Consider the following 143805-nt stretch of genomic DNA (forward strand, 5'->3'; position numbering starts at 1 on the left):
AATTATTTTCTTTTTCTTCAGAGGAATTAACTCTATTGTAGCTGAAACCAGGACACAGATTATTCAAACATTTGAGACAGGAGGGTTTTTGGGAAATAATGAAATGTTTTCATTTGTAGCCAGAGCTGGACTTGACTAATTAGTCTGAGTGGAGGACACAGGGTCACTTGGAAAGCTGAATAAACAACAAGGAGATGAATCAGGCCTGCAGCAGGGCTGGCTACTTGGCTTACATGAGAAGCTTTGCTAGACAAAAGAGCTGTGAAGCTACTCTGAGGGAGGGAGCTGCAGCACTGCAGAGGCTCTGCAGGCATTTCAGAAGATTTCTGTTTGCTCTTTGAGGTCGACATGACCAGCAATAGCAGGGATGAGCCACATAAAGCTTTTTAGCTCAGAACCTGAACTCTATCACAGTACCTTTGTACATCCTAACTATAACTCTAACAGGCTTCTGTTTCATATAAACCTTCCCTAAGTATGTAAATACTTCTAGTTTTTGAAAGGGTTCGGGTTTTTTTCAGATTTTTTATTTTTTTCATGTAATATTGAATCTGTTTCTCTCTCCAAAACTCCCCATTTCAGGACCCTTCATGACAGTGGAGTCAAGCATGAAATTAGAGGTCCAACATGGGTAAACTTTTAGCATCAAATCTTCTGACCCCATTCAAGGCCAGAAGAATGGCCTTGAATGGTGCTCTTCAAATTTCAAATACCATCCTAATAAGATGAGATATATTCTACTTTATGGATGGAAGATATTTCAGCCTTCATTCTGTGCCAGAGGCAAGCACAAAACAGGCACCCTCTCTCTTATGGAGTGAGAAAAGGTGTCTGGATAGGCAAGTACTTCTATAGTTTTATTTTGTGTATCACCAGTACACCAGTTTAAGATCAACAGATGAAAAATAAATCAATGGGACACTCCAGGAGATTGATACTATTTATATGAATGTGGTCATTCTTGGCAATATCAGATACACTCACCTGGGGCAGCAAGGACAATGAAAGTAAAAGAACAAAGGCAAGAGTTGGCAAGTAGTTAAAAATATTTATCTTTTGGGAATTTATAAAGTCTTCTGCCCATTAAATCATTAGAAAAAAGGGATGAGTTTTTTCTTTCATTGCAGTAGAGCAGAGGATGAAATTAGCTTTGTCAGTTGGACAGAACAGCTTAAATTTCCTGCTATTGTGTGATCCTGCAGCTTTGCTTCTCATTAAAAAAAAACAGCTAAAGAAGTTCCAAAGGCTCTTAAAAACAGAATATTTGATCCACTAGTTTTGGGTGTTTTTTCTTTAAAAATAAAAAGAACTTTGCTTATTTTTTAATGCAAATATTTTCCTTTTAAATACATTGATATTAGTCACAATATCTGTGGCCATATGTTCATCTAGAACTGACTGGTTTCTGTTTCAAATGTATATTTTCTTAGTGTTTTTTTATCTTGTGAATTGTCAGCAAAAAAGCCCAAAGCACAACATAATATATTGTTACCTTTTGGTTACTTATTCCTCTCTGCAATTCAATTCTTCAATTCAGCTGGGATAAAAAGTCCTGACATAGTAATTTGGACAGATAAGTTTCAAATAAAGGTAATGTATCACTACACTCAACAGACAGCGTGTAAGCTCTCCAGGGGTCTAGAAAAGTAGCCCCTGGTTAAAAAGGGAAGCTCAGAAAAACTCCTGTGTCAACTGTTGCACTGCTATTAGCACCAAGCAGTAGAACATGCATGGTTCCATAATTGCCACTGTGCAGGTGTAGAGCAGCAACATTTAGATGTGAGCTGCCTTAGCTGTGGCTCTTGTACAAGAGGCTGCACCAGCAGCACAGTCCCAGCTGAGCTCAGACCAGTTCATTTTACATACCCAGCCTGAGGATGAGCTAAAAAAAGGAGTGTCTAAGAAAAAAGGGGGGTGGATGTTTGAGGAAACAAACATCTACCAAACAGCTTTGTCTCAGTGGCCTGAGAGCAGGTAGAGTCACAAGCTGGGAAAGTTATGGGATGTGATCTCTGGTTGTATTCATGGTGTCTACATGCACCCAACATTGAATGTCTTTCCTGTCCTGAGCTAGGTCCATACTTAGTTCACATTCCTTCTGCTTGTTCCTTTTTCAGTTATAAATCACCTCTGGGGCAATGCTTTTCTGAAATGGAGGCTGATTAGAGCTACTACATTTTCTTTGCCTCAAAAAAACCCCACAACAGGTTGGAAGAGCACACCCTAATGTTGAGAAACTAATTCTGTATTTATCACCTGTTCATGTTTTGAAACATCTGTAATTTTTTTTTTTTTACTTTGAATTTTGTTCTGAAGTGTTTAGTATTACTTGGATCAGAATTGAAGCTGAGATGGCTGAGCTGAGACTGTACAAATCATGATGGTCTGAGTTATTTAGTGCTTTTTAATTTGATATACCTGTGCTGGGATGGAAATTGTCTCCTCCCCTTCATGTGAATGTGTTCATATCTCCCTTGTTTGTAGTTGCTGCAGTTCTCACTCATTATCCTGCCTTTGTCTGTGTTGACTGTAATAAAATATTTATAGTATAGCAAAGTCTTTAGCATTGCATAGACAAACAGAAGCAAGACAGATTTCTCAAGAACTTAGATAAAATTTTTGTTAGTTTTTATTGCAAACAGGAAAAATTGAGATCTTACTAAAAATTAGTTTAAAATAAATAAATAAATAAATAAATTTAAATGGTTGTTAGTGCAATAAAAAGTCTATGGCTGTTGCCAGTGGAGGAATTCATCTTCTTATTTATTGACATGCAAGGTTTGAAATGCTTATAAACAGCATCATAATGTTGTTGTACTATTAACTGTCTTTATTAGTCTACAGAGAGATCAATCATAGTTTTTAAATCACTTAAAATATTTGTATCTGACAGCTTTATGATTGGAAATGTAGAATGTATGTGTAATACTAGGTCATAGGTTTTATATACCACACTGTACTGCAATTAATCAAGAAGAATCTGCAATGCCTTTGCAAATTTGAGTCTATCAGTGGAAGTATCAGTCTTAATTGTTTAATTAGAAGAGACACCCTTTCCTGGGTCCACTGCTGACTGAAATCAAACTGTATCAGTTGAATCCTGAAGTGCTAGGTCAGCAGGTGTTTGGTATCTGAAAAAAAAAGAATGCAAGTTCCTGCTAGTCACAGTGAGTTTTCTTGAATTTCTACAATATCTTGAAAGCAAAACTTGATCAGTCTTTTCTTTTTCTACTTTTCTTCCTAAATAAAGACAAGACTTTCTTTTTTTCCTTTCATTTTTTTTGCCTAGACATCTACTGTGGTTCAAACTACTGTCATGTAAAGCAGGTATGTTACAGCTGGTCAGTAAAACTGACCAACCATTACTGATTGTTTTTCAATTACAATATGATTCTCCATTTTTTATCACTTAAAAATCACTTAAAAGATAAGGATATAGCGTTCAAGGCTAAATCCAATCTGTTTTCCTGAAGAAGTAAGGAGATAATTTTCTCTCATCATCCATCTAAAAACATCATCCTTTTGCTACCTCCGCAGGTTCTACTTTGGATGTGTACTCCACTTTTTTCTTTGCTGTTTTGAGCATCTCTTCCTATAGCTAGCCATCTGCTTGACACTTACATGATTCTAATTTGTACACGGTACATTATGTCACCTCTAAAGGGAAATGAAGAGACAGATACTTTGCAAACCCATATTGTTTTCTTATATGAATCCTCTGCCTTCAGCTGACATTTTCTATAATTCCAGGAACATACTGCTGGTTAAAACCAAATTCAGTAAAGACTCAAACACAGATGTAATGAAAAGTGTTTATTTCTCACTTGGGGTAAAAAGGACTATCCTGAGTGTTATTGATAGATCAATGATACGAGAGTTGCACAGTTCTGTTCACAATTCATGGTTTGCAAACTTCATTATATACATATAAAAACAGGGGAACTGAAACAGATCAAAGGGTTTGAAGGAGTATGAATATGTAAAGAGCTTTCACATCTCTCCCACACTTCTGTGGTCATCTTGCTGTGTTTTATTGTCAGTTTTTTAGGATTACAATCTTGACGAGATGCACTTGAATCAAAGACTCATTTCACATTCTTAAAGTAAATAAAAAAGGCAAGTAACTCCCTGGTGTGCATGGCTGGACATGCAGCCTCAGGCCCCTTCTGCTGTCTCTGGCCCACTGCAGACTTCCATCTTACTGGGTGCCATGGATGGCAGCGGAGGTCAGACACAGGGGCTCAGAGAAATGGACAGAAGGCACAATTTTGATTGTTGAGGCCCACATATTGCAATTAACTAAGTTTTTCCTTCTGAAATTCTCTTGGAAACTCCATTTGACTCTTCAAAATGTTTTGGAACAAGAAAATCAGAACTCATGCAGATGGTAACTGAAAAGCAAGCATTTGCCTACATATTTTCCTAATTTTCTTCAGAACTATGTGGCAGCTTATGATTACCATCTAGCCTGGATAATGTTTACTATGAAAAAAATTTGATATACAATCAAAGAGGCAGGACTCAATGAAGTTATACACTGTTGGTAAAATACATACTGAATTCACCTGCATACAGCACTCACCTACTTTATCTAGCTGAAAAATTGTCCTGGGATTGCTACTCTGCCAAGTATATTCACAGGCTTTACTTCTGCTGTAACTGTGAACATGTGAGCAGGAAAACTGCATTTTCAGCATTTCCCTTGGTAATTTAAGCCATGCCATGCTTAAATTCAACTCTCCTCCAGAATCCAAGACAATGTTTTCTTACTCAGGGACAAAACTGATATCACACACACAAGAAGCCCAACTTGGAGCTTACAACATGATCCAGAAAGCATGCAAATTGCTAGGGCTGAATTAGTCCTTGCACAAGGAATAATATTCTAAATGTAACAATAACTTTGGATTCTTATGTCTGTCTGGATCTTAAATAAAATAACAAGGTTCTTCACGAATCTTATGTAACATCTGTGTGGTGCTCAAAATAAGCATCCAAATATCATCTGAACTACAACTCTGGCAGAATTTAGGCAGTATGGCTCTTGATCTAATGGTGTTCATACAGAACTATATAGATCAAAGAATAAAAAAAGAAATTTATATCAACTCAGATGCCCAGCAGCCAAAGAGTAGCCAGTCCTTGCAGATCCCTGGGGACTTTTGTGGCAACATTTGCAGCAGAAATACCTGCTTGATCTGTCATTGCTGTGGCTCCTGGCTTGAGATTTCCTCTGATTTCCACTTCAGTGGTGATATTACTATTTTAAAAGGAAAGAGACTCTCTTGTTGCACATATCAACAGGAATGTGGCACTTAAACTCATAAGTACACCTTTAAAAGAAAAAAATTAAAACAAAAAGTACAATTAATGAATGCTGCCTGGCTCTGCATGTCTCAGATGAAATATGTTCTGTTAAAAGGCCATTATGATAATTTGTTAATATACATTATATATTTATTATATACATCATAGGTATTAATATACATAATAGATGTGTACATATGTATGCACATATACAAAAGCTTTGGTGTTATTAAATGTTGTATACTGGAAGTATTTTTTGTTTTGGCTATGGTACAGCTGTGATGCTGAGCCACAGTTAAGTCTGACTCATGAACCATCTTGAGGAGATAACAGGAGGCACCAAACCCTGCACTGTTAGATTTAAAAGAGATTACTCACAATCTTCAAATTAAGTATATGTTCAGAGGTTTTGGTGATTTTTTTTTTTTAAATCATAATCTTAAAAAATATTTGACTCCTGAAAATTTGGACCTGCAATGCCTAGGTTTGTGGAAATCGCTCTAGAAACTTGGTCCTTCATGAAGTTCATAATGAAATGTTAATCCCTTTGCTGCCAATCCTATTCCAACACCCAGAAGATAATGAGTCTGGTTTTGGCTGCCGGGGCTGTGCAGAGGACCTTGGGAGCCACAGAGGGTTGGCAGATCTGTGTAGCTCTCTGTGAGAGCTTGTGCTGGTCACCCTGTGCTCACTCTCAGGCACTGTTCCAGGACAGATGCTCTAATCCTCTGTGCAAATAGCAGATAGTAGCAGCCAAGTCACACCTGCACCTCAGACTGTCCTGCAAAAAACACCGGGAGACAGCTTTGCTTTTTGTGAGGTGTAAATTTCTGTTGGTTTGTGCTGGTTGTAATGTACACAGAGCACACAGGGGAACTCAGGCAGCCAAACAGCTGCAGGGAGCTGGGCACCAGCCTGCTCAACCTTGTACAAACTGGCGTCTTTCTCCATACCAGGTCCCTCTGGGCCAAGGCAGGAGGTGAATGCCCAGCTCCACAGTTGCAGAAAACGTGGTCTGCAACGCAGAACTGCAGGCACCAAGGAAGAAGTGAAACTGAGCAAGTTGAAGGTTGGGCAACCATTGAATATGCTCTCTGGCATCCCTTTTCAAATTAAAATACAAGATCTTTTTTGAGTCTTCAGTATACAAAAAGACAAAGAATTACCCCAAACTGGTTATTTTCTGCATTAATTTATGGATTGCCTTACAACAGCAGTTCTTTATTAGTCAAAAAATTGCAAAAGAGAAAAAAATTTCCCTTACAAAATGTTTTAAAATATGAAGGACGGAGATGTAGATAAACCAGCCTGTTTCTGATTTTTCTGTCTGCAGGTTTCTATCATTAAGTGCTATTACATTTCTGCTAGCTGCATTGAAGACACCTTTTATTGAAGTTTTGTCCTTTATATACTTTCTTACATGGTGTCCTTAAGTCACCTCCTAAATCTGAGTTATTAAAGGCATTGCATTTCTTGAGTTTTTCACTGGATGGCATATTTTCCAGTTCTCTAATGGTTCTTTCAGTTCTTTGCTATCCTACTCCAAGATTTTTTAAACATTCTGCTTGAATTCAGAGCTTTAAGGTGTAGCCAAAATAGAGTATGTTTTCTTTAATGTTGTGGATAAAGAATTTAAAGCACTACGGAGTCAAAAATTTATCCTTGCAGAGTTTGTCTTGAAACACACTGACTCAATAAGTATTCTTTGCTCACATACAGCTGAGACTTATCTGTTTTGCAATCTCTTTCATATGTGCAAAGCTGTTGCTGCAACATTATAGCTCCCTAATCAAAATATTGTGTTATGTCAGTGCCTAAGAAATGTCCAAGTGTATAATGTTTACACTCAACCCCATACTGATCCTTTCATACCCCATTAAAAAGAAAGAAAAAGGGCATATTTTGACAAAATCTGTTTCCCTAAGCAGTCCTGTGTTCTATTACCAATTTAGTGAGTAATGCACTGAATGACAGTATTATGGAAAAATTTAGGTAGGAAGTGACCCAAAAAATGCCCAAGGATGGTGTCCAGCATCTCTAAGTTATAGCCTCATATGATGAATTTTCTGTTTTACCTGAAGTCAAGAAACTTTACCTTAGGAACTCTCCAAAATATGATTTTTTTAGTACAATCACTGGTGGTGGTGGTGGTGGTGGCGGCATTTGCCAATATTTTGGCTCTGCACCAATCACTGTGTTTTAAAAGACTGAAGAGGAAGACAACTTTGAAAAAGCAGTTGTAGTGAAAGGATGAATGATTAAAGGCTTCTTGAAAATACTACTAGATAGTAGTAGATATAGTAATGTAGGTATAGAATAGCTTAATTATATGTGTACCTGGTAATGGTGGGGGAAAAAAATCAACTCTCTCTGCCCCTAAATATCTGGAAAATCCATTCAAACGTAAGATGATATTTCACAGGAAAATGCATAAAAGCAAAACTGCAGTAAAAAAAAAAAGGTATGAGATGATAGAGAAGATCTGTAGTAATCTTGATATGGTTTGTAGCTAAGTTTAACCTGTTTAGGTAGTGAAAGGAGACTTCTAATTCTGCCACTGAAAGTTTTCCAATCCAAAGGAAAACTTTCACTCACAATCAGATAAATAAAATATTTTTCTTCAAAAGATGGAAAAATCAATCATCTACTTTGATATCTACAATAAGTACAATTAGGAATGCTAGTTGGAAGCAAAAAAAAAAAAAGAGAATTGAAAGAACTAGAAGAGAGATGAAATACCATAGTATAAAATCACAGAATTACTGAATCATCAAGGTTGGAAGAGACCCTCAAGATCATGTATTAGAGAGGATTAATCTACTGGCAAACCGGTGCAGCTGCATATATAAATTGAACACAAAGGTGACCATCAGCCATCAGTGATGCTGTGGCCACTGAAAATGATAATGAAATCCTCACCACATCAGGAGAAGTGGAGAGGGCTTGCAAGGTGTATTGTGTTTAGTTTTACCACACACCCTCTCAGGAGCCACATACACAGCAAGAACTTGCTGAGTAAAACAAGAGTGAAAGCTGAAAAAGAAAATTATTGTTATCCCTAAATGCCCTAGGCAAGCCTTGGAGAACAAAAGGAGTTCTTTAGGTTTAAAGACAATGTTGATATTAGGAAACAAATACAAAATTGTCATAAATACTTTCAGACTGGAAATTAGTAGGAAGTGTCTAACTACCATGAAGGTCTGTCACAGTCCTCTAACAGCAGGAGGAAAATCAATTCACTGCTGTTTTACTTAAAGCACCTGCTTATAATGTAAAACCTACTTTCTGAAATGTGGTTTTTGTATTAAGTGATTGCCTGTGATAACTTAGAAGCAGCCTACATCACTTCTTCCAGACAGAGAGTAATCCTTCCAGGCACTAAGAGAAGACAGGAAAGGAACAAATAGACTCAAAGTCTCAAGTATCTAGTTAGCAATCTTCATGAAGCTTAAGAATTGCCTGATTTTTTTTTTTTTTCCAGATTTTTGATTCTTTGCATATCAAAGCATGGCTTGGTAGAAGCCCCAGCTTTTTCTTACTTAACATCTTCCAGTCTTTCTCTACCCATTGTATCAAATGCTGACAGACTGAACAAAGGCTCTCTCAAATCCAAAAGAAGTCACACGATGGGAGTGGAGGACAGAAGCTCATCATTTGAGAAAGGACAAGCAGCAATGAGACTGGGACTTTGAAATGTGGGGATTACACAGTACTTCTGGTGTGGTATAAGTAAATACCAAAGTCAAATAAAGTCAAATAATAGTCCCCTATCTTCTATGCTGTCTCTTATGAAACAAAGAGATGCTTTGTGCTGACTTGCTGCCATCATCCTTTCCTCCAATCTCCCACTGGGATACCTTCCATGTGCTCACCCTGCCAAGAGCAGCAGGCTGCACCACCTGTGGGAAGAGCTCTAGTGAAGGGCTCTCTTATGTAGAAACTGGAGCTAAAGCCACCAGAGCTACTCTGGGCTCTCTCATGATCTTGTCACTACAACATTTTCTCCTGACTTTTGTCTTCCTCTGGCAACTCAGCTGATGCCTCAAGCCACAGCACAGGGAAATGGAAGTATGGTTTCTGTATTTTCAGACAGCAAAGCATTAACTAGGACTGTGACTGAGGCCTCATCCTATGCTACATTACAAGGATGAAACATAATGGGACAACTGTTCTGCACTTGGCCCTGGTGGATTTGCTATAATGAGTATCGGTGTTCAGCTGAAGTTTTATTTTTTTCCCTTTTCTCTGGCTACAGGAAAGGTTCAGGAGCCAGTGCTCAGAATTGAAGATAAGGTGCATCCAATCACTTTCAGTTTTAGATTTGCTTGTTATCTGTATGCTTCCTTTTAGAGATTAGATTTTGTACACCCACATCCCAGGCATCACTTCCAAAACTTACATAAAGTAGCTCTGCTGATTGCCAGAGTTACTCATTACTCCAGCAACTCTGAGGGGTAAAAGTCTCCTCTGTCATACTCCTCTGACACCTGATGTACCGCAATTGGCATGGCTTGGCGATTTATGTCTTTCCTGTTGGACAGTGACAGTGAGTCCGGCTCATCTCTGCCTTTTAAACGGCTTTCACTGGGTTTTGTTTGTCTGTTTGTCTGCCAGGAAACAGAAATCACAATTGCTTGGGAACGCAGCAATTTTAGTTTTTCTTCTCCATACATAATACCTTATGTGTTGATATAAACCCCACACTTAGTTTTTCCACCTGGACTACTGACCGCGCCGCTGCTGTGTCAGCTAAGCAACGACGGTCCCTGCCACTTAGCCAACTTATTTCACTCTTCCCTCAGCGTTTTCCCCGACGGAGACTCCCACCGGTTCGCCGCGGTGGCAGACACCGCATGAATCACCAGGGACTGTTTGCCTTGGCCCACGGATCCTGCCCGCGGGGAATGGGATTTCCATAAGGTTTCCCTTGGTCGGCTTCCCTGGAAGGCTGCGGCCCGGGGAGCACGGCGCTGGCGGGGAAGGATGCGCTGAGCCGTCAGACAGAAACCACACCGCTTTTCTCTAGCAGGATCCCACAGCCCCCTCCGGAGAGCGCGCTCGGCCGGAGCAGGCGCTACTTGCTCCTGGGGCTGCGGGAGCTCCCTTCGCCGCCCGCCACAGCGAAGGCAGGAGCCAGCAGCGGGGCCGAGGTGCGCGGGGCGGCGGGGCCACCGCGGCCGGGAGCCCAGGGGGGCCGGCAGCCCCTGTCCCTGACGGGGCTGGTGGGAGGGAGCTGGTCCTGCGTCCTGGTCCCTCAGGACCAAGGGGGAACGCCTGGGGCCGACAGCCCGTGTCCCGCAAGAGCCGTCGATTCCCTCTCTTTCCTCCCGGCAGGCGTGAGAGAGCGCAGAACTATCCGGGTCCCATACACGAGGCAGGCGGGAGGCAGCGGGAGAACAGCCCGCGGAGAACGGAGGGACCGCGTCCCTCACACGGGACGGGCGGGAAGGAGTGGGACGGCAGGTCGTGCCCCTTAGGGGGGTAGGAGTGAAGAACCGCGTCCCTGACGGCAGAGGCAGCTGAGGAAAAAGGAACGCGGCTCTGCGCGGCTCCTTCCGCGGCCTCCCGGCGCCGCGCCAGCTCTGGAGGTCTGGGCAGGGCAGCCGGTGTCTCCATAGAGCGACTCCCCGCTTTCCCTCCCCTCAGTGCGGAGCTGGGCTCCTGCCGCCGGGGACGGGGCTGGCGGGAGGCGGCTGCTCCCGGGGGGCGGGCGGGGGAGCGCCGTCCGGGGCCGCGCCGAGGGGAGGAGGCTCCGCGCTCACTCCCGGCCGCCGCCGCTGCCGCGCCGAGCGGAGTGGCCCCGCCAGCCCCTCAGGTAAGCCCGGCTCTGCTGCCTGCCCTGCCCCGCCTCGTCTCGCCTCTACCGCCCGCCAGGCGGGTCCGCGGCGCTCCGCCCGGGGACACCGCACCCCGTCGCGTCCCGCGCCGCCCGGCGGGGCTTGGCATCTCTGCCATCCCGAGTCTCTGCACTGCCGGCGGCCACCCCCTCCCCTGGGCCCCGGCTCGGCGGAGGAACGGCCCTGCCCCGGGGGCCCTCCGGGTGGGGGGCGGCCGGGAAGGCCCCGCGGGCGGCGGGGGCCCGGCGGGGAGCGGGAGGCCGAGGCGAGGGGCCGCGGCGGCGTCTGGGGCTCGGTTGGATGTTCGCTTGCTGGGTCCCGCTGGAGCGGTTTACTGCTCGTGGTGCAGCCCGACGGAGAAGGGTTTCCCTTTCCTTTGCACTGCGTGGGTCTGAGCAAACTCTTCATTTATCCTCCTCGCCGTACATGCCGCAATAACTCATTTAACAGTATCTGCTGTAAGGAAACACCCCCGGTGTATTGTAAGATCAGTGTAGCATCGGAACTGAACTTTGCTTAGAAACGTGTTTGAGAGTAGCCTGCAGGTGTCTTTCCCGTCTTGCAGCAGCGCGGCCGGGAGTGGCTTCTCCCGTTGCCAGGGAACAGCCCACAGGTAGCTCTGCGTTGCAGGGGTCACCTGGGTCGTGCAGGGCTTCCTGAGAGCCCTGCGTTTGCTGGAGGTGGAAGGAGTGAGGGATGGTTTGCTGAATGTAATATACTTACCCTGGAAACTCTACTGAGATGGTGCTCATTAATCTGGCAAAAATTATCATGGCATCTTTAATGACCATGTCTTCCTGCTTCAGAAGATAGTCCTTTCTGTGTCAAACTGGCCTCTATAATTTCTATAGTTGACTGAGAGAGAAGAATGCAACCTGCTGATTTATGTAATAGTTCCTAAATGCTTGGGTTTGCTTGTGGGACCATTGTTCTAAAGGTGAGTGATCCTGACTGAGGTCTGAAAAGATGACATGTTACATGTTATAGCTGCACTTCTGTCAAACAGCGGACTAGTTCAGAAGAAATCATCGAACTGTATCCCATAAAAATTTTTCCTTAAATCAAGAGCTAAATAAAATACTCATATGGCTTTTCCATTAAATCCTGCAAAATCTACAAAATAGTTTTGGAGTATTAGACTTTTCATGTAGATGTCTCAGCTTTAAGCCCAAGATTTTCTAAACTTTTCCTCATGTAATGTGTATCACTGTGATATTCATCAGATTAAATTTGATTTGTTTTATATCTTCAGAAAATGCAGCACTCAGTTACACAAAGCTGCAGTTAAGACCCTTAATCCTGCACTCAATATTCACACCTAATTACATTATGTGAGTCTCTCCATTGACTTCACTGGGATTTCTCATGAACAAGGGCATGCACATTCTACTGTTTATGAGCTGGGGCTCAGGGACACAGCTGTGGTGGTAAAAGATGTTTTAGTCAGTCCAGGCAAACTATGGAAAGGCTAATCAGATCTAAATACTCTCTCATGACTTATAAACCATCTCCATAGGAAAGTAAAACAGTAAGCACTATTTAATTGTATTGTGGGTATCATTAACAAGCTCTTTTTATACAGTACACTCATTGTTAGTGTTTTCGTTATGAGCAAAGAGTACTTGGAATGGAGTGGGTTTAATCCCAAATTATTGGTTTATGGTGGTGCTGGTGCTGGGGTCAGTGTGACTTTGCAAATAAATTTCAGAACAGTTGAATCCTTTTTTTCCCCTGTAAAATAAACATTCCCCCAAACCTTTCTGTTTGCAGTTAAGACTGTTGTGGCTTGTGACTACTTCAGAGACAGAACTGAGCAGCTTACATGTGTATAATATGTCATGTAATACATGCTTTCATTTAAATACCTACTGTGCATGGTAAAAGTGTATTTTCTCAGTTTTCCCATGCTATTTTTCTGGGCATGTTGTGGAAACTGTGATGTCTAGATGAGATTCAGTACCAGAAAGTGCAAATGAGTCTTTCTCAAAAGAACAAGATAATGAAAAGGTCTATTGTCCAAGTGGCAACTGAAGAAAATCATGGCATGGAGATTGATGCTGTCATAAAGTAAGAATTCCCACTGGTAGCGCTTGCTATCTGACCACTGGAAACTATGCAGAGTAAACCATACTATGGGTGTACTGTTCTATAGCACCACCATTAACTTTTACATGAGAAGTTACTGAAATGGTCCTCAACTTCACCTCCAAGCACGGGTTGGACCTGATGGCTTACAGAGGTCCTTTCTGACCTAAATCTTTTATCTATATTATTTAGAGTTTATTAATTTTACAACAGTGATATCAGGAAGTCTGTATGTCATTCAGACTGATGACTTTAAATCAAGCAATAGATCCCTTAGTCTTGTTCATTTCATTAGAGCTGTAGAAAATTAAATTATATATGTAGTACATACACTCTAAGCCCATTAAATAACAAAGTCTGTTGTGTAGAAGTCCCACTATGATATTTACATCGGACAGTAAAATTGAATGCTGATCTCTGCTCTTTCTGATATGCTGTATATTTTGGTGTCTGACCTCATCAATTCCTGTGTGTGCTTATCTTGCCTTTGTGCTTGGATTGGCAAGTTGTCCTTTCCCCATTCCCCAGCACTCTTTGGATAGTTTCCAGAATGTGGTTGCCCTCCTGTAGCACCTTTGGTTATCCTCTGCACATGGGTATCATATACAGGGTTGGGCTTCTGGGCATATTTGGCTGATTACCAAATGTCATTCACCTCCCCTTCTAGGAACTGCTCTGTAATGCATTTTGGGTCTTCCCTGTACTCTTTCAAAATCGAAGTTAATTTACTCTACTGTCACATTTGATTTTATTAGTCCAAGTTACAACTGCGCTGTGGGACTTTTTAGCAGCAGCTGGAATAAATAGCTGCTGGTGGAGATTCAGCTGCAGCCCAATTCCTATGCAAGGCAGGGACATCTCTCAGTACAGAAAGCACTGGAATATCCTTTTAGTTGCCAAGGTAGGGATATGTGCTGGATGAGGAGGACTGTATAGAAGCATAGGAGACAAAGGTGGAAGACTTTGTGAGTCTGTGGTTGTCACCCTGGCCCCACCACTATGCAGACGTGTCTGGAACAGCCATTGCTGTGACAGGCTAGGATTGTGTCCCGCTGCAGACACAAAACAACCTGTGGCCGTGAAGCTTCCTGGACCCATGCAAAGAATTTGTCCCAGTCTTCTCACACTGGAGTCCACAACTTCTGGTCCTAAATCTGCTGCAGATTCAGGTCACTCATACTGTCTGGACCCTCATTATTTCAGATTGATTCAAGACTGGTGTAACCAAGTCAAGAGTTCCTTTTGTTATTGTGGTGGCTTGCTGCGCTACTGTGAAAGCTGTTTGTAATTGGGTTGGCTGTCTCAGAATACACCAGAATTACTAATTGACTTTCAGATAATGAGTTTCTCAGATTTAACTCATACTACTGACAGCACGAATGGCCCAAGATAACCTCTTAAAAGGAGCTAAAAAATGTTTGAACAAGTGAGTACTGCTCTGATGCTTGGCAGGACATGGTGCAGTTGTGGGTTCATGGACATCCAGGTTCGTGGGCACCTAGTGCCTGGTATCAGGGTTGAGCAGCATGTGAGGAGTTTACAAACTTAAAACGCCTGCAACTTCATTTCTTCTTGGTGATTTAACTCTATTGGTGAAATGCAGTTGATGGTCATGATTTAGAATAGGTGTCTACCTGTCCTCCGCTGCTAAGCCTAGTGAAGCCTTCCTTATGCATCAAGGAGTTACTGCATAAAATCCAGTTCATCACTTGGTGAAACAGGGTGACAGTAGAGTGCTCCTTTGCAAAGATGAAGGCAAGATGGTGCTTCTTGCTGATGTGCTAAATATCACCCTCCCAGTTGTGGCCACCTGCTCCCACACGATACCTGCATGGCTAGGGACATGATATATATATATACACATATGTGTGATTTATAATGATGTTGGACTCTCTGGGCCTCTATAGCCCAGTTCTTTTTTAGAACTGGAGAATGTCTGTGTCAGCAAATGGTCCAGAAAGACAGGAGGAAATTACTAATACTCTGTGTCCTGATGCCCATGCTACACAGTGATTTTAATGAACTAGTAATGTAATTTTAGTGAACTAGTAATGTATGTGCTGGCTTGTGGATAATGAAGTACTTTGAAATATATTGTAACTGATAGTTAAAAGGGCTTTACAGTGCCTGTAGCCCCTTTTTTTTTTTTTAAAAAAATTTTCTGAGATGGTGGGATTGAGAAAGAGGTATTTTGTGGCTTTCATGTAATAAGACCTCATTTATTTTTCCAAGTAATTCACCATGTTTGCTAAATTGGGGAAACAGGCTGATTTTATTAACTCACGTAGATTGCTTGCAGTTAACTTACCTTCAGTGGAAGTTTTTGATTTGATCACAGTTTCCTGTTATCTTAAAAATGGCGAGACAATAAGGAATGCTGAAAGAACTTCAGAATGGTTCTCTTCTATGAACTTATGTTCTTTATAACTTAAAAACACTGAGGTTAGGTCTGTTGGAAACTTAATGAGAGTAAATGGCTGTCTGTTTTAACTAGGAAACAAGGAAAGCCAAAGGCAACCTCTGTAGTGCTAATAACCATTGCCTCTGGTGCTTTTTTGTCTTCTCTTTCCTTCCCATGTATGATGAGAAATTATACAGGGTTCAAGAGAGAGGATACTGTTTGCAGGTGTTGATGTTTCATGTAACTATTGAGAGTTTCCCCTTCTGTGTATTGTGCCAGTTTTGTTGGTAGCTGGAGAAGGTAGAGAGGCAGGGATTTGTGGAGTTTATGTTTCTGATTTAGCCTTGGAAGGAAACTTTTACTACAAGACAAGGAGGGAGACCATACAAAGGAGCAGAAGGTATGAGCTGAAACATATTACTTGTTTTCCAATTTGTTTTTCAGCATGATCCGCTCATCAAAGACAGGTACATTTTAAGGTGCTTGAGTGAAAAAAAGGTGATCTTACAGGTCAGTGGAGGGGTTTTCTGCTTCTCTGTAAAAGAAATTTTCATGAAGTGTGGTGAGAGGTGGAAGGACACCGACTTTGGCATAAGCCACAGAGCATCTCTTTTCCCCTGATATTATTTAAGAGTTATCATAGTGAAGAGGACAAATATTAATAACTTGCAACAGGCAGCAGAGAAGGTCACTGATTTATTACCACTGACACTGAATATTCAGTAATGTCTCTACCCATAACAGCCATCAATCCCTTACAAGGAGACTTCCATGGACAAATATTTGAAAGCATAGAAACAGGCTTGTATTGTTTCACTGCTGTCCAACAAAGGAAATAGGTATTTTAAAAATGAAATCTCAATTTTATTTTTTTTGTATTCCTACACTGTGGTTCGTGAAAGTCCATAACAGTGCATCAGAAAAATTACTTTGATGCATGGGTATATGGCTAAGCTAGCACAGGTAAAATTGATAAGAACACACCATGGCAATATTCAGCTTTTGACTAGCAGCCAGTTAGGGAATGAGGGAAGAACAGAGAGCCTGTCTGTTTATTTGCCATCTTCTGGGGAAATCTCCTTTTTTACCAAACTTCTTCTAGACAGCTGCAGATATGGCCAGCAGCCCTCACCAGATTGTACCTCTGTGAGCAGCAGTTGTCTCTTCTCTGTTAGCAGCTTCTTCTCATGTCCTGTGTTGTGCTGCACTGAGTGCTCCAAGGCTGCTTTGAAAGCTCCTCTCAACCTGGTAAAGCCCCAGGACTGGCAAACATCCTCTTGCTGGCTATTTTTTTGTTTTGGTTTTGGTTTTGTTGCTGTTGTTGGGTTTTGGTTTTTTTGTTTGGTTTGTTGTTGTTGTTGTTTGTTTTGTTTTTTTGAGCTGTTCAGGATGTTTGTCTTGCAGTGACTTGGTCTTGGGTCTGCCATAGGGAGTTGGTTCCCAATGGTATAGTGCTGACAGCTGGAATCAAAGTACTTGAAATTTATTCACCAGGTAGCCACAAAAATATGACTTTTTAATTTTGGTACTTTGGGAATGTGTTCTCATCTGGTAGAGCGAGGGTTAACCAACAGTGAGAAGATGGAGGGCTGGGGCAGAAGGGCTTAGCCTGCTGGAAAAATGAGGTGTTAAATACCAAATGTGGTGCAGTAAACACCATCCAGCTTCTAGAGTGAAGACAGGAGACCTTGCAGAAGGCCCAGAAGATAAACAGAGAACCATGGGAGGACTGTATGAGGAGCAGCCATGCCACCACAATACAGACTGTCATGTAAAAGCAGCACTGGACACAAATATGTACCTGGAGCTAGAGCAAAGCACTCAAGTCCAGGCTGTCATCACCCCAGGAAAGCAGCACAGAAGCTTTCAGTGTGGATGAAGGCGTGGCAGCCAGCTTGGATCAGTGTATGTTATCACACATACAGCCTTTGGCTTTGGGGTTTTTTGGTTTTTCCCTTCTCGCTGAAAAAGAATGAAATTTTTCTTACATTTTTATTTTAGATTATATGTAGTTTTTTTTGGTTTTTTTGAAGATGAGGCAACTGAACCTCTTCACTGTTAAGTAGAGCTTTTGTTTGAAACAGTATTTTAAAACACTGTTGGTGAGGGTAGGAGTGTGTTCATAGTGCATTTTATTTTAGCAAGAGCAGGATCCTTTTTGGTGGATCTCTAAGTAGATTTATTTTCTGATTATCAGACCAGAGATATTGAGATATTGAGATCTGAGGATCTAAAGTTTCTGAATCCAAAGTAAGTACTATTGAACAATATGTTATTCAGTGGTTCTGTTTCTTTAGTACTCCAACCTTACTTTTCAAAAGGATTGATAAAAATTACACTAAATTGAAAATATTTAATTTATTTTCTGATTATCAGACCAGAGATATTGAGATATTGAGATCTGAGGATCTAAAGTTTCTGAATCCAAAGTAAGTACTATTGAACAATATGTTATTCAGTGGTTCTGTTTCTTTAGTACTCCAACCTTACTTTTCAAAAGGATTGATAAAAATTACACTAAATTGAAAATATTTAATATATTCCAGAATTCAGTGACAGCTAATGAATGATTATGGAGACAATTCAGTTTATATGATCATCTAATCATATATTTGTACGTTATGTAAACATTTTCCTCACAGAATTCAGACTTCAAATCACAGCAGTTTTTTTCTTATTTCTGGAGTTGCTCTGGATAGCTGTGAGTCTAGTAAATTTGTAACTATGACCAAATATCAAAAATTGCTAAAAGCTACAAAATATGTTAAGTGTCAGAATGTAGGAGAGTTTATTTTGGGGTGGGACTGTCCTGTGACACTGCTTTACCACCATTTCCTTTGGCATCATGCTGTTACTGGGTTGTTTAGGTTTTTAACATGCCATCAGCCACAGCTAAAACGGCATTTCTTTGAGTTTTGTGCCATTTTCACAGCTGTTTAGGGTGAATAGAAAGGAGGGATGAGTTAGGCCTCTGATAAGTTAAGAGCCAGAAAGCTCTCTTGAGCATTCTGTTAATTCCTAGTTCCTGTAACAGCCTTGCAACAAGGATGTTTCTCTATTCTTTTTAACCCTGATCTTGTATTTGTGGGGTGCCCTGTGGCAGGAAGGAATGATGAATCTGACTCCATGTTCTTAGAAGGCTAATTTATTATTTTATGATACTATATTATATAAAAGAATACTAAACTAAACTATGCTAAAGAACACAGAAAGGATCTTACAGAAGGCTAACAAGATAATGAAAACTCGTGACTCTCTCCAGAGTCCTGACACAGCTTGACCGCGATTGGTCATTAAGTCAAAACAATTCTCATGAAACCAATGAAACATGCACCTGTTGGATAAACAATCTCCAAACACATTCCAAAGAAGCAAAACACAGCAGAAGCAAATGAGGTAATATTGTTTTCCTTTTTCTCTGAGGCTTCTCAGCTTCCCAGGAGAAGAATCCTGGGCAAGGGGATTTTTCCAGAAAACATATGGTGACACCTGACAGCATGGTTTCTGATTTTCTAAAACATCAGTGCTACAACTGGCATGTATCCTTGAGGTCCATTTGCCTTGTGTGCTGAATGAGCAGGCCTGAGCAAGAGGAGACCCCTGGCACCGCCCTGTGTTGATGTTCTGAGGAGTGAAGAGATACCTGGGATTGGTTGTCTCCAGATGTCACAGCAGTTGCCTCCAGGGAAACATAGTCCCACTTCCAGTGGTGTGTGCTGTTTCCAGTGTTCATCTGTTTCTGACTAGAACTGGAAAAACTCTAGCAATAATACCATCCAGATGCCCAGAAATTTAATTATTTTGTGGCCATTTTTTAAACACCAGCTATTTCCATTTCTTTCCTAGTTCAAATGTCCTTAAATAATATATTGCCCGTTACTGGATAATACTGAACACTGAAGTAAGGCTGGGCATTTTGAGTGCAAAGACTCATTTTGGCATATGCACCAGAACGTTGTGTCTGCATTTGGGGCTGCTGAGTTGGATACACAAAAGGAAAACTAGATTCATAATAAGAAAAATACATTATGTGTAATGGTTGCATGGGAAAGACTGAAAAATAATGAACAAAATACCTTTATTAGTGAGAAAATATTTATTTTCCTTTCTGCCAGTGAATAGCTCATGTTGGGAAAGAAAATTAATTATCTTTCAGAACTGAAGCATTTAGCTGCCTTCTGTTTCATATCTGTTTGTTAGGTTTAAGGCCCTGTTAAAATTGGTTTTAAGTTTTAGTTACTTCACCAAGAATAACTGTTAAAATTTGCACTGCTTCAAAAATTCCACTCAGATTCAGTTAAAACAGCTCTTTGTTATGAAAGTGGGTAGTTCTATCCATCTCTTGCACACCTAGGGGAGCTCTTTACTAAGTTTCATTGTATCACCCACTCCAAGACTGAATCCAGCTGCTCTGGGATGCTCTTGACCACAACAGTAAAGGTTTGGGGGAGTGTAGAAGGAGCCTCTGTCTGAGGAAGCCACCAATGGGGAACACAGACAGAAAATAAGTCTCTAGCACGTCAGTCTTTGTTTTCTGTTTGTGGCATAGTCAGCCATGGCTTTTCATGATGCATTATGCATTCACAAGCTCCTGGTCAGGAATCATCTCTTAATGTAGGAATTTTGGCTGTCAGTTTGTTCTTCTGTATGATAAAATTGCTCAAAACCTATGGCAAGCTCCTTTCCAGTCCTCAGGAGTCTGTTCCTACAAACAAGATTAAACTTGCACTGATATCTTCATGTTAGCAACCATGGACTGTCTTCTGAAAAGTAAGCATGAGTAGTTGCCAGTTCACATTTATAGTTGCTGTTTCTGAAATATATTTTCTTCTCTCTATTTTAATTCTCCAAGATTTTCTGCAGCAAGAATCCCTCAGACTACAGGAACCATTAAACTTCTAAAAAATTTGCGAAGGAGCACTGAGTGGAATAACAAAAATATATTTGTGTCTTCTTCAAACCTGTTTTTGCTGACAGGCTGAGTGAAACAATCTTCCTTTTCTTGCTTTAAAAATTCTTGATTATTATAAATTGTTGTCAATGTTGACTATGGACTTTAACTAACAATACTTAGAAATGCTATACAGGGACTGCCAACTGCTGTGTTAATGTGTAAACCTTATTTCTTGAAGTTGTAGGTATTATTTGGCGCTGGGTGTCTGCATGTTTGTATGTGATGGAAGGGAAGCAATGCTGCTGGGTAACTGATGTGGTTGGAATGCATCTTTTTATGTAATCAAAGAACTTATCTCCTTTTCTCCTCTTGCAGTTTTACATCCTTGCATGTCCCTCTGTTTCATGAAGATGAAGAAAATGATTGCATGTTTCCTTCTGCTATTTGCACACACTCTGCTTTCCACTGCCATGGCAAAGGATCTCCCCAGAAGACATTTCACCGGAAGAAGGGATGTTAACACACAATCTCTACTGGGTAAGTTACACACAAAAAAACCCAAACACCACTACAAAATGCTGTCTCAAATACAAATGATAAAAGGCATTAAGCAGCTGGCCAAACCTTGGCTGATTTAGTTTATAACAAAAAGGAGATTTTCATTTGCCAGTAGGCAAGTGATAAAGTTTGTTGACCAGGTAGCAGCTGTTGAAAGAAGGTATTTACTTCCGGGGTACAAGATTTACTTCATGTAAGTGGTATTAAATAAATACTTGCTACTGGACTATTGGTTTGAAAAAAAAAACAAAACCAACTTTATTTTCAGTATTTAGAGAAAATGCATAGTGATCCATGGAGGTTCTGTCAAGTGAGCCTTTTACCATGCTGGAAAGTTCTACCTGTCTACATGTGTGTAATGTGCATAAAGATGATTGAATGGAAATCTGTGGCTATTGAAATGAGGCTTGTCATTACATCACTTTATGATAATCCCTTTATTTTGTCATATTTATTTATAATAAGTAGCTTATTTTATAATGAGTAATTTATTATAATGAGCTAATTTTTTTCTCTTTTGCCAAAAGTCTTTGGACAGGGTTTCAGCTTGTGGGCTGTCATGTTTTAAAACATAAGGTTAATCTCTCTATTGTTGGTCATCACCTGTGCATCACCAAGCAGACAACTTTTTCATTTCCTAAAGTTTGTGACTTAGAATAACTGTCTTTTGCTAATTATTTAAAGTAATTGTCAGGTTTTGAAAACACAACATGTATGGGGTTTGGACACAGCCTATCATTAGGAATTAATGACTCCCATCAGTAGAAGATCTCATCAGATACCTCTCTCCAACCACGGGGAGATGGTAAGTGGACTCCATAAAAGTCACCTAACCCAAGTGAACATGAGGAATGTGAAATTCCTGCAGAAGATACATTGGGAAGAAAGAATATGGGGAAATAGGTGACAGAGAGAAGAGTACCAAATTTTATCAGTGAAATGCTTGTCTAAATAAAATGTAATCCTTTACATGATGTAAAACTCCAAAAAGTACCATTTAAGTAACCATTCTGTTACTTAAAAATGTTGATTTTCAATTCAACATTCAAATTGGACAAATTTAAAACAAAAGATAACAGATTTCCATTTCTTATTCATCTTCCCCAAAACTAATAGATGCAGTCCTTGGGGCTCTGCTACTGAAGGCTGAAAACCACAGCTCTGGAGATCTAATTCACAAAAAAACCATGGATACAGAACAACAAAAAGAAATACCCACATTCACACCTTACTTAACAAGAATCCCAAACTTTCTAAAATCCTAAATTCTAAAATGTGATTATATAGGAGCTCTTCCTGAATATTTTAGGATTCCTAGCAAATACTCTAAGTGAACTTATTACTTTAAGAAATAAACTGCCCATCTCTCTAGAAAATGAGTGCAGAGGCAAGATGTTGTGTGGAGAAACAGAAAGTGTCACATTCCTTAGTTGTCATTTTTCCTGTGATTTTTTAAAACTCCTTTTATAGCCTCTCATCCAAATTTAAATAGTGGAAATATATGAAAGGGTTCAGTTTAAACCAAAACATGCAGATTAAATTATTTATTTCTTCTTTCAAAAGCCAAGAGATTTCTAGTCCCTGCATTTGGAAACCACTGGATCCCTACTCAGTTTGGCATGTGCAGGATGCAAACAGTTCTGGCTAAAGGAACCTCTTCAAGACATTAAATGATGCAAAAAACTTGGAACATTCTCTGAGCCAGCCCATAAAAGTACGTGGCAGTTTGGAGTCAGACTCTTGGGCCTTGCACTCTGTTTCAAGAAATTAGGTCACCTGCTTATGTGCAGCAACGTATAGAAACAGTGGCATGGTAAAAATATGGCTCTCTGTAAGGAACAGAATATGTAAAGTGTCACTGTGCTGGCAAGTTGAGTGTTCCTTAAATGGCATGAGAAAGAATAGGGCCAAAACATGATCTCAGTGACATCAAGTAATAGATTTAGTAAAAGTAATAGACTTAATAAAATCACTCCAGAATTTCAGCAATTTAACAGGGATTAGAAGTTGTCACATTCTATGTAGTATGCATATTAAAAGTAGTGGTGGTGATGACAATTACTGCTGTTGTGTAAAGACTTGCTTGGCAGGCAAAAAGGAGCAAAATAGCTGCAAAAAACCAACAGGTACCTGGTAAAGTAATAAAAATTAAGGTTGGGGGTTGAATTTTTTTGCGTGGAAGTCTCTTTTTCAGGTCTAAAATGAAAGTTTATACTTAAGTATAGCAGTATTAAAATAATTTTATTGCTTTTATCTTCTTTTCACCATTTTTAAAATAAAAGTGTACTGCTGTGATAACTATTTACTGCAGTGTCCAAGTACAGAAGTAAAAGTTGTTGTTCTAGGAGACAGACAAGTTAACTAAGTAAAATAGAATGGATGAAAAATTCTGTGGGATTGTCCATATAAAGAGAAAAGTACTTTGAGATCCAGGTTTAGGGGGACTTAATTTTTCAATAGCCATGCACTAATACTTCATAGATTTCTTAACAGTCTTGTTAGGTCTAATTGCCTATACATTTTAACAAAGTCTTCTGGAGGAGTGAGCCATGTCTGAAAAGATATGTATTTTTCTTCTTCCTCTATTTTTCAACTAAATCTCAAAGCATGTTGGCATGTTGTTTTAATTTGGCAGGTCTTTGCATTGCTTATTGCTGCTTAAAATGATTATTGCTATAGCTAGTAATTTCTGTGAAAGAGCTGAAATATCTTGTTCAAGGATGTATAGAAAATAGAGGTTTTGGAACTCTCATTAAGTGGCCCTTGAAAGCCAAACTCCTTTGCAGGTTTTCTTTTATTAAACACTGAGTCAAACTTCCAAATATTAAAAACATGTCAATTGTGCCAAATTAATTAACTTTTAACATTTTCTTAAGTCTTTCTTGCAGCATATTAGATATGCATGCATTTCAAGTAATAAAAATTTGTAATTTATTGCTGGAAGATGCTGTTTTCATTCAGGTGTATTTATGATTTAAAGAATTGTTTCCATAGTTGTGCAAGGTCTTGTGAAACAACAGAAAGATGTAGGATGGTCAGTTTCTCTTTTCTGTAGCAGATAACAGTCACCTTTCCCCTTATCTGGCATATGAACTAAATTTTGCCTTCTTTTTTCCCTCATCAGTACTTTGATCCAGAGTTTGGATCCAATTTGGCTTATCCTGATTTCTGAAAAGAAAATAATATTTTGGTTTTCCTTAAGAAAAGCAGTGATATCTTGCTACATGGTTATAAAGATAAAATTATGTCTGTTAGATTAGCTGATTCCCTTCAGGTATAATGAAATGGACTTCTGCACCTAAACAGACTGACAAAGAGCAAGGTCAGTTGTCCAGAGTGGTGATTTCCATACTGTGTTTGTAAGGCCAGTGAGATGTCCTCAACACCCTTCAGCAGGTTTCATGTCTAGAAGCAACATGCATCCAGTCCTTGTAGATCCAAGATGTAGTGCCTTTTTGGTGTTTGAAGTTGTGGTTTTTTTTCCTAAAGCAGATTTGGGACTTAGGCCCTACTGCATCTTAATATATTACAAAACAAAGCAAATCAAAATTCCCACATTTAAAAAAAAAACCAACCCACAAGTGTTTGTGTTTGCTTTTTTTCTTGATTAACTCAGTCCTAGTAAACTGGGCATGTATTTCATTTCATATGGGCATACTTTGGAAAGATCTGAAGTGAATGCATGAAAGCTGTAGTGAATACAGAATATAGCTGGAGTGAAAGCTAGAATGTAGAATACTGTTCTAAGCATTAACATTCTTTCTGTTCCTTAGGAATATGAAACATGCAGCTGCATGATTTTGAAAATAACTACATAAGGAGAAAAGCTAATTTAGGGGGCATTCCTTTAGATAGTACATGATACCAGAAGAAACAACAAAAATTTAACAGATACTGCACAAAACTAAAACAGAAGGGAAAGGAGGCCAAGAAGGAAATGTACTTGGCTCCTGTTCAGTGGAAGCTGCTGCAAAATGCAAATGCCTCTGTCTGTGTTAAATTATATTTTGCAACAAAATATACAATGATTTGTCTCTTGCTTGTATATGTATGATTCCACTAATAATATGAAGTGAAATAATAGGAACTATGTGGAACGCTCACTAAGTTTATGAATCACTTGCTACAGCCAGTTAAAATTAATCCAAGGATTCTTATCTCCAACCCAGTTCTTGAACTTGAGTGTATGTAACTTTAGGGCTTAAGACATTATCAGGTTAAACATTCTGAGTTATTTTAGCAGCAAATCAGAAGGGAAAGTATGTGACAAAAGTGAGTCCAACCCATCATGCTTCTGTGGCGTGCAGATAAGATTCCTGTTTAATTTTTGTTTAATTCATTGTATATTTACACAGTAAGAGCTGACCAGAGATCTCTAAATTCTGCTAATGTGCTCTGTTGAGCCAATGTGGGATGCTTTCTGCTCTAAGGAGCTAATTCACAGCCTCAACTTATGTATGTGTTATTTCTTCAAATAAATGCAAGCCTGACAAGTTTTATGTCCTCAGACATAATCCTGTCAGAAAGTAGAATTATTGTAACTGAAATCTGTACTGCAATTGAAATGAGAGTTATGTCACAGTAACTACATCATGTGCTAGACATACTGTACTGTTATAGTACTGGGAGAGATGAAAACTCTTTCATGCAGCAGATGAAGGTAGAAAGTGATTGCAAATTACATCCTTGGAATTACCACATTAGTAGTTAAAATACAAGCAAAATCCTAGCCAAGGTTTTGTAAGGATACAGGGTAATCAAATACCATTTATTTACCTATCAGTTTTTTATCCAAAGCATGATGTTGTCATATAAATAGAAACACATTACATTTGGAAAGAGAGCAAGCAAAGCATTTTACAGCCTCCAAAATCACCTGTTTTTTCCTTCTGAGGTGTGTAGATTCATACTGCAATCATTGTGCCTCAAGGCAATATTAGCAATGGTGTGTTTTGCTTCCCAGTAGTGCTTGTTTCAGTAGCTGAGGGGTCACCCATGAACTTTATGCTGACTCTCAGAATTTCAACTTTCATCTTAATCTCTCAGCTGTTGGCCTCTCCCCCACACTGGCTGCTTTTTCAGATTCTGGGGTTTGTGCAGAGTAGAACACCCTCTCTCTGTGTCTTTGAGGCTTGGTAGCCTGGTTTGTGCTAAGGCTGTGCCTCCCCAGCCCCTCAGAGAGGTTCCCAGAGTCTGAGAAAGAGGGATCTGATCAGCAGCCATATCCCTGCCCAGCCAGTTGTTCCTGCAGCAGCTGTTATCCCTTAAACAGTGCCAGCTAATGAGCCATGAGGACTAGCTGGGACTGTGACAGACCTCAGGGATTTATGTCCTAATCTGAGTATGCTCATCTATAGCCAATTATCATGGAGATCAGAAAGTTTGGATTTTGGTCTGTGCTAGCAGTTTTTAACCACAGAACAACATTCTGCTTGCCAACTCCTGTATTGAGTATTCATTATTAATTTTCATGTACCGAAATCCCATTCACTTTTAAGTCACTTATGGAGTATTTCTGTAATTTAAATTATATTAATATAATTTGATTTCCAGCATCACAGGAAATTGCATTGTATTTCTTTAATGTGTATTTCCTCTAACAAAGCCTTTTCCCTCTTTCCTCCTTCCTCCCTTCTTTCTTTGTTTTGTTTTCTTATTCTTTTAATTTGCCCCCCCACACCGTTTTTTTCTTCTTTTCCCTTTTTTTTTTTAAGGTAATTTGTAAAATTTCCACGGGATGAAAGAATATCTGTTGTTACAGAAAAAACTTGAGTCATGAACTAAACATCAAATGATCTTTGTATTTCTGAATTTGTTTGTTACAACCCCCACAAATTACTGTGAAATACCATTTCTGTTTGAAAAAGAGTTTGCCTTGACAATAATTCAGTGAGGAACATTATTGTGAGTAAAAAACCTGTTGTTATGAGTGTATTCTCAAGGAGCTCAAAGCCTCCTCTGTGTATTATGTCTTGAAGAAAAATCAGGCCAAAAGAAAGAACACTGATATTCAGCACTGTGCTGCTTTTGAGTTCATTTTGAGCACTTTGGCTTCTTAATTTAAAAAATACATATGTGCAAAATTATTTTGAAAATCAGTGTTAATTTAGAACCAGTATTTTCATGACTTCAAGAACATCTCATTTTATAGCCATGAGTGGGTGATCAGACACTAGGGTGGATTAGGACAACATACTTTTAATTGGTTTGGAATCTTGAAGACACCATCTTATTTAAGTACTGCTGAAACAGAAGAACTGCTGGTTCACCAGTGGACATGATGTCCCACATATTTTGGGAGACAGGGGGAATGGTATACAGCACTATCCCCTCATGATGTTTCTGAATTTGTTCTGGAAAAGAGTCTAATACTTAGACTGTTACCAGTAGATAGAAGTATGTGGTTTCAGGTCAGCTGATCAATGAGTAATGTTGAGGTTGCTAACAGCTTTCCCCATAAACAAATACAACTTTAAAAAAAAGTATGAGTTTTTAAGGTGTTAAGCTAATGTTCTGAAAGCAAGACACCACAAACTCAGTAAGCTCACATCTTTCCTTTAGATTGTCTATGCTACTGACAGTAGTTTACTTTCTGTATCCATTCTTTCTCTAATAATTTCTGTGTCACCAACAGCACCCTAAGTAGCTCAGGCAAGATAGGAGTCTCAGATCTTCAAGCAGAAAGATACAAAGGTCACCTTCTCCCATACAATCACCTTTTTCATGTTGGTTGTGATTTGATGTTTTACAGGTGAGTGCAGGAAAAGACAGTCACAGTCAAAGTGCTTCCAGGCTGGCTGTGGGAGCAGGATGCAAACTAGCATTACTGTGTGTGCCACGAGTTTCTTCATCGTGGCTCAGTAAATGAATTCCTCATCTCTCATGGGTGTAAGCTATCCTTAGCTGAGAGCACATAACATTTGTTTCTGTCAGAGAGTGGTGGGCAGATTTTCACGTTGCCATGTGCATGGGGATATCAGGTGTTCCACTGCCTGCAAGGAAAACAACCTGCTCCCTGGTCCTCCTGACCATGAAAGCAGGTTTGGCTCCTGTCAGGAAACCCAACAGTTTCTGTGTCAGAGCAGCTGAAATATGCAGAAAGAACTAAGAAACTTGAGACTATCCTTACACCATACTTTGGCTTCATACCAGAGAAGCGCCAGTATAGGTAAAGAAATGAAGAAATACTATGAGTCACTTCTGGTTCTTTGGATTTAGAGAGACTTAGTGTTAATAATGACCTTGTTATTTTGAAAAGTGTGACAGGGAAGGAATAGAAATAGTGAGGTGAAATGAGAATAAAGTAATATACTACTTTAGTCGCTGCAGTGACTAATAATGAAGTATTTGCATGTAGAAGGAAATGGAAATCTCTGGACAAGAGCCTCCTGCTGTATAGTTGTCCCAGAAATTTTGGAAGTTCAGAAAAGATTTTGTCAGAGGCAATAAAGAAATGTCTGGAGGCTGTGTTCCATTTAGAGATTGTTCCCAGATGAAGAAATTTGTAAGGAAAAATGGGTGAGCTGCCAAACTCATAATGAATGTTTGGGTTAGGGCCATAGGCCTGTGTGTTTGGGGAAAGATTCACAGCAAGGATGGGGCCAGAAAGTACAGGGGCAGGTCTTGGATCCACGGCCTGTCCCAGAGCTGGGAAGAGGTGGCATCACCTGCAGAACCAAGTGCAGCATGTATGTGTGCTAGGGAAGGGGCATTGAGTAGTTTCTAATGTTTACTTCAGGAACTAGGTATGATTATATCTGAATTAAAAGGAAAAAAAGCCAAAAGGATTGGAAGCTAACTTGCTCAAAAATGTCTCTCTAGAGACAAGGAGTGCTTGGAATAACTGCTCTTCTTCATTTATTCTTTGCAACAATCATAATCACAAAATGTGTTTCCCAAAACATTTTGCACTTGGTATGTTTATGAATTAATTGGAAATTTGGCAATTCTTTACCTGTATAATTTTATGACAAGAAGATTAAACCTTCTTAATGACCTAGGAGATCTTTTGGAATTATCTGAGAACATGTCAAACACAATCTTTCTGGCTGGATATTTAGCTAGGGAAAACCAGAATTATGGACTTCAATAAAAAAAATTTGACACCCAGGAAATTCATACATCTTTTAACAAATTTTGTAGGAAATATGGAGAGATTTATAAGGAAAGAAGTTGTAAAAAATAGACAGGCAGGGAAAATTAAATACTGAAATGGTAAAGAAAGAAGAGACATTTAGGAAGAAGTTGTAAAATATGCTAACAGGGAGAAGAGTTTTCTCCCTCTTTTATTTACTTTTGAGTAAAGACTTGTCTTGTTACTCAAAGATAAAATCTAAAAATAAACCTGGTGTTACTGCTGGCAGTGTCACAGGACATGTAATTGTTGTATATTCATTATTGGGGAGTGAGCTAAGAAACACAAAATCTTGAAATTACCATTAGAGACTACTCAGGCAATAATTATTCTATGATCTCATATTTTCTTAACTCTTTTTGTTTGAATTGTCCTACTCTACAACATCTTCATGGAGCTAATATTTACTTGTTATAAATTACTTTTTCAATGTGTAAACTTTGTTGTAGTATTTACCAAACTGAGCTGACCTCCTTTTGCTTTGCATACAACAGTAGCCTTCTTTAATATTTATCCATCCTCATCCATTAGAATAAAGACCTACATAACCAAATAAGTAATATCTAGATTAAGAAAAAGAAAAAAGTATTAAGGAGTCATAAAGATGTAGGACAAAATCAGTAAATAACTAACTCATTTTTAAACAAGCAGTTTTTACAAGACAACAAACTTGCAAACACTTTTGAAAAATGACTTTCTAAAACTTGTGTCTTTGAATGTGTTCTGTTTGAATATCCACAGATGGAAATGTTTGAGGAAACATTGCTGGGCACATTCTGGAGCGTTGGAACTCCACCATTATTGTTGCTTTTAGATGGCTGGAGCTGTCTCTGGCCCACAGGAACTAGCAATCACCATGTGTGGTTCAGAAGGTACAGAGAATAATCCCTGCAGGGATTATTCCCAGGAGGCCTCTTGCATACAGCCACTCTGTTTGAGCAGGACAGTGGGTTTAACACTGTGGATGGAGCCAGTTGGCCTCTGAGCTTAGCTGGTGCCTTAGACTGCTCCCTGGCACAGAGACCAGTGGTACAACGTGGCTGCTTCTGTGCTGGGGAATACCCTGAGCTCACAGACCAGTTCTGTCTACAGAGGATGGATCCCTGGCTCATGCTGCTTCCTATATCATGCCTGAGAACTGCTTGAGAAAATGTGAACTGTCCTCAGACAACAGGATCAGGAACTGTTCTAATCATTTAGCAGTCTAGAGGAGTCAATTCAAATGCCCAAGAAAGCTCCTTAGTGCTAATTTAGTTGTATTAAGGGAATGTAACATTAGTGAAAAATGAGAGGATAGAAACATGCTCTCAGACACAGACCCTGGGTGGGTGGGCAAAATCAAAGCACTGTGAGCTTTGTAAAAGCCGAAACAGGCTTAATTTGCCTTGAGAAAGGAATAGAAGGAAACCTGCAGTCATCAGATAAAATGATTTAACTAAATTTTCAGCTTTAGAGGAAATTAAGATGCTCAGTATTATTTTAAGCTTTGTTTTATGTATCTCTCAGTAATTGGATCCTAGCTGGATTCTTCCCAATAGAACTGAAATTTCCTTGCATTGTTAGTTTTCCAAACTAATTGGCATCACTGTAGCTGTCTTTTACAAAGTGGATATTGAGTAGAGAAGAAGAACTTATTTACTACTGACTTGATCTTTCCTTCTGTCTTTGTCTTTCCTCTCCTGGCTTCCCCTTTGGATAATACAACCCACACTGAGGGTTTTTTAACTTTTGTGTTGGCAATAAAAGACCTCTGCTGACTTAGAAGTAGGTTTATGGATGAGTAGCTCTTTTCAGTGAGTAAATTTTCGTAAGAGTGAAAGGGAATTACTTTTGGTTATAAAGATGTTTGCCAAAGTTGTGAGAAAATTCAGTGTTGAAAATGAGAGCTGGTCAGAGGAAGAGATTATAGTTTACAGGACAAACAGAGAAGCATGTAACTACTAAAAAGCTATCACTGAAAATTTATCTGAGGGGATGAGTGTTTGGATCTGTCAGTCATTACTACTGATTGCCACTCCTCAAAATATCACCAAGCTGGATTTTTTTATCTATAGAAGAGTTACATATTATTTTCCATTGAGCCCAAGTTAAAACAACTTTAATAATTACAGAGTTTTATTCATACCTAATCAGAAGACAAAGATTTTAAATATGTCTTTATTTGGAAATATTTGATAGCTAGAACTTTGCTGGTCAAAGTAGTTTTGAAAAACACTATGTTTCATTCAGCTTAGTAGATTTTTCCAAAGTAATTCAGCACAGTGTGATGTGTTTCTGTCCATCAAGGCTCTTCAGGCTTTTTCCAGCCAAGATTCATTCCAGACTTCAGAATAGACAAGAGTCTATTCAGATTGGCATCCAAATCTTTATATTCCAATTAAAAGGATTCAACACCATGGCTGTAGTTCTGATTTGTTTTCACAGAATCACGGAATGGACAAGGTTGGAAGGGAGCACAGTCTGGTCTGACCTCCCTGTTCAAGCAGGGCCATCCCAGAGCACATGGCACAGGATTGTGTCCAGATGGTTCTTGAATATATCCAGTGAGGGAGACTTCACCACCTCTCTGGGAGGCCTGTTCAAGTGTACCCACACAATAAAATAAGTTTTTCCTCATGGTCAGATGGAACTTCCTGTGCATCAGTTTCTGCCCATTGCCTCTTGTCCTATTGCTTGGCTCTGCTGTGAAGAGCCTGGTCCATTCTCTTGACACCCTCCCTTCAGAGACTGATAGACATTGATGAGGTCCCCTCTCAGTCATCTCTGAATAGGCCCAGCTCCCTCAGCCTTTCCTCATAAGGGAGATGCTGCAGTCCCCTCATGATCTTTGTAGCCTTCCTCTGGACCCACTGCAGCAGCTCCATGTCTCTCTTGTCTTGAGGAGCCCAGAACTGGACACAGCACTCCAGATGGTGCCTCCCTTGGGCTGAGTAGAGAGGCAGGGTCACCTCCCTGGACCTGCTGGCAATGTTCTTCCTAGTGCACCCCAGGATACCTCTGGCCTTATTGGCCGCAAGAACACAGTGCCAGCTCATGGACATTTCATTGTCCTCCAGGACCCCCAGATCCTTCTCTGCAGAGCTGCTTCCAGCAGGTCACCCCCAGGCTGTACTGGTGCCTAGGCTTGCTCCTCCCCAGGTGCAGGGCCCTGCACTCACCTCTGTTGAATTTCAGATGTTTCTTCTCTGCCCGTCTCTCCAGCCTGCCGAGGTCATTCTGAAGGGCTCTCAGCACTCTGGGCTATCGGCCGCTCCTCCCAGCTTTGTGTTGTTGGGGCACTTGCTGAGGAGGCCTCCGCCCCTTCAACCAAGTTATTGGTGAAAAGCTAAACAATACTGGGACCAGTACTGAACCTCTGGGCACACCACTAGTGACAGACCTCTAACTACACCTCATGCAAGCCTCTGGGATCTGCTGTTCAGCCAGTTCTCACACCACCTCTCTGTCCACTCACCAGTCCACACTTCCTGAGTTTGCCTGTGAGGATGTTGTGAGAGTGTCAAAAGCCTTGCTGAACTCTAGGTAGACAATATCCACCACTCTCCTCTCATCCGTCCAGGCAGTCGTTTCATCATAGAAGGCAATCAGGCTGGTCAAGCATGATTTACCTTTAGTGAATTAATGCTGAAATGTTTTAAGGGAAATAAAATAGCATCCATTTTCCCCTTCTCTTTTACCTGTCCTTCCCCTCACATGCACACACATATTCTTAACCTTTTTTTCTGTAATTATCCTTCTTTCCTCTTGGTCTGGTCCTACAAATCATAACTTAGCATTATCTTTGTATTGCTGGAATCATTCATGTTATATTAGTAAAGATAATTTGTAATTTTTTATATATGAGGTAATTAAGATAATAAGGTGGAAAATAGTTATGTCAAGATATCTTTATCCCATTAGAACTGGAATTTTGTTTCTGCTCAGCTTGGCTTATATTCAGTCTGCTCTGATTTTGAAAGAATAAGCAAGCCGAGCATATTCCTACGCTTATGAATAAAGACGTACTGTAGACTGCACATGAATAAATCCCGGCAGTCATTTTTATTGTCATTAAAGAGCATTTTTATTCTATGCCAAAAAATGTTCTTGGTAATCTATGAAAGAGGCTTCAGAGTTAACGAGTGAAAACAGGCATCTTTCTCACCCCCTGCCTTGGCAGAAGTGCATGATGAGTGTTCGTCAGCAGTCACAAGTGAATTTGTTTAAAGGACAGTCTACAGAGAGACATTTTTCCAATTGAGTCCTTGATTGGCCCACTTGTACCAGTGCAGTATGACATGACCTTTGATTATACAGTCAGACACTACTTTTCCACCAAACATTCACTAGTGCCTCATTCACTGTACAAGATGGATGACAGTGCACTGGGAATTGAATTGGGTTTGGCAATACAGGAAACTACTGATTAGGGGTGTCTCATCTTAGTAAAATGAGGATGCCACTGCAGTCTGATGAGCATTCCTCCCATCTTTAATCTTTCAAGTTGGGTATACAAACACAACTAACAACCTCACAGGTTTATTCATAGCCACAGGAATTTAAGAAGATGAGCAGACACAATGATTGAAGCCATAGGTATATCTGACCTTATGTTCTGTCTCTGACAGAGGTCAAAAGTAGATCCAGGTGGAATAATTCAAGGACAAGAAAGTGCCACCTACAGTTATTCCCTGAACTGCAATGCTTTTATGATGCAGGGATTTCCTAATTTGGAGGAGTCTTTAGTATACACATTGTATCACTCTGTTGATTTCTTTTCATCAGCATCCCATCAAAGTCCTTTTTCCATATGCTTTTTCTGTGGCAAGTTTGATAGCTCAACTCACAGGCTTGCCTCAAGCCTGTCACGTGCTGGCTTCCTGTCAATGGTCAGTTTCTATCCATTCTCATCATGCAACTCATGCATGTGTCTCCTATTTCTCATATTCTTTCAGAAAAGTATACTGGGCAGAAGCCAAAGGATGTACCCAGAGTCCCAGAAAGCTCTTAGGATGCCTAGAAGACAGCCAGCCTTCACTTCTTCTGCTATCCCTAATAGCTTGGCCTGCCCATCTGTGCCATAGTCAGATATAGGCATACTCAGTCTGTAATATTTCTGCTTCGGTGACTCTTGGAAAAAAAGGCTTCTGATAGCTGACATACATTTCAGGGAGTGTTCGGGATGAGTGTTTTTTTGGCTGAGTGGAGTGCCACTGCAGACAACAGGATTTTCTCTCTGACGCAACCATATAATTTCTCTGTGATGCTGAGCTAGTTCAATACATGAAACTTTCCCCAGATGGGTATTAATTACATGCTTGAAATAATGACATTTGATTTGTAGAACTGCTGAGCATTCACAGCTGCAGTTGACATCATTGAGCACAGTACTTTGTACACGCAAAGTGCTGCTTAGTGCCAAGTTCCTTGAAAAATTAGTCCCTTCTCTTATCAGTCAGTGCAATTAACAGATGCTTTTGACCTGTATTTCTTTGTGTTCTGTTTTTTCTGTTTTTAATGAAACACTTAAATCCTCCTGACTTGTCACAGTACTAGATTTCTAAATTCTCAGGCCCTGCCACACAAAGCATCACAGTGCAACCCACTTAATAGTTAACTGTCATTCAGAGAGGATTTCCACCCTTGCATGGGGAGTGAGGTCAAAATCTCAACCATAACACAACAGGGTATTGCACAAGTACCTGAAGAGTGACATTTGACAAGGGCATGTAGTGGTAGGACAGGAAGGAATGAACTAATAATAAACTAAAAGAGGCCAGGTTTAGATTAGGTATAGGGAAGAAATTCTTTACTTGAACAGATTGCTCAGAGAAGTTGTGAATGTCCCATCTTTGGCAGTGTTTAAGGCCAGGTTGGATGGGGCTTTGAGAAACCCAGTCTGGTGGAAGATGTCCCTGCTTATGGCAAGGGGGTTTGAACTACCCCCTTTATGGTCTTTAATGTCCTTTCCAACCCAAGCTCTGTGTGATTCTATCTCACCATTCCACTGCCATTAACCATTTTGGGCCCTTACCTCACACACACGCACACACACACACGCGCACACACACACACACACACACACACACACACACACACACACACACACACACACAAATATACACAAATACGTATAATGATCAAGTATCAGGCAGATTTTGTTATATACTGGAGAACAAATTTATATTGCCCAAGTATTCTTAATTGTGGTATGTCCTGTTTTTCTTGAATTTTCACAGCACTTGTCAGAGTGTTTGTTTAGACAGTAAACCTGAACACATTTGCCTTTTGAAATTGTTAAGTATTGTTTTTGCATTTTCCTTTTAGAAAACTCTTGCAACAACAAACGTCTGGACCTTGTTTTCATCATTGACAGCTCTCGCAGTGTGAGTCATTATGACTTTGAAAAAGTGAAGGAGTTCATTTTGACCATCTTGCGGTTTCTGGACATCAGCCCTGATGCCACACACGTGGGTCTGATTCAGTACGGCAGCACCGTCAAACAGGAGTTTTCACTGAAGACCTTCAGGCGGAAGCAGGACATCGAAAGAGCGGTGAAGAGGATGATGCACCTGTCCACTGGCACCATGACTGGACTGGCTCTGCAGTATGCAGTGAACATTGCATTTTCAGAGACAGAGGGGGCTCGACCTCTGAGGCAGAATGTGCCCCGAATTATCATGATAGTGACAGATGGGAGACCTCAAGATCCCGTGGCAGAGATTGCTGCTAAAGCACGTAACTCAGGAATCCTAATTTTTGCTATTGGAGTGGGAAGAGTGGATATGAACACTCTGAAGTCCATTGGGAGTGAACCACATGAAGAACATGTGTTTTTGGTTGCTAATTTCAGTCAGATTGAAACACTGACCTCTGCCTTCCAGACTAAACTTTGTGGTAAGGTTTTTATCAATAGATTTGAATATATAGATGAAAGTGAAACAGAAAAAAATAAGCATTATAATTAAACTTTTTCTTTACATGAAACCTTATATGTTAGAACATATGTATTGAAGGGACATTAGTCAAACAACATCCAGAACAGCAGTTACACATGTGGGGAAAACTCCTGCTACTGTTAAGTGCCGTAAAATGGGATTTAATTGCTCGTGGTCATAAGCTAGTATGGTAAACACACATATCATGATTTTCCTATTTATTGCACAATATAAATAAATTTATGATCTCTGCTATTTGAATATTAGATAAGTTTTTTCATCACTTCATTTTAAGAGTGGTCTCCCTTTGTAGTGAAACTTTAAACTGCTGAACTGTCTTTCAGTTATTTCAATAGTCTTTAGAGTCCATGAATTCCTCTTCCAAAGCTTACATACGAATTCTATGCAGAGAATCATTTCTGTATAGGTCTTGTAACTGGAAGTAAACACAGACTTAGCAGGTTGTGTATTCCATCTATTTTAAATGCAGGAAGTTAGGAAAAGCCATTACAGTGACATTATTCATTCATACAAGAAGGTAAATATTTTAATAGGCAGTAACTTACAATAGAGATATCACTTCCATCTGTAATTCCCTGATAAGGAATTACCTTTTGCAAATATCATGGCATTTGTAATTAATTTTATTTTAATCTGTGTGCTTAGTAGAATTTTTTATTTATTCCTGTGATAAATGTGAAAATATTTCCTACAACTTTGGCATTAAGCTGATGTCTTTTCATTAGAACCCAGAAAAAGAATGCATGGTAAGATTAAATGGTCACTCATGTCTAGGGATGCTTTTGCCAGAAAAGAACTGCAGCTTATTGTAAGGATAGTCTGGAGGATTTTCCTTACTTGATCTTTTCCAAAATTGTTTCAAAGAGCAGCTGAACTGTCTCAGCACAAAATACCAACACAGACATTCATCAGATAATAGATTTTTTCCCATTTCTTCCTTACTGTATTATTATCTGGCATAGTGAGATATATTTAAAAGCCAAGAAAGAGTAAACTAATAATGGATTCAGAGTTTAAATGGAATGTACAGCAAATGCTGATTTTTTAGATTGTGTTTTAGAAACAAATCCCATACAAATACCATTTACTTGGTTGGGATTTTTTTCTGACTGGGCAATAAATTTATTAGAGCTTTTTAGCTGACTTTTAATCAAAATTATGTGTTCTTCAGTAAAGCCATCCCCCCCACTGCTGATGGAGGACTTTGGAGGTGACAAGGATAGCAGTTGCCTCCTGCTCCCAGGGAATTCCTCCACAGGATTTGCTGTGCTGAGAATTCAAAGTGAGATCTTAAGACATGTTTCAAAACTCAGACCCAGCTTCAACAGAGAGTTTAAGCTGTTAGATTCATATGGATTTCAACATAAGGTACTAAATTTGAGATAGGATGCATAACATTTTATTTGCTCTTGATTGTGAAGCAGCAGTCAGCTTGATGAATTTCTAGACAGTAATCATAGCCTCTGCTTCCTAGAGCACCTATATTCCACCTCCAGGAAATGTGGTTAGTTTAAGTCCTCCCTCTGGTCATGTCTTGCGGAATGCTGTCTGCTGGGCTTTGTGCTGTGGGAAAAGACCTTGTCCCCTGAGCTGTCCTTGAGTCTGAATCACCCTTGTGTCTGTGGGAATGTGTCTTCATGGTTCCTGTGATGACAAGAGAAAACCATGGCCAAATGGTGAAGCTCTGTGGGGAAAACAAAAAGTAATCCAAATTAACCATTACTTACTACTGGATGGGGGAGACTACTAAGTACCCAGGACCTGTATTCTCAGAAGAATCCCTGTGAACTGGATGTGCTCTGCTCTGTTAAGTCAGCGGTTCCCTTCAGTTGCCTGACTGTTAAAGGTTTGGGGATGTCAGAAACACCAGATGAAGCCAGGACCCCTTTTTATTACTAGTCAGCAAGGTGAAACAGAAGCAAAGAGTATCCTGAGGGATCAGAGGCATGAAGAATAAGACAAGAGTTGAAAACTCAGAAAAATGTCAGTAGAAATGGGAACAGAATCCAGGAAAGGAGATGGAGATAAGATGAAGTGTGAGAAATTCAGGACTTGGGATGGAGCAATCAGGAGCGGATAAAATCTTTATTATATTCCTGTAAAGTAAATAGTGGTGTCATCCCCATTTTACATTAGAGGAAAATCACCCACTAACTTTAAATATTTGACTCAGTGCAATCCCTGATGTGATTTTTCAGGCATGTAACATTTTTGGACTAATACAACATGTTATTCACAGCTCTACAGCCATCACTTGCATCCTTGCAAATCCAGATTCAGGTGTCTCTATCTGAACAGTGTGAAGGCTGGTGTTTCCTTGAAAATACTGATATTATTGTCTTGCCCAAAATCAAATAAGGACCCTATGATATAGAGATAAGAGCTAATTCACAGCAAGGCTCATGTTCAGATTTCTTAACTATGAGATCACCCTATTACCTTCCTGTGATCACCAAACACCTCCTGCAACAGATGAGGTTGCAGAAGTCATTCAGAGAGCAGACTCCACCACAGAAATCAGACTAATTACCAGAGTATCGCTGCTTTGAAATGGGAGCAACAGAAACACTTCAGGACATGTACACTGTACCTTTGTGGTAGATGGGAAGATTGGTAACAGACAGCAACAATGTACTCTCAGAAGGAACCTGAGTTATTGGACTCCTGTCATTGCGTGCTTTTATTTTCAGAATGACAGAAAGATAACAAGACAAGAAGTCAAAGTAGATCTGTGTTCACATAAATAAAAGTGCTTGAGAAGATTTATTATATGGGAGAAATTTATGAGCTCCAAGAAACAGTGTCTTCATTAAGTTGTTTTTTAATAGTTCTTTTTTATTATTTGGTGCTGTGTGGTGATTTTCTTCATGCAATAAATTGAATGTCCTCTAAATCATCTTACACTTAAATTTCACTTATTTTCTAAAGCTGATTATAATTGGTTTGTTTCATTGTCTTCATAGGGCCGCAAAATGATTAGTTTTTTTCAGATACTCCTTTGTGTATTTTTATTTTCTTAAGATCTCATGTTTGTCTTTACTAGCAACACTTAATTTGAAATTTCTGAGTTATTTCACTAAAATCTTCTACACAAGTTTTTTTTCAGTTGTGACCACAAGTAATAAGGACCAGCAGCTAATAATGTTTACCTTTTTTGTTTCAGTGCCTCATATGTGCAGTATAGTTGAGCATCACTGTGATCACTTCTGCATAAACACCCCTGGCTCCTACTTGTGTAAATGTAAACAAGGATACATTCTGAATGCTGACCAGAAGACTTGCAGCAGTATGTTATCTTTCTTTCTCTTTCATACTCCCAAAAAGTATTTGACATCACTTACCCTTTCTGTTGGGCTCATAAAGAACTGAGGTCAGTACATAATTAATGATAATCATCAGAAAGTGTCTAGAAAAGTGAAGTTGTAATTCTTTTTCTTGCTTTAAGTGAAGTTCTTAAAAATCTCTCTAAAATACATCCAGTTTATACACAACTCTGCAGAGGTACACTGTAACTATATGAAATTACATTTGAATTTTATTGGTATTTTAAGTTCAGCAATTAAAAACAACAAAATCAATAACTTTATCATCTCAAATGAAGTTAATTTAGATTCCTTACTAACTTTTCCAGCTAGCAACAGTGGTAAAAGGTACAGAATGGTGCAATAAACCCCATACTAGAAAACTGTGAAATAACCTGACATTCTGAAAACTTCTTTCTAACTGCTGGTGGAAATAAAAGAGTTTGCAACCTTTCAAAGAATGTCTTCAGAAGTTTTGCTTATGCTCTCATTCCTCTCTTTAAAAGTGTTGACATTTTTCAGTTTTGAATAATTGGCTGTATAGTATATAATAACAAACTTTATTTCACTTTAATTTTGATTTTTGTCATCATTATTTTGTTAGTCCATTTAAACTTATTTCCTAGTAATTAACAGCAATTTACATTGGAGGGATATGCCAAATTTATTTCTGTATCCACCTTATTTTAAAGAAATTATGTAATGCTTTATTTACTTACAGAAAATGTACGTGCTAAAAATTCAAGTTTTTATTGCACAGCAGTGTACAGATTCAGATGAAAGTGCATGGATTCAAATTAAAGCTGCTAAACTGATTTTAACCAGAAGAAAAATTTTGGAAAACATCTTTTCAAGAAACTGTGGGAAAGAGTCATCATGAGAGCATAGGATGTACCTCTTACAATTGATAATTTAGAACCAAGGTGAAGACTGCAGGCTGAAATCCTATCATTGTGTTTGATGTTCTGTATCTTAGGAGAGTGCCATAAAACTACCAGGTATCTTGAGATTAGCGGATTCTTAGTCTCTCTTGCTTAGAGCTGTTTTATATCGAATACTAAGCACCATTGAAACAGTGAAGGTATGTCAATAAATTAAAAAAAAATTAATTACTAGTATGAAAAATTATTTCTTTATTGTATCTTCTTCTTTTTACTCTGTTACGTTTCCATAATTTTTCTCAGCCAGCAGTTCAACATTTGGGCACTGCACTGCTTCAAATACAGGTTAATTTCCAAGAGTTTTGGAATTGTATGTAATTTTCCTGCTGTTGACCCAAGCACAGTAGCCCTCAATATGCTCCCTCTCTACCATTTTTCAAAGCCCTTTGCTGCATTGGTTTACCTTCTTTTTTAGCTATGATATCTATTTGTTTTCCCCACTTACCTCTTACATGACTTCTTTGATTGACCTGCTTTGATCATCAATCAGATGATACCAGATTGCAGTTTGATCAATGTGAAAGGGAAATTAGTCCTTCAATGTGTTTGTAGCCTTTGGTTTTTTTACATCACCAAATTATAAATTAATTTTAGCAATTAGCACTGGAAATCTGAGAGTCATCAAATTTGCCTTAAATGTGCTAGGATGGTGCAAATCATTGGTGAAGGAGAGAGATGATGCACTATCAGTCTAGAGGTGGTCAAACAATTATGTCTAAATCCCCCACAGAGATGTAGCAGAATTCATGAGGATGGAGAGCCAAGCCTGGACAAAGGGGACAGCTTAGTTCTGGAGGTAGGAGAACCACAGTGAAAGAAAAATGCACAGTGTGGGAGTATTTTAGTTACCTTCACTAGCTGTTAATTGCCCACAAGTGCACAGAGACAATGGATTCCTCACTTGACATCTAAGTAAAATAAATCTTCATCATGTTTATGTTAAGTACAGTACATGATCAACATAAACCAGATGTATTTATCTAAGGTTTGGTTGTATTGGCACCTCTTCAATGAATCAATAGTTTCTTTACATACAAAATTTAACACTTTCTGAATTAAACAGTGCAGAAAAAATGAATGCTATGTAGCTAATGCTATTCTCACTTTTCATTCTTTTGTTAGACTCTGTTTTCATTCTTCTGATCTCTTTTTTTTTTTTAATGTTGTGAGAGTATATGCTATCAGTACTCAGTTCTTTAAAGCCCTTAACCAAATGGCTTCAATCAACAATGAACTGGCAACTTCACTTCATGCTGGGAAATACTTTTTTTAACTAAAAACATTCTTACATTTGTATAATTTTTATGGTTTTGCATCCATAAAAGGATGATCCTTTCATGTACTGTAGTCTAACTTTTCTAGAGAAGAGTGTTTGTGTCAGATAATGTGTATTCTTTACTTATTACACTGTATTTGTTTGTTTAACTAATCTCTCCCATTCTTCTCTAGAGATGCTCAAATCTTACATTAATAAACTAAATGATACAAAAGAGGAATATAGCTGAAACAAGCTGGAAAATTATCTATTTGTGGGTGTTTACACTGGAACAAAAGAGTTAAGCAACTGTTTATGCTGCTTGATATGAAGCAGACAGCCATAAAAGAAAATTTGGTTTTGCTTGGCTGATTTCCTCAAACATGCTCCAAAAGCCTATTTTGTAGCTGTAAATGAGCATTATGTGTTGAACAGTCTTTGAGCAACAAAAAGTACTCTGCTTTCCAGAGCTTTCGCTGGGGAAACTTGGGGTTCTCATAAAGCTTTAGTCTGTTGAAAAGAAAGCCCAGTGTGCTTTATTAGCCCAGTGTGCTTCAGTTGGTGCTGAACTGACCTCATTTGTCATGGTCATTTTTTTGAGAGCTTTTGCATGGGAGGGGTAACTTGCTATGGTATTTTGCATAAAAATGAAAAATTCTAAACCTCAGAAATTAAATATGTCCAAGTTTTTTGCTGTTGTGTTTTCCTTTTCTTTCCCTTTCCAACCTCATCATTATTTATCTGGTTATGCAAAATAAAACCCCAAAAATACACAAATAAACGCAATTACTTTAGGGAAACATACATCAAGGAACTCTGCTAGGCACCGTTGGTCCATTAATAGTCTTTGCCATCAACTGAAGGAATGAGTACCTCAGCTTTGAGTGACTGATCTTATTGTCTTTCACTGTTTGACAGAACATTGGCATGATCTGTGTTAAAGAAGCTCATCTCCATAGTTTCCTGAAATTTGTTTTGATCTATGATCTACCTGTGCATTGTAGAAGGCCAAAGAATGTCATACTCATATAATTATGTGTTGTAGCTCAGGACCTTTGTGCTTTGGAGAAACATGCGTGTGAGCAGATTTGTGTGAACACACCTGGGTCCTACGTCTGTCAGTGTTATGAAGGGTATGAGCTTGATGCAAATGGAAAGAGTTGTGTTGGTAAGTATGAATTCAGCAATTCACATTTATCTCTTGACAAAACCAAAGCAAAATTCAATATAAATGAGTATCCACTTTAGCTATAGACAATGATGTTCTCCTGTATGAGTGGTAGATGAGAAAGCACACATAATTGACATGTTTGTAGGTCTTTACTGATAATGAATGATGTCTTGGGAAAATTGTTCCAACCAATTTTGCACAGAAAGTAATTTTCTGTTTTGAAACAACACACCCGATGTTTTATTCAAGATCCATGTAGGTGGCCAGCAATGTACTGGCATGACATATGTGGCCATTAAAAAACAAAGGCAGACAAACTCGGTAGCTCCTCTTCAGACAGAAGTTGTGCACAGAAAAACTTGAAAGAGGACAATTTCTTGATGTTTTTTCACTTGAATTTATGGTGATGTGAGCAGAGATTTCATCCCCTTTTTGGAAAGGTGACTTTAAGGACAGTTTCGCCCCTTAGGAACCCATCCACTATGTGCCTTTAATTTTCACTGCAAGCAATGTGGAAATAAATATCAGTTCCAAGAATTACAGCTCAAAAGAGAGAGTGTGGAAATATGGTACAATAATTCTTTAGCACAAAATATAATTCCCTCTCTATTACTCTGTAAATATCTCAGTCTTGTCTGTTCATATGTGGTAAATACTTCTATTACAATCTCTTTTGCAAGCTTTTTCTTGTAAACTTTTCATTCTGTGCTCCATTCTGAGAAAATACTGTCTTCTGTCTTCTGTTTCCACTGCAAAAAGCCCTAGTTTGATCTGCATTAAAAAATTACATTATTTTTTAGGTATTCTCTTCAGGCAAGCACTTAGATGCATGCTTAATTTCAAACACAAGTTGAAGTCCCTTGGAAATGAATCCAGGTCAATCCTTGGCCTCAAATCTGCCATAGGCTGCCACAGTGCTTTTCTCCAACAGCCTACTCTTTCTTGTCATTTTAAGACAGCTCTAGCATGTCTTCCTCTTATTACCTTCAAAAAGCTATTGGCTTCCAGGATAACCCTGTTTTGAGATGCAAAATAGGTGACAATTTATGGAACTTTCTACATGTAGCTTCACGGAAGACACACAAAAAAGGGTTTGAGATTTTTTAGGCCTGGGATAACATAAGGTTTTGAAGAATATTCACTCTGTGCTTACTCTTCAGAAATGTTTCCTTTACTTGTGGCTTCATGATTTCAGAATAGGAGTATTTGAAGGTCTCAATATAATTTGTCTCCAGCATAATTTGGCCACTCATATAACATTTTAAGAACCTGCTTTTTGAAACCAGATAGTTTTGAAAATGCAGATAATACATAAGTTTTTATGTTCTGGCCCAGATTTCTATATCGAACATTCACCTAATAACTTTAGCTGACCCTCTTGACTTTTACTTGTATTAGAATAAAGGATATATGTCTCTGCTATTTATTTGACTATATCCTGAGACAGAAAATCTGTGACTTCTGGTAACTTCTTTCATCCCTGATTCTTTCCTACTGTATATTCTAATCCAAAATATTCATGCTTAGTGTCATCAGCTGTTGTTACTATTTTCTATTAAGTTGAAGTTCCTTGACAGCCTAAGATATTCTTACCAGGAAAGTAGCTACCAGAGCTTTCATTCTGGTGAAATTCTTCGTATGTCGACTCCAATATTATATTTTGTAATAAATGTGAAATCTATTTTTGTTATTTAAAACTTCAGAATATTTCTATGCCACTTATTAAATTTCTTCCATTGGTGTTTGGGATTTTTGTCTGTTAATAACTTATCTGCAAAGTCTGGGGCAATTTTTGTTTGGAGGCATGATAGATCTTTGATTTTTTTTTTTCCTACCTCCTCACTGACTCTCTTTGGCTTGAAGAGATACACACTTATTATGAGCACTATTGTTGACATTTAAAGATTTCATATTCTCTCTTCAATTGTTTTCAAAATACAGCATGCATGGGTTCACTGTCTTGTCTTTTATAGGAGTTTTTCTTCTCCACTTGATTTCTATTCATTTGTACCTTTTAGTAACAAAACATGAATACATGCTATTCATACCACTGCAATAATTAGCAGTATTAATTGGAATTTTAAAGCACATTATTAACATTTCTATTTTTTATTTTTCTTTTTCAGTTGCATATTTAGCACTTTTAAATTTCTTACTGATGTACAAGAATGGTTCAATGTATATTAATTATATTTGGTCTTTGCAGAACTTAGTTTCTTTACATTTCTTGAACAGGAAAAGATTGTATGGGTAATTTAGGAATTTGGTGCTAATTTGTCTGCAAATCCTATTGTTGGCCTCCAGAATTTGACTTTTCAGGTTTGAACAATTTGAGATTTTTTGAGGAATATGCTACTAGTAAAAATATACAGCTTTTGCAGATGGGATCATCAATGAATAATCACATCCTTGCTGGAAAAATTTTTAAGGGAGACTATGTGTAGTGCTGAATCAGTAGTGATAACTCTCAGTTTTCATTATTCCTAAGCTAGTTAACCCTTCCTTTCTGTGAAGTATTTATTATCAAATGAGCAGGATCCAAAGAAAGATCTTGATGTACACATACTAGAGATCACTGAGAATAATAACAATTTTGCAAAAAGCAGTGACTTCATTAAGGTTAGTCACTCCTCCCCTTCCAGAGAATGAAAAGAGAAATTTCAGTAGGAAATACACATTGTGATATTCTTGGAAAGAGTCAAAGGTTTCCATCTAAGATATCTAAGCCTCCTAAGGTTTTAACTCCAGCAAAAGCAAATGAGAAAGTGACGAAACTTCATTTCACAAGCATGTTTATTAAATTTTTCTGATGGGCTAATTTAGGGATCAGTGGTGATATTAATTGCTTTGTTGACATGTGCCAGCCAGTTACCTGAATGGCAAAAATTACATGAAATCCCACAGCCAGAACTCACAAGTATCCATTCAAGCTGACCACTGAACAACCAAACAATATGAGAGTTTGCAATGCAATTTATGAACGAATTTGTAGGCTAAACAATACTTGGAACTGTCTGCTCAGCAGTAAATCTGGCTGGCACATGTCTGGCTGGACACTATCACTTTGCCTTTTTTGAACTATTTTTCACATGGACAAAGTCCTGTCAGCTGATGTTTGCTGGTAATGAGCTGCCCTTTCTCCATCATGCTGCTGGACACTCAGTCTCTCCACCTTGGTGTTGCTGGACATGCTGTCCTCTCTTTCCTGGCACTAGTGCTAGACTATATCAATCTTGCTTCAGTTGCTGGGCTTGGATCCCCTTTTTCTGGCAGTGGTTTGGCTGCTGGCACCTCTCTGCAGTCCTGGCACTGCTGGATTTTTTTGGCTGCTTCTTAGGTTGTTATGAGTCTTCCCTGAGTGTGATTTGTTCTTCCCTCACACTCTTTTTCATCCTCCTTAAGCCTTTACTTGTTTTACACCTTTTTCTCCTACCCTTCTCCTTAACTTCCTTCATCCTCCCAAGCCTGAATAACCTCTATAAACATCATAGGGCTAAACCAACCCCTTATGAGAAAGGTGACCCTTGCAGTCCATGGTTCAGAGAGGGCAAGGTAAGCACCCAGAGTGCAGAACTGGTAACTGGAAGTAAAAGATGGTTTTCATCACTTACTAATAGCGAGTGAGAAAAACAAGGTGGAACAAATATGCAGAAATGACAACTGAATTAATAGTTTGCTCACTAAAAAGGACACAAATAAATCATCTTGAAATAATTCTTATTGAAATAGACACGAGATAAAATTCAGAACAGTGAAATCTCAGGTTTTCACATTCTCATGTTTATCTCATGACAGAGCATAAAATATGCTCTTCTCCCAGGGATGGGGCATGTGGGAATGGTTCAAAGCTGTGCCAGGGGAAGTTTAGACTGGACATTAAGAAGCATTTCTTTACCAGGAAGATGGTCAAACACTGGAACAAGCTTCCTACAGGAGGTGGATGCTCCAAGCCTGTCAGTGTGTGAGAGGCATTTGGACAAAGTCAACTCTGAACTGGTCAAGCATTGAACTAAATGATCATTGTGTGTCTCTTCCAGCTGAATATTCTATTCTTGCTGTTATAATCATTAGCTGGGCAGTTGTAGATATTGCAATAGAAATTAATTTTATTAAGGTTTAAATGCAGAGGAGGAGATAACTTTACAAAGGCATCCATATGGGCTATTTCCCAGGCATGGTGCTAAATTGATGTATTCTTTGGCCTACCTATTTCTTAATGTGCCTTTTAAACACTTGAAAATGTGCTTGTTAGAATTAATTTAAGATGAAAGCTAATTGTATGATACATTATATCCTTGAAACATGTATTCAGTAAATAGGTTTTAATATTAATCTATTCAGTCTGGAAACAGGAAGGTTCCGGCCAGGAAAATGTTATCACATGGTAGCCAGTAAGTAATTTCACTTGATTCAACACAAATGTTTTGAAGGGTTAAAAGAAGCTCTTTCAAAGTAGCTGAATAGGTTATCTGCTCTCCTGACTAGATGATCTTGACTAAATATAGTAGCACACCTGAGTGTGCATGATTTACATAGGTGGGGCAATTGAAGAAAAAAATTGATTGCATTTAAACAAATTACTGCCTCTTAAAGGAATTTGTGAGGCTCAGCAGTATAAAGCAATGAAAAAATTTACTCAGTTGGCAAAGAGGGACCTGTCTTGGTGTGAAGCTAAGTACATTACTGTGTTCTGCAGAAAGAATCAGGTTTACTTTCCTAATGTAGGCCTGGCAGCTCTTTGCAGGCAGAGCACCAGCTTTGTGACTTATCTTTAATTTTTTCTAAGACTTTGGTTGTGAAGATGAAGCTTAACCTGCAAAGAAGTTTAAAAATCCTTTAATTTCTTTAGCAACTTTGAATGGGCTTGACATAGTAAACTCTGAAGTATTACTTTATTATCCTTTGGCAATCTAACTTTTAAATATGGATTTGTGTAATAAATGACCAGACTTATGAAATAGGTGACAGGACTGTCTGTGACTTTTTTTTTACCTGAAAAAGGCATTATATAAGCAGAATATCCATGGTGAATGTCAGCCTGAAATTCTCAGGCTTTGCAGTTGTAACTGCTTTGTACAGAACAAATCTGGAGCACGTTAGAGGGAATGAATGTACTGTGACAGTCCTCAGTGTAGAAGATAATGCCAAGATTCTCCTATATACTCAGGCTACAGGAACAGCTCTTGAGAATTAATACAGCTGGGAGGGAACTAAGGAAAAGGTAGAGCAATTCCAGGACTGGGACCTGAGAGACAGAAGACAGTGCTAAATCAAACAAACTTTTCTATGCCCTGGCCTGCAGTTTGAACAGAGTAACTCTGGACAGAGTTACTCACTGAGGCATGGTTTCCAGATCTGAGAAAACATGTTGAGAAGGCTCCTGACAATCTGAGAGCTGATAAATGTTCAAAGTTGAGAAATGATGAAAGTTGAGTTGAGGACTCATTTAAAATCTGATTTACCAACTGTTGTTGTGAGTTCACTACTTTTTGCAGACATGCTTTTCAGGACAGCAATTACATCAGCTTTTCCTTTTTTTATAGCTACTGTGGGTCTCTAGAACCATAATATCCATGCATAATAGTTCTATTTTTTTTTCCTGATTGCACGTTTGTCTTGTTCTTTTTCAGTTGTGGACTACTGCGCTTTGGATAACCATGGTTGCCAACACGAATGTGTTAACACCAAGGACTCCTATTACTGTAGATGCCACCCAGGGTTCATTTTAAATCCAGACAAAAGAACTTGTGGAAGTAAGTTGTGATAAAGTTTAATTATGAACAGTTTATACTTCTTCTGTCTTCCAGCTGTCAGCAGTAATCCTCCCACTGGTCCTGGGAATGCTGACTAATGCATCAGGTATAGAAATGCATCAGGTTGGAGTGCCCTGGAAGCCAAAGGTTTTGAAAGCAAAGCAAGTTGTTTTGAGGGGAGGGCCTAAGGGTAAAGGTCCTTCCTATGAACAAGAAGCTTTTAACATGAAACCCAGCTCTTTTTCAACAGCAAAAAGCTGAAGCTTTGCCTTGGATTTCTCTTTGATTATTCGGGTTTGGGTTTTTTTTTTCAGTTAGAATATAATCTCCCTAGCTGTGTAAACAAACAAGTCTGTGCAAGACAATTTATAATCAGTTTGCTTTGTAAGATGATCTAAAATAATGAGTGGTTTCCCAATCAGAAGAAACATTGCAGTTTTTCTCCAGAGTTCTCTGACGTGTGGTAAAGCTCTGTCAGTATGAGTGTCTTCTACCAGCCTTCCATGTTTCCACCAGCTTATAACTTTATGGCTTTGCTTGTTTGTTGTTTATCAAATTTGATACCAGGCTAAAAAGATCAAAAATTACTGGAGTTAGGAATGGAGATGAAGTGGAAGGGATCTTACAGACCAGAAACTATTCATGCCAAGGCCTCCCATAATTGGGAAAACAAGCTAAAACCTCCACAGTGTTTAATGTCATAACTCCCTCTCAGGAAATGTCAAGGGAAAACCTTAATGTATCTTCCTGGTTACCTTTCTTCATAAATGTGGGCTTTGATAAAGAAATATTACTATTGTGCCTGTAAGCAGGAAAGCTCCATTAGTTTTAGATGATTGCTGCTACCAGTGATGAATTTATCATTGAATGATATGTTCAAACATTATTTTTAAAAAAATGCATCAATATAGCACTGCATTTCTGTGTGAGGAGCATTTCAGTCCTTCTGGTGAGAAATTTGGATAGCCTATAGGTTGTATTTCTATTGTGTATTATGGTTGATATCTATTCCATTTGAATTTAACATTTAGGATGAAAACATGTAATCCAGTCTGTACATGTGTTCTTACCATGTGTATGTCTCTTTCCCTTGAAAGAGACATACACTTCTCAAAGGTGATTGCTCCCAGTTCTGGCACAAATTTATGGAAGTTCCTGTATTTTCCTTGAATATACAGGGGGTCTCAATGACTTGCACATCGAGACCCCCTGTATATTCAAGGAAATCGAGACCCCCTGTATATTCCAGACTGGACACATAATTTTTAGATGGTCAGAGTCAGGGGAGGTGAAATTTATGCTTCCCAGGGACCAGAGTATTTGTAGTGGTTAACATCTTTTGTAGATTGTATTAACATTCCCATTTGACAAGTATCTGTCAGCTAAGAGCTGGCTAATCATACTTCCACATCCATACCTATTTGAATCTTATTTTAGTGTGCTTTCCACTGCCCTAGCACAAGTTTTTGTTAATTTCTTTGATGTAAGAATTTGGATTTTGAGCAGTGTTTTCTCCTCCAGTTTGAACCAAAGAAAGTCCTTAAAATTGCATAAACATTTCATATGCCTTGACTGATTTTTTAGTTTATGGCCTAGCTGTATGCATATTTAAATTGATGATTTACAGAATGTTGACATCTGAGGGAATATTCTGGGAAAGGAGTATTTCAGGCCTGACCTGTCTCTATCCTCAAACTGTTGCTTGAGACAGTGTATTAGCCACAAATAAGACTTACTCAGCCACTATTCCTTCCACTTGATATCCTCTGAGCCTTGTGGATAAATTAAAGCATGAATGAAATAACTGTGTAGCTCTTAATGCTGCAAAAGTCAAGACAGCATGAGAGCTCTTCAGAGCAAAAGTGTCCCCTAGTTCCCATATGTTATGAATCACACTGAGTTTGAGTCTGCATAAACAATGCCAACAAACAAACTACAGAGCACTACATTTAAAATGTTTGTGGCTTTAAAAATTTAACATACATTTCTACATATTTGGCTTATTACTGAGTCTTGGGGAGCATGGCCAACTAGTCAAGAGTCACACGTGCCAGGCCAGTTCTCTGCATCAGCAAGCAGGCCTGAGGCACCCACTCCTGAGATCTCATGATGGTCTCACAATCCTGACTTCCTTTCAAAAATAGAAAGTAAGCCTTTATGCTCATGGCTACAAAGAAATGCATGGACATATAAGTGTTGTCAGTATGGTCATGCATATCTAACAAATGTTTTCTCTGGGAACTATTCCAAAGTTCTTAGAATGAAACACAAGGAGCAGTGCTCATGAAGCCAGCCTTGCCAACACCATCAGAGTGCTCTATGGCTGGAAGAGCACAGCAAGTTTGGTTTATCAGTGAGGCAGGTGGAGGACATTCAAGCCACTATTGAGGAGACTCCTGCTACTCTTGCTGCTCCCCTCAAGAGGACAGGTGGCAGTTTCTGCTTGTACTGGGTGCTGCTGAGCCTCATCTGTTCTCTCAAAAGGCCTGTTTAAGTTCTGGGTTCACATAATTTGTAGCTGGGCAAGGGTCTGTTAATATCCTTAACCTGGGCTGTGTTAATAAACACATTGTGTGTTTTTAGTGTCTCAAACAGAATAGCCTCAAGGTTTCAACAAAGATAATATGTATTTTTTTACCCCTTGTGATCATCTTCAGAATCAGTTATCCAGGAAAAGTCTCTCCTTGAGTGAGCAAAGATTTGAGCAGGTAAATGCACTACAGCACTCCTGAAGTCCAGAAGGCATACAGCTGCATTCCAGGTGCACACATGTGGCTTCATTGGCTCTGTCTCTTCAGTGCCCTCTTGAACAAAAATATATTTTCTAATTTTCATTTTAGTAAACAGGTATCTCCATGTTATGTGTATATATATGTGCATATGCTGTCAAAAAAAGCTTTGGTAAAGGAAATGTTAATTAATATTATCAATGTTAATTAATATACAGAGTGGTGTACAGAAATTATAACATAGTCCTTCCGAGTTTTCTTAGGAAGTCACATTCCACTTCATTTATTCTGAAAATATAGGTGGTTTATTATCACAAAGGGCTTTCATCATATATAAAGACTCAATTCCATTAACCTGCCACAAATCCAAAGAAAGAACTGTCCATGCCTCTGAAAGCAAATCACCTCTGGGAATAATAATTAATTAATTTCTGGGAATAATAAAACCCCCTGAGTTTTCAGGTTGTATAATGAGGTGTTCAAAAGTTTTTTTAAGTGTTATTTATGTAATTTGTGACTTGTTTATCTACTTTTAGCATGCTGAGGGGATAGGAGCATTTTTCACTAGTATAAATTAACTTCACTGACACAAAACTAAGTGATGGGCAGACACTGCATCTAAATGAATGTTGACTTTATCATTATTGACTTCATCCATAATGATAAACTCTATAGGGGAAATATCTCAGTGCTTAGTACACAATTGCTATCCTTTCTAAGTTTATCCACAAGTAGTAGCTGTTACTAGACTGCTCATCTTTTTTTCCATGGGCATTTCAAATGGAAGAATTGTGAAGCAAGCACTCAGAGCTGTTAAAAACATCCACAGTCCTGATGACCTGTTTGTCCTGCTGTGATCTAATGAGCAGCATCCAAAAGTATGTTTGTATGTTTTTTACACATCATGTCTAACATGCTCTGAGTGAGTAGAGGCAATTTTTATGAGGAAATGTATAAAGCTTAGCTGCAAAATGTTAAGAAATATTTAAGATTCTAACTTCTGTACTGCATGAACTATTTCTGTTCTCTAATAATTCTTTGTAGAATATGTCAGAAGTACATCAGTATAGCAGATATTTGGAAAAAAGAAACATTTTATTTTCATGATTTGAAATAATATGGTAAAATCAATATGGTGCCTAAAGGGGAAAAAAAGGCAAAAGAAAACAAAATAACTCATTTTTACCTAGTTTATTCCTGAGACATTGTATTACTCACTGGCACAAATGTTTTTGTTGTTTAGAACCAGACTATTGTTCTCTTCAGGACCATGGCTGCGAACAGGAATGTGTTAATACAGATGATTCCTATTTTTGTCAGTGCCAAGAAGGGTTTAGACTTAATCCAGATCAGAAAACATGCAAAAGTGAGTAATCCTTTGGACGTAATAAAATTCATCTGCTTTTATTTCTTGAACCTGCAGTGAGTCGTTTCCCTTCTGAAAGGATGGAAGTTTTCTCTGTAATTAAGGTTGAAACAAATGTTTCTTTATAAACTTGAATTGGGAAAGTATACATTTCTCTGTTTTGTAGATTACTTTGTATATTAGACATTTTTGAAGACTTCTATGAAAACCTATGAGGATTAATGTAGGAACCAAAATTACTTAAAGTTCTTTACTTATTTGAAACTTTCTGGCCTTGGCTTGTAAAGATGTCAATAGCTTTGAAATTTAAAAAAAAAAAATCACCTTGCTTTACCCAGTTGGTTTAGCCAAGGACAGATACATTTCATCAGCTTGGAAATGTATTGAATAGACAACACAGCTATCAAAGTCATCTTAGAGTCACACACAAAACTTTACAGTTTCCTAAAAAAATTGTAAAGACAGCATGAGCAATGTCAGTGTTATAAACCAGTCACACATGCCATTTACTTTAGAATGACTTAGTGTTACAGCTCTTTTTGATTGGAGGCCTGGATTCACAGCAGATTTTTACTGTGATGTGTTAAAGTTTAGAGAGAATATATTCAGCAAAATGATATAGCTGATCTCATAACTCAGTTGTTGGGGGGAGAGAATTTTACTACTGATATTTTATGAATAATAAACTTGTTTGGAGCAATCTAATTCTATTTCTAGACACCCATAAAATATATCTGGTTTTGAAACTGTAGTTTTGTTCCATCTTAAAGATATGTTCTCACAAAGCATTTTTGTCTACACAGTCCTGCTTTTGCAGTAATCCATTCTATTCTGCTTTTTATTATCTATATGGTATTTTAATATATTCAGGTTTTTATAGATTCAATAGCCTTGGCAGAGCAAATAGAGCCAAGAGAGCAAAAGAACAGCATTGTATAAAATATTTATTGCCAAGGATGTAAGTACAACTTAAAGGCAAATTGTAATTCCCATTTGGGGTATTTTTCCTTATGGGGCTTTGGATTTGGCTGCAAATCTGGTGATGTTTCCAGGATTAGGCTGCTATTCCAAATCTTCTTGTAACAAGGGTCATGTTAGCTAAGATTGTGAAATAAAGCAGAATGTTTGCATATATGCCCTTTTCAGAAATCAGGGACAATAGGTGGGTGGTGACAAGCACCAAGCATTCCACCTTCACCACCATGTGTGACTTCTGATGACTACAGGAGGAGATCTTTGGGGGTCAAAGTGAAGCCTTACATAGCTGAGTGTTTGCAGTCTGCTCTCAGATCCTCATCTCACTCTCAGCTTTAGGAGGTGTCCAAAGCACAGAATCCAGTATTGTTTAAGAAAAGTGAGTTTTTCTAATTTTTCTCTCCACAGAAGTAAACTTCTGTGCTTTAGGTCAGCATGACTGTGAACATGAGTGTGTTAACATGGAAGAGTTGTTTGTGTGCAAATGTCATCCCAGATACACCCAAGAACACCATGGCGATACGTGCAGCAATGAGTGTGTCTCAGGAACTGCAGTGACTAGTTTGCTGCAAGGGAGAGGTGTGAACTGAGTGAGAAAACACTCTGGGGTCCCTTTTGAGATGCTTCTGAGTCATGCAAACCTATGTTACTGCAAAGTCCACCAGAAGCCAGGCCTAGTGAAGTAATGCTGTCGTGAGATCCCTGATCCAACAGAGAACTAAAGCATCATTTTCTCCAATCCAAATAACTGGGGAAGTTCAGCCTTTCACTCAAAGGCAGTGTCTAACACGAAGGCAGTGCTTGCTGCTGAACATCCCTATCATTGCTGTGGGCTGTGTAACCTGCACATCTCCTGCTGCTGTATGCTGGTATGTGGGGATGTGAAGAGACCCAGCTCTTCTCCATGTTTGCACCTCAGTGATCCGTTCAATGAAGTGTCCTTTTTCAGAAGAATGTTGCTAAATGAAGGATTGGTGTTTCCCCAGAGAAACCCAACAGCACTGCCCACTTGGCATCACCCAGTTTTAGAAGATAGTTTTATTGCAGAGAACCATCTTGCATATCACCTAAAGCATTGGCAGCATTTTTCCCTGATGTAGTTACGACCTACTTTTCCAAAGGAATACTTAGTCACAGAAGTTCTTAAAACACTTGGTAGGACAGGGAATAATTTTAAAAGAAACTGTGATAAAGGCATGTTTAAGGTAACCTGGATAAATTGCAGCTATTTGATAATTATAATTTTAGACTATCTCAAGTTGAATTTCTAAAAATTAATACATCCCAAGACAGTCCTTGTTTGTAAAAACAGTGAGCCTTCCTCATCCTTTCCCTTGTTGGAATTTTTTTTTACACATATAATAAAGCACATATGATTACAACATTTACAGTTATAGTGATTTCCAAAGCCTGGTAATTAGCACCTTTGTGATTACTGCACTCTTCGAAAGAGTGTGTTACAAAATTCTGCATGAGAGCCCCAAATATTTAAACGTTAAAAATTCGTATTGGTGTGGGTGTTTGTATTGAAAAGATGGAGCCAAACAGATGTAATTTTTCACAGAGAATATGGGTATTTTCTTTTTTTTTTTGTTTCCACATTTTTTGTGTGCTCTGAGAAGTTACACAAGCCTCTTCATGATGATGTGAACTCTTGGAAAAAGGAGGAGGTTCCAGCTGGAACTTGCTTTAGCTAGAAAAAACTGACACCTCAGCTTCATTTTTTCAAGCCTACATTGTCTCTCTGTGTATAATGGCAAATCTGGACCAATTACTGCAAACTTGTTGCTTAGCTAAATAAACCAATAAACAGAAATATTTAAAATAAGTGATTTAACATTAAGTACAGATTTTTTAATATGTAAACACATTGCTGCAGGCATGTCTGTTCACATCTGTAAATGATTTGCAAAGGAGACATGTGAGACTATGTATGTGTGTCTGGGGGAGCTCCACTACTTTTGATCAAATTAAGCTTAAGTGATTTGGACCTCTATAACTAAAAGTAGCCATTAACAAACCAGCAGTAAAGCACTATGAGGACGTTCAAAGCTTTTTTCCTAAAATGTCCTTTTTCTATACTCACAGAGACAGCAAACTGTATAGTACATGTGCAAGTGCACGTATTTCACCCTACAGCTTTGCTGTCCACTGTGAGGAAATGTATTTTTTGAACCCAGTTCACACCCTTCTCCCTTCTCTCACCTTTTGTCTTTCACACAACTACTTGCATACAAGACTTAAAAGACATATTCCATTTTATCTTACTTGGAATAGGAATAGGAAAATCAAAGAAATGGAACATGTTAAGACACTCTCACACTCATCATTTCTGTCTGTCCCCCGTGAGACTTTTTTTGCTTGAACCTGTTGGCTGGTTAAAGTTTTAAATTGGTGATTTCTTATCCTGTTGAGAAAAGAATTTAATCTTTATGAAACAATCTGAAAGCCATAATTTCTGTTTCAAAAATTACTAATACTCATATTTGCTGTGAAAATTTAATGGTGAAGAGAAAAGAGAGTCCTGCTTTTTAAACAAGGAAAGCATGATTCTGTAGGTAAGACCAGACTGGGCTTCAGGGTTCTCCCTTCTCTCTACTTTGTGTTAGTTCAATCACATTGTGATTTTTGGCAAAGGAAATCTGCACTTCACCAAGTTTGCTATATGCCAAGTGGGGTTGTTGTACTAATTTCACTTAGGTGTTGTTAATTAACTCAGGTTACTCAAGTAGGTGGGGATACTTGTGTGAATAAAAAGCTGTACTAATCTTTTTGCCTTGCTCTGCAAAGGCATCATGTACTAACTACAGTGTCCTAGTTTATGTATCTAAGACACCAATGTGATTTCTTCAATCATTAACACAAATCAATAGGAGTGGACCACTGTGTTGAAAACAATCATGGCTGCGAGCAACTGTGCCTAAATACAGGTGACTCCTATGTCTGTCAGTGCTCTGAAGGATTTGTCATCAATGAGGACCTAAAAACCTGCTCACGTGAGTCTTGCAAGAACATCCTTTACTTCAACTCCCTTGGGAAAGGATTTTGTTGTCATATAGGGAAAAAGACTCACCTTCAATTTATTCTTACAGTCTGCATTTCAGTAATATTTTAGTAATTATTTGAAAGCAGAAACAGAAAAAGTATTTAGGAAAGAATACTTGTCAAGGTGATTATTAGTCCTCATATATTCAGAAAAGTTTTGGGAGACCTATTCATCCCCACATTTGAGGACAGTTTTTCAGTCACATGACAAATGTATCTGACAGGTCATCTGGACAGCAGTGTCCCCAAGGCAAACTGCCCCACCTTACCTGGGGCAGGAGGAGAACTGAGAGCCCCACACTGAACTTTACATTAAGCATGGGAACCCTTAATAAGTGAGCAGTTGTCCTGGCAGCTCTCCACTCTTCATAAATCAAATGATCATTGAGAATTTATACAATTTCACACACAGTTGTATGGCCTCCTTCACTGGAAAAATAATGTATTGAAAGTGCCAAAAAAAGAAGAATATGAGTGCATTTTACCGGTTGACTTTTTATGGACCTCTTTGGTGAGAGTGTTCTGTCCACTTTTTCCAAATTTTGGAGGTACATTATCTTTTGAGCTTGTAGAGTTGGAGAAGCTCCAGAGTTCACCCTTTTTCTTGCTCTCAGGCACAAAGTTTTAGGAGAAGTCAAACTGCAAGTCCTCAGTCACAAAAAATATCTGGAGGGAAGTGAGGCAAAGCAGCAAAGGCAATTTGCCTTCATATTTATCCTTGTGTTTGCCTCCATACTAACCTCTTTAGCTCCATCCGATACCCTGACAGACTTTGCTTCTGTCTGCCATGCAACTCTCTAGAAAGTGGAAGTCAGTAACACAAAAGTATGATTAGTGTACATGTAACAACAACAGGGCCTACTAAAAACAATTTTTTTAGATATTTATCTGTAGTACCACTGAAAATTTAGCCAAACAATGGAGTTCTATCAACTTGTAAACGGAAAATCCGTCTTCCTTCCTAGTAACAAGAGACTATTTTTCATTCCTGAGTTATTTTCCTCCAGGCTGTACTTGGAAGCCTATCAGGAGCAGAGTACAAGAAGCATTTGGACAACATTCTCAGGCAGATGGTGTGAGTTTTGGGGCTGTCCTGTGCAAGGCCAGTAGTAGGAGTTTGATTGGTCCTAGCAAGTCCCTCCCAAATCAGGATGTTCTATGATTCTATGAAAATAGTGCTGAGTACAATGAAACTGGGCGTTTTTGAATAGCTAACCCTAACCCTGTCCTCATATATATTTAGGAAAGATTTGTCCTATTCCTGAGCTCTAGATGAGATGTTGAAACCTCATGAACATTTTTAGGCTACCATGAAGAGAGTTTTGACACTTTGCAATTTCCTGAATGATAAGTTGAAAGGAAGGGATTAGCATTTAACATACACCAGTCCTAGTGAGAAAACATCTGGGACATTCTAGTATTATATACACTGGCTCAAGGATCTTAAGAAAGCTATGGAAACACCTGAATGGTAACCAAATCTCTACTCTGACAGCTCATTACAAAAAAGTAAGTGTGTGTAGCTAATAGACAGAAGCAAGTCCTGTTTGCCCTAAGTCTTTATATGACAGAGGAAAAACACTTGGGAAATTTGAGATGAAAAGTGGACCACATTTGATAGTACTTGTCATTTGCAATTCTTTATTAAATCTTGAATAGTCCAAGCCAAATCCCACTGACATCTGAGAGGTTTTCCTCTTGCTGCCACAGGAACTGGGTCAGTTCCACAAGTGAGTTCTGGGGACTGCCACCTTCACTTCAGGCCATTTAGAGACTATTTAAAGAATGTTCACAAGGTAGCTTTTATGTCTTTGCCAGTGTCATATATAAAACCATTGCCAAAATATTTTGGTTTTTTAATCCACTTTAATCCAATTCAGACATGGACTCTGTTTAGTTATGTTAAACACAGAAAAGTATGAGTAGTATGAAAGTATGAAAAGTATCTCAACTCTGCTTTAAGTAAAAAATGAAAAGTAGGACCTCTAGAACCTCACTAGGACCTCTTACATTTTATTGAATCTTTGTAATCAGATGATGAAATGAATTACTGTTTAAGCTGTTCAATGTATTTATATTTACTTGCTTATTTGGAATGCAAACACTAGAGATGGAAAAAAATCGAGTCATTATTGGTTAAATTTTTAAATAACTTTGCTTGCTCCTACAGGAGTTGACCATTGTGCTCTAAGTGATCATGGCTGTGAACATTTGTGTGTAAATGGTGACAGATCTTATACTTGTCAGTGTTTTGAAGGATACAGGCTTCGTAACGATGGGAAAACATGTAAACGTAAGTTATTACTCAGCAACTCAGAGTCTGATATTACACACACAGAAGAAATCTGTAAGGTAGGGTTGGATTGCCTAAATGTTCAAGGATTTCTAGAGGTCATATTTCCCCTTTGATGTCATGCTTGCCAGCAGTATGGTGATATCTTGAATATGCTGAGGCATCTAAAATGGTACTGAATGCATACTTTTAGGCACCTGAATCACATCCTAAACATCAGTGACATTTAAAAAGTAGCCCTGAAATTGGACAGCTGTGGATCCAAAACTATCCAGAGCTGGAACAACTGTGATTTTCTTCTAAAATTTCAAGGCAAAAATATATAATGTTTATAAAGTCTTACCCATCATGAAGCTTGCAACATTATTAATGGAAAGTTCATTTTGTCCAACGTAGGATGAAGATGATTGCAACAGAAATATCATAATTGGGCTACAAATTTGACTATATTACACATTTATGATGAGTGTCAGATATAAAGGAAAAAAACTAATAGCAAATTTTTCTCAACTTTTATAGCATAAGTCACCAAGTAAAGAAGAATCATGGATAAGTCTCAAAAAAACTCACAGGCATTCAGTATTTTCTAACTGCAGTCCCCATAATATCTAATATCAACATCTGCTGTTAAAAAATGTTTACAGAAAAAAAAGTAAAGGCATCCAGGTATTACCATGATGAATTAAAAGCTTCTTATTCTTAGCTGCTGTTTCACAACTTCACCCTCTTTTGTTATTCTGTGCAGAGACAGATTCTGCCTGTCTCAAAAAGTTAGGATACACTAAAAGCAAGTTAACTTTCAACATACTACCCTTAACTGACAACATTTTTATACATTAAATTATTTCCAGGTAAAAATGTCTGCAAATCAGTCAACCATGGCTGTGAGCATATTTGTGTTAATGCTGACAATTCCTACATCTGCAAGTGTCATGAAGGATTTGTACTGAGAGAAGATGGCAAGACTTGCAGAAGTGAGTGACTGGTATCTGTTGAAAACTTTGGCATGTACATCAGGCAAGGAAGGAAAGGGGTATTTTTTTACTTCCTACTGGAAAAGAAGCAAGAACCTTCCTTTTAACAGCTACATTTCTCTAACATGTTTTCATTCAAAACCTACATTTATATCAATCATTCCCAGGACAGGACATCTGCAAATCAGTCAGCCATGGCTGTGAGCATATTTGTGTTAATGAAGATGACTCCTATGTTTGCAAGTGTCATGAGGGTTTTCTGCTGAGAGAAGATGGGAAAACATGCAGAAGTAAGTACTCTGAGAATTACTCATATAATTTTGTGTACTGTATGTAGATCTGAGAAGCATTCAAACCAATACTACAGTTTACTGTCATAATAAAGGAGTAGTCTCCTTTGTATGATATAATATGTATGATATAATAGTAGTATTTATATTTATACATCTATACATTTAGACCTTCCAAATGCTTATGAGAGATTCTGTGAACAAAAATAATGTCTTTTAGTAGATCAAGTGACAGACTGGAAAGAGAAAATACTCAAAAATGTTCAAGTACCAAGAGTTAAAAATGTTTGCTGCCTAAAATTTACCCTGTTTATTCCAGTGGTATCAGTAGACCTAATGAAAGCTGTTACTTCTCCCTGCATGATAGATTTGCTGTAGATGTTCTTTAACCAAATATCATCAATTGTTCTCAGATAAAGACATTTGCAGTTCAGTTCACCATGGCTGTGAACATGTTTGTGTTAATGTTGATGAGTCCTACATTTGCCAGTGTTATGAGGGATTTGCACTAAGGGAAGATGGAAGAACATGTAGAAGTAAGTATCCTTCTCTTTAATAGATTTTCTTTCTAATCTGTGCATTTGAAAATATATTTTAAATATGGCAATCCTATTTTTTAACAGATAAAGATGTTTGCAATTCTGTTGACCATGGCTGTGAGCATATTTGTGTGAATACTGATAGTTCATACCTTTGCCAGTGCTACGAGGGTTTTGTATTGAGGGACGATAAAAAAACATGTAGAAGTAAGTTATTTTAATGTTACTATATTTTTTATATTCAGACATCTACAGAAAATACATATTATTTAGAGGCAGTTCTTCTTTTAGGATATTTTTCCTTGCTAAAAAGAGAATCAATTCTTTATTTACTAGGAGTTTACTACTGTTAGTCTTTAAAGTTTTGGAAGTGTTCTTATTCATAAAACTGTGGTAAATAAAATCTAAATTATTCCTAGATAAAGACATCTGCAAATCAGTCAGTCATGGCTGTGAACATCTTTGTGTTAATAATGATGATTCATATACTTGCCAATGCCATGATGGATTTGTACTAAGGCAAGATGGGAAAACATGCCGAAGTAAGTAGTTTATTATTAAAAGAAAAAATGCAATTTTTGTCTTGTTGGAATAATATTATTCACTGGTTCATAGTAGCCAGAATGGAATTTTTTTTTCTCTCTCTCTCTCTCACTCTCTCTCTCTCTCTCTCTTTATACAGATATACATATATATATATATAAATAAAAAAGACTTGTCTGAATTAAACCACAGCTACATTTCAGAAAAATCAGCCAATTTTAAGGTTTGAATGTAGGTTTCAAAATTTCATTTCCAAATTAAGTATATTAAGTTTTAATCTTGAGCATAGGATGTTGCTTCATTTTACTGTGTTCTTCTATCTATATTCATGCAGATCATGACTTACCTTGTTCTGTAACCTCTTAGCTTTTTTTTGTTTTTTTTTTTTTTTTTTTTTTTTGGTAAGTTGTAAGCAAATGAAACTCCTTCAGGCTTTTTATGTCTTCTAATCTTTTTATATCTCTCTTCTTGCTCCCCTAAAACCTCTGCAGTTTATCAGTATCTTGTGGATGCACCACAGTGAAAGAAAGTCTTCTAATAGGAGACTCAGCAGGGTCCAGGGCAGAGGAACAATAACCCATCTAATTCTTATTTGAATCTACCTATCATTTTTTAAACAATTTATCTTTTGCAATCTTTTTTTTTTTTTTTGACAAAAGACAGTGTTAGTCTCTAACCAAAATAGTCCACTAGTACTCATGTTCAATTAGTTATCTACCATGATCAAAGGTTATTTAAGATTCTCAGTATTACAGGTGTCCCATGTCCTTAAGGCTGTAAGTACAGCCTTCATACTTTGTTTCTAAATGTATATCCTTAATTCTGGCTATTTTAAAATACATATGATTTGCTGTTATCCATAAAGATTCATGTTACCTCATATCAGCAGCTGCTTTGTATTTATTTGCTATTCTCTCAGAAGTGGAGTAATCTAAAAATTTTATTAGTGATTATTTTGTGTCTTATTCTGGGCTGGGCTGTCCATAAAAATATTAAGTAGTAGAGAAGCAAGGCAAATTCTTAGAAAGAAAGTTATTTGATAGCTGCCCATATAGAATTGGTTCTGAGGCCCTTTCTAGCCAGTGTTAATCCAAGCCAAGCCAGTGTAGTCTGTTTCTTTAATCAAAATAATACCAAGACTGCTGCCAGTTTGAATGCTCCATTGCATGAACAGCATAAACTTTAAGAACTAGCCTCGTCATCAGTTAAAAAGACATTTATTTAGTTTTTCCAGGATTTATTTTTCCATAACACCAAGTTGATTGATTTTAGTCCTCTTTCTTTGATTTTACTCTGACTCAAGTTCTACATTATCTTTTGCATTATTTTAAATCAGATAAATGTCAAGCTGGCAGGCTTACAGTGAACTACTCATCTTTTTAAACCATATGGAACCACAGTACTTTTTTCAGTGTATGTCAGGAATGGAGACAACTCAGTGTTTTCGGGCTTCCTCAAAGTTCTAGGAGTTACTGAAAATTAACACTAAGCATCCAAGTTATTCTTTAGGAACATCTTTTGCTGCAAGTTATCTGGAGTTTCTGATTTAAAAATGTGTGTGTGTGTGTGTGTGTGTGTGTGTGTGTGTGTGTTCAGTAGATGCTATGTGACCTACTTCATGCAGTGTGAAACTCTTCACTCCAGCAACGTCATCAGTAATCTATTTCATAGGTTCAGATCTGAATACACTAAAATGTTTAATATTTCTGCATGAAGATTGGCAGTTCTACTTTTCTGTCCATTAATTAATAATACATTGTTAGAATGCTTTTTGTTCTTAATAGTATCTAAATAAATGTAAATGTACTCATACTACCCTTTATTTGGTTGGCCATGCACCCCTTTTTCCTTTATCTTATTACTTCAGTGTTTTCAAATTCCTAATATTTTCCCATTCAGTATATACTGTGAATGTTCCTTTCTTTCAGTCATTTTTCAAATCTTATAGCTGTTTTCAACTTCAATTTCTAGATTTTTTAACTGCCCTGGCATTCTTTTTAGATTTTGACTCTATATTTTTGGGGGTGTCTAGTAAAATAACCTTAAATAGTGCAATCATTGAGGATTTTTATTACTATTATTATTTCCCCCCTGCATCCCAAAGTAGTCCGGCTCATAATTACTTTCAGCTGCGTAAAATTCATCCTTCTGAAGTAATAGCCATGTCTAATGCTGGTTTGTATTTTATTCTGTTTATAAGCAAATGTTTCTGAGTTGTGCACAGCTGTGTATAAGCAGATGCTAATTTTTACTTAGGTTGTGATTTCTCCCTTATCCACTGTGACCAGATCTAGTTTAGATTGCTATGTCTTAAATATAATTATTTTTGAGTTAGAATGTTGTCTTAAGTAGTAGATTTTGGATTTTTTCTTTTGGTAGCAGAAGACTCCCCCAAGAAATTTGGCTCAGGTTGAAGTTCTTCTGAAAACACAAACCTCAAGAGTCAAATTGAACTTGGCTCTCAGGAGGCCACTTCTTGTATAAAGATAGTTCTCCATTAGAAACTGATATTTCTTTTGTGTTGCATGAAGAAGAAAAATGCTGATAGATGATTCCACTTTCTTCTGCACTTTCCCCCATCTATCCTTTCTGAAGAGGTTTTACCCAAGTGATTTAACATTGCATTCATACAAGTCCTCACATCAATTTTCAGCAATCCAGTTAGATTTTGTTTATCATCTTAAATAAGTAGATCCTATTCTTTCAGGTTGTTTATGCAGACTTTTGGCACTGGTATAAGGATGTTAATAATTATGGTTAAATCATGTCCTGTTGCGTTTTTCTTAGTTTTGTTTTTACCAGCATGCATTTGTACTAAATTATTCTCGCATTTCACTCTTAGTGCTCTTACTGCAAACTCTTCCTCCTCCTTGATCTAGTCAGATTAATCCCAAAATGGTTTATTTGCAGTTGGAGGGCATCCAAACCATGAAGTTCTGGTCAGATGATAAAAAGTAGATACTCAATTTAAGCTAAGGTGTCCATCATTTAACTAGTAAGAGAAATTTGCTTTCAGTTTGCAAGCTTCCATCTTTTTTTGCTCATGGGATTGACCCCCCAGTCTTTGTATTTATTAAAAAAATATGTTAAACTAACAAACCACGTAAATATTATCTAACTATTCCCAGACAAGGATATTTGCAAATCAGTCAACCATGGCTGTGAACATGTGTGTGCTAGTGCTGGTGATTCATTTGTTTGTAAGTGCCAGGAGGGATTCCAGCTAAGAGAAGATGGAAAAACTTGCAGAAGTAAGTAGTCTGATATTTATCAATATACTCTTTATCTGCAGCTCGTGCTTGTGCAGAAATGTGCTAACCAGCAAAAGCTGTCATCTGTTTTCAGATAAAGATCTTTGCAAATCAGTCAACCATGGCTGTGAACATGTTTGTGTTAATTCTGGTGATTCATATACCTGCAAATGCCATGAGGGGTTCCTACTGAGAGAAGATGGGAAAACCTGCAGAAGTAAGCAGCACAGGAACTTAACTGGATGAATTACACATACGATAATGAAGGCCTCTGCTGATGTGTGCTGATACCAACTCTCCTGTTTGCAGACAAGGACATTTGCAACTCGGTTGACCATGGCTGTGAACAAGTTTGTGTGAATACTGAAGATTCCTATATCTGCCAGTGTCATGAAGAATTCATACTGAAGGAAGATGGAAAGACATGTAGATGTGAGTAGCCTGAACTATAAAAGTATGTTTTTATTTGAGGCCTTCAAGTGTTGTGGGTGTGAGTGCAAGCGTGTATGTTTGTGATTTCCAACTATTTGGGCTGGTTTAAAAAAGATACCATCTCTCCCTAACGAGCCTCACCTCACAAACCCCATCCACTTTTCTCAGATAAAGATGTTTGCAACTCAATTGACCACAGCTGTGAGCATATTTGTGTTAATACTGGTGATTCCTATGTCTGCAAGTGTCATGAAGACTTCATTCTGAGGGAAGATGGAAAAACTTGCAGGAGTAAGTTATTTAACCTTGTTTTGTACTTCCTGATCTGTTAATGAAACACACTACACATCAGTAGTGTGTCATTTGTGTCTTTATTATAGAATCAGCTTAATGTAAGTGAGCCCCTTCATAGAAAATTATAGCCAAATTTTTTATATTTTGTGAAATTTATTTACTTAGCTAACCGTGCTAAATACAATTTTCATTATTCCAAGGTAAAAATGTCTGCAAAACAGTCACCCATGGTTGTGAACATGTCTGTGTTCCAACTGGCGATTCATACATGTGTCAGTGTCACAAGGGATTTATATTGAGGCGAGACAGGAAAACATGCAGGAGTGAGTAGCTGAAACTTTTATGGGGAATATGTTTTTCAGTCTTAAAAGAAATAACAGACTTACTTTGACTCAAAGCTTGTTCATGATAGTTTTGTATTTGAAAAATGGTCTAATAAGGGGATTCTCTTAACAATTCTCAGATAAAGACCTGTGTAAATCCATTGACCATGGCTGTGAACATGTGTGCATTAATAATAACAACTCATACAGCTGTCAGTGCCATGAGGGCTTTGTCCTGCGCCAAGATGGGAGAACATGTCGAAGTAAGTAACTCATTATGTCTGTCAGCCCCTCTTCTCTGGCATTGCTACATAAATGAACAAAGATATTGTACTCCTTTGTCATATGTTCTTCAGATATGTCTGGAGTCTTTGGATTTATAAAATGTTAAATAGAATACAGATAAATACTTTAATTTTTCCTAGGTAAAGATGTCTGTAAATCAGTTGACCATGGTTGTGAATATGCTTGTGTTAATAATGGTGATTCCTACATCTGCAAATGCCAGGAGGGATATGTACTAAAAGAGGATCAGAAAACATGCAGAAGTAAGTATATTTTATTTAGAAAGCATTTGTTTCTTTTATTTCTAACATTAATTGACCTCACTTCAAAAAAATTATAGAATTATGGAATGGTCTGGGTTGGAAGAAACCTAATTAAAGATCACTTAGTTCAATCTAACTGCTCGTGGCAAGGACACCTCTACTAGACCAGGTGTCTCCAAGACAAATTCAGCCTGGTTTTGAACACTGCCACATCCTCTCATTTCAAACATGATATAATATTTGAAAGCCCAGGGCATATGTGTGTGGCAGAAAATGTCTCAAACAATTAACTTGATGCTCTCCTAAGCAAAAATCTACCAAATTGGAAGAGTTGTTTTAGTACAATAATAATTCTTTTGAAACATCAGGGAAAAGCCAAAGGGGAATCCTATTATCAAGGAATGTACATTTTAATCGGGTTCATATACAGTGCATCTTTTATCTTTATATACTAAATTTTAAAATCCCATTAATTTTATTTGCTTATCTTCCAACATAATATGTATTTATCTCATCATCTCTTAATACTTGGAGGAGAAATTCTACTGGAATTCAGTAAAAATGTTTATTCTGCCAAAATGGAAGCCTTAGTTGAGGAGACTGTGATTAGAACGGTAACAAGTTCTGGCTGTTCTCAATGCTAACTGATACCATGCACCATGAACTGCTGCCCTTTGTTGACTTATGCAGTAGTATTGAGGTGATTCTGACATGTATATTAATTGCATTTTCATCACCTTAGTACGTGTGAGGTGTCTTTTTCTTAGATGACTGCAGGAAGGAGTTCTTGAGCAGTTTTAAAATAGACATTTCCTAAGAAGAGCGGTCCAGGCTTTAAAGATGAAAATCTGTTATTTGTACTTTGACTTGGTAGCAAACATGGCCAGTAATTTCTGCAGAGTGATTTCTGCAGAAATAATTCTCTTTTGTGTAGTGCTTACAGCATTCTGCCTGTACAGAGATCACAGATGAGTAGAGGTCAAAGTTTATTTGGTCCAGACAAAGAAGGAAATCTTACATTCCTTAGTATGGCATATTTTCCCCGGCAGCTGCATTGATCCAATAGAAACTAGCTCCAACAGAAGCTCTGCAGCTAGCCATTGCACAAAGCACACTAATCTCTGCCTGCTGAAGGCAATTCCTTTCCAGAATTTAAAACAAAACAAAACAAAACAACCTACCTGGCAGAAGCAGTCTGCAGCTTGGAAGACATTCTCCGACCTCTAAATTCCCTAACCTTGTTATTGATGCCCTACAAACTACTTTGATTTTTGCATGTGCATTTGCCAAAAAGTATGAGAAATACAAATTTTACAAATTTGTACAAACTCCCAGCTCTAATGGGTCAACCAGAAATACAGCAGCAATACATAAGTCTTCTAATTACAAAATTGGTAGACACTTACAAGCAAAAAACCCTTATCTCACCAATTCTGATTCTCTCAATAAAGTAGTTTTAAAACTATTTTATAACTCCTGCAACACAAGTGCAGCTTCAGTGATTCTCTTCCATGTCTCTTAGCGCTGACAAATTTGACAAATGCAAGGTTAGCATACAGGCTTATCTCTGGAAGAAAATATGGCAACTCTGTCTTTGTGCTAGCTATGTTCTTCAGTTCTCTCCACTAAAGAGTAATTCTAAACATTTGCTGATTGCTGCTGCATTTTTAACAGATGTAGTATTCTGCAAAGCAGAATATGTCTCAGTAAATATTCACTGTGGTTATAATTTTGTTAAATTCTCAGTCATTGGCCCACTCTTAGCTTTTGAGACAGACTGTACCAACATCTTCAGACACATTGGCACAGTAGGACGAGCCAGGGTACTTTAGATGATCCCTGAATTTTTGCCAGGGTATCCAGATCCCTTTCCCAGTCTTGTAGACTTTTTTCTTGATCTGTACATTTTGTTGCTCACTTCACAGGATGCACTGAAGGCCCAATTGATCTGGTGTTTGTGATTGATGGATCAAAAAGTCTTGGAGAGGATAATTTTGAAATTGTAAAACAATTTGTCTCAGGAATCTTGGATACACTTGAGATTTCACCCAAAGCTGCTCGAGTTGGTTTGCTTCAGTATTCCACTGAAGTTCGTACAGAGTTTACATTAAGGCAGTTCAGCTCAGCCAAAGACATGAAGAAAGCTGTGTCACAAATGAAATACATGGGCCGAGGTTCCATGACAGGACTGGCACTGAGGCAAATGTCTGAGAGAAGCTTCACAGAGACAGAAGGAGCAAGACCGTTCTCAGCAAATGTGCCTCGAATCTCCATTGTGTTTACAGACGGGCGGGCCCAGGACGAAGTGTCTGAGTGGGCTACCAGAGCAAAACAACGTGGTAAGTGGAGATGTTTCTGGTGTCTCATTCTAAAAGGCAAATATTGTTAGGAATGAGATGTAGTAACAGTTTGGATGTGCTAATCAAGAGAGTGTTTGCCAAAGCAGTCTGGCCAGTACAGTGACAGTGACCACTGTCCTGCACATCAGATCTTTGTGTTCACAATGGCCTTTGCTGCCAGGCATGTGCATCATCCCCACAGCAGGACTCATGGGGAGTGCCTCACCACAGGTAGTGGTGCCACCCCCCTGGCATGCCCTGAACATATCCTCTAAGGGTAGACATTTGATACAGAGACCTGGGAACACTGGGAACTTCATCAAAAATTCTAGGAAAACAATAAAAGAAACTCCAAGCTGTCTCTTCAAAATACAGCAATCTATTCTTGTGAGAGATACTACAGTAATAATTGGCTGTATTTTTGTTTATAGGATATATTCTTTATTTTTAACCAGTTTTATAGTGCTAATGGTGTTCTGGAAGGAAGATGACTCTTTTGGAAAGAATATAACTGTAGTGCTGTCTGTCTTACTGTTTCTACATGCCTATATGCTGAAATGTGACTGAAAGCTGGTGATTTTTAATTTCTAATATGTTTGGGCAGACAGCCATCCTTTAGAACACCTGTACCACAAATCAGAATATTTTCATCTGTTTAGCTGAAAAAAAATTTTCATCTGAAAATTTTTAAAACTTGTCAAGAAAATAAACAATCTCTTTTTTCTTCACTAAACTTTTTTTTAAATATTATGAGAAACTGCTTTAAGAACCACGGCTGATGGGCCACAACACAGAGAAAATAGCCAGACTTCAAAAGATTTTGCACATCTTTTTTTCTGTGCTTGTTTTATTGATTTGACATATTAATCAAAATTTGATACATGATTAGTAGAGCATTGATCAGGATCAATACCTCTCTGTAAGGAGTAAAGGGAAAAACATCCAAGGATATGAGAAGGGCACGTGGTAACAAGAGTAGCATTACAATGAAAGATAAAGTGATCTTAAAATAACTTTAAAAACCCCAAACATGTACAAGCTTGCTAGTGAGATGAAACTACCTGGAGGATTTACAGAAGGAAAGAAGTACAAACTAACTTCCTTACTTGCTGAGTGAAACCTCAGCTCTGGACTGCTTACACTGACTCTGCAATGCTACAAGCCAAACCCATTCCCTGTGTAATTGCAGCATAACCAATAGAGTAATGCTCAATATGAAATGGACATTGAACACTTTATCACTGATATCCCCAAGTCTTTAAATAACAATAATTTCAGCATGACTGGTGCATTCATTAAATTGAATTAGCTTCTGGAGGACAATTTCCTTTCCTGGACAAAGTGCAGTGGTAGGCAGATTCACGAAGAAAAGTAAGGAGATACGTTAAAAGTTAAAAACCTGGAAAATGCATATTTTGTGGTGTTATCAGACCCATGATTCTTCAGCAAAAAGGTTAAAAGTTGCAATTCAGTGAGTGTGCAGCAGTTATCACCTCATGTTAAATAAAGATATCAAACCTTCTCAAGTTTTATCTGAAACCAACCAGAGAAGACAGCTTCTTCTCTTGAATCATGTAAGAGCTGTGAAGCTCATAGCTGTGCTATGAATCATAAAATCAGTACTTGTGTGGACACTTTCTAAGCCATACCTGATATAAAGAGAAATATTGTATCACATCATATGCTCATGAGCATAAAAACATAACTGCTGAAAAAGAGATTATTGATCTCTATGATTTGTAGTTATTGCTTGTTTAAAATCTATCTGGTGAGAGGGCTCTGAAGCACTCCCCTCTTCCCAAGAAAACTACACATCCTCACTTACCTTCTCCCTAGCACCTCTGCTGTGGAAATACTTGTCCTGAGCATCCCTGATGTAAGGCTTTTTCTTTCCTAGTGCCATAAATGTCTTGTTTTCCCATTCTTACCCTCCTGCGTGAGCTTTCCAGCCTGTTAGTGCCCCTTAGAGAGCAAGAATCAAGTCTCATTGTGCTCTGAGGATTTCAATGAAACACTTAAGTATTTTTCTGTCATCTTTCAGGATTCTGAAAAATTACTGTCATCTTTCAGGATTCTGCCCCATTTGCTAATATGCAGCAGGTTTTCCCATCAACCCTGCATTGCATATACCCTACAGATACACACAAACCAGGGACTTGCAGTGCAATTGTGAGGCTGAACTGTGTGATTTTCTTGGATTGTTTGTAATACTCTTTCTGGGACCATTTACTATCAGTAGTGGCCAGGCAAGTGTCATCTCTTAAACAAAAAACTGTATGTCAAATTACAGCAAACAATAGAGTTTCTGCAAATCTTCCAGTAATTAAAGCATATTATTAAGCCTCTTCACTGATTTTAAAGTTACATATAATATACATTTCTTGGGCTCTCCCCTTCTCTCTTATTTTCCTTTCATGGACGAACAAGTGCTTAGAATTAGAACTGCTGAAATAATAAGTATGTGCAATTTCTTTTGAATCCAGGTATAATCATCTATGCCATTGGAATAGGAAAAGCAATTGAGGAAGAACTGCTGGAAATTGCTTCTGAGCCATCATATAAACATCTCTTCTATGCTGAGGATTTCACAGCTCTGGAGGACATAAGTGAAGAGCTAAGAGCCCAAATCTGTGAAGGTAACAAAATTCCATTTTCTTTGAGATAGAAGTGAATGTTTTCAGGTGTTTTGCTTTTTGGATTTTGCTGCCCTCTAATACATGAAGAATATATACTGTTAATCCATCACTGGGTAAATGTATTAGCAATTATCTTCCCTTTATTTTCATGAAGGTTGCATAAGATGTACAATTCTATGCCTAGAAGAATCAATCACTTCTCTTTTTTATTTCTACAGTTGAGTCAGCCATGCATTGAGCCCCACTACACCAAATAAACATGATCTATTTCATTAGCAATGTGGAAAAATAATCAGGGATTTGTAATACTTTAATGAGAATTTTAAAAAATATCCTGAGACCAGCAGCAAAAACCTAAACCACAGCAAAATAAATTGTCAAGAGCTGTTGTGTGTATTTATAGACTAAAAATAGTTCACAGCTACAAAGACTGGATTTCAGTTATGCATAAGCTCTGTGTTTTGCTACACAAATGTGGAAGGTTTGTTTCAGAAAGCACCCTTCATCACCCTGGAACAAACAGCTTGTATATAAACATTCCCAGATGAAGTTTTCTTAGGGGAAGGGGGAATCTGAGCCAAGATGAAAGCTGTGGAGCCAGAGAGGGGACAGGGGACACACGTTCCCAAGACTCAGTATTTTTTTGCACATTCAAACTGGTACCTGAAGCAAAATTCAGAAACAACATATGGAATTATGTTAGTCATAAGACTAGAATTGTGCAAGATTATTTAATTTCCACTAGCTTTTATCTGGTTGTTTTTCTTGGAATTAAATGCAAACAGATTTTGCCTTTTTTCTTTTACATTATTGTATAAAATTAGCTGCAGGACATTTCTTTATACAGATCTCAAGAAAAAATCTGTAAAAAAGACTTTGAGGATGTTTCTTAACTTGCATACTCTTTGTCCTTCAGTCCTAAGAAGTCCTAGTTTCATCTTTCTGAAATACTAAATACTATGATAATATAAAACCAAGTCAGTTCAATTAACCTTATTAGGCAGATAATCTTCCAGTGACAGCATGTCATATTAAAAGCTTTTGGAGAAGCCAAACCCAAAACTATCTGGCAGCCAGAACAATAATTCTCACTCTTTAGCAAAACCCAGTATAATAACTTTCACTGACCAACAAACCCCAGAGCTCAGTGATGGAAATGCATCTTTCAGGTACCCACAACAGTGGTTAGCAACCACAATGGTTTTTTCCTTTTAACTACATTATTTACAATATGAAAAAATAAGTAAATCCTGCCCCTTTGTGGCAGTTTCTTGTTACACCTTCAGTAACTAGGCAGCTCTGGTGCTTCAGTTTCTGTCCTCCCCTCTCTGAACAATGCCTCACACCTGTGAACAGAGGACTGACCCAGCCTTGTTTTTCTGGACACTCCAGAACTACCTATTACTCATCAACTCACTCAACCAGAAATTCTGCCTCCAAACCTGTTACACAATCTAAAAGTTCTTTTATTCATTCCTTCTGTTGTACACAGTGCAATTTTTCTCCTCCTTTGCAATAGCAATGACTTGTGTCTTTACTCCAGCTTTGGTCCTTAGCTGAGGTCTTCACCTCAGCTAAGGCTCCACTTTGTTAGGACAGTAGGAGATCCTGTCCTCATGGACTCCACTGACAGAGCTTCTCATCCCTAGTCCCAGTTGTGGAGCCACTGCATGTTTCCAACTAAAGCAGAATTCCTCCAAATGTTTTTTGGGGGGTTAGGCTTTTTTCTGTTATTCTGCAAGAAAGCATCTGCCTTGTAAAATAGCTGCTGATTACTCTTAATTATTCTTGATGACTAGTAGTAAAGGCAAAAAAAGGAGGGTTTTTTTTCCCTCTTGCCTCTTATTAAAAGGAATTCAGTCGGAAGGTTCCCATTCACTGCCTTGGTTAATGTTAATTTCTCATCTGACTGGAAGCACTAACGAGGCTCCAGCAATGTCATACATAATATGCACTCAATATGATTGCAGCTTCAGCCCTGGGCATGTGCATTGTGGGAGCTTTTAATTACATGGTCAGATACTATTTTTGTCACAAGACCCCAGCCCTGATCAGATGTCAGTACTCAGCAGCCAGCTGGTTAACATTCTGTTCTCCTTCCAAATTGTGGATCGTTATCAGTTCAGTAAATATTCAGACACTGCTTTTGATGACACTTTCTCGCAGGCTCCTCCTAACAAATTACATGTGCATTTTACAAAACAGAACACTAAAAATGAACATCCAACTTCAGCATTGTTCCCCAACAAATTTATTCATTGCACTGACTTCACCAAGGGATTCAGGGTGATCAACCTGTCACTACTTGTGTGTTTATTCAGCTTCATAGAGGCAATGAGATCAGAAATCTTAGAGCCCCAACTAGTTTCTTAAATGCCCAATTCCTATTCCAAACTGGACACCTCCTGCCACACCTCTACCAGTGCATCTGTCATTTTTCTGTCTCTGATTACATGTCCATACCAGCCCAGTGTCCAAAGCTCAAACATTTCAGGTCAGTTCCTCCACCCTTCCTAAACAAGCTCCTCATTAGCTTGCAGCTCCTGAACAATTTCTAGAGCAAATCATTACCTAGGGTCAAACACTCAAAATTCATCTTACCTGCTCCATTGCTCCTACAACAGAAGTCTTTACCATCTTTGATCATTCTTCAGCTAGACTCTGTTTCTTTTTCGTTTCATTCCCTTGTGATCTCATCCCACACCTCTCTGCCCTGAACTCTTCTCCAAAATCTGAATTCCTTCCAGCAGCTGGTTCCCATGCATACTGAGATATCTATAGCTCTCTATATAAACATTGTAGTTCTGCTGCCTGATCTCTGGTCTGCCTATTTAACCACTCATCTGTTCTTCCCTGATATTCATGGTCAGTAATTCCAGCCTCCACTCAAAAAGGGCCTCATGTCCTTCCCAGTGCAACTTAGCACAGCTGTATATTATTATGCATCTGTCAAAACTGACTAAACCAGCAGGGACCCCAGTTGTTATAGCAAACCTGGATGTCACAGAAGCATCTTCCACCTCCCTACTGCATCTTCATGGCATATTGGGTGAGTTGGCACGGTCACCTTTTACCCCCATGCATTCACTTTCAGGGAAGGGGCTCTGGGTTCCAGAGGAGAGGTGTGTCCCAGATGCTCCATGGCCCTGGCATCATCGGTCACGTCGTGCAGTTGTTAAATTCCTGCTCTTCAGCTCATCCGGGCCATGAAGGGCTCCGGAATCAGTGGAAGTGCTCATTTCCTAGGGAAGGACCCATTCCTAAGCAACAGCAGCCGCCTCCACACTGCCCTCTGGCGGCAAGAAAGGGGCAGGGCACACAATGGCTGCGGCTCTACAACCCAACAGGTTTCTGTTTCCTCTCAATCTCTTGACTGAAAAGATCGGAGTGTGGACTCTGAAATAAATCCTTGCATTTTAAAGGCTGTGCTTCGTGAATTAGAAACCTGTATTTTTTGCCTATAACTGTAGTGTATCAAGTAGACTCTGATGCACCCTTCTTACCTAAAACCTCCCAACTCTCTGATCAATGTTTCCCATTATAAAGAAGAAAACTGAAGGACAGGAAGAAACTTTTTCTTTCTCCAAGCAATATTCTTATTCAGTTCACCAAAAGGATGATGGATGATAATGAAACATGAAAGAATTTTCACTGTAGGACACAAAGTAGATTGCTATCATTTCAGATTGCTTCAGTGATTATTATTAAATAATCACTTCTGGTTTTGGAGGAGTTCTGATAGTCTGAGTTGAAGGGCAAATTGTGGAGTTTCCATCAACACTGGACCTCTTCTAAACTGCACAGGTATGAGGCATTCTCCATGTGTTACAAGACACAAATATCAAGCTACTGGCAAGAAACATCAATTCTAGGGAATGTGAACATTTTTACTGCTCCTTTTGTGATACAATTTCCTTTGGAAATTTCTATCTACCAGCCTTGAAAGAGTCACCTCACCAGCAGGATGCATCATCTGGGAGGCTTCATAAGACTGGTCCACAGCCTTCAGGTTGGCTGTTTTAACTCAAGGGTCCTCTCCTGCTGCCTTTTCATGCTGTCTTCTGTAGAGAACTCTCACAATTCAGCTAAAATGGTTTATCCCATGTCCCTGCCTCCTCACCCCTCTGAGCCACCCTGCAATGTGAAAAATGGAGATTCACTGTAACAAAAGCATGGCTGCATGCTTCTTACATCATCTGAATTAAATACTTCTTGGGGAAGCTTGTGTTTCAACACTGGGCTTCACACTTCAAGCATGTTCAGCTTTCAACCACTTCTGTTTTTCACAGGAACCTCCACAATTCCCTTTCAGTTCTGCAACCCACAACTTATATCATGTATACAGTAAATACAGCCTAACAGCCTGGTTCCTTCATATCTTTGTATCTCTAATCCTTTCCTTGAATGATCCTCACTGCAATTAGTGAGATTGCTTACTAATGAAGGAGAACCTAGTGCATGTGAGTAGAAAAAAAACCAAAATTATAATTTAGTGGGTCTGATTTTTAGAGTTTTGGGGGGGGGTTTCCTGCAGGACCTGAATCAACCACAATAGCCATCACAGATGTCATTGACTGTCCACATCTTGCAGTACACCACAAGTATCTTTTTGAAGACAGTCACATCCACTCAACAACAGGTAATCGGGTTCCCTTTGTTTAGAACAATCCAGACTGTTCTTTGAACGTGGAGGACTACACATTGTATACTGCTTTCCAGTACCAACAGAATCTGCCTCAGGTGTTCCTTGGGATGTTGACCTGTTTTGAGAACAGGAAGCTGTATTAAACCTGTTCTGCATTTATAATGCCTCATCATTTCCTCCCCATCCTATTCAATTTATTTAGCATTTAGCCTATACTTAAGTGTTTCTGGTTTTCAGCAAAAGCTTCAAAAGACAACGACCAGTGCAAATGTGAAAACCTTGTGACATTCCAGAACTATGCAACCAGTGAAGTACGAAAACTCACCCAGCGATATATCCTTTCAGAGTAACTGTTTCTTACAGGTAAGATAAGAAAGGCAGGTTAAAACAAACTACATGTTTTTCCATCAAGTTTAAACTGCCTCCATAGCTAAAATCAGTTTATTGTAATGAAAACCTAAACTATGCAATAGTTGCCAAGAAGCAAGGCCTTCAACTTTTAATCTGCTTCTCCTTCATAGAAGGAACCAAAATATTACCAAGGATCTTGAATTTTAATAACCCCTTACAGTAAACACCTTCAGGAACAGCAAACAACTGGTCAAATTCAAGACTAACATGCTTAGTCCCTTTGGGAGATGCTACTGAAATAGCATTTACTGGCTACAGGTGTACAGGAGATGTTTCCCTGCTGAACTCCTTGGTGGGGCACCATATCCAGTGAGTCATTCAAAACCATACTCTAGATATGGAGGAAATCAGAGGACTCAGGTTTGGTTCATCTTGCATTAAAAGAAATGCAGATAAAAGTTAGCAAAGTGCAGATCACTAGCTTCTGCCACTTAGTCTATTTCAAGGGAGCTGCTAGTGCAGCAGCCTTTGTGCTGCCTGCAGTATCCTCATCTCAGGAAACAGCAGCAAACTGACAATACAACTCATCACGCACTATTTATGAGCAAATTCCTGTTTTCTTCATGAAAGCTGCTTCTGATCAAATAAACGCTAACAAGACATCACATCTTCTACTTGAGTTGTGTAACTGTGCAAGAGCAGTAAATTCTTCATTCTCTGCACAGAAGCGATACCAATTCTGCAGTGATACCAACAGCTCATGACTCTGAGGTACCTAGACAGGAACAGCTTCAGACTGTGAACAGTCAGTCCAGAGGGAGGCAAGCAGAGCCCTCGGTGGCTGGTAACCTGATGCAGAACATTGCCTACCAGTTCAGACCTTCCCTGCAGCAGCCAGCCTATCTCTCACCTTCCCAAGTGAATCCTTTGGTGGACACACTAAGGAATTATGTTCTAATCACTGGATTAAATTACTCCATACAAAGGAGATTTCATAAAGGAGGAGAAAGCCATGGTGTAGGGTTATTGCTAGGTGCCTTAAATGCTCATCAACATACATACTGCTCTGATGGGACTTCTTCAAACAACTTTGGGGGGAAATTTCTAGGTAATTTCCCACATCCTGAATGACATGCAGCATTCGAACCTGCATGCTGACAAGAAAGGAGACCAATTCTTGCCCCGTCAGAATTAACCACAATCTCCTGCAGCTGGTTGTAAGGAACTATGAGCTTTCTCAAAGAACTTAGTTACTAAGCTTAGCAGTATGTGCATTTTTTGCTTTACCATTTGAGCAGGCAACCCTGTGATTTTTACTCAAATGGCTCAAGGTGATGGAAAACCTGTCAACACCGAATCATAGACTAGAACAGCCCTCAGTGCTGAGGACTTCCTCAGCACTGGGCAGCCACTGCTTTGAAGAGTATGAGCCATCCAATTTCCTCTTTATTACAAACCTCATTTCTCTGCCTTATCTCATAAGCAGCTTAGGTATGAAGTGATACACTAATCCTTGGTAACTGCAGACTGCTGGCTCGTCCTCATCCAGAGATCTGGGGGGTAGAGAACTGGCTATAAAAGTAGCTCCAGTTACACAATACAAATTTAGAGGGACCAGTCCAAACTGTTTTGTGTCCAGCTACATTAACTTCTATCAGGAAGTTGAGTGCACTTTCACTGTTTCAACTTTGCCTCTGTGAACACTTGAGAAATATGGCTGTTGAAGAAAATGCACTTCACATGGTGCTCCTATGCTGCAGCAGACAGATGAGCAATTACCAAACCCAGTGTCCAGGCAGACTGGACACCCACAGAAGCAGGATACCCACCCTTGCTCCTTAATATCAAGAGATTTTCCTGTTGACAGTGGAGAGGGGACAGTACACGTGGCTGTTCTGGCCAAACCCAAGAGGCCAAATTCTATTTGCCTGTCTGCCCTAAAAAGTTCCTAACAGCAATGTGTCCAAGATGCCAATTTATATGCCCAGTTCTCCATCTTCCTTTGTGTAAGACCTTAAAATGTTGAAATCAAGACTCAAGTCAAACGAGCAAGGAGTGGGGTGCAGCAAATTCATCCTTCTGAGGTAGATCTCAGTGCCTTCAGATCTCGCTTGATGCTAGGGCCGCCTCTTCTTCTCAGCTTCCCGAGGCAGCAGCCTTTCTATTGCACTCAGAGAGGGGCTGAAGTAAACAGTACTGGTCCAACATCTTCTTGCAGGAGACAGCATTCCTTCCAACTGGAAGTGCTTATCAGGAAAAGGATGCTGCACACTACTTTGCACTGCTACAGCTTCTTAGTGCAAATGGAACCAGGCCTAGATCCCATGGAGTTTGTTGTGCTCTATTCCATGTGTGTCTGGAAACCACTGTCACAACTGTGGACAGATCATGAGGAACAGACATTCTACTGGGCTCTCAGAGCCCCATAGTTCTATAATCTACTGCTAGTTGTGTGCAGTTTTCCACATGATTAAGTGAAACACTTTTAAACAGCATTAACAAGATAAATATTTACCCTCACTTTAAAATAGAGAAAAGCAATCAATTTGTAGAACCAGTGTTTTTAATAAGCTGCAGTCTGAACTCCATGTCAAGGTATGCCTGTTAGGGAATGGGGCTTCACACAGCTTTCTCAACTCAGCTGATCAAATCAGAACAAGAAAATAAAGGGGAATATTGTATGAGAAACTACTGGGAGTCAAAGAGGAGAAACAAGAGAATGTTTATGGATTATAGCAATCAGGTAGCTGAGTTTTTCATGCATCCTATCAGTAGCTCTCTTTCCTTAACTTTTATCTACTGGAAGAAATGACGAAGAGAATGGAAGACTTGGAAAACAGGCTAAAATACTGATCAGAATTTTAGTGTACACTACACTGTATATTTATACATACAAACTTGTCAGAGCTATTCTCTTAAACTGGTTCAAAGTAAAATAACATCTTTGTGTCTGAAGTTGAAAAGAATATTCTGGATCTTTGCATTTATATGCCATGAATTGTCTTACATTGATTGCAGATAAGAAATGTTGATAATTTTATATAAACAATTTAGTAACTAGCAGAAGTTCTAATTAAGCAGAACAACTGAAATAAGCTATGCAAAATAATAAAATGCTGTTATTTTTGAAATGAAACATCCATGTTTTGAATTATTTTTAGGGTATGAATTTGACTTGCCTTTCTGCATTTCCTTCCTCCACTTCTAGTATTTTAAGCACATGGTTTGTGTGTATATATCTAGTTCTATGTATAGACATATACAGAACAAGTGAGACAGCATTCACAGCCATAAGGCTTGACTTGGATTCCTCAAACAAGAGTTACTGCTGAAATCAATAGGAAGTAATATAGTTACACATTTGTGTTTAAACTGTGATGGAATTTAATTATCAAACTGGGAAGTCTGCTGGATTATCAGGGCATCACAACCTGAAGTTTCAAAAACTTTTCCATATGTCCAACTAGCCAACTTGCCCCGGCTGTCCTTTGGTCAGTATTCACTGATTCTCTAACTTTCCTGAATGCAAGTAGCATATGAATTCTGAAAATATTACTTGGTCAATTCAGCTAGCTGCACACCTGTTAAACACTAAAACACACACAAAACCAGCAAACTGCTTCTATTCTGGCCACCTGAAGTGTTTTCAAGTCTCACTCCTTTCCCTTGACTGCAACTCATCCAGATCTGTGGTTTAATAGGTAAATATACCAGCACTTCCTCCTTTGCTCTGACACACCTCGGAGTTTGTCTCTCCACTGTCTCCAAATGGAAACACCAAACTTCACTCACTTTATAACAGAAGTAGCTGCAGCAAAACTTAAGCAATTACGTGATCTCAGACAAGATGGTGAATGTGCACTGACATACAACAGTAAGCTCTGAAAGATACCTTGTGCTTTGGCATACCCTCAAATTCTGCAAGGTTACAAGTACATTCTGATTTTCATTAGGTGTTTGTTTTTACCACGTCAGAAAATCACTGGCACCTCAATTAACAATCCCTAGTAATAAGGAATATCCTGCAGTCAGTCTCAAACAAAACAGGCACAAATCTCTAAGATACTGACATTCTCAACAATTATGACTTGAGAACACCAGCTCATCTATCTCCAATATATTCAGAAAACTAAAAAAAGGCTACTAATTTAAAAACAGCTTTGTGAAGTTAACTGGAATCTTACTGAAAGCGTATGTTACACATCTAGAAGCTATATCCTGTTTGTCCTTTTACAGATAGGTACTCTTGGATGGAAAAGACAAAGGAACTAATGCACATTAGTACTTGATTCACTTGGTAAAAACAGTGTGAAATATTTAACATAAATAAACCCTTAGGGTTCCCCACCAACATCCCAAATTTGCTACTGTCCCTTATGTTACGCCTTGTGTTTGCATTTGCACTCCAAAAGCAAACACTAAGGGAGCCCCAGCCTGTTGGGATTTGGCACTATGCTTGCCATGATCAAGCCTTCCTTCACTTACCTCTGAAGATCCACAATGCCTACAGAAAAAAAGGCAAATCTTGCCACATGAAGGTTATTTCTAAGAGGACAAGAAGCACAGCAGTGGTAACGAATCTTCATTTATATAGTTTTTTCCCTAAAACCAACAAAGGTATAATACAAATTTTTCTTTAAAAGAGATCTGTAACCAGTTTTATTGTAGAAATAACACCTTTACAGCATTTACTTCTCACTGGTTTGTTCTGGCATGCTTCTAATGATGTCAGAGTCACCTGTAAAACAAAAATGTATTGTTACAAGAGGACCCCTACTCAGAAAATCACCACAGTGATTCTAGAAAAAGAAAACAACCTAAAAGAACAGAGAGTCTGCTTAGGAAAAAACCAAGTAATTTTGATAAAACTGATGATAAGAATACTTGTAACTGTGTTTTTCTAATCCAAAGACAGTATTTTTCAATAATTACACATCTGTCACCAGCATTTACAAAGCCAGGACTAAAACAACAATCTAGTCCTGGAGGACACAATGCATAGTTTTACTATAGCGAATGTCTAGCCTCCCCTGATCACAGGAATATCAGGACAGCGAGAATATTCGCATTGTCAGTTACAAAGCATTAAGATTGATTTGCAGCTCCCACCCCACCCAAAATCACCCAAAACCAAACCTGAAAGTGACATTCTGAAAATTAAGTTTACAGCTACTATTTGAATACAAGCAAGCAACATAAAGTTTCTTGAAGCAGTAGGAAATTCAAATCATTGTGAGTTGGGGAACAGCTGGTTACAGTTATTACAGAAATCATTAAACCTATGTGTATCCATTCTGGTCAACAAACAGAACAAGGGATTGATTCTTCTCTAAAAACATTCTAGAAAGAGGATGGGAAGTCACCTACTTAGCATTCTATCTAAGGAATCTCAGCAACTCTCTGGGAAAAAGACTGTTACCAACATAGTAACTACATACAAACATACAGTTTTAAAATGAAGTGTCTAATAAAATTTTCATTCCCCTGATCAATATGCAGCTGTCTATTGGTTATTTTTCTATATACTATTCTGGGAAGCAGGACAAGTCACAACCTTTTGTCTCAGACTAAGAACAGTCAAACAGGGCTGTTGTAAACAAGCTCATGTCCTAGCTGATGGGTTCAGAAACAGGTCCCATACAATTGCTTCCCAGACACCAAAACCTCCCTACAGACTGACAAATAGTTCACAGGGTCAGCAGTAAAAGAGCTATGTGCAAGAGAAGCAGCAGTCCTTCCAGGTTCTGAGAACCTTGCACTCACAAAAGAACAACAGGATCTTGGTCAGAGAAAACTTTAAGTGTTAAACCTGATGGAAAAATGCAGTGAAGTGTGTCATCACTTCTGCTCATTCCGTGCTCAGTGATGCTACTCACAGGAGAATGGAGGATCCACAGACACCTCCTCATTTGGTCCCTACACTGCAGGAGGGAATTACCTGGGTCAATGATGGCCAGTGTGCACACTCTGTAGTATTTTCCACATGCTGTGCCCAACTCAATGTTGTTCCCACTATAATGATGGACGCCAGTCTTAGCAAGCATAGCGTAGTACTCAATCTCTGATTTTCTGAAATCCAAAAACTGGGTGTTAACACAGACCACAAAGAATTCTGACCAACTGCAATACAGAGAGAGTGGCTTTAACTCCTATCACACTTAAACCTTAAGGCCCTTACCTTTTCCTTCCCACCCAGAGAAACACAGCTGTTTCTTGTGAGGCAGCATCACTCCACGCACGCTTGCAGCTCAGGAACCTTTACTTAGATGTCTGCTGAAGGTTTGTAACAACAACCCCTTCAGGCTGCCCCTACTCAGGCTCATTTCTACTCATTTCATGGTAGAAGGAGTCAGCACTTGCAGACCCCTGAAAGGCCTTTCTTTATGTGCCAAAGTGCATAAACTAAGAGAGTTAATGTTGATGGCCAGTGGTGATCAGATGCTGAACGGAGAGACAGTTGTTGCAGCTAAGAAAGGAACCATGTATTTCAATTTAAAACAAAAAGTCCATCTATGCTGCCCTCTCTTCTGACTTCCACTAGGAGAGTCTAGCAGTCAGTACTGTTTCCCAAGCATTTTCAGATCACCACTAATACTGGGGATTGCTGCCCACTGCAACAGTCCTGCTATTTCTCGAGTATCTAATTTCTGGGTTTTGCACTGACAGTGTCTTGAGCCTGTCAATTCCCTCAACAACAGAAAGGGCCCAGGTATTCAATGAGGAAAACGTCATCATATTAGTACAAATTACATTCTCAAAAAAGCAGTTTCACTGGCCAGGAACCCAAATTTATAACTAACTTTGACAAAGTACTTCAAATATTTTAAATCTGTTATCAGTTTTTCTAGCTGTAAAATTATTTTCCAATACACTACTTTGGAAAAACATAGGAATTCAGCCCCATTACACTCTTAGTGATCACTATCAAGTGTGAAAAGCTTCCAGTACTTTCTCTACTGCAAACTCCTTGAATTAGAAAGCCAGAAAAACACCAGGAAGCATTTCAACACTTCTAGACTTGAAATCATTACAAATTTCAGAGCACTCTAGAACATGCCAGCAAAGCCCTCTGTATAAAGTCTCTGGAGCAATTAGCATGAAGTACTGCATTTGTACAAAGAACCCATCTCAAAATTGTTTTCTCCCACAGCTGCTTACCTCAAAGCAGGACAGTTGTTGGCGAGGATGACCAACTTGGCTTTGCCCTGACGAATCATTTTCAGAGTTTGTTTGTACCCAAGCACATATTTGCCACTTTTCATAACCAGCTGAAGCCTGGAGTTGATGGACTCCAGGGACTTTTTCTGAAAAAGATGTAGAAAAGTGTTATTGTGTTACTTCACGCTTTTCAAAACAATGGAGAACACAACAGAGAAATTTCAAATATATTCATTTTTCATAATCTCTCTATAATCTGAAACATGAAATAGGAAAGGCCAGTCAGTTACCAGAGTATAAGAAAGCTTACAGACAGGGGCATTGCTGATACTATGTTTTCACAAGATCAGAAAGTTCTTTCATAACCCTACACCTCTCAATAGGAAAATACATCTCAAAGCACTGTTGCTGCTGTCTACATAAATCAGAGACATCTGCATGTATCTGACAAGTTCCTGTCAAGCTCAGCTAGGCCTTGCAAATCTAAGCCAGGTTTAGAGCCTGCCTGTCCCCAGGGTGCATGCACACTGACATTACATGGGGCAGCAGAAAGAATTCTGTGCGATATCGAACTGATATTACAACAGGGGAGCATGATGCTCATGACAACAGGGAACGGATCTGACGGACGAAATCACCGCCTTTGACCAAGAAACCCAGATCTGTCAGAGCCACTGTAAGAGAAAGGCCAGAACATGGCAGGAAAGGCAAAACCTGAACTCCACCCGCACTAGGAGCTCAGCACCACCTCTCCCTCCCTGCAGCCATCTCAGGAGCTCTGCAAGCCCCCGGGACATCGCACGGAAGGGACCCGACAACATCGAGCGCAGCGGGAAGCGGCCCTGGGGCGCGGCCAGTGTCAGGAGGGCCCGGTCCGAGCTCTGAGGGCCGTGACGGGCTGTGCCCAGGGGCCCCCCAGCCCCCCCGGCCGCCAACCCAGGCCACACCGGGGTTCCCCCGCGCACCAGGGCGCCGCCCGGACGCTCCACCACCACGTGCGCCCGGCGCGGCCCCGCTCTCACTCACCGTCTTCTTGGCGGCCACCATGTTGCTGCCTCGCGCGGGCTAAGGCGGTACCTGGAACACAGGGGGATGGAGGGGAGCGGTCAGAACCCGGCAGCAGCGCCCGCAGCGACCCCCGCGCCCCCGGCCCGGCCCCGCTCACCGCAGACGCGCCGCCAAGATGGCCGGGCCGCCAGAAAGGAAAGAGCGCCCGGCAAGCACCGCGCGAAGCCCGCGGCAACTCTCGCGAGAGCCGCGCACACTCCACCGAGCCCCGCCCCACGGCTGCTAATGCGCCCGAACCATGGAGGCGGCCCCGGGCGGGGCGGGGCCTTGTCCAGTGTGGGCGGGGCCACACCGAGTGGGGCGCGGGTCTTGAGTTAATGTAGGCGGGGCCTGGCTGAACGAGGGACGAGGCTCGGCCGTGTGTGGGCGGGGCTTGGGCGAGGGGCGGCCCGGCTGAGGGGCGGCCCGGCTGAGGGGCGGCCCGGCTGAGGGGCGGCCCGGCTGAGGGGCGGCCCGGCTGAGGGGCGGCCCGGCTGAGGGGCGGCCCGGCTGAGGGGCGGGCTCGGTGGCGGAGCCCCGCCGCTTCCCTCGTTCCGCTGAGGGTCTTTAAGGCGTGATGCACATCACGGCCTCGCGGAAGGCTTCAGGAGCTGATGCGGGAAGAGCCGTAGCGGCCTGAGCCTCCCATAATGGAATCACGGAATTGCCTGGATTGCTAGGGACCTTGAAGCTGACTTAGTCCAGTCCCACTGCCATGCCATCATCTGCTGCACCCGCTTTCTCAGAGCCCCATCCCACCTGGCCTTGTAGCACTTGTACCAGTAGCACTTGTACCAGTATCTGTATCACTTGTACCAGTGATGTGTAGCACTTGTACCAGTGTCTTCACCACCCTCACAGTAAAGAGCTTCTTCCCAATATCTGATGTAAACCTACTCTCTGTTTGAAGCCATTCCCCTTTCTCCTCTCACTAGCACTACATGCTCTTGTTAAAAAAACTCTCTCCATCTTTCCAATGGGCTCCCTTCAGGTCCTGGAAGACCACAATCAGGTCATCCAAAGCCTTCTCTTTCCCAAGCTGAGCAATTCCAACTCTCTCAGCCTTTCCTCATAGCTCCACTCTTCTAGTCTGGGTGGCTTCCTCTGGACTCGGTCTGACAGGTCAATGTCCTTCCTGTGCTGGGGACTCCAGAAGAGCACGGTACTCCAGGTGGAATGTCACCAGAACAGTGTCCCTGGGGACTGTCACTACTGACACAGGGCTGATGGGGAAAATGATGGGATGGAGAAAATAAATCTCTTGAGCACCGCAGGGCACCAGCACAGGGGACACGTGGTGGTCTGCCCCGTGTCCTTGCTGTCCGCACTGTGCACACTGCCTCGCTAAAGCAGCAGCGCCTGCCCTCTGCCCTGCACAACTGCCCCTGGCAGGCCCCAGTTCTGCATGACTGGCCTGTCCTGGTGGGATACAGCCCCGGGACGAGCCTGAGCCTGAGCACAGACAGGTTTCTTGCACAAAACTAGCCACTGAGCTTGGGAATAGGCTTGGGCCTGACTCTGCCTATGTTAGAGGTTCAGCTTTGGGCACCCTCAGTGCAGCTCCCGGGTTTGCCGGGGCAATGTCTCTGCACTCCCACCAGCTGTGCAGTGTCCTTAGCCTGTCCCCAAGCAGCTCAGTCCGTGGCTGTGTGAAGTGACAGTGCAGAGAAACTTCCTCCTGCCCCCCATGCACTCTGGAAACAACAAGCTTGGAAACGATCTCACTGAGCACACATGCACTGCATTGTTTGGGACCAGGGCAGCAACACGAGGCTGCCGTTTTCAGGCCGAGGACATTCGTTCTCCAGCCCACAGTGCTGTCCATCCTAGAACAAGCAGGCCAGGCTGGCACAGGGAAGAGCAGAGAGCAGCAGCAGCTCAGCTGGTGCCTGCAGGGATGAGCAGTGTGGATACTCTGGTGGGAGCTGTGGAGGTTGCCTGTGACATCCCCCTAGAGGATGCTCAGGGTTCCAGCCTGGGGACAGGACAACAGGTTTGCTGCTGGTGTGACTTTATGCTCTTCAGACACTGCTTCAGGAAGGCATCCCAGCGTGTACATTTCTTATGAAATTACAAAACTAGCATAGGAGCTTTGCTAGACTCACCCAGGTTAGCACAAGCTTGGCAGTGTTGGACTTGTTGGTCTTAGGAAGTGTGTTGCATTTATCAATATGGAATATGGAGCAACAAACAAAAAAGCCAAAACAAAACATGTTGCATTCAGTTATTCTAGTGTGCTTTTATTAATAGGTATTATTTCAAATAAGAGAAATAATTTATAGCAATATATTGTATGCCCTTCTCCTGGTATGCCTACCTCCATGGTAACTTTTTCTGATTTATGATCACAGACCTAACCAAAATATTTCCAACAGGATAACATTCTCAGTGACAGGCAGCCTTTGGTCAAAATGCAAACCATCACCCCAATCATTTTTTTCTGGGTAACAACCTTATGTTTTGACGGATCAGTTTAAGCATCTAAATGAAGATATAAAGTAACACTGAGACGAAGGTGTGTTGGAAAAAATGTTACCAAACTTTAATGGAGCTGAAATATCACAAGTGAAACTCTGACATTGGTCCATCTCTAAAGATAAAGTTCTCTGGGAATAATGTCTGTGTTAAGCACATAAATTATGCATGTAGTATATAAATAATAATATAAAAATGTTACATTTTGATGTATCTCTATAGTCCAATATTTTTTATTGAAGAAAAAAACCACATTTCTATTCCTTTACAGAGTATGATTAAATCAATTTTGAAGTATACTTCAAACTTTCTTTGGCAACTGAAAAGTAAACTCCATTCTATGTCTCTTTCTTTTCCTGTTCCTCTTTCTGCCCTTTTCCCAGCTCTCAGGTACATTGCTGTTATTCCCCATCAAACTGTGACTTTGCTTTTAACTCTTTATACTTTTACTTGGTTGGTTATGGTCTGGTGAAACATTCATCTTTCATCCTTGTTGAAATTGCTGGCAAAGAACTATAAAGCTCAAAGCTTTAGGAGTATAAACCTGCTGAAGTCCTCGGTGCTATTCCTTTGGACTATTCCAGGTTTTATGTCGCCTTACAAGACGCAGGAGCCGTGCATGGTTCCGGGAGAGGGAGCTGTTTCCAAGGATACCCTTGCACCCTCCGCTCAGGTTAGGAGAGAACAACTTTCCTTAGCCATTTATAAAACTACTTCCTTCTAGTAATGTGCTTTTAAAAAAATCTCCTCATTTCCAAAGAACTTTCTGATAGATACTTTTGGCATTGGACCCCAAATTCTGTCCCTAAATCTAGGTGGAATAAGGATTGGGTTGGGGGTGGTGGGAATACATGCAGAAATGGGCACTATGGTCTTTCTGAGCCCCCAGATTTCCCTTCTGTGAAGGACTCTCCTGGGGTCTGTGGTCCATAAAATGCCCTTTCTAAAGATAAAGGGCCAGTCCAAATCAGATGAAAATTACACTAGAAGAAAGAAAAGGCTTTGGCCCCACTAAAATTCCTTAAACAGTATTATACAGCCACTGTATAATATTGGAATATTGCAGCTGGGAGTGCATGGGCCTTGACAGCAGCTGTTTGAGGATTAAGGAATGGGGGAAGGCATATCAGGGAGAGTTTGGCACCCAGGCACTCTCAACACCCTCAGGGATCTTGAGCTTCCCTTCACAAAGGGGACATAATACAGCAGAAATAGAAGGAAGACGGAAACAGAAGGAAGCAGCAGACAGTGTCTGTATCTCCATCAAACAAGTCTCAAGATGGAGCGAGCCAGGGAGCAGCTGGCAGCCTCAGGAAAAGCAGTGTGACTTCTCCCAGCACCAGCAGCAGGCACTGTGGTCTCATCCAGCCCTCCTGCCTGCCCCACCATGCTCAGCCAGGGAGGTCAGCTCCTTCTGGGGCTGAGCCAGGTGTCACTCTGGCTATGGGGCTCTGCAGGCTGGGGCTCAGTTTGGCATAGGAAATGAGCATGCAGGGAATGCAGAGTACTTGGGGAAAGCAGGACCACTCCTCACCCTGGCCTAACTCTGTGCTTGCCTGATGAGATGGTAGGAACATGGTTTCCAACAGAGAGGGAGAACTTAATCCAGAGAGCAGTAGTCTTGAAGTTCTTCACCACTTTTCCCCACTGAAATTCTGACAAGGTTGTGAAAGACAGCACCAGTTAGAGGTGTGAAGAGGTAGAAGAGTGAGAGCACTACAAGAAAAGTCAGTGGTGGAATACCTGATCTATCCCAAAAATTAGAAAGCAACTTCATTTTGGATGAATGAAGCCAACTTAGTGTATCTAAAAAAGGGAAGTCAGGGTGATGCCTTGTTGGAATTAATTAAAAACAGAGGCAAGACAAAATTAAGGTATAAAAAGCAGTTATATTTATAGAAGGGCCTTCAGGTATACTTTGGGCAGACAAAGTCCACCCAGAGGCTACACCCAAAAAAATGAACAACTTGTCATGGCTTTTCATACTTTTATCAGTTTGGTCCATTTGCATATTGGGAGATAATCTTCCAATTACAGCTTCAGATAATGAAGTAATTTACCCCAAGTTTGCTCCCCTCCCAACTCACTTTTATTTTACATTTCTTGGGGCCTGAGACAGAAAGGTGTCCTTTATTCCCAGGCCTAGAGAGGAATTGTTTTGTCTGACCAAAATGGGAAGACAGTAGCTCACACTCTATATGGAGTTTAAAGCTATACACTAAAAAATTGCAAGATTAGAAATAGATGAAAACATAAAAGCTAAAATCCTAAAGCATCAAGGGAATCTCCTGCAGCAGCACTGACACCAATACCAGTGCATCAGCAAACAAGCTGTGGTGGCAGGGTTACACATACCTGGGGACAGATAAGCAAGTTCATGGAGCTGGCCAGCATCACCCATGGGGTCTCTTGCAGCAATTTGGCTGGAAGGAGAGTGCATATGTGGGTTCACCCAAGCAGCATGCCTTTCTGCAGAGAAATCCCAAAGCAGCTTCTTCTCTGTGTTATAGAACCCCAAGCACTGCCCCCACAAATGCAGTGGTAATAATATCATCAGCTTTTCTCACTACTCATTGGAAAATCCAATTGTGGTATGCCCACAAGGGTTCCAGGATGAGGGAAGAGACGAGAAAGTTGACTCCATGCTTCAGAAGGCTTGATTTATTATTATATGATAGATAATATATTAAAACTATACTAAAAGAATAGAGGAAAGGATTTCACTAGAAGGCTAAGCTAAGAATAGAAAAGGAATGAAAATAACAAAGTCTTGTCTCAGACCGAGACCAGCCGGACAGGTGAACTGTGATTGGCTCTTAATTGGAAACAGCCTGATGAGGCCAATCACAGATTCCCCCTGTTGCATTCCACAGCAGCAGATAAGAATTGTTTACAGTTTGTTCCTGAGGCCTCTCAACTTCTCAGGAGGAGAAAAATCCTAAGGAAAGGATTTTTCATAAAACATGTCGGTGACATTCAATGAACAGTAAAATGAGATATTAAGAAATCAGGTTTGTGTGCTAATTATGTGTGCTGTTGAGATGTTGTATAGTTAACAGAGAAAAAAGGTTGGAAAGAAGAGAAAGAGAAGAATGAGAAAAATCATTCTGAAGTCTGAAAAATGAGCAGTACATGGGCACCCTATGGTACAGTCTGGGATGGATCTTTCTGTTCAATTCTATGAACTTCTGAGGTCTTTATAAAGCTGAAGTGGTAGCACTGCTGATCCTCAGAGAAAGTGGGGATCACTCTAGCAGCCAGGGATGCAGAGGAACATCTGAAGCTGAAGTACCCCTGCTTAGCCCCTTAGCCTGAGTGTCAGTAGGCAATGTGTAGAACTCAGCACTTGCTCCTTGTCAGAGCTGCCAGGTGCCTGAGATGGTAACAGGTACTGTTATGTATGTACATACACACATACTTCTTGGCATGCTTTTACTGGCTGAAAATCTATCCAGGTCTGCAGATATCCAGGTATTCACGACAGTATTTAACCTCAAGGTTAAATAATAATACTGATCTGTTACCAGGAAAGCTCCAGTAAATGTGTGGTGTGACTGGGGGGATTTCAGATTGTAACCTCTGCTAAAGCCACTGCAAGAGGGACAGCATGTCCATAGCCATCCTTCAGGTGCCACAGGTTGCATGCTACCCCTGAACAAGGAGATTCAATTCAAAAAAGAAGACTGATCTTCTGAAAAGCTAGGCATTTTACCAATATGAACAGAATATTTTTTATTGATAGGATGAAAATATGCAAAAAAATACAGTCCTGCTTTGATTTATAGTCTGGTCAAGTCTCTGCACAATTACACAGCAATGCTGTGTGAACACCTGCAGCCATTGTTCTCTAGTTTTGCACATCAGAGCTATTAAAAGTGACAGACTGTGTTCTCTGATAATCACTGCATTTACAGCAAATGCAAACATGTTCATCTGATTTTCACAGGGTCGTGCACTGAACTATCCTGTACTGTCAGACAGAAAAAATGCAGCTCTTTGTTTCAGATTACTGAGAGTTTAGAATCCCATTAAGGCATAGGTTCACTAGAACTGAATTAAACCTTCCTTCAGCCACCCTTGAAGCAGGTTTACTATGAGGGAGGGAGGAAGGGAGGGAGGGAGGGAGGGAGGGAGGAAGGAAGGAAGGAAGGAAGGAAGGAAGGAAGGAAGGAAGGAAGGAAGGAAGGAAGGAAGGAAGGAAGGAAGGAGTTGTGGAGGAAAATGGGTCAAGTGCCGAAAAATTATGTCATTAGGGAACAGGGAAAACACTGAGGTTAAATACTGCCTGTTGTGAATACATGGATGTTTGCAGACCTGGAGAGATTTTCAGCCAATAAAAGCATGCTAAGAAGTATGTATGTATGCACATACATAAATATATACATATATAAATACACACATTTTTATACCTATATGTGTAGCCAGCTTAAATCCAGTGCCAATACAATGAGAAATTGCATTTTGTAAGGGCCAAATTGTGTAGAAATCCACAGGTTTGCAGATTTGTAAAGACAGTAATTAGTTTGATGAGAAAAATCTTCAAATTGCCTCCTTTCCAGAAAATTACAAGGCATGTACTAGGAGCTAAGTTTCAAGGTCATTGCTATCCCAGGCAAAACAAAAATAGCTGTTTCAGAAGGCAGCTCTCTGCAGTCCATAAATCAGCATCACAGAACAGCTTTCAATGGACCTACAAATATTTGGATCAGTGAACATTTGGCCTGAATTACTTGACACAATAAACAATTTAGAATATTTTATTACTTGTTTAGGTACTGGTCATCCTGTACCCAAAGAGCTGAGAAAAGAAGTCATCAAAAAGAAAACTCTTGATTAACATAATGTTTTGAAAAATCACCATGATTTGAAAAGTAACAGGATTTGGGACTATCAGAAAATAGATATAAATTTAATTGCTGCAGTAGAAATAATATCTAAAATACTCAAAAATCTTAACAGCTAGTGAGCTCTGGAATGAGTGCAACAAGTTTGGTCATATAGTACTGGCCTGGACAACTTAAAAATTATCAGGGCCTTAGAGAAATCTTTGTGCAGTTTGCTTTTAGAAGTGTATTGCTGATTGTATATAAGAAGTCATAGGTATTTGTTGTTTTACCTCTGTATATCCAGCTATCCCTGAATATTCATAGTTTACATTTAATTTTGATTTCCCAATTTGTATTTCTGAATAAAACAACTGATTCAATATAATTGTTTATTTTATTTGCTCTTAAAGGTTTTGGGTTTTTTTAAGATACTTTGATACTGCCTTCAGCTGGGGCAGTACCAGGGTGATTTGGATTAGAGAGGCAGAGAGTCTGTGGAGAGATGCCCTGCCGAGGCCAAGGGATAGGATGGCAAACCTACCAAGGATTTTCATCTGCCAACATCATGCTACAGCCGCAGTATCACTTGCATGAATTTCTTTGGGACTCAGTACATGGTCTGTGCAATCCTGTTCTCCCAGAAGGTAGGACAGTGGCAGAGATGCAGCGTGTAGTTTTCCCAGGGGGATGTGTTTGTGCTGAGTGCTCTGCAGAGGGCACACATAGTCCAAGCCTGGCCTGGCCGTGGCGATCCAGCCGAAGCGCTGAGGTGCAGCCCTGTCCCGGCATGGTCCTGCCCATGCCCAGCTCTGTTATGTCGAGTCTTCCTGCCCAAAAGATGCAACTTCTTCACGCAGGAGGAGGGAAGACCATGACATTGTTACTTAGTGCTTGTGGGAGTCACCTGCCAAATGGCCCTTGGGCTCTCATTTCTATTTCTGTATCCCATCCAAGGCCTGTTTAAAGAACATGAAGTACAGAGCACCCCCGGTGAGCCTTGCTGCCAGTACACACTGACCCCTGCTCCTCTCTCTGGCCTTGTAAACCTCGAGTTCCTTTCTCCACTGTATCAGTAGGCTGGATGGCAGGTGCACTCTGCACAGCTCACCCTTTGGTTAGGGCAGGGAGGGAAGCAGGTGCAAAGCTCTGCAGGCAAGAGAATGAACGGAATGTAGCCTTCCCTTTCTTATTTTCCTTAGTGCCCAGTGTTTGATGAGCCTGTCTTGGTGGCCCATGCTCCTTACTTACTTCTCTGAAAGGTCACAGAAGAAAGGTGGGATATCAGGTATGTTTCCTGGCATGTCAGGCTTCCTCAGCTTCGAAATCCCAGAAACTTCTATTTCCTTCCTGTGGCAGCAGAGCACTGGGATGCCTGAGTGTCTTTATCTGTGCTGTACAGGAACCCCCCATGAGCTGTGTAGGGAACCGACCTCACTCCCACCACAGCAGCCAGGATTTCACACCAGCAGCATGAATGTTAAATATTTCTGAAATTAATTTTTAAGTTGCTAAGCCTTTTGTTGCACTTCTGCTTTTGTTGTCACGGAGCAACATGTTTTGCTAATCCTAAAGTTACCAGCATTTCAGTGTCTAGTGTCTCATAGTAATCTTATATATAGCCACGTAGAAATCTATAGAGCCTACAGTGGATTTTTTTTTCAGTTGTTTTTAAAAGCATCCTGAAAATTAATTCAAACTGAGGAAGCAGAAACTATTGCAGAGATTAGTGGAGTTATTGCTACTGCTCTATTTTGGCTGTGGAACATCACAAACCCTGGACAAATGTCCAAATACAATATGATTTGTCTGAATAAATTTCTGGGTGGATAAAAAATGTTAATTTAGAAGAACATGTGATTAGTCTAAATTTGATATAATCAAATTATGTCTTGCATGCAATAAATACATTATCTGCTTATGCAAGCAAATGAGTGGCAAAGATTCTTCATTCTTACTCTGGGAAGTCTTTAGGCCACCTCAGCTTTCCTGGATCTCTGTTGATTTGCCTATATGCAAATATAAAAATATTATCTTTATTTTACCTTTCAGGCTGATGGTAAGGATGTTGCAGGTGGCTGCTGAACCCAGAGGACTCTGCAAACCAGGGATTCCTTTTTGCCTCCCAGTTGCTGAGACCCCAGGGGTCTGTCTGTCCCTCTCAGTCCCACGGGTGCATCCCGCAGCTGTTCTGTGTGCAGGGAGGGCTGGCAGCGGGGCTGCGGCTCCTGTGAGTGTACGAGCACACCCCCCGGGATGCCCAAACCACATACAGCCAGTGCAGATAACCCAGCCCTGTGCTCCTCTCCTCGGGTCCGGTCTGGGGTTCCCTACAGACACCCCACACCCTCAGTCTCAGGTTCACAAGCTCAGCCACATTCACGGACCGCCAAACATCGGCGTGGCTTCCAAGTCCGTCTAATACCGCTGCCCAGACCTGGATTCTCTTACCCGGGCTACGGGTCTCCTCTACTCGGTGCTAGCGTGGCTCAAATCTGCAAGCGAGGTTTACGCACACACCTCCAGGGTTAAACTCCGGGGCACACGGACCTGCAGTCCCTTCCCGCCAGCTGCCACTCACACCCTGTGGCACCCGGCCACAGCGCAGAAATCCGCCCCGGGGCAGGTGGCCAGGGCTGAGCGGCGGGGGAGGCTCCATCGCCGGGGCCGCCCCGCTGCCCTCCCGGCTCCGCAGCTCGCTGCTCCCGAGCCGAGCCGGCCGTCGGGAGCGGCTGCAGAGCCCGCCGGCCCCGCCATGGGCTGCTCCAGCAGCGCCCGCAGTCGCCCGCAGGAGCCGCCGCCGCTGCCGGGTGAGCGGGGCGGGGGAGCCGGGAGCGGGGAGCCCGCAGAGCTCTTTGGGGATGCGGGGACGCGCTGCTCTCAGGCTGGTCCCGTCCCGTCCCGGCCCGTCGCGGGGAAGGCGCCGCGGGTCCCACAGAAACCCCGCGGGGCCAGAAGCCCGTCGGGCTTACCTCTGCTTTTAATTCTGCCCGCGCAGTGGTGGGACCTGCGCCCTGTGAGTGATGGCTTCGAAACTGGTGTTTCTTGTGAATGAATGCCTAAGTCCCTTCCACTCCGCTCCGCAGGCTGGTTTTGGTTTATTTGTTTAATTTTCAGATACGTCCTGCTGTTGGTGTTTTTGTGTAGTACCTTGCCAGTCTAGTGCCCTTTCTTTCCTTTAAAAGAATAATGAACCAGTAATATTTGACCCCACTATCCTTCCTTTTTCTTACAAAATCCATAGTGTGCATAGTGTGCAGCATCGGCAATGTTCCTGTAGCTCTAGTTGGCTCAAGTCACAGCAGACTAATTTTGTGAGTGAGGTATATTTGCAGGATGTTCCATAAGAATATCCTTGCTATTCAGTAGAACTAAAACAAAACTCTGTTTCCATATGTTTTCATCATATTTAGCTCTTTGCTCCGAGGAAGGTTTGGAAACAATTCTGTAAGAACCTGAATGCTGCAGTTACAGGAATTGTGCTCTCCAAAAAGATGCATCTTGAAGGCAGATCCAAAAAAGTTGTTTGCATTTCATTTTACTGCATTTCTTTCCTATATTCCTGAGTTATGATCTGTTGTTGTTACTCTGCCTGCAGCATCCTTTTTTTTTGCATGGGTTTATATTCTGTTTGTTGTCTTGTGGTGCTGTGGCTTGTGACTGCAGAGAGGGGAGCAGGTTGTGGGCTGAGCATTGTCTGTGCTACAGAGCCAGAACACATCTGCTGAGAGTATCAGGAGAAACCTCTTTATGCTGTACCTGCTGTCTCAGTCACCTGGTCAATGCACCAATTCCTCTGCCTTTCCATCCTCCACTAAGTGATCCCTGCACAGGAGCACTGAAGGGCTCAAAGAAACAGCAGAAGTAATTTATTCTGAGTGTTTTGATTATTCTATATAAAAGCATGTTCATGGCAGGATAGGTCATGAAATGTACTAAATAAATACACTAATGTCATGGCAAGGATGAAATGCAGTTGGTAATTACAGCTGAAAGATCTGCATTAATTTGGCAATTACTAACCAGATATGTTAACAATTTGTTAATTTACTTTAATAAGAAAAGATCATTAAAAAAAAACTTCTCTAAATAAGCTAATAGAGGAAAACATTTCATTTACGTCCATTAGTGTGTAACTCATAAAACTTGGAGGCTTTTCCAATAGGAAAGAAGGCAAAAAGAAAATACTGTAGCCATGGCCAACATACATTTGCTGTGTTTTTCTTTGTTTCTCCAGCTGAAAGAGTCTACAGCAGGAAAAATAAAAATTTTAAATTTAAAAATAAAACAAAACTAGAAGGAATCCTAGGAATGCTGACTGCCACATGATGTTCATTTTTCTTGGGGATAAAGGTATTGAACAGATTACTGAGGATTTATTTTTTCCATATTAGGGAATTCTTTGCATTTCAAATGAGAGCAGAGGAATGCTTCCAGGGTTTCAAGCAGTGCAGATCTTGTGTTGCATGGCAGTATTTTATAATCCAATTTATATAAAACATTTTGATGTAGAGAGGGCTGGTTGGGAGCTATAGGGCTGATGCTTATAGAAGCTGCAGGAGATTCTTAGTAATAGTGCATTTGAATTGTTTCTTTTACTGTTAACATTAATTAAAAATTAGCTATATAACATGCTAATTTTCATGGCTCTTTTGTTTCTGTCTGTAAGCTTTAAATGCTCTCTCCCCATCTGGCACTGAGCAAGGTAAAGGTGTGAAAAGTGTCAAAAGGGACGAAAAATAAAAATGTGAAAACATTGAATTTCTGGTCTCTGACCATACATTACTTTTTAAATCACTGCTTAGAGTAGCTTAAGTTTAACATTTACTCACTATTATTCTGATTTCGTATCTGTTTCACCTTGAGCTTCATTTTAGGAAAAGGAGTGCCTTGAAGACAAGGTGTGGTAGAGATCTAGAGAAAGCAACCAAGGAAATATATTTGCTGTTTCTCAGAATGCAAGAACTGCCACTTGATGAAAGAACCAGCAGCAGGCTTAAAATCAGCCAAGATGTGTTTTACAGGGAATGTAAGTGGGCTGCAGCCCTCATTCCCATTGGGTATAGTGGAGACTCAGTGTAAACAGATTGTAAAGGGGCTTGACAGAGGAATTCCACTGACAGATTGACACTCAGCCCCGTGGTCTGGGGCTCTCTGCCCTTCCCCCTGCCCCTGGCAGCTGTCAGAGGCAGGGTCTTGCCCTGGTGAGGGGGGGCGGCGGGGTCTGTAGTCGGAGTCCCATAGCTGAGTTTGCCTCCTGTTGTTGGAGTTGCATTATGAATTGCCATTCCATTGTGGGTTTGGAGGGTTGATTGGAACTTGAATGGTTTGACAGTTTTGGGACAAATGAGATTTTATCTGTCTCATAGTTGAAATTGCCTTCTGTCTGTCTCAACAGTCCAGATTCTCAGCTCTTGCTCTTCTTCTGGCTTAGCCATCCTTCCCTGGGTCTGTAGGCACATGCTGATGAGGTGACATTTGCTGTTTTGTTTGCATGTCTCAAAAGAACTGTAAACTTACTTTAAGGGCAGCAGTATTCAAGCAGATGTTTTAAGAGCAGGGTGTACTACTTTTTTTCCTGTTCTTCTGTGTCTATATGGACATGTATAGATGTGTTCATTTGTGAACAGTATCATATGGTTCTGCTTACTGACTTTGACACTGCAATCATAATTTTCTCAGAAAATACAGTTTTTCCAGTTTTGTAATTATTATATAAACAGATTTCAAGCTTGAATTACCAGGGGTTTCATCCTGATGTTTTTTAGGAAAAGGTTAAGTACAACATCCTGTCAAACTGAATTTCATTAGAATGTTCCTAAGTCAGTCTGATAGGTAGGTATAGCTCATTTTGAGTCTTCAGCTTTTATCCTTAAATACCTGTCAAAGTAATTTTGTCAGTTCTTTATTCATAAATTTTTTTCTGCCAAAACCCATTGCTTTACTAGCCAATAAGTTGATGAAAGATGAAAGAAGTGGAAGTTTTAATTTGTTAAGGCTTCCTGTTGTTGATTTTTTTTTTTTTTTTTTGGTTAGACAAATCATAGTATGAATGGTAGTTTAGTTTAGTACTGAAAAAAACAGACAAAGTGGTTTTTGTTTTAAGAGCTGAGCACTGCTCATCCTCTGGGCTTTCAGGTGTTTTATTCAGTCCACCTGAAGGTACCACCAGAACTTCTCACACACACCCAGGACAGCAGCTCCCTCACACTCCCCACACTGATGTGGTGCTTGGTTGGGGCAGGAAAAGGTGCTTCCTTGCAGTGTCCCATCACCAGCAAACCACCTGCACACTGCAGATTTAAAACAGAAAATGTAATAGAACATTGACTTGCAAACAAGTCTGCTCTCTTCATATAAAAATGCATTGCATGCATCAAATGAAAAGTTATTTTTAATGTAAAAGCAGCATCATCCTCTACTGGAAATGTGTGGATATGTGCAGCAGACCTGTGAGGGAGTATTTTCCCTAGCCAGGAGGGAGCTCTTTATCAGGTACTGCTTGTGTGGTTCACTGTGGGTTTAGTTGTAATCCAGTTTATGTGCCCATTCACCAATTATCTGTAATTCTCTTTTTCCTTTCCTTGCCCTGCTGTAACTAAAAGCATGCTCAGGTACAAACACCCTGACTGCAGATGACCACGGAGCTGTAGCTGACCAAACACAGCTGGAGCCAGCAGAGTGTGTGAGCCTTGCCTCTGACGAGACCAGCCCAGGCGAGCAGCTGCCGGGAGAGGAGGCTTCAGCCACGATCCTGAACGTGGAGGGGCAGACAGAGTCGGTCAGTAAAAGGGCGGAGCCAGAGGGCACCGAGCCCCTGCCTGCAGGAGAGGAGGAGAGCTGTGAGCTGCCCTCTGTGTGGCAAGAGGAGAGCAGGGGACCTTCACCGCCAGCACCTGGAGAAGATGCTGGAGCACCATCTCCAGAACCAGCAGAGGACAGTGGGCTGGTGGAGGGCAGTGACAGCTCTGTAGTGGAAGTCGTCGAGAAAGTACATGTTACTGAAGAGGAGCACCTCGTTGAGGGTAATACTTGTGCTTTCATAAATTCAGGAGACCAAAATTTGCCTCCAGGGACTTCTGTGTGGGTCCTTTTGGCTTTACTAAGAGCCTCAAATGGGCTTTTGGAGTCAGAATTTGGTCCAGGAAGTCTGTACAATGCGAGGCATAGAAGAATGAGGCTGGGGAAGCCTCAGATTTACAAGTCCAAGCTGTAATAAATTTAATCAGCACTTCCACCTCTTCTATTTCATTTTATGTCCTTTTTGTTCTTAGCAGGTAAAATGCCCCACCATACCCCTCATTTAAAACATTGTATATCTGGGGAGCTCAGACGCATTCCTTAATATTTGCACAGCCCAAGGCTCAATTACTTAGTCACATGTACTAAATATTAAATTATAAATTACTAATTATTATGTGTCAACTGTTCTTGCACACATAAAGCTGGATGTAGAAGAAAAAGCATCTCTTTGATGCAGACTTGGCATCTCCAGTGTGTCCTAGAAGCCTGGCTACCAGACAAGCAGAATAAGAGTAGTAAAGGAGAGACTTAGGGCTGTCTTTGCACCAATGCTTGGAGATGACTGGGTGGGGAGAGAGGCTGTGTGAGGAAACACGGGTGTCTGAGGTGAGGGGATTTCCATGTGCTGTGGAGGCACCTTTAGCAGGAGGTGTGCTCCTTCCTGCAAATTGCAGGCTATGCTCCCCCTCGGGTTAGTGCCCAGAGGACATGGACTGCACTTGCAGAAGACAAACACTCCACAGGAGGAATCAAATTTCTCCTAAAAGGTACAAAGTAGCTCAGTAAGGAATCAGATTAATTCCTGGGGTAGCTCTTCTTCAGGGAACAAGCAGGTGAAGCACATGAGGAGTATTTCTCTGCAGGGAGACAGGCTCACTCCACTTTGGCCTTGAAGAAGTGCCAGGTGCAGTAGGACTGATCCATGTGAAGTCCCCAGCCAGTTACACACACGGCCACTACTCCTGTGGCTTTGTGCTGCTTGTCTCTGAACTGGCTTTATGAATCTCATTCTTTGCTCATCCTTTGTAGCTGAGCATGGTTGTTGGATTGCTTTGTCCTCTCCTGTGTCTCTTCATGAAAGAATTTTGTCCTCTACATAATCATCTATCCTTTGGAATAAAGCCTTGTTGTATGTAAGCAGTAAATGACAGGTTGCTCACCTGTTAAACACATCCTGCCCAGCTGCAAACTCCAATTTCATTATTCACCATTGGTAAGCCTCGGGGCAGTGCCAGAGGCACAGCAGCATGCTCTGGACCTTGTGCTGTCACATCTCATCAGTGGAAATGTTTACAGTTGTCTGTCTGTCTGAAGATGAGTTGTGGGGCTTCTAGCACCAAGTGATGTGTGCAGGGTGAGTGAATGAAGCTTTTGGGGAAAAGAGTTTTGCTCCTGTTATTTCCAAGGTAGAAGGAATACTTTAACTTGTGTGCACTCTCTTCCTCTCTTCTGATGAAGAAGGGATTTTCTATTTTTATTTCCATTTTTATGCTATGATACACATGATACTTAGCATTTATGTTGCTTTCCCTTTATGCTTCAATAGCCATGGGAGGAAATGAGTTAGGCAGCAGCTTCCCTGGGAAAGGAGGGTTCCAGCCAGACTTTCACATTACCATGTTTTCTATTTCTGTTTCTTTTCCAATTGCAAATAAAACTGCACATCTATGAAATAAAATCCTGGAAAAAATAATTTGGGCAGAAATATACTCATTATTTCCTTTGGATACAGCAACAAGGGGATTTTGTGAAAGTATTAGGAGAACTTCATGAGCATGAGGCAACCATATTTCAGCTGGATGATGAAAAGTGTTTGTTTGTTTTCCTGTTTGTTCTCTCCGGCTTCATTCAGGGGGTACCTTGATAAAGGGCATTGGAGAGCTTACAAAGCAAAATCAAGTTTACAGAAAGAAGCTGGGGCACTTTGTGCTTTTTTATAGTGGATCCTAATTTGATCTTCATGGTTACCATTCCCAGGTGAGACGGGAGAACAGGTGGAAACTGAGCTGCTCAGTGAGACAGTAAGTGAAGGGCCTGAAACAAAAGAAGAAGAAACAGGAGAAGCTGTGGATAGTGCAGCAGCGACAGAGATAGGTATGTTGACAGAGGAGGGAAGGGCCACATGGGTAATTGTTTAAGAGACAGCAAAGACTGTCCTGTCCTTATTGAGCCTATCTTGTTATTCCCCTGTAGGCATACAGCTGCTTTCTGCATTTTTACACAACAGAGTCAAAAATACTTTACAGTAAAAGACATTTTTGGAAGCAACCAATTGGAAGTCATGCTTTTTACATGGGTCATCTTTATATCATACATGAGCCTTATCAGTGATAACTTTTCCCTCTTTGGGAAGAATGACAGACTGTAACATGCAGTCTTGGAAAATAAAAAACCTTTGTTAAAGTCATGACTCTGATCATTATTATTTGCAGGCTTGTCTGTGTAAGCTGAGCCTTAATGCTGTTTTGTGATTTCCATTCTATGCCAGTCATTTTAGATCCCCTTGTTCTCCTTATCAGCTGAAATCAGCAGTGTGGTGCTGTGATGAAAACACATTACACAGCATATTCAGTCACATGGTGGGAAGGAAAAGTCACAGGCCAAATAAAGTTCCTCTGGAAAACTGTCACACCAGTAAAGAGAAAAATTCAAGGGGATAAGGTTATCTCTCTGGCAGACTTTGAGATTATGGTCAAAATTCTGTCACCACAGTCTTGCTAGAAAACTTATTTTTATTTCTTCTTCCACATTCACTAAGAACCTCACACATAGGTCTATCATGTAAGGTGTTCACATGCCCCAGAAGGCAGAATTAGAATCACAGAATCATTTAGGTTGGAAAAGATCATTGAGTCCAACTGCTAACTCAGCCCTGCCAGGTCCATCACTAAATCTTGTTCCTAAATGCTGCTTCCACACGATTTTTTTGAATGCCCCCAGGGATGGTGATTCCACCACCACAGGTTACCCCATGGTATTGCTGGAATGTGGAAAAGGATGAGCAGGTAATGCAGCTCCCCCTTTCCCCCAGCAAATGTTATTGCAATAGCTGGAATCACCTTCTCCCTCTCCCCTCCCTCCAAATCACTGGCGTACTTGGTCATGCTCAAAATCTCTCTGGGCTAGCAGGTATTTCTGTAATTCAGAGGGGAACAGCTTCAGCAGAAAGGGTGGCAGATACCTTACAAGAGTGGCCTTCATGACTTCTAGAGGAACCTCTTGCACCTGGGGTGAGCAGTCTTAGTTTCCTTCCCAATGCTAGTATGTGTCACAGCCTTAGGGCAAGCCAGTGTGATGCACTGCTGCTTATGCTCCTGCCAGAGGGCTAAGGGAAAGGTTTTCAGCACAAGCTCTGCAGTCTTAAGACAAGTGGGGTGGTGGTCAAGCAGTTTGGTCAAGGCTTATGTGCCTCTATGACCTTGTGATTACCCAGGTAAAATTAGATCAGCAGGGACAAAAAAAAAAAAAAAAAGCTCACCTCCCTTTAATTTTCATGTTTGATAGCTGCTCATCTTTACAGACTGTTACTTTTTAAGCTAGCCTATGAAGACAAGCAGTTGTTGGCCATTGACAACTGTTCTTTTACAGGATCTTTAAATTTATGCCAGATAGCTTTGCCTATGAAGCCAAAACAAATTTAATCAATCAACTTGTTTTTAATGTCTTAAAATGATGTCTTTTTTAAAAGCTCCTATGTTTTTGCAAAGAATCATCTCTCTGTAGTGTGAATTCAGCAAAGCACTTAACTTGATTCTAAGAAACCTCAAAGAACATCTTCCGGCTCCTAAGGAGTAAGAGAATCATAGAAAGACTTGGATTGGAATGGACCTTAAAGATCACCAAGTTTCAACCCTCCTGCCATGGGGAGGGATGCCACTCATTAGATCAGGTTGGTCAGGGCTGCATCAAACTTGGCCTTCAACATTACCATAAATTTCACCCAGTGATGATTACAGCTTTATTGAAATTCTTCCTGCATTTTCCTGCTTTGACAGTATTCTCCCCCACAGTTTTGTAAGGGAGCAGAAAGAGCAGCTCTGCTTCTCTGTCTGTAATGCATTTCAGATGATGGGAGTGCACTGACCCAGCTCAGAGAACAGCTGCAGGCAAGAGGAGCAAACAATGCTAAGAAGGGAATGGTGACCATTTAAACCTGGGATTCTGTTGTGTAAGGGAACAATTCTTCCATCTTGAAAGGATATTGGAGAAATAAAGCAAGATTCTGGGCAGGAAAGCAAGACTGCTTAAGGGAATGGAAAAATTCTTACTTTGAGAGACGTCAAAAACATTCACAGCTTTGTCTCTAGGAGGGTATGACTAAGAGGATACAAGCTGATCCTAGTTCAAAAAAAAAAAAAAAAAAGTAGGGCTCTAAAGGTAGCTGATGTCCACTAAGAACAAGGGAATGCTCAGTAACATGCTAAGTGTTGAATTTGAAACTATTAAAAGGAGTTGGCTTTTTTTCATGTTATATTAACAATCTTCTTAGTCACAGAGAATCATTGCAGTTGGATGTCTTTCATTGGTCACCTTCATTCCCATGCAAAATTTCCCACCTTTCCTGTGTTCCTTACCCACCCCCATGGAACACCACAACTCAGTGTGAGGAAGTCCCACACTGTCATGTTCCCTACCCTTGCTGAGTCTTCTAGCTGGGAAAGGAGAACTTTGAGCTGGGATGGCCAGACACTGTGATTTCAGCCAATCACCCCCTTGGGCACTGTCATTTAGCTATCAGGTGAGCCCCAGAGCTTCTCAGCTGCTGATGGCCAACAGTAGCTTCAGGGGCTGGGCACAGTTCCTCAGCCATACTTTGTCATGGAATAAGTGAGGTAGAAAAACACCTCTGGAGCTTGTCTAGTCCTGCTCAAGCAGGAACAGATTGTCCTGCTGGGTTTTGAATTCCCAGGGGTGGAGACGCCATCAATTGTGTGCAGCCTATTCCCATAACTTAACTGTCCTTAAAGAAAAAGAAAAAAATAATCTTGTCTTTAATGGTAATACCCTGTACTTTGATTTGTGCCCTTTGTCTCTTGTCCTTACTTGGGATTTACTGTCCATGAAATGCCTGCTTCTATGTCAAATCTGACTGAAAGGACGTAGTGATTTCAAAAGTTGTTAAGAGAAAAGGCAGCAGGGTGAGGAGGAGAAGAGACTGCAGCAGTGACTCACAGAGGTGATGTTAATGTCTGTGACAGGAACTGGAACTGTGCATGAATGGGATGGGGGAAGAGGAAGCAGAACCTGTGGTTGCTTTTACATCCACACAGAACATTCTTACAGATTTGAGGGGCGAGCAGATATTCCCTCCATCCTGTGATACTTCCAGCAAACTTTCCCTTTGAATTCCTGTCAGATTTAGTGAATATCAAGTTATACCTTCGATTAATTGCTAAATTAATTTTTTCCATGTGTTTCAGAGACAGCTAATTACAAGGAATAGAAGTTATGTCTCAATGAACATCCTCTTCTTGGGCCTGCTCTTCTGTTCACATGAATATTTTTAAATTTTATTGGGCTGGGAAAATATAAAGGCTTTTATGGATTGAACCACAAGCTACAGACACATGAATAGGAGGCATCAGAAAAAGTTTTATATAATACAGATTTTTTGAAGTCAAGCTGCCAAGACTTCAAGTGTTTGAAACACCCAAACTTTCATCTCCCTGCCACAGAGTGCCTTCTATACACACCAGCATAATTTTTCAACAGCTGTATGATCATTCCTTTTTCAATTAGGAGTTTTTCCCAGGTTCAGATTAACTGGCTTCAAATTGTTGAAACCTTCAACCAACATTATATAGCATGATGAACAGAGTGTAGCTTTTTTCTCTTCAATTATTGTATGTAGGCAGGTTCTCTGAGTGCCTGGACTACTAATGTAGGCAGCTGCTGAAATGTACAGCATGTAGAGGACTGGGAGAGGAAATTTACCAAGCTCTAACTAAATGCCGAGGGGAGTTTTCCAGAAAATAGAAGATAACAGAGTGCAGTGTCCAGGACCTATCTGTGCTGCTCACTCCCCATTTTTAAACTCAATTTTATTGAAGGGAGTGTAGTACAATACAGGGGGCATTTTTAATTGAGTGGGATGTTTTAGTTGCATAAATCCTAGAAGATAACTTCACAGCTGTTAACATTCATGGCCAATAATAAGCTGTCTTTGGGTATGTAGCTCTCCTCCTGTGCATTTGTGGCTTCTAAAATGGACTTCTAAGAGAGAAAATACAAACCTGTCTAAGAGACAAATATAAGCCTGTTCCCAAAGAAAAGATTATCTATTATATTTCTCTGTGCTATCAGGGACTGTCTGGATTCTTTTCCAAAATGCTAAACAATAATTTTGGAGATGAAGCTGAATGACAATACTTTCAAACAAACTTCCTGTGAAAACAAGCCCTGGACAGGATTTGTGTTTTGGATCAGATAAGGAGTAGAAATTTGTTCTGGTGCTGAATGTTGCAGGATCTCAGAATCAATTAGGTTGGAAAATGACTCTAAGTTACTTGAGTCCTAGTGTTGACTGAAGACCACCTTGTCAACTAGACCATGGCAGTAAGTGCCACGTCCAGTCATTTCTCATCCAGGGATGGTGACTCCAACATCTCTCGAACGTTTAACAACCCTTTTTGTGAAGAAATTCCTCCTGATGTTCAACCTGAACCTCTGCTGGCACAGCTTGAGGCTATGTCCTGTGCAAAGGGACTCTATATAATACATTGCTGGGGACTGTGTTTGCAAGATCTCGGGTATAAAGATGTAGGACATGAAGAAATGGTCAGTTACTTAAAAATGGCAAGCACAAAATTGCTCTTTTATTAGCTTTATTGTATAATAGGACTTAACAAAAATCTTAACTGTCACCAGCAAATGACACAAATCCCCTCTAAGAGATAATTTCATGCTGAATGTACAAATCAGCTCTGATTTGTATTAAATAATCTAATTTATATCCTTGGCCTATTAACCTTTTGTATAAGCTGATAGTTCTTGGCTGTGTCACTAAATCTAAGGTTTTCTCTTTAGCAGCATTCTTATGAACTTGTCAGTTTTACTTAATGTCAACTTCCTGTAGGCAACATCACAAACTTTTAAAACTCAAATGCATACCTTTTTCTTAGGGAATTTTTGCTAGGTGGATGTCACTTTTAATTAAGTTTTTAGGTTTTCTAGCCTTCTGTAATAAAGAAGCTAAAACGAGCTGCTAGTTCTATTGAAAAATCTATTGACATTAAAGTGAGTATCAAAAATTCAAACAGAAGTAGTCAAAGTTTTTATCCACATACTCAAACCATTCCATGAAAAGAAGCCATGAAAAACAACACCATGCACTTTCAAGAGCTGAGGAGTAGGGGAACAGGTACTGAGCAGAATGAGAACACCCCAAAGTGACATGGAACTGGGCTGGGTGTACAGCAATGTTCCAGGATGCCCCAAGCATCTCCATCTTCAGCTGCATCTCATGGCTGATTTCCTGCTGTGAGCTGGGAATTCAGTTCAGCCACCAGCACATGTGCCAGCACAACCCCACTCCAAAGCACAGGAGATTAAATCGGCAGAGACAGGCTGCCTACTAGCAAGATCATGAACTGCAGTCTGGCAAGCATTAAACTATTTTTAAGCATAAACCAACAAGAGCTCTGGGACAGAGATCAGTACTATTCACAGCAACAGAGGAGACTGCACTTGGAAATAAAATGTGAAGACACAAGGGAGTCAAAATGACCTGGTCACCTCAGAGTCACTCTTTCTACCACTGTTATAAGAAGGAAGACAGGTGACTATGTATGTTCTTCCTCACTGTTCAGCTTCTTCAGGCCATTAAGCAATGCAGATGAAAACAAGGGGAATATAAACCAGGCAGTGACTAAACAGTAGCAGTCTTTCTCAATCATCTACATCCTTACATAGTCTATAATCACAACAGGCAAATTCTCTTTTTCCTTTCCTGAAGAGGAAGTATGCTTGATACTACATTAAGCATGAAAAGTTAAATCACCTAAATTATTAAAATGTACTTGCTAGAAATATGCTGAACACTCCTGCCCTGAGAAATAAGACATCCCTACCATGCAAATTTAATTGGTTTCTCAAAGAGCTTTCTCCTGTTAAAGGCTGGGAAAAGAAGGATACGCTGCAATATTTGTGTTTATAGGATACATCCCAGGTCTTAAGCAACATGTTTGGTTTTTTTTTTTTTTTTAATTCAGTCAAGCATTTTTGATGATTGTTTTGTTTTTTATCAAAAGCTAAACAATCTTCAGTCCTCAACTTCATCCAAGGTAGAAGTAACCATTCCTCACAGAAGGGAGTGCTGGGCAATGCACTTGAAAGAACAAACTTAACGTCCAAGCTAACAAGAAAGCTCGGGTAGAAATTTTTTTCTAATTACCAATAAACACAGCCCTGGAAGAGGTTAAATTTGCACCCAGTCAACTCTGTGCAGACACATACACACACTGCAGGGTCTCAGAAGATCCCTGCCCATCTGGCTGGCTGGGGTTGGCTCTATCACTCAGTGAGGAACTGCTTTTAGGTAAACACTGCAGCAAGAGCAAGTGCTGGCAGAAGAAGATTGGGACAGTTTATGTGGTTTAACAGAACACAGCTTCATTAAAACTAGGTGCTGAAATTTTTTTTGCATTGTTTAATCTGTAGAGAATATAATCAATTAAAGAAGAGAGTCTTACTAAAAGAAACACCTGGTAGAACATACACATTTCAGTACTTTATACATTGCTTTACTTTCACAGAAAGAGAAGAGGTGTTTTGCTGTGCTTTTTTAGTTACATGTGATAGAAACAGATTTTACACGCTGAAATCAGGACGCCACAAGATGAATTGCAACTTTGTATTTTGCATGCAGCTCAGTCTAGCAAGGGAAAAAAAACCCCAAAACCTGTTTTTAACATACCTCTATTTAAGACTGGCTTTGTTAAATGTCTATGTACTCAGTACTTTGCAAATTAAGAGCTAAGAGATAGGCTTTTCATATTGGAGAATCATGGGTGTTGAATTTTTTGTTTCAAAGAATAGAATCAAATAATACAACTCTGCTTAAATAAAATAAATGTTTTACACTTCTCTGTGGAAGGCTGATTTTTTATTTTGAAAACTACTATGTTAGTGCTGTAAATAAGAATTTATTTCAGTTATTCTAGACTTCCTGTACCAGAAGAATTTGTGTGGCACACAAATACCGCAACCGCCACCTAGCGCTGGGTTCCAGGCGGGCACAAAGGCTGCGGGACACGGACAGGAAGGCAGTGAGCAGTAAGGAGGGATCACTGTGGTTATAAAAGGCTGAACACAGCTCATGTTCAAAACAACTGAAATCAGCTGATTTACAGTGAACTTGAACTAAATCTCCTACAAATCAGTGAAATAGATCCCAACTAAGTAATTACACCCAATGAAAGAGAAACCTAAATATAAATTAGGAATTAAACTCCATTTAAAAGTTTAAATGTAACTCCATTAAATTACATTATTTTAAATTATTAATTGACAAAATGAAGGAACATCTGCTTTGTATTTCCTAGAAAGTCACTGCCATATTAGTATTAATTCCTTCCTAACATGTCTGACCATGTGTTTTCCTAGGTGAGATTGCTTATGGAGTCAGAGCTACAGAGCATAAGATGCCTTATTAGTACAGCCAAGGAGAAAGAACAAGAACAGCAGCAAAAACTAATCAAAGTTTATATATGGGAAGTTTATTTAGAGAAAAGTCAGGCATTTTTCAAAGGCTGTTTGAAAGTTTGCTGTTTGAGATAAAGACATTATCTTGCTTCTAATGAAAGTAATTCTCCCAAAGAAAGCAAGGGAATATTATAAAAAAATCCTTGTAGCTGCACATATTTGCTGTGACAACCTCATTAGGAATCTTTTTTCCATAATGGTACAATTTATAAGCTCAGTGAAAAGAAGGAATGGCTCTTTCACATCAAATCTAGGACTGGTAAGCAGGGCTGACTATTCTCACAGTATCCATTTCTACTTGACAGAAGATCAATACAGAGGGATGGGGTAAGTTACTAGCATCACCAATTGGATTTCTCAGTATTGCTTAATCACCCCATCAAACCAATGCTTCTGACCTTAATGGCAGAGGAAAAAACTACAAGAACTGTAATGATGGTAGCTGAAAGCTTCCTGTCCTGGAGAATTTAATTTTATCTATTAGAATGTAAATAATAAGCCTATGCTTTTGGTTCAAATTTGCTTTTGAAAAAGCAAGCTGGAGACTTTTTTTGTAATGGAGTATCAAACCACAATCAGGAAAAGAAAAGTTTGTTCCCATAATAGACAAGCACATTTTTGCAGTTGCAATTTTATTCTCATTAAACATTTTTAATTTTTATTGGTTTTTTTTAATCAAAACAGTCAAAGTTGAATGGTATAAAAAAGATCATGAGAAAAGTTACATGTAGATATTAATTTTCATCTGATTTATAAAGGTACCACTTCAGAAAATTTTCTGAAATTAATACTAACTTGGTTAAGCAGTTGCTTACATATGAAAAAATCTGAGTCCAACAGTAATCTATTATGTAAAGAAAGAAAGAAAGAGATTAAAAAAATTCAGAAGCAAATACAGTAAAATTCCTCAGAAGTGAAGATGTATGCTAAGCAATTCATGTGTTCTGTTTTCTCATTTCTGTCATTTTTTTCTGATTTAAAATTTTTTACTAAAGACCTACTATTACAAATCAGTACAGTATTCCATGTCCAGATCACCCATAGTGTAACTCTAATACATTCAGCCAGGTATGTACCTTAATACCTGGATATCCAGTCACCTCCACAAAGGGCAGGTCGTGTCCTGCAATCTGGCTCAGCTGATTTTAACAGGACTCAGGCACTTCTCAGGGTTTGCCAGCAGAGAACTCACTCTAAGTCCTGAAGAAAGCACCTTTCCTCAGTAAGTTTACTAATTTCAGCTGTGTGTAACTGCTGTTAGCCAGCTGTAGGAATTGGATATAAGGGAGAAGTAGTAACTAAATCTAAAACCGCCATCGTAAGATATCCAGTCTCTACTTATAGTCATGCTGAAGCATCTTGGAGAGGTCCTTGAATGGCAATAGCTTCAATCTCAACTCTGGCCCCCTGTGACAAAACAATGAAGGAACATATTAGGAATTTAATGTATCTATTTTATGAAGCAATTGGATGAACAACACAACTTCATAAAAAACAGAGTGACATTTGAGAGAGATTATTCTTCTGACAGTTGTATTACTGATTTAGCAATGTTCAGGAATATTGTAAATTCAATTTATTCTTACTCAAGTATGATAACCCCTTATTTCTAATGTTTTATCTATTTTCCACCATAAAGAAATATCTCTGACAATGTGTGGGAATAACAATGGTATACTTAGAAAAGAAACTAATTAAGAGTCTTTATTAAAATAACTGCAATCAAAGCTATATCAGAATTTGAAAAGCTGTCAGAATGTTCAGTAGTATTCCAGAAAATTTTGAGGTTTTTTGTAGACAGAAAAGTGACACTTACTTTGGGCAAAGCAGCAACTTGATAGGCTGCTCTGGCTGGAAAGTTTGCCTTGAAAACTGTAATTTAAACAGAAACATCCAGCAATCACTAACCTTGGCTTGATAAAACACAGTTCAAAGTAATCCATATAAAATGAAGTCATTGGAACAGTTTCAGGTTCAAGGCTATAAGGCTTCAATGCAGCTATCATTTCCCCCTTATTTTCTTTTTGTTTTAGTGACTGACTGCTCTCAATCTCAGCAAGCCACCACTCATCCTCAAGCAGTCAGCTGCAGTTGTGACCTGGTGGCCAGTGATAACCTGTATTCTGCTGACACTGCAGGGCCTTCACACCAACTTGGCTGAAAAAGGATGATTAAATCAGAATGGTGATCATCCAGTTTCAAACACCAGGGAGTGGGAGATGGCCCTTTCACAGAAGGAGCAGGAGACAGAAACAGGCCCCTGCCAGAAGAGTAATGAGCAAAGATCCCAGATTTACATAAAGTCACCAGGAGTCCAACCTTACTCATACTAAAGGAAAACAGAGGAAAAACAGGCCCATGGTTTATTCCTCCGTGTGCCCATTTAGACCTGACAATCACAGATATTAGAACAGGGGTAAGGCATGGGGAAGAGTACTGGTAAAGATATAAGAGCTGAATTTCTAGAATATTCGAATAGTTTGGGTTGGAAGGAGCCTTTAAAGATCACATAGTCCAATGCACCACCATGCCACGGCCAAGAACTTCTTTCACTGTATCAAACTGCTCAAAGTCCCATCCAAGCTGACTGAACACTTCCAAGAAATTTGCATAATGAAGTCAAAGTTTTACTGGTGACAATTATCACAAAACTGTTAATAATGGAAATGTAGGTGTCCTGCATTGAGATAATAACTCACAATGAGAGAACTGTTTTCTCAAACTCCAGGCTGGAGGTAACAAGTAACTAAGCATGCAGCTGGTCTGGTTTTACCCTGCTTAAGCACACACATCCCCCAGTACATTTTGACAAGTAGGAGACTGTGTTACTTGCTTATCAATGAGACTTCATTCAAGACCAGATGTTGCTATCTAATTAAAAGCCAAAGCTATATAAATAAGGAGCTCATGAAAATCATCCCAAATTATTCTGCACAACATGGCTCGTTGGAATCACCCATTTCAGTCTACATTCACTTTTGTTGACCAAGCATTGTTCTCTTTTTTCTTCAAGGGGAGCACCATGGCTCATCCTTGTCAGCCCTGTCCCATAACAATGACCCTTAAATTGTTCAAAAATACAGACTTTAGAGAAATGGAGATATAAAATCTGAAATTCAGCACTGGAGGCTGCCTACAGCAGAATTACAGCCAGGACAGCAGAACATCGAGCAAGGAAAGAGGCAAAGAAGATCAACCTGTATGGATAGCAGAATCCTCAGAGGATAGTGAGTTAGTGAGATGGTAGAACACAAGTCCACATGAAATTAGGCTCTGATTGATCTGATCCTTGAAAATGAATTTCAAAAAAAATTTCTACAGGAATTTCAAAGAATATGGATTAAATCATCTGAGTCATTAAAACACTTTGACTACCATGAACATAATTTGTTCCACAAGCCATAATGGTAAAACACGAGTAAAATATCTACTTACATTGTTTGTAAACATCATTAATATCATTGTAGTCCTTCATGTCTGCCATCAAAACTGTAGTCTTCACAACTAGAAATTATGTAAGTGCAGTTATTTTAGACCTCTGACTTGCATTAAAAAAATTGAAAAGCTTCAGTGCATTTCTTGCTTCTATTTCATACATTTCTCTCAAGTGTTCTAAACATTTTCAAAAAGTTTTGCAGGTATTGATCATTACAGCTACAACCTAAGGAACCACCTAGTATGTAATACAACTTTAAGGAATTAAGCCATTCCTGACTAGCTCTGAAAATGCCAAATTCTCCCAAGAGGCACTGAACTGATAAACAGATCAAATAAAACAGCTGTTCTAAGCCAGCTGCAGGCACTAACTTTTATATAATATCTGCTGCCAGAAAAAAAAAGCTCATGGAAGGTCTGGAAATACACTCTGTGCTAGAAGGACTCCCAGGACAGCCTAACCCAGCATTAATCCTGGTGTGGCTTCACCAGTAGAGTGCTCTACCCAAAAGTATTGAGAGTGTCTAGAATACTAACAGCACAGATACAAATCTGCTTTCACCTGGAGCAAAGCTTAGGATGCTTAAAATGTCTGTAGTCACTGCAACATTGTTTGTACCTGAGCTTCCCCAGTTGGAATTAAAATATTAGCACCACTGCCAGAAATTTTTGGTGAAAGACAGTGTTTCATTGATACCCATTGCCAAGACTTGCATGCAGATTCATTTCTTTTATTTTTTAACCTAAATTCACAATTTCTTTTGTTTCTTCCAGCTATTGGTAACAAGTGAATGCTCAGCAAATATTTTTTTTCTTTTTTTTTTAAGGTCACTTGATTTTTTTAATATTTTAATCAGGTAAAAAACAATCACCTGTTTGCCACAGTCAAAGCAGCACTTACCATTGCCATAGTCACAGCCTGCAGCTTTCAGGATTTCTCCCATGTTTTTTAGAGCCTAAAGAAAAAATGAAACAAAAATCTTTTAGCTATCAGCTGGGTTATATTTATGTAAGTATGTAAATATAACTTGTGACTTGGCTGAAGTTTTACTGTTCAACCAGCAAAACCTCAACTATCAAAAAAAGACTGACTTAAATAAAAATTAACAAAAGGGAGTATCTAATAAATATTATAACCATCCATGCATTAGATGTAAATGCATGATGCACCTCCATCTCATCGCTGCTGGGGGAATAAAACTTTCCCTGTCTCAAGCCATGGTTTTTATCAGGGTGTGAACCTTTGCTTCAAACACTGATTCTTTCATGCCTTCCTACATGGAACAGATTTCTACCCTGACCTCCATGTTTTCCAAGCTGTTGGAAAAATGACAGCATTAGTTAAGATGGAATGACCTCCTCCCACTTGTCCCCCATCTGGAGGATGTGACAAGCTCTCTATGCTCCTCAATTTCTCACAATTCCACATTTAATTAGACATATGCCAAGTCCATTACAAGTTCATTGCTGGAAGACTTCTTACCTGCTTGGCCTCCTCCTTTGCCCCTCCAGAGACGAGCTGCCCAGTGGAAGGCTCCAGCCCTATCTGCCCTGCAATGTACATTGTCCGGTCCACCAGCACGGCTTGGCTGAAAGCACAAGTGGCATTTCAGGTCTAATGTTCCCCCACGAAATCATTTCAAATTTCAAATCCAAAAGCACATTTCAAATTTTCTACATTACTTTATAATGTATCAGAAAGAAGACTGAGGTTATGCACATGCAAGTCTGTACATGCAGTCATACATCAACCTGCTTATGCTTTTGAAGAGCTGGGATTACATCATCTAAACTCTGCCCTTGAGGAGATAAACCCTATTTCTTGCAAAGGCACAAGGACTGCACAATGCAGTAACACAACTCTAAACTGAGCTACAGATTCCACACAGCAAATAGCACAGAGGAAAGGCAGAGTAAATAAAAACATTTTTTTGCACCTGCCCAGATAAATATTCCATCCCTGTTTGAGAAGCAGACAATACCTTTCAACTACATTTCAGCTGCAGAGCAAAGAAAGAAAAAAACAAAAAAAAAGAAGAAAAGTCAAAAGAGATTTAACATTTTTCTTCTTAAACAGGCACTATGATAAATGAGTTAACAGCTGTGAGGTGACACCTTGCACCCTGATTCTCCAGCAGTGTTCCTCCAGAGTAATGAATTTGGCCAGTCAGCAAAACTCCTTGATAACTTCATCCCCAGAACAATCACTCTCCTCTCATCAAATAACTTGAGTGACCTCTTGGCTGGGTTAATTCCAAAGAATCAAAAATTCAAACTATTTGCAGAACATTTATATAAAAAAGTCAAGAGTGCTTTTGCTGGAGTTGAGTCAGCAATTATTAAGGTCTCTACTACAAAGAGGTTAAAAGTTGAAAACAAAGATTTAAACTATCTAGCAAACATTACAGAAGAGACACAATTTAATTATCTTCAATCATTAATTAAAATATTTTGCAATGAAATTACAGAAGGATTCTTTTAGAAGCGCTTATGGCGTGTCAACACCGTTTTTCATATCTCTTCTCATTCCACAAGAAAATGCATTGTTTTGACCATTCCACAACTCTCTCAAGCTACACAAACTACACTTAGGCATCTCCCTGAAGTATCTGAAATAGGAGGTTTGCTTCCCTTTAATGTCAGAAAAAGAGGGACATATTCAGAGATTATTTTCAGTACGACTTTCAGCTGAGATTCACTCAGTTGGATTATCCTAATCCATTCATCTCACAAGGGACCAACCTAATCTGGGGACTCAGTCAAGTGATCAGGGTTAGGCAGTTTGAACAATGCCATCATTCCCATCTTTCCTTTTACAACTGTCCTATATTCTCCTGTAATTTTATACAGGGGAAAAAATGGCTAGTAACTTGTCAGAAACGGTAAACTATTTTACATGGGGATTATTTTTTCTGTCATCAACTAACAAAACTGGAGTAAATCACAAAACTACACCATACAAAGAAGAGAAACCAGTGAATAGTTTTCTAGCTGAGAATCTTGTTGATAGAAATGTGGGCATGTAGACACGGGCTTCTTTAATTTTCTGTCCTCACCTGCTGTTGAGGGAGGCCCTCAGAGCACAAAATTCTGTTCCTGTTTGAAGTAGAGACCTGTGCAACAAGAAGGTATGGGCTCTCCACTAAAAGAGATTGTCACAAAGCAAATGACAGTGAAATGTTTACCTCAGAGACCTTCTGAGAGTCCTAAATTATTAATAACTTGGGAAAGAACAAGCTGAAGCCTTCTGATACCACTGTCAGATCAACATCTGCAGCAGCCTTATTGGGTCTGCTCAGCTTCCTCCTCTTGGTGTGCTCACCAATGGAATCCTCCATTCACTGAGACTAGGAGCAATTTACCAGCCAGGGAGTACACTTGCACTGCACTCAAATGCATGAGTGCAGCTAAGGGAAACTTCAACTCCACAAACCCCAACCATTCTTTAACTGCAGATGCTCCTCTGCAGTTAGGGGCCAATTGTAGCTACTCATTAATCAGCAGGGATGTGAATGTGTGTCTAAAGTCAGTCAGGTTTCAGTGTAGCTAAATGCATAACTGGGCAGACACTGTGACCTTAGAAAAAACACTCTGTCAGAGAGAAGGTGTTAGGATCCATGCTCTTTGTTAATCAGGTCTTCTTCACACAAATGATTGTGGACTAATACAAGAACAGTATCCTTTAAAAGGTTAATAACAATAATGAGATATATAGACCCAAATACAGACATGTCTTTTTATCTGTCTACCTATCTCAAGGCACTGGCAAATGGATGCAGTAAAGGAAATAGAAAAATACAGTAAAAATGGGTCACCAAAAAGCATATTGAAGGGCTGTAGCAGAACCAGGAATGCAGCTCATTCATCCCAATCCTTCATTCCACATTAAGCTCTCGTTGCTGTGTAACCAAGCCCAGACCTCTCAGCAGAGTTGTGGCAGTTATTTCTTGTGCAACTTCTGCTCCCTGGACTTTGACAAGTTTACTAAAATCTGATAAACTAAGTTAGTGATAAACTTATTGATGTTAGACCCATCATACACTTAGCAGGCTGCACAATAAACAGTATTTCATCAAAAACTACCAATAAGCACAACATTTTGGAGTGGAAAGCCATGTTGAAGGCTGGGGCAGTGGTGTGGGCATGTGGGCAAAAAATTGGTGCCTTCCCACATCTTAGATGTTCTCCTGATGCCAAGCAATGCCAGACCCCTGCCTGCAATCCACCAACAGTTTATTGTTTACAGAAGTTAACCTTCATGTCATGTCTCTCTGCTTCTACACTTTGTATTTTTCCATCTTTATAATGCCTATAAGAAACACAATTTGAAGCTTAGAAAGTTCAGGACACAAAGTAATGGAGACAAAAAAGCACCTGGAAGGCACAAAGATGCTCTAGTGAACACAAAGCCTGAATACAAAATCAAACATTCTCAGAAAACATCTTGGTACTTTAGCTATGACAATCTACTATACTGACTGAACATCTTTTCATATCCAAATTATAAAGAGAAACCGTTCTCCAATTAAAACTGGTATTTTTCTTTAATTATATGCAAAATTGCTACAGCAACATATGTGCGAAAATGTTGAACATCTTACATATTTTTACAGCAGTAAAGTTTTTAGGCTGAAAAACATTTATAACTGTTCGAAATAAGAAAGAATTTTCAATTCCCAGGCATTGAATTCTCCATCTAACCAAGCTCACCCTGGATTGGGCTCAGCCTTCACTCTGTATCACCTGCATAGTCAGCATACCTAGCTTCCCTGCTCAACATGTTTGTCTCTAGCCAAGCAACTTTTTCTGGAGAACAATCATTCTTCTTCCTTTTTTTTTTTTTTTTTTCATTCACTCCTTACCACTAATTCCAGAATTATTTTCCCAAATCAACTTTTTGAACTACCCCCCCTCCCCCTGTCAGGCTGCAGATTGCCGTGGCACCACAGCCCCACTCGCGCTTTGGGACTCCAGGTGTGCCCGGGGGTTACTGGGGGAGGGGGTACCAGGACTGGTCCCTGCTCAGGGTCCTGCCCTCAGCTCAGCCCCAGGCCTGACTGACAGACTCCCAGGTACCTGCCTAAACCCTGCCAGCAAAACCTGCTCCTGCTCCTCCTGAGAGACTTCCCACTCCCAAAAATCACAGAATTGTTAGGGTTGGAAGGATCCTCTGGAGATCCCTCAGTCCAACCCCCCTGCCAAGGCAGGGCCACCTGGAGCAGGTTACACAGGAACACATCCAGCTGGGTTTGGAATGTCTCCAGAGAGGGACATGCTACAGCCTCCCTGGGCAGCCTGTTCCAGTGCTCTGCCGCTCTCAATGTAAAGAAGTTCTTCTTCATGTTGGGCTGAAACTTCTTGTGTTGTAGTTTATGGCCATTGCCCCTTGTCCTGTCCCTGGCACCACTGAAAAGAGTCTGGCACTGTCATCTTGGCATCTGCCTTAGAGGTATTTACAGGTGTTGGTGAGATCCCCTCTCAGTCTTCTCCAGACTAAACAGGCCCAGCTCCCCCAGTCTCTCCTCACGAAAGATGCTCCAGACCCCACATCATCTTTGCGTCCCTCTGCTGACCCTCTCCAGTAGCTCCTTGTCTTGTACTGAGGAGCCCAGAACCGGACACAGCTCTCCAGATGTGGTTCACTAGGGTGGAGCAGAGGGGCAGGATCACCTCCCTCGACCTCCTGGCCACTGTTCCCGATGCACCCCAGGAAAGCATTGGCTGCAAGGGCTCTGCCGGCTCATGGCCAACTTGTTATGCACCAAGACTCTCGGATCTTTCTGAGCTAAGGTATTACCTGTAGGGACCCAGTGCAGGGGCCTTAGTAGTGCTGATTATTTTCTTCACGAGCGAGGCCATAGCCGGAGCTAGTCCCGAAGCCGCAGTAACTGCTGGGGCCTCCCCTCCTGAACTCCTGCCCCTTAGCGTTCCGCCAGAACACGCCCCGCCCCCCACCGCCCGCGGGGCCTCTGGGAAATGTAGTCCTTCAGGGGTGTGCCGGGGCGAGCGCACGCGCAGTGCCGGGGCGTGGGTGTCCACGTGTGGCGGTGGAGGCCGCGCCGCGAGTGAGCGCTGCGTTGGGGTTGGTGCCGGGGGCTGCGGCTGCGCCTGCACCGCACCGCCGACCTCTCTCTCCCCTCCTCTGCCCGCTACGGAGAGGCTCCGCAACCCCGCCGGAGATGTCTGGGGCACGGGAGAAGAAGCGAGCCAAGAAGATGAGGAACCAGCCGGCCAGCGTCACGCTGCCCGCAGAGCCGGGGCCCTTCAGCGGCGGTGGGAGCAGAGCCTGCCCGACCCCAGGTATGGCTGTGGGAGGCCCTGTGTGGACCCGTTCGTGTGTTACCTGCTCTATGTGACCCTGCCTTGGCGGGGGGGTTGGACTGGGTGGTCTCCAGAGCCTCTTTCCTACCCAGACTATTCTGTAGCCTGTGAATATGCCCTTCTCTCTATCATCCCTTCGATTACATAACGAATCCTTACAGTTCCCAGCCGTAAAGTGAATTTGGGTGTTATACCAAATCCAGTTTCTCTCTTGCTTTTCCGCCAGACCAGTAGTCCGCTGGTGCTATGTTTTCCCTCATGCACTAGTTTTCTCTCAGATCTGCATGCCCAAGCAATTTGGCTCCTGGGGCTTGTGGCTCCTGCATCTGTGAAGGGTATTGGCAGGAGGCAGCAAGGCGTGTCCTCAAATGGCAGTGTCCTGGGTTATTGCAGGAGCATTTTGTACACAGGTAACCTTTGCAGCTGAAGACTGAAGGATCCTGTCAGATTGTATGCTAGGTGCTCCTTTTGTCTTTGAGGTTTGACCTGCATCCTCTATCCTTCAATCGGACCTCAATTTCCACCACTACCTTCACATTTCGATATTTTGTTACTTTCATTATTTCTGGGAAAAACCCCACTTAAAAAAGGACTTGTTACTGTGAGGCCTGCAGAAGCTGACAGATTGCATCTTTGTGATTGAATGAAAAACCCTTAAGCGTCACTGTGTATTTAGGTGACTGAAGAGTTCCCAAGCAGGCAGAATGACATAGCAAATTATGCTCAGCCATGTCTGAAGATTTTGGAATGTCATTACAGGAGTACTGCTAGATTAAATAAATTTTTCTAACTTTATTTGTAGCAGGGACCTTCTAAGATAATGGGTTTATGTTTTTCTGTTCTGTTAAAAAGCCTGGATTTTCATCCATGTAGTGTTCTTTTGTAGTGTCAGTATCACAGTTTTACAGAAATGTTTCGTAGAAATAGGAAAGCAAAATCCTAAATAGGAGTTACAAAGCTACGAATCTGTACAGCAGCTAAAATAATTTAAGGGTTTTTTAGTTATTAAGTCAGTGAGAGTTTTGCCAAGCAGACTTCTGTCTTCCGATTATGTCTTCCTTCCTTAAGAGGGTGTGTTTGTGGTAGGAGTTAATTTGGGCTGTAGGCCTACACTGATTTGCTGACTGAGACAGCTTCCATCCCTCTTTCCTAGTTATTTCCTTCTCACCTTCACCTCAGTGTCTGGAAAATGCTGCTCTCAGGCAAGTGTAAAACCAGGTCAGGGAATTGTTCCACATAAAAGCTAATTTCTGTTTCTACACCAAATGATTAGTTTTCTGCAGTATTACTGCAGTTCTGCATGATGTGTGGTTGCAGCAGGCTACAACAGTACTGCTGCTGAACATAAAAAGTTCATTTTCTTGCTTATTTGAAATGGAAAAGGGAGATTCTTTGGTTTTTTAAGGTCTCATAAATTGAGATGCTGCTGAATGTGAATCTCCTGGCTATTTTTCATGCCAATGGTAGCATTTTTGGGACAAAGAGACAGGCTTGTTTAAGAAGATCAACCTGAAACCTGTTTTTTTTTAAATCTCTCACTCCATTTCTGTGTACACACAGCTTGATTTTAGCTGGAGAAGATCCCTGAATGCTATGGTCTCTTGTTCTCTTAAGCATTTGACTTGATGTAGTGGATGGGGTGATAGGAATGGCTGTCTGGAGCTTTTTTATTTGGATTGTCCAGTATGAGCTGCCTGAGAACCATATCTCAGGCAGTTCATGCTGGACAATCCAACATATCTCAAGTTGTAGTAGAAATCCTAACTAAGGCTTAACTGAAAACTGAACATAAAGTAATCTAAACTAATATATAGTACTTGTTAGGCTGAATGTACACTGCTCTTTGAATAAGGACTTCAAGGCCCTCTGAAACTTTAGGTACTTGCTAGGTGCTTAGCACTCCTGAAAGGTATGTCTGCACCTTAGAAAGCTTTACTGTAGGCCCTAGTTATTTAATTTCAGTATTGATTTAAGTGCTTATACCAGACAAGTAACTTACTGCGCCAACATACATGTATCATGCTTACCTTAATTTATTGCTGTAAAAGAAATATATGTCAGGCAAGAATACATTTGCTTATAGAAAAAAAATCAAGGAGCAAGTGGAAAATATAACTTTGCTGTTTTGTTACTAAAACTCTGAGAAGACAATAATAAAAATCACTATGATGTTGCTTGGACTGATTTCGCTCTGACTCCTGGAGGCAAAGTCTGGATTGTGTACCATTTTCAGAGCATGCAAAAGTTACTTAATCTATCACAAGTTTGCTTCAGGGCAGCATAAAATTCTTATTTATTCCTGTAAGAAAGCATGTAATTCTTCTGATTTCTGATGGTTTTTTCAGTTATATGTAGCAAATATAATAGGAGTCTGCTGTGGGATTTTCTGAGGAAAGATTAATTGAGTTATTGATTACTCAGACTAATTTGTGTTTTTCTAACCTCTTTTCATCTCTAAACCTTCCAGGAGATGTTCGTTCTGAGCAGCAGCAGAAATTTTCAAATCAGTCATCTGGGCCTTCTTACAGGAAAGACCAATATTTTTCAAAGGGGCAAAGTAGAGGAGAGAGAGGCAGAGGAAGAGGGGGATGGCAAGGAGGACACCAGAGTGTATCTGAGGAGATGCCAAAATACATAACAGGTTTGTATATGTGAAAATGTCATAATTTATCTGTCCAGAGCAATTTGCTGGTGATTAAGTTTGCTGTCTTGGTTTTTATGCAAGAGCAGAAATTAGAACTGATGCTATGTTCTTCTGTTTTTCCTGATTTTCTCCAAAACACAGAAGTAGTTGTGAACTGGAATTAAGGACTAGGTGTTGTTCAATGGGTTCTTTGAGACTTCAGAGTGGAAAAGTTACACCTGCTTGTAGTGAGGGAATATGCATTTTGATTGCTGTTTGCCAGTAAAATGAATACTGACATCTGCTTTAATGCCAGTGAAACTGATTTTGCTCATGATGTAAGTAAAGTATAGCTTTTTGTCTAACAGAACGTTTATTTAGGAGAGCAGATCAGCTTTGCAAAATATGGCAGTGCTGTGATAGTAGATACTCTTCCATAAACATGAAATGAGACCAAGCTCTGGATTTTTATTTGATTGTTTCAAAACAGTCTGTAATATGTTACTACTTCATTTTTTTCCATGCTAAAGATTTTTTTTATCTCCCTGAATACCACCTGAAAAGATTGCTATTCTAATTTAACAAAGAAGTATTTAATGCAAATGCAAATTGTTGATTAAACAGCTTTGAAATTCATTCATGTATAAATATTTGCTTGAGCATATCTGTAAACTTCAGGATATATAAAGAACTGAAATTTCTTCAGTGACAGTGTACAGCACTTTTATGTCAAGAAGATATTGGACTGCTGTAGTAGGAGTAATTCCATAATTTACGTACAGGATCCTCCTCTGGTTTTTTTGCTGTTTGTCATGCTCTGATGCAGTTCTTTCATTCCAGTGTCTGCCTTTGCTCAAGCTCGTGCTGCTGAGATCAGTGCCATGTTGAAAGCAGTTTCACAGAAGTCGTCCAACTCTCTGGTTTTCCAGACCCTCCCCAGGCACATGCGAAGGCGAGCAATGAGTCACAATGTTAAACGCCTACCCAGGCGGCTCCAAGAGATGGCCAAGAAAGAGGTATAAGTGTGTCTTACAGCATTTGATGTAGTGGGCACAGCCAAAGCACAGTGTTCACACCTGTAGTTGTTAATGTTCAGACCTGAACTTCTTCCAGACTTTCCTGAGTACCCTAAACTTTGACTGACATTTGGATTGAATGCAGGAACGCCTCAGTTTCAGGTGGTAGCTCAAATAGGTCTCACTAACCACCTGGCTTTGTGATCACTGGACATCTTGAAAAGTATTAGAGTAGTTTTAAGAGTCCACTCTTTTAGAGCAGAGGTTGTTCAAGTGGCGCACTGGTTCCACATGGTCCAAGAGTCCTCAGCAAGACCTGTCTGCCTTGCACTCCACCACAGCTTTAGGATGTGACTGTGCCAGCCTCAAGCTAGCACAGGTGACATGATGGTTCTAGTGTTACAGCTCAACGTGGGGATACACTGGGGTTGTTGGCAGGCTGCATGCAGCTTAATCCTTACTAACTGACTAGTCCTAACAGCTCCTTGAACTCGTTTTGTGGCAGTATCTCAGCATTTAGTCAGAATATGCCTATGGGGGTTACTTGCTCCTTACTCACTGTGGCCTTCCTGTACGTTTAAAAAGGAAAATTAAAAAGTGGTTCAGCAGGATGTTATTGGGAAATGATCTTCCCAATGTTTGGCACTGATCACTTTATCATCTTTCAGAATTCTTAAAGTGATCAATTGAGTTTGCTTGGTAAATTTTCTATGTATTAAGATTGACTGATAAATTTATTGATTGCATTCTTTTTCTCTTTTGTGTTGTCTTTGAGACCTTGCACCTTCCACCCTGAGTTCCTGAAGATGATTGTTCATGGTTCAGAAATCATTTTGGATACTTCCTGCCACACACCAATTACATTTTTTTTTTAGGATGTTTTATTGGATCTTCACAACCTGTATCTCATTTTACTGTTTTAGTTCACATTCTTTTTGCTTTGTCAGACATGACAAGAGATGCAGTTTGGGCCTATTTTCTGGGAACTGAAGGAAGAAGGCATGGGGTGTTTTCCGTAGTTACTTACTGTTATCCTTGTTAAATCTATATTTCTCTAATATTTTTTTGGTTCTTTTGTGTCCTGCTTTTTTAACTCCTTTCATATGACGGCCTAACTTCTGTGTACATGCTCACACTCCCTCTCCCATCTCTGTTTCCACTCCATTGGATTTTTGAGATTATTTATTTGGCCCTGGTGCAATTGTATTTCTTCTGCTACGTTTTCTGTCTTCAGGTCTTTTGGTGTGGCTTATGTGTTTGCAGTGGCTCACATTTTCTTGCAGCTTGTCATATCTCTGTTACTTGTTTTTGTAAAAGTTCTGCCTATTACTTTTCAGTGTTTGATCTACATCTTCAAAGTTATGATTCAATTCTGCTGCACTTTCTTCATTTGTCTTAGGTACTTTATCATGACCCTATTCATTGTAACATTTACCTGGACCATCTCTTATCTCTTCAATAAACTTAAAGATGTATGTTTTTTACCTGCAATGCCTTTTTCTCTAATTGCCTTTCTGAACCAGTCACCTACCATTGATCCGGTGGCTTGTATTTCCTTCTCTGTGATGGGTCTGATGGGAAGATGCTTTTTTTTTTTTTTTTCCCCAGTTCTGTTTTAATTTCATGGGTTGCTTCATTGTTTTTAGTGTTCTTGGCACTGATCTTCTCATTTTCTTTCCTTTGCTATTCTTATAACCAGTGGTCTGTTGTCAAGTCTGTTTCTTGGTGAGCTTACAAAGAATATTCTAAGAATCTTTTTGTATGTCTTATAGTCCTATTTCTTTGTAGCACTTTTCTTCATAAAAAGAAAAATGAAACACTGTTGTGCATCTATATGTAATAGTTCAGACCTTGATTAGGTCTGGCTATCAAGAATTTGTCAGGATATTGCCACACTCCTCTCTTGACAGCTTGTATGGGTTGTAGAATTGATAGGCTCCTTTCTGTCAGTCTGATCATCTGTACTGCTTCTGTATGAGGTCAAACCTCCAGGCATTTTCCATGTCACATTGATTTGTCCATGTGAATATGTGTGGCAAAAACTTCATACAAGAAGTAGCAGCGCTTACTGTTCACTGTTCACTGTAAAGTTTCTGAATCTGTGTGGATTTTGTTTTATATATGTTTTATATAAGTCAAACCTTCATGCACTTCTGTGGATGTGATTTGCATAGAAAATTTCAAAGTTAGTTACCCTCAAGAGTGATCCAACAAAGTATAACTTAATGTTAGTGTTTCCTGTATTCTTATATTTCAGCCTTTTTCTTTTCAGTTTTTTTTTTTTTTTTTTGTCTTGAGATTTACTTCAATGTCCTCTCTTCTAAAAACAGGCAGAGAAAGCTGTACATCAGAAAAAAGAACAGTCAAAGACTAAATGCCGCAAAGCTAGAAGACGCCACATAAATTTGGTAGCAGAGTTTAATCACAGGCAAAGAAAGAATATTTGGCTGGAAACCCATATTTGGCATGCAAAGAGATTTCATATGGTAAAGAAATGGGGATACTGTTTAGGAAACAGCCCTACAGAGAAGAGCTACAGGGCTTGTTACCGAGCCATGACAAAGCAATGCCTTCTTCAGGTACCACAAATACATCTTTTGTTTGATATTTTGCCAAAGTGAAGTAATCAACTGCTTAGTTATAATGAATATTTCTGTCTCTTTAAAGTACTGTTGGGTCAGCTTTTAATAAGACTGCTACATATAAAATGAATCATTTTATAACTGTAATTCTGGGTGGCAAGTTTCAAAGAGAATAAGATGAACTTTAAAGGAGTCTTATGGTAACTATGAAATACTGAAATATTGCATTTTCAGTTTTCTCAAGAGCTAAGAGGTTAACTGAATCCTTATATCATCTACCTGAGCAGCTATTGAGGAGAGAGAATTTATTCTATGTCCTTTTTGATTGGTTGGCTTAAGAGGCGGGTTGACCCTCAAATGAGAAATGCCTCACCACTTTCCTACAGCTATTAATTTTAAGTTTAAAAGAAACTCATTTCACTTTGGCAAATTTTAGAGAATGAATAATTTCTACTTACGTGTAAATTGTGAGGCCCTGTCTGATCCTTTCTTAACAGGGTCACTTTAAAGAGTTATCCTCTCTTTGACACTATCATATTGTTTCAGGACTTATCATATTATTGTTGCCTGGAGTTGAAGGGTAAAGAGAATGAGCTTCTGAAGCAACTTGCTCGAATATGTAGCACTGACGCAGGTAAAATTTACATAGTTCAAAATAAAGATTCTGAATAGACTAAAGGATGACACATCCTTTTTCTTTTGTAGTAATGTATCAGTAGTAGTTACTCAATAGTACTAACAGAGTTGATACTGATTTTGAGCGAAAAATGTAATTAAGATGTCATACTAGACATTTAGAACTAGACATTTTTATTTCAGTGGCTTATTAATAAGCTAATTATGATCCAACATTAGCCGCTCAGCAGCCAGACTGAATTTCAATTTTACTTTGTTTATTAAACAACATATGACTTTGTTCTTCAATAAGTATCTTCTTTTTAGGACTGACATTTCAAGAGGCTTCTTGTCTGTCTGGAAGATTCGAGGGTTCCCTGAATCTTTACCGAGCAGATCGCTATCCTGAGGCTATGCTTGGTCCTGTTACATTTATTTGGAAGCCCAGGGATGGATCTGAAAACAGACAGTTGTGGATCTGGGTGCATCCAGCTCTGAAGCAGGTATATTTCCTGTATAGTTGACCTCTTATTTCTTTATGTATTGCGCATTATTAATGCTAAAGAGGTCATCTGAAAAGTATGGAAGAACTGGGTATAATACATGGCTTCAGGAACTAAAAGTTGGAAGACTATTTCCACTCTAACAATATTGGTGTTTTGCAGCTTGGTTTTATAAAGCTTATACAGAAAGTGTGTGCTGCTGAGGTGTTCAGTGTTTGAGCTTCTGAAAGCATTTCTAGTGTCACTTGCTTCAGGATTTGCGTGCAATATGATGTTGCTTGATTTACATCCTTTCCACTGGCACCCCCAGCAGGCTAAGTTCAGTGTCATCATGGATAATTATATTCTGATACTTAGCTATCAGCTTTAAAAAAAAACCAAAAATGAAGATGTAGAATGTTGTGCACAGGCAGTTTTTCTTACGTTAATTTTCAAGAGAACAAATTCTTAGAAACTTTCAATATTACTTTCAGCTTTTCTTAGCAAGCCCTTGACTTCAGCAAAATTAAATTTTATTCCTTGAAATCCATATAGGAAAATTATACTTAAGTATATTTTCCTATAGGAAAGCATATTTAAGGTTTGCGGTGTACTGCATATCATCCTAATCCAAACTTCGTTTTTCTTAAGGACATACTGAGGGAGTTAAAAGCAATTTTTCAGTGTTCAGAGCCTGAAGAAATCTGTATTTCTGAGCCTGTTACGACATCAGTTCAAGAGGAAAAACAAGTGGAAGTTGTTACGAGCCTTGGCAATAAAAGAAAGAAGGAGGATAAAGAAGGAGAAAAGGCTGTGCCAGTGAAAAAAATAATTGGAGACGGCACTAGAGATCCATTCCAGTCCTACTCTTGGATCTCACGGACTACTGGCATTGTAATCAGGTTTGTTCACAGTTGAGTCAGAAGCTGTGGCCCATAACCACAAAACATAGCTGCATGTCTGGCTTAACAGTACTGGGGAAAATAATGTGTGTTGTAAAATTGTACATCCACCTGAAACTTTCCTGTTTCAGTGACAGAAGCATGGAGATTCTCCGATACAGGCTGATTGGCCCATTATCACACTCCATCCTTACAGAGACCCTGAAGGCAGCTTCTGTCCAAACAGTAAGGAAATTGACTTTGCATGTTAGTGTAATTTTGGTAATGTTCTTAAAGTGTGCAAGCTTGTTTTTTGCTAGAAAGACCTATAAATTATGTAGCTTTCCTTTTCATAAAGGCTAACCTGTGTATTACCCTGGTGAGCCTCTTGACTAATGCTGATCTCAGGAAGAACTCCAACCTGGATTTAAAGTGGGAGTAGGAAGAAAATAAAAACAGTGGTCCTGAGCAGGCTGTGTACTTTCTGCTGAAAGAATAATTCCAGAATAATTCATATTCTTTTTGACAAACTACACATCCTGTTTCTCAAGCAATGAGCTAGAGCCCCTAGAACTAGGGGGCAAGACATGTAAGGTACAGAAAACATATGTGTTTTCAATCAAGTATGGAGTTTCTCCAGGATTTAGGTGTTCAATCTACTTCTTGGCATATAGCATCACTGTGGTTTTAATGAAGTTTTTTTTGTCTCTTGAAGCAAACATGATGAGGTCATGAAATCTCTGGCTTTCTCTAAGAAATAATAAATGACAGAATTAGGAAGTATTGTGGATTGTTTTATTTATTTTTGTAACACAGGGTACAGCTTGTTAGAGATTATTGTAAAGTATAGGACTATACATCATCAGGAAAAAATTACTTTGGTTTAAAACTTGAAGAGGAGGAAAGTGACTATAGTAGTTAAGGCAAACTGAGACTGAATTCATACTGATAGAAAATAATGAATAACCATTTGAGTTTAATTAGATACGTTGTTTTCCAGGAAATGGCAGATTCAGAAACAGAACTGAATAACTGGTGGGTAGAAAACTGCAAGGACTCTGAAAAAGTATCTCTTCATCAATGTCAAAGTGCTATCTTTGAGCTATTGGAAGGTATTTGGGCATGTGGGTGCTATTGGTGGGAGGGGGGGGAAAACTTATAATCTAGTGGTCAAAATTGGCATGCTAATAAAGTTGACTTAATTTTGTACATGCTTATTTTTGCATGATCAAGATAGTGATGCCTTTGAGAATGTGCTTAGGTACTTGCCAGGGCATGGCAAAGAATTAAAAATGTTACATTGGGGATATTTAAGGGAATTGAAATCCTCTGTGTAGTTCAAACTTTCAATAGAGAAACAGAGTCTTGTTTGTTATTTTTGCAAACTTAGATTTGGGATTGCTGATGGGATACACAATCTGATGTATACTCTCACTCTCTCTCACCATACACTTCAAATTAAGACAAAAGTTGTACAATACATCCACAGATAAAATGGTAGCCTCCAATCCAAAGTGAAAGTATTATGCTTTGTTTATATATGTTCATTTCTAAATTAACAGTTGTGTATTTGGCTGAATTGTAAAGTATCATAAAGTTAACAATATTTTGTCAATTTCTAGCACTGAAACAGGTAAGGCCCTTTGGTAGATCTCACATTGTGCTCAAGTGTCTATCCAATGTGAGGCAGTTAAGTAGAGATGAGGTAAAACTTTCACAAAACACTTTTAAATTTCCTTTCTCTTGAAGTCAGGTGTAAAACAAAGGTTGGTTGTTCTTTGAAATTTGTCAAATGCAAAGCATGAATTGAGTCTGTGACAGTGGCTTCATATCTATGCTAAATGTAAATATAATAGCAAACCAAGCCTTGCACTGCTCTTGTTGACTTTTTTGTTATTGAACATTTAATAAGCATTGGTGAGTTCTCAAAACATGTTAAATTGAGTATTCTGAGTTGCTTCACTGGCTTGCAGTGGTGTCATATCACTGCAGGCAAAAATGCTCAAAATACCAGTGCAGAAAAAGATCACAACTTAATTGGTGGTTTCATGGCAATGTTCATCTGTGTGTTTTTAAAGGGATGAGCTCACCATCAGATATGCCACCAGGTACAATACTTGGCCTCACTGTTGGAGATCCTCGGGTCAATTTGCCAAAAAAGAAGACAAAAGCCATGCCAGACTTTGAAAAATACCAAGGTGAAATCCCTTGTCTATATTATATGAAGAGATTTAGTTTCTCTCTATGCTGTTGTTTTCATTTACTGTCATCTTCTATGGATTGTCTCTTGCTCTTTTCCTCTAGGTTTTGGTTCAAAATATTTCCCATTTCCAGAGCCCCTGGCAAAAGAGAAACAGCTTGAAAGTTGCATAGGTTTTAGAACAGCAGTTGTGAGGGAGGGACATGCACCAAAGCTGGTCTTGTGCTCAATGGAAGCCTCTGTCTGACCATACAGATGATCCAGGTTCGAATCCTGGCAAGGCCAACCAGGTGCTAAAAGCTCCATAGTAAGTTTCTGTTTGGTGTTTAGTCTTCCTGTTTCTCTCTCAAAGAAGATACCTGCTGTTTCTGGTTTATAGGCCCACGATGTTGAAAGTTGCAATTCCACTGCAAAAAAGTTACTACCTTTGCAGGATTAGTTTTTCAGATGGCCAAGGTGCTGGTTATGATAGAAAATGAAAGATGCAAGCATACCTCTGAAATTTTCATTTCAGTGCTGACTTATACAATGTTTCAGTGCAAAATTCAAATTCATTTGGATGTGAATGTCCTCTAAAATGGGCAAAAGTATGCACAAGATATAGTGGGGTTTGTGTACAGTGTAGGCATGCTCAATTAGGTTGACTGGACACAGGCTGCCTCACCTAATAGGAGAAACATGATAGCCAGCTAGCAAGCAGTAGCAAATAGGACAAATTGAAAGTTCCAGAGTCTTCAAAATACTGGATTTCCTTGGTGGTCTATTTGCAAGACAATAGACACTAGACTAATATAGTCTTACATATCACTTAAATCAGGTTGAACACCTACTTCAGTTATTTTAGCTCTACAAAATTCTGCTCTTTTCATTTTCTTACATATTCTACCCTCTGTATCTAGAGCAGCCTTTCTGTTAATTAGTTCTGCTCAGCTAACTTTTTCATCATTAGTGTTCCTGTTGGAAATGCTGCAGAATACATCACCTCTTCTTTGGTTCCTTCCTGCTGAGAAGGTGAGATATGTAGCACTTGCTTACAGATACTGGTTTGAGCTGCTAGAAGAGTTAGCAGCTACAGAAAGTAATTTGGTGTCTTCCATTCTGCTTGTCATGTCTGTGAGGATGTGTTCAAGAAGGCAAGATCAACAGAAGGCATTTAGGTATTTTAAATGTCTCATAGTAGTTTCTCTCCCACTGTTGGAGCTGGTTTTCCCTCAGGAAGGATGGCCGTGGTAAAGAGGTAATGGTATAAGATAGGGAATCAAGAGCACCTCTGTTTTTTCCTTTGGCTGGGTAGAAATGTCCAGCTCTTTCTACCTGGGGTTATGCTTCACTTGCAAAATATCTTCCATACCATAAATACTCAGACAACCTGGTGTTGCTTTTTTGGTTTTTTCTGATTTTTTTTTTTTTTTTCATCATGCACTTAAAACTGCTTCTGTCCTCTCTGACTTTTATTTAGGAGAAGGAGGAAGTCCTTGTTCAGCTACCAAGGAAAGATAAATAGCGTAATACCTTCTAATTTAGGTTCTGCTGTTACACACAGCTGAAAAAGCTGAGTAGGCAGAAGGATGAAAGAAGATAGACAAGACCACTGTCTTCCAGTAGAACTTGCTCCAAAAAAAGACTTCTCTAAGATCTGTAATTCCATTTCAGTGCTATTAATTACCTCCTTCTGAAAAAAAAAATCATTTTATGAGCTTTAGAATTACATAAACTTTCTGAGCCTTGATTGTATTGTGAGCTTGCTCATAATTATATTGTGAGCTAAACTCTATTAAAAATGTTAATAGTAATTTTTTTGTTTTAATCACATCTTGTTTATTGAGCAATAAAAGGGAACCATTGGTGTATTCCACACTTTTTCTCCACTTTTTTGCTTCTTGAACATTCAAGTACTATTAGGATTAATATTTCAATTAAGATTGAAATAGCACTGTATACATTAGTATACGGGTTTCGTATGTATTTTAGCCTCTCTTGTTCTTCATTATTGTATAAAAACCAACTGATTTTCTTAGATAAACTTAACTAATTTAAAGATGCATTGTTTGTCAAATGAGTGAATAGTTTAGGTAAGTTATGGCCATTGCCTTTGCTTAGGAATTGTCATCCAGGTAGTCTGTGGAATGATACGCATCTGTTCATACTGCTTTTTTTTCCAAAATGCTGTTCTGAGATACGCCTGTATAGTTTTTCCCTGTCAGTAACACACTAACAAATCAAATGTAATTTCAGTCTTTCCAAGTTACTTTATTTTTTCAGTGCATACGCATGTGTGCAAGCTGTGTGTTATGAACATAACTGATCAGATTTAATTCAAATCAACTGTCATTACTTCTTTAGGCTGGAGTCAAGACTCCCAGTAAGTGCATGACTGCACATCAGTACTGTTCCTGTCTCCAGTTTAAAGCACACTTCTGACATTTTAATATCTTGTTACTGTTTTGTATGGAGAAAACAAATTCTGCTGCCTTAAAAAACACTTGACATGGAGTTTGGTGAAACGTCTACATAATCAGTGAGTGAGATGCACAGAAGGAGAATACACCATGAAAGATTTCGTGAACTAAAGTTCCTTCTGTAGACAGAGCCTGGGTCCATGCTTGTAAATGCACCTCTTGCAGAGGTGTAAGTATCTGTCCCCAGCTGTCCTGATACCCACCCTCCCTGCAGAGTCAGGCTGCTCCCGGGCTGTGTTTCTCTTTTTCCCTTTTGTTTTTTTTTGGGAATAGGAGGAAGGAAAATTTTCCAATAGAACTCTTAGGCCTGTCTTCTAAGACAGATAATCAACTGTGCAAATCAGATCAATAGCTTGAAATCTAACAAAGCTTTCTTCTATCTGCCTGTATTGTCTAAACACCATCTATTGACACCAGCAGAAGTAGCTTGTTGATGAGCTTCATGTGCTTAGTAGTGCAACTTCCTATTTCCTGTATTAGCCCTAACATCTTACTTTCACTAATACCAGCAACTTATTCATCAGTAAGGTTATTTCCCCAGAAATCTTAAAATAGAGACTGAAGAAAACAGGAGAGAGGTAAGAAGAACAGGTGTGAGGATTTGGGATTATGATTTGAGTTATAGTATGCTTAGTAGAAAGAATAAATTCTCCAGGTTCAGCAAGGATCAAAGAGAAGGAATGTGCCAAGTTAGAGAAGGATATTTTAGGCTAATAAGGAGGATATTGGATGAGTGATGGTGATGAAAAGAGACTGAGTTAAAAGGTCTTTCTCTAGTGGGGAAACAAATATTCATATTTTTTGTTATAGAATATAGGAATTGCAAAGAGCTCTGAGAATATGACAAGGATAGGCTGCCTGAACTGTAGTAATAGAAGGAAATGTTAAAAAAAGCAAAGACATTTGCAGTGAATAATTTGCAGTTGAAGGAACTAGAACATGTTTAAGTAATTTAACATAAAGAGATTCTGGTGTTCACAAATGCTTTCTGTACAGAAGATGGATAAGTACTTGCCTTACCTTATGCTTGTAATTATGTGCCCTTCCCCCTTGGTTATCTGTAAGAGTTAGGAAGGCATTCCCTAGCACCACACACAGTTTTGTTGCTCTTTTCCTTCTTTTGAGGCATTAATACTTGCTTTCTCTCCAGACAGAATATGTTTTGCCTGTAGGAGTGTTGAGCTCTCTTAGGTTCCTGCTCAGTTTACTGTTCTTAATTCTTGGTCAGAGAAGGAATTCTTCTGCTTAATTGGCAAGGATTCCCTTTGTAGTTTTATTGTTCTTAATTTGAAGGAATGGCACTGTAATCTGATAATTTATTTTGCATTTCTTTTCCTCAGTTAAATCTAGCTCATTAGCAAGAATGTATGGCAAGTATCTGTAACATCACCAAACTGTCACAAGTGCTGCAGTAGTTAGTATTTCTTGCAAAGGATTTTGCAACTTTTTGTAATGGGTGCATTTTAAAGATTATGGATTTTAAATAAATAATTATTGCAGTTATGTTTGACAGTACCTATTGCTAGGTACTGTTAGTACCACTGAATAATCCAAATCTTCTGTCTTTGAGTCTTTGTCTACATTACCTGGAAAACTTAGCAGAACCTTTTTTAAAGACACTTAAATAATTTTAAAAAACAAAACAAACCCTGACATTCTACATATTAAAGGAACATGTTAAGTTCCTTTAATATGTAACACTTTGTGGATGATGAAATGAGGAGCAATCCCTCTAAGTTTTTAATCACAGAACTATTAATAGGTTCATTGCATTGTTTCTTGGTAAGAATTACTTTTCTTAAATGGATGAGCATTCACTGCGTACTGTACTGTACATTGAAGGCTGTTAATCCTTAGATCACTAAAGGTAGGTACACATTTTCTTTGCTTTCCTTAGATTGTAAAACTGAAGAAGAGAGAGGTTATTTAATATTTCAGCAATCCATTTTGAAGCTGCAGTTGTTGTTTTTCTTCAGTAATGCACACAGTTGTTGATTTGTGCAGACGTAAGCAAGAGTAGTCCCTTCATTGAAGGACACAGCCTGAAAGGATCCCGAGCAGGAAACTAGTACTAAATAAGTGTTGCAGGCTAAGCATAGCCATACAAGTGTTTCCTGTATGTACATTTCTCAAAGGTAACTCTTGCTTCTCTTGCAAGTTTACTTAGGCAGAATTATTTCAGGCTTTATAATGTTGCTCTTTCTGATTTTTACTGAATCTGTTGAGCTTTACACTCCACCAGAAGGGCCAGATTCCAGAATATCAAAGGTGGTATGTAAATACCTAGTTTACATTTCCAACAGTCATGTCTTTTGTTAAGATAAAACACTGGTGAGAAAATACCAGGTTAGTCTTTCTAACACTAACAGTTGATTTCATATTTTGTGTTTGGAAATACATGTGATGGAAAGATGTGCCAGAAGCAGTTATGCTTGTGGAGCTTTTAATAGGCTTTTCTTGGTTGTCTGCTCATTATATTTATGAGATGGAGGTGGCTTTGGTAATTTGGTACTTAAACCACAAAAATTGTTTGAATTTTTTTTAAAGGTTCTTTTCCTTTGTAGATAATGATAAAGTTAGGCAGCTGTACCTGAAGGGTGTACCTGCGGACTGTGCTCACAGCTTTATCTGGGACCATGACATCTGTAAGAACGTCACTGAAAATAAAATCTCAGAGCAGGTAACTAAGTAGGTGGATTGACGTTGAGGAAATGGCTCATGGAGTCCATAGAAAAGACTCTAGAAATTCGTATAAATCTAAGATTAATCAATAGCTTCATTAATGTCATAGTATCCAGCTGCTGACATGAAGGGGTTTTTTTGTAGCCTTTGCATAATGTTCTTGCACAGCCATTGACCAGGGGTTCAATTAAAAGAAAGCTTTATTGGATTGCCTGCAGGACAGTAGTTGGAGGTTTCTATAACAGAAAAGTTTGGAATTGGATTTTCATACATCACCTTGACTTGTGTAGCAGAAAAGAGTGACACAGGAAGGCTCTGGCCTTTAGCTGTAGTCAGGATGATTCTTCTGAGTGAAAGAACTGTGGAAGCTGAAAGGAAAGAAATCCTGTGTTTCTGAACTGTAGCACACTGTGCTGTGGCTGTGCTGGGCAATAACTTGTGATTTGTAGAGGACTTCAAGTTTGCTATTGCAGGTTTGAAATCTCCTATCTTGACATTTTCATTGACAATGGAGGGCAGCCCATAAAGTGCATGGATAAAAAGGTGATTTAGTCCCAAGAGGTAATAAACTTCTGGCACCGTTGTAATGGTGAAAGAGAAAACATTTGTATAGCAAAAACATCTTTTTAAATATTCTTTCTGAAACTTAATTTTGTGCTCTTTCGAACTGTCTGACATAGTATAAAAAAGCAGAGTACTTAAAAATATTATACTAGCACATGACAGTTACCAGAACAATCTTTTTATGTATGACAGTGCTTTTTAGTCTGTGATGAAATTGAATGTTTACGTGATAAAACACAGGGAGTCTGATGGTCTATTTCTTCATAAATGTATTTTTAATGTGGTGCAATGGAATGTAACAACTGGTGATTGACAAAACCTCGGTGCCAGCGTGCTTTATGTGAACTGTTTGATGACCAAATCTTCTTCCCCTCTCCTTGGATATCGTTCAGATTTGCTCCATGTATTGACGGACTGAAAGCACCTGTTCAATCTAGTCTTGTGCCTAAGTCTGCAAATACAATGTTGCAGAACTTGATTTTCCTCCTTCATGTATGTTGTGCCTTGTACATGCTCTTTATGAAGGACTATGGAAGTAAGAAGGAGAGAAAAAGGGTGCTTAATAACTCTTTTCTTAAATAATTTTTCATGCCTTGATAAAATTCTGTTCAAATATGTAATGTATTACTACTATATTTTTCCTAGCTGTAAGCTCACCTTTTTTCTGTATCTTGGAAGGGTATCTGGAAGAGGGAAGAAGAATGGTTATTAATTTATGGGAAATGTCTCCTCCTTCTCAGGATTTAAACCATATGAGAGCTCAGTTACTGGTACCTGGATCACACCTTGATTTGGGTCCATGTGAGTCTAAGATTCCCATACTGTTGGTGCAGCAGCCAGGGAAAATGGCTGGAGAAGATCGACCAGGATGGGGGAGTGGCTGGGATATCTGTCTCCCAAAGGGCTGGGGCATGGCTTTCTGGATTCCTTTTGTAAGTAACTTTGATAGTAAATTGCAAGTAAATTTGATAATTTATATAATTTAGTTTAAATTAATTTATTTTGGAGAGTGTACTTCACATTGTATAACCAATTTCCAATTACAGAATCAAAATTTCACTTTTAAAAACAGCATATGAACTGGTTCATGACAGAAGCTTGGCCTTGAAACTTAAACAATAGCTTTCCGTGTCTTCTGTTGGAAGACAGCTATGCCCACATACAACTTTGTACACATGGAAGTCTAGAAGCAGCAAATCAGTGGGGAGTCAGGAGAGAAAGCTGAAGCTGTACCTCTCTGTGCTTCTACAAGCATATGCCTCTAAAGAGAAATCATTTGGTGCCTGCTGCTAATCAGTTTCCAGCTTGGCTATCTGCACCTCTGTCACCAAGGCTGCTTCTGATGTGGGAGAGAGCTTAAAACAAAGTTTGTGTTAAGCTTGAATACTCCTTTGGTGCTGCTGGAAGCATCCTGCTTTGAGTGTTCAGGTGGCAGTTTTTATATCTTTCTGCAGTTAAAATTACGCTTTTGAATGTTCCAGGGATTTAGTTGTAGTGATACCTATTGTATGGTTAAAATACATTGGGCAGTGGTTGTCGAAGTAATACAACATTCCTGGCAATGTCCAAGATCAGAACCTGTGAAATTCTCTTGATATTTGTTGATAGTTTTGCAGAATTAAATTTAAAGCATGAATAACTATTTTGCTGAAATTAGTATCTAGAACTGTAGAAATCATGCTTAAGTATATTTTTTAAAGCTTAAGTGTTAGACTTTCAGTTTTCTAAGGAAATACCCTTTGACCATTAATGTTTTGTTTCAGCTAGGAACCTGGAATTAGTTCAACATTGCTTTTTGGGTGTTTTTTATAACAGATATATCGAGGTGTACGAGTCGGTGGCTTGCAAGAGGCATTAAAGCATTCTGAATACCAAAGGACACCCCACACTCCTAATGATTTCCCAGACTGCCAGGCAGGAATGCAGTTTGCCAAAGAATTGGAAGCCAGTCTTCTTGAAAAATTCAAACGGTAACATTAATTTAAAAATTGATGGTAAGAATGACGAAAATGAATACTGCTTAAAATATTCCCTTAATTATCTGTTGTTGTTTTCATTTAGGCTTGGACATTTTGAGATCTTTCACCAGTGTTTTAGGAATCCTAGATATATTTAACTCTCCTAAACAGAGTGTATAAATTAAACTCTTCTATTCCCAGAGACATGCTCAGTTATAGAGCTGTAACAAGGCTGCATAGCAATAAAATAAACAAAACTATTTTGAGATCCCTAAGCAGCAAATGGGGGAGGAGGTAAGAGAATGCAAAGGAGTATGTCCAAGTATGTACCAAGTGTTAAAGAATAAAGTAAATTAAGAGGTACATTTTGGTATCTAATTTTAAATATCAGGCATTCTGAAGATTGCATTCGTGTTTACTGCAGCAAAGAGAACTCTTAACCACGAGTTTGGAGTAGCTGGAAATGTCCTCTGCACCAACTGGAGTTGGTTCCCCTTCCAGATAGGAGGGGACAATAGGAGACATTCAGAGGAAAAGGTGGTGGTGTGAGTCCCAGCAGGTAGATGTTTCTAGCATGGCTGAAAATATATAGTTGACAGAAATACAGCAGCATTTTCTAGACTGTAGTTTTAAAATTGTTGTTCAGTGAGGTTAGAAAGTTAATTGTGCATTCCCTTTCTGTTTTAAGTACTTGATTTTGAAAATATTCTTACCTACTTATTTATCATTTAGACGTCCACCTGCAAAGAGGGCAAATTATGTCAAGCTGGGCACTCTGTCTCCTTTCATCTGTCCTTGGGGGCAGCTGACCAAGAACTGGGAAGAAAGAATGAAAGCGTCAGGAGGATTTTTATGTCCTTCTTCCCCACACCCCAACTGCTGCACAACTGAAGGGCAGACCCTTTGTGACCCCAAAGCAGAAGCAGTCAGAGAAGCTTCCCCTGAGAATGATGAGGCAGAGGAGACCATGGAAATAACAAGTTCTGAAGGTGCCCTAAAGACAGAGGATCTTACAAGCACCCAAGATTTTGGTGAGAGAGATGAAACTAAGACAAGTGACTTTATTGTTCTCAGGTATGACGAAATTATACACACGTTTATTTTTTTATTGAGATTGAATTGGGGAACGGAAGAGCTCAACCTTGATTATTAAGATGACAGAATTATTTCATCCAAATACAGTGAGATTAAATAGTTTTGTCACAAATCAGGATCTGCTCTTGAGTGGAAATCCTTCTGCTTTTCTCCAGCAAACTCAATGGCTACATAAAGAAAACTCCTTAAATTATCTTAAATTTAACACTCTGGAGTTTACTGTGTTTTTAGAGTTGGTGTATTCTGTCTGCTTCCAGGTTGATGGAGCTTTTAGAAGCTCATATTTGTGGCTTTTGGACTATGGCTGTGAAAATCATCTTGCATTCTCTTCCCTAATACATCACCACAGGTGATTCTTGCACTTTTTAACATGGTCTCCAGAAAATAGAGAATCCCCCACATTCCAGTGCAACACATGAGGGCAGCAACAGTATTGGAAAGTGCCTGAGCACAGGTCTTTCATTTTTGTGTGGTTACCAGGGGAAGAAAACACTGCAAGTTCTGGACTGCATTAGTGTCACTGAAGATTTTAGAGTGTTTGTGGTTTTAACAAGCTTTGGGGGTTTTAACAAGTAATGTCTCCTTTTTTCTGAAGACAACTCATGAGTTCCACTCACCAATGTTCTTTTTAGGCTAAGAGTGATACAATTACCAGCTTGGAAGGTTACAGAAAGCCCCAGGGCTTTTTTTTAAGTGTGCTCTTGCAGATATGTGGGGTCCTGGATTTCTGTTAAACTGCTTGTTAATAACTATCTGTGATGTTTGTTTTTGAAAATTTTTAATAGGAGTGAGAAACTACTAATGCAGCTGTCAGCCTGGTGTTACCCCACTGCTGGGAAAGATCGGCGGATCCGCCTTATTTCTCGGCTGGGACAGAAGGAAATGACTGAAGATGTTTTTTTGCCAATTTTGATGAGCTACCCAAGGGCTCTTGTCTGGGTCAATTTGTCACTCTTGAGAAAGGGGAACCCTGAATTACATGCCATGATTTGCATCCCAACAGAAGATGACTTGCTGCATCTGAGCAAAGACAAACTCTTCTGTGGTCCACAAGAACCCAAGCATCGTGACATATTCAAGGACAAGGTACAGAAGCAAAAAGAGAAGAAGAAGAAGAAGAAGAAAAAGGATAATGTGAAGTCTCTAGAGGGTGACCCTGCAGACACTCCAGATGAAGAAGCAACTGAGGACCATGAAGACCTCATTCTTGGTCTTTGGTCAGATGCTCTCCCAGATGTTACTTCCCACTGCTCCAGGACTGTCTTGGGGTATGTCACTCGAGGGGATTTTTCATTGGCTGTAGGCTGTGGAGAAGCACTGGGTTTTGTTAGCTTGACTGGGTTAATTTATATGTTACACAACCAGCCAGCAGATAAGAAAGGGCTTGTTTTGTTAAGGACTCCAGCATCTTTACAGTACAGGTTTGCAAGACTTAATATTGAGGTTTAAGCATCATTGCAGTGCATTAGAATGCCAAAAATACCAAAGAATTCTGTTTTGTATTGTGGCCTTTCTGATTTGTCTCAAATTTGCGCTTATTCTGAGCCCAAACAGCTCTAAGGTTATGAAATAATTTAAAAGCTTTTCAGCCTTATTCAAGAAAATAACTAATGCCTAAAGAGACCAGAGTTACTTTTCATGTCTGCATTGCTAAGGATTTCTAAAAGATCATTATCATGATCTTTATCTCTAAGGGAGCATATTCCTCATTTTTTCTCCTCAAAGCAGTGGATGCTATAACAATATACAGGAAATCATCATGTTAATTTTAGAAGTCTTTGCTCGGATGGACTGTAAATTTACAGTGCACTTTCACATGTAACTGCATGAACTCTGATCCAGTGTATATAGCAAGTGGCTTTCCTGATTCCTCGTATCTGAATAGGTGTGGCTGCAGTGCAACAGAGCTATGTAGACAAAGCTGAATGCTTAAATGAAATACAAATAAAATATAGACCAGCTATGTAATTTTGAATTATAGCAACTGGAGCTTTTAAACTGGAAAGCATATCAGTCTGTTTCCCTCGTCTGAAAGGTATTCAGATGCAAATTGCTACTGAATGCCACAATGGGTCAGCACATATTTTCTATTAATAATAGGGGACATTTTTGTTCCTCAAAACGTGAATTTAATTTTGTATGGAATGTGCTAGAATTGAAGGTTTCTTTATGTTACAGTATGGTTCATGAATATTGTTCAAACAATCATAAAACTTGTAAAATATGCTGGGGGGTAAAGGGAGAAAGGTGTTTGATTTGCCTGGGGTAGTGTGGGTAGGTTGTTTGTGTTTGGTATTTTGTTGTTTGTTTGGGTTTTTTTATGCTAGCCTTAAGCATCTAGCTATTCTTAAGGACTTGACAAGAAATTTACAGTAATACGCTGTAGTTTAGTAGCAGCATGATGCAAATATATGTCAGTTGGTAAAATTATCCTGAAATGATCATGTACAAATAAAAATGTAATGTATTCTGGAGTTAATAGTCTACTGACTAAGTTTGATTCTTAGAGAAATTAAATATGGATTACTTAATGACTTTTGCTTTCTAAATGTCAGCGTTCAGCTTAATTTCCTCTTTCACAGTTTTGTTTGAAAGTCTTAGGCGAATTTATTAATGTTGGCTGGAGTTGTTGGAGGTAAGATTTAGTGTGCCTTACCCCCAAAATTATTAAAATATAGGACAATTTAAATATGGCACACACATGGGGAAGGAGGAAGAACATCTGATTGCAAGGGAAGTATTGGAAGTGGGGCTGGATTTTGTTTTTAAAGTCTTCAGAAGATGGATTGTAGAATGTGCACCAGCAATGGGAGTTGTGGTGGCATGTGGGAAAGAAAGATGTAGTTTCCAGCACAGCTTGGATTGCAGCTCCCTGAGAAATCATGCTGAATGGCTCCTCACTGCTCACCTTTGATGCACCTGATAAAGCAATCATGGTCCCAGAAAGATCCTGGGAAGCATCTGCAGGAAAGCCAGCAGATGGCCCCAGAGGAAAGAACTTGGTTCTGGCAGGGCTGGGATTCACACGCTCCTGGCGTGTGACCGTGAGTGCTGCAGCCTGTAGGTATGTGTGAATAAGGAGCCCCTTAAACTTTACAGCCTGGCTGCTCTGATCAAGTTCTCTCATGGTAATAATCCTGGATTTAATGAACCTTTTGAATTGTAAGCCCGATTGAAATATTTCTAAGATCACAGTTTCCAGAGCTGTGCTTCTCAGGAAGAGAGGGGGGGAGGTAATGTTTATATGATTTTTTTTCCCTCATCACCTCCCTCATCTTCTTAATAGATAAATATTTTCTTGCCTCAATAGACCTGGCTTGTATGTGAGAAAGAAAGAGAAGCCCCTGCCCAAGCTATCGTTTTTTCTTTTCTGCTTGCAGATCTTTTGTTCACTGAGTCTTTCCCAGGTTTTATATTAAAAAAAACCCCAAACATCTGGAGTCTTTCCTTTTTTTTCTTCCTATTGGTAATTTTTGCCAGGTTTTCATTTTGACACTTCCTGTTACTTTTCTTTGATTTCCATTCTCTATTTTTGATTTATGATCCTTGTCTCTGGTGAGCCAGTGAACAGAAACTGGAACCCAAGTGCATCCTGTTCTGTATATCTTGTAATATTGTTACACAGTTGTTTTCCTGTAAGTCAGTGATTTATGCCTTAAAACTTCACTCCTTGTAAAATACACTGCAAACCAGATAAGTTAAAAATGCTCAAAACTCTCAGCCAAAATTTGTCAGAAAAGTACTGTGACTTTATGTAGCTGCAAGGAAATTTTTATCTGTGGTTGCAATTCCAGATTCCGTGTGTCTCAGGGGTGATTTAGTCATAAAAACCATGTCAACACTGGACAGTCAAACTGTGGGTAATTAAACCTGTGTTATCTGTGCATCAGCTGCATAGTATGTCTGTGCTCATCATGTTGAATCAGGTGTAGTTTACAGCACACATCTGCTCTTCTTGCATTTGCTACATGTTGGTTAACTACCCCAGAGCATCTGGATCAGCTCCTGTGGGCTGTAATACACAAGCATTTTTGGGAACCTAGGAAGCTGTGGGCTGGTGAAAGCAGCTCTCACAAGCTCTCCGGTTCCCATGCTATCCTCCAGATAATTTTCTCAAAATGGATGCCAGCACAAGCCCTTAGCTCTCGTTCTGTGCTTGGCAAGAGCTTTTGGAAGCTAAAATGAAGCACAGAAGGCAATTTTGGCATTCTCTGTAGCACACTGAGGAGGTTGAATGGTAACACACGGCTCCTGTAGCTCTTTCTGTGGCTCCCTCAGAGCAGCTGTGTAAATGCTGCATTTGACTCACCTGGTGAAGGGTCTTTTCCCAGGCTGAGCCATGACTTCCATGGCAATTGCCTGCTCTGCTGACAGGTGCAGTGACTAATGGACCTACCAAGCTGAGGGGCTCCAAGATACACATTCTTTACCATCTCAAATCCAGAAAATGAGGTTGCAGAGGAGGGTGCTGATTACTCTGTGGGATGACGTGAGGTGGGACTGGGGCCAGATTGTTTTGTGTTTGCTAAAGATGTTCAGGGCAATCTGTTTAGCAGCCTGTAGGTAATGGGAGAAGTTACCTGGCAGAAAGGCTGCTGGGGTTGCTGAAACAAATCTGGGAAAATAATTGACAGGGTGTCAGACTGCTCGATGGAGATAGAAGCCTTGTGGGATCATGGCATACACAGACAAAGAGCTGTCAAATTCAGCATGACATTTTTCTTTCAGTGCTCTAAATCTGGAAGAGCCAGATATGTCAAACCTGATCCATTCTCATGTCCATGTGAGGTAGGTAGTAGGAACAGAGCCCGGGGGAGTAAACCACCAAAGGCCAATTTCTGAAGCACTAAGACTGAGAAAAGCAATTGCATCTTTCTGTTTTCCAGGAATAAAGAATACAACATGCAGAAAACCCCAACCCAAAATCCCATGCTTCTAAATGATATTCACAGAGGTCAGCAGGGTAAACAGCACCCAAAATTTACCTTGTGCAAATTCAACTCAGCTGTACTACAGTTCTTTGCAAACACTGGTCTCATCAAATTCCTGCAAGATCAAGGAATTATTGTATGTAAAATTATATGGAGCAGTGAGAACTTAGAAAGGATAGGGGATATGGTCCAAAACCATTTTGTGCCAGCTTTGAAAGTCAGACCCGGCTTGACACTGGTCAAGTGAGTTCAATGATGAGTTCAAGGTAGTTTGCAAAGTAGGTGGAGTGACAAAAGACAAAACACAGTTTTATTTATTGCATTGAGTCTCTTCTTAAAGAAATTCAGTTTTTTCTACAGTAGCAATATGCCTGCACAGGATGATTTTTTTAAAGCATTTACATAGACACTCCAAGATAAGCATAACATCTACCGGCATCAGCTTGCTTGATACATTCTAGTTGTCTTTTCATCATGGGCTTACAGCAGTGCTGGTATTGTGACTAGCTAAGTCCAATTCTTAAGAAATAAAATCAAAAAGACATTCAGGACACAGCAAGAGTAAAGCAGAGAATGAAAAGGCAGTATGAAGGAAGAGAGTAGCTCAAATTTCATGATCCAAATATGTGAGGATTTTCTGCAACTTTCCAGAAAGAATGGTGCAATTCAGAATTTCGTTTCATCTCAAGATCAAATAAATAGCCAGGAAGAGAAAGCTGTTTCAGCTCAGTCCTTCTCTCAACATCCTGTATTTAGCCCAGAAACTGTGTTTTTTTAGAGAAGACCAAAATGGTTGTGATGGATGGAAGAGCTCAAGCCCCTGAAAACCCATGTGTCCATCCAAGCTCTCTCACATCACTTCTCTTCCGTGTTTTCTCTCTTTTTTCATATTAGGTAATATTAAAGGCTTTTTTGTTTGTTTGTTTGTTTTTTTGTCTCTAACAAAAGGATGAAATAAAAACAAACTTGGACAGGAAAACCTGAGTTATCTAGAGCTTTATTACTCAGAAATTACTTTAAATGCCACCTCAGGAGTGAGCCCCTTCTACCCCCTAGAGACACACCAGTAGTTTTGACTGTGGCTCTAGTGATGAATCCTGTGTATCTGCAGTTGTAATTATTTATCAATACTGTACATATACTTTTTAAATCTTACCTGGGTTGTATCAGGTGTCATCCAAGAAAGCTTTGACCCAGAGGCAAAGCCAAGTGCTCAGAATGAGTAGGGTTGGGTGGAAAAGAGGGATCATCCACATCAAAGGCTGTTACTGTTCCTCAGCACTGAAGAAAATCCAGAGTGCATGCACAGAAAAACAAACAGTAAATCTGCAATTAAGATGGGCTGCTGCCTAATGCAGGGATTTTTGATTTTTTTTAAGATGCATGTGGAAATAGTTTTGGTACAGGCCAGTAGGGATTAAAGGGTTAAAAATAGATAATTTATTTTCCTGTAGAACAGCATGTCTTACAGGAATCAATTGCATCCAGGTTTTCTGAATATTTTTGCAATGCAATAATTCTTTTAAATTAGTTGGCAAATACATGAAGGGGGTTCCAAATTAAGGCACAAAAATTTCTGAAATT

The 143805-nt window shown here is 39.7% G+C and overlaps 5 protein-coding genes and 1 non-coding gene across 10 annotated transcripts; 2 read left to right on the forward strand and 4 right to left on the reverse strand.

The window, feature by feature from the left end:
- The first annotated feature begins 10320 nt into the window (after positions 1 to 10320).
- MATN2 (matrilin 2) lies at positions 10321 to 80583 on the forward strand. 5 transcript variants are annotated; one of them, XM_018912315.3, is made up of 27 exons: positions 10321 to 10457; positions 20900 to 21061; positions 35523 to 36092; positions 39318 to 39440; positions 42698 to 42820; positions 48454 to 48576; positions 52549 to 52671; positions 56520 to 56642; positions 58862 to 58984; positions 59836 to 59958; positions 60126 to 60248; positions 60662 to 60784; positions 60872 to 60994; positions 61207 to 61329; positions 64459 to 64581; positions 64676 to 64798; positions 64891 to 65013; positions 65182 to 65304; positions 65508 to 65630; positions 65771 to 65893; positions 66056 to 66178; positions 68104 to 68517; positions 71001 to 71153; positions 75091 to 75162; positions 75688 to 75792; positions 76036 to 76131; positions 78950 to 80583. In XM_018912315.3, the coding sequence occupies exons 2-27, from the start codon at positions 20914 to 20916 to the stop codon at positions 79000 to 79002; spliced, it is 3825 nt and encodes a 1274-aa protein (XP_018767860.3). In that variant the 5' UTR covers positions 10321 to 10457; positions 20900 to 20913; the 3' UTR covers positions 79003 to 80583. The 5 variants fall into 5 exon arrangements, with proteins under 5 accessions (XP_018767860.3, XP_050826849.1, XP_050826850.1 ...); XM_030227122.2 differs by lacking the exon at positions 10321 to 10457 and adding an exon at positions 11049 to 11122; XM_050970892.1 differs by lacking the exon at positions 60872 to 60994.
- On the reverse strand, positions 10950 to 11552 carry LOC115484088 (proline-rich proteoglycan 2-like). Its single transcript, XM_030227827.2, has one exon. The coding sequence runs from the start codon at positions 11550 to 11552 to the stop codon at positions 10950 to 10952; it is 603 nt and encodes a 200-aa protein (XP_030083687.2).
- Positions 80584 to 80721: 138 nt separating the features above from the next.
- Positions 80722 to 84586, reverse strand: RPL30 (ribosomal protein L30). Its single transcript, XM_050970894.1, has 5 exons — positions 84473 to 84586; positions 84334 to 84384; positions 83308 to 83453; positions 82088 to 82218; positions 80722 to 80887 (listed from the first exon to the last, which is right to left on the reverse strand). Exons 2-5 carry the CDS (start codon positions 84352 to 84354, stop codon positions 80838 to 80840), a joined length of 348 nt encoding a protein of 115 aa, XP_050826851.1. The 5' UTR covers positions 84355 to 84384; positions 84473 to 84586; the 3' UTR covers positions 80722 to 80837.
- Positions 81084 to 81218, reverse strand: LOC115485414 (small nucleolar RNA SNORA72). The gene has a single exon (XR_003946172.1). It is a non-coding gene; the product is annotated as a small nucleolar RNA SNORA72 (small nucleolar RNA).
- A 23783-nt stretch (positions 84587 to 108369) lies between the features above and the next one.
- RIDA (reactive intermediate imine deaminase A homolog) lies at positions 108370 to 117763 on the reverse strand. The gene is made up of 6 exons (XM_009087080.4): positions 117610 to 117763; positions 113296 to 113401; positions 112714 to 112768; positions 111813 to 111881; positions 110194 to 110249; positions 108370 to 109784 (listed from the first exon to the last, which is right to left on the reverse strand). Exons 1-6 carry the CDS (start codon positions 117669 to 117671, stop codon positions 109722 to 109724), a joined length of 411 nt encoding a protein of 136 aa, XP_009085328.1. The 5' UTR covers positions 117672 to 117763; the 3' UTR covers positions 108370 to 109721.
- An 88-nt stretch (positions 117764 to 117851) lies between these two features.
- Positions 117852 to 141179, forward strand: POP1 (POP1 homolog, ribonuclease P/MRP subunit). Its single transcript, XM_009087088.4, has 15 exons — positions 117852 to 118112; positions 120601 to 120774; positions 121597 to 121772; positions 124103 to 124351; positions 124901 to 124988; positions 125297 to 125472; positions 126103 to 126353; positions 126485 to 126578; positions 127333 to 127444; positions 128411 to 128530; positions 133556 to 133671; positions 134978 to 135169; positions 136053 to 136207; positions 136928 to 137269; positions 138076 to 141179. The coding sequence occupies exons 1-15, from the start codon at positions 117992 to 117994 to the stop codon at positions 138737 to 138739; spliced, it is 3030 nt and encodes a 1009-aa protein (XP_009085336.2). The 5' UTR covers positions 117852 to 117991; the 3' UTR covers positions 138740 to 141179.
- The last annotated feature ends 2626 nt before the right edge of the window (positions 141180 to 143805 follow it).

This window comes from Serinus canaria, chromosome 2 (genome assembly GCF_022539315.1).
Source record: "Serinus canaria isolate serCan28SL12 chromosome 2, serCan2020, whole genome shotgun sequence".
NCBI classification, from domain to species: Eukaryota; Metazoa; Chordata; class Aves; order Passeriformes; family Fringillidae; genus Serinus; species Serinus canaria.

What these genes read in the sequence shown, in the direction of transcription:
- LOC115484088 (XM_030227827.2), bottom strand. Translation starts at nt 11,552, where the DNA reads ATGAAGAGTTTGCTCAGACCCACGCAGTGCAAAGGAAAGGGAAACCCT.
- MATN2 (XM_018912315.3), top strand. Translation starts at nt 20,914, where the DNA reads ATGTCCCTCTGTTTCATGAAGATGAAGAAAATGATTGCATGTTTCCTT. An exon ending in AGATGGAAAAACTTGCAGGA is followed by an intron (nt 65,305 to 65,507) that starts GTAAGTTATTTA and finishes CATTATTCCAAG; the next exon opens with GTAAAAATGTCTGCAAAACA. An exon ending in AGATGGGAGAACATGTCGAA is followed by an intron (nt 65,894 to 66,055) that starts GTAAGTAACTCA and finishes AATTTTTCCTAG; the next exon opens with GTAAAGATGTCTGTAAATCA.
- RPL30 (XM_050970894.1), bottom strand. Translation starts at nt 84,354, where the DNA reads ATGGTGGCCGCCAAGAAGACG. An exon ending in TGGTGGCCGCCAAGAAGACG is followed by an intron (nt 83,454 to 84,333) that starts GTGAGTGAGAGC and finishes CATCTTTTTCAG; the next exon opens with AAAAAGTCCCTGGAGTCCAT. An exon ending in AACAACTGTCCTGCTTTGAG is followed by an intron (nt 82,219 to 83,307) that starts GTAAGCAGCTGT and finishes TTTGGATTTCAG; the next exon opens with AAAATCAGAGATTGAGTACT.
- RIDA (XM_009087080.4), bottom strand. Translation starts at nt 117,671, where the DNA reads ATGGCCTCGCTCGTGAAGAAAATAATCAGCACTACTAAGGCCCCTGCA. An exon ending in CCTGCACTGGGTCCCTACAG is followed by an intron (nt 113,402 to 117,609) that starts GTAATACCTTAG and finishes TTGTGCTTTCAG; the next exon opens with CCAAGCCGTGCTGGTGGACC. An exon ending in CAAAGGAGGAGGCCAAGCAG is followed by an intron (nt 112,769 to 113,295) that starts GTAAGAAGTCTT and finishes TTTTTTCTTTAG; the next exon opens with GCTCTAAAAAACATGGGAGA.
- POP1 (XM_009087088.4), top strand. Translation starts at nt 117,992, where the DNA reads ATGTCTGGGGCACGGGAGAAGAAGCGAGCCAAGAAGATGAGGAACCAG. An exon ending in GATGCCAAAATACATAACAG is followed by an intron (nt 120,775 to 121,596) that starts GTTTGTATATGT and finishes CTTTCATTCCAG; the next exon opens with TGTCTGCCTTTGCTCAAGCT. An exon ending in AAGAGATGGCCAAGAAAGAG is followed by an intron (nt 121,773 to 124,102) that starts GTATAAGTGTGT and finishes TTCTAAAAACAG; the next exon opens with GCAGAGAAAGCTGTACATCA.